Source organism: Cervus canadensis, chromosome 22, assembly GCF_019320065.1.
Source record: "Cervus canadensis isolate Bull #8, Minnesota chromosome 22, ASM1932006v1, whole genome shotgun sequence".
NCBI lineage: Eukaryota > Metazoa > Chordata > Mammalia > Artiodactyla > Cervidae > Cervus > Cervus canadensis.
The window spans coordinates 57,956,203-58,100,381 of NC_057407.1; the positions used below are offsets into that span (position 1 = coordinate 57,956,203).

At 41.6% G+C, this 144,179-nt stretch overlaps 1 protein-coding gene across 1 annotated transcript; it reads right to left on the reverse strand.

Moving 5' to 3' along the window:
• Window positions 1-9,570: 9,570 nt before the first annotated feature.
• Window positions 9,571-118,158, reverse strand: LANCL2 (LanC like 2). Its single transcript, XM_043442162.1, has 9 exons — window positions 117,696-118,158; window positions 78,111-78,228; window positions 46,574-46,781; window positions 45,567-45,714; window positions 44,071-44,217; window positions 40,974-41,156; window positions 17,083-17,259; window positions 14,379-14,451; window positions 9,571-11,987 (listed from the first exon to the last, which is right to left on the reverse strand). Exons 1-9 carry the CDS (start codon window positions 117,882-117,884, stop codon window positions 11,872-11,874), a joined length of 1,359 nt encoding a protein of 452 aa, XP_043298097.1. The 5' UTR covers window positions 117,885-118,158; the 3' UTR covers window positions 9,571-11,871.
• Window positions 118,159-144,179: the final 26,021 nt, after the last annotated feature.

Sequence of the window (144,179 nt, forward strand, 5' to 3'; positions counted from 1 at the left end):
AAGCTGAGTGCCAAAGAATTGATGCTTTTGAACTGTGGTGTTGGAGAAGACTCTTGAGAGTCCATTGAACTGCAAGGAGATCCAACCAGTCCATCCTAAAGGAGATCTGTCCTGGGTGTTCACTGGAAGGACTGATGTTAAAGCTGAAACTCCAATACTTTGGCCACCTCATGCGAAGAGCTGACTCACTGTAAAAGACCCTGATGCTGGGAAAGATTGAGAGCAGGATGAGAAGGGGACGACAGAGGATGAGATGGTTGGATGGCATCACCGACTCAATGGACATAGGTTTGGGTGGACTCCAGGAGTTGGTGATGGACAGGGAGGCCTGGTGTGCTGCGGTTCATGGGGTCACAAAGAGTCAGACACGACTGAGTGACTGAACTGAACTGATGGCCTTAAAGGTGGTTGAAAATCCAAACTTATATTCCACAGGGCACAAACCCTGATACTTCACACACCCTGAACACACTGCCTTTCTTTCTATTCTTTTCAAGACACAGGGCTCTCTCTTCAGCCCTTCTTGCCCAGTCACGACTGCATGTCACAGTCCTGGTTCTAGTGGTCCTTTCCAGGCCATTGCACTCCCATGGTTCCAGTTTCAATTAGGCCCCTGTTAGAGGAAACTTCAAAATATACAAAGGAACAGAGATTAGGATAATGAACTCTTATGTAGCCATCACTGAGCATCAACAATTGGCCCTGAGTTCAAGAGCCAATTTTATTTCCTCTACCTCTATTCCTTCTGGTCCTTCCTTGAATTATTTGGAAGTAAATCTCAAACATTTCGTCCATAAGTATTACAACATGTAGCATTATCACACAATTAAAATTAACAATAACTCTTCAATATTGTTAAAGATACAATCAGTATTTACATTTCTTTTGATTTTCTTGCAGTTTTTTTAAAAAAAATCATGTTTGTATCCAAGTAAGGTCACATCATATTGATTTCTGTATCTCTTTGGACCTCTAGGTTTTCCCTCAGTTTCTTTTTATCCTTTTGCTTTTTTTTTTTATGCTGTTAACGAAACCAGATTGTTTGTCTTGCAGGCTTAGCCATAGTCTGGAATTTTCTGGTCGTATATCCATCATCACAGTGACTCAAGGATCTCTGTGATGTGTGTCTTTCTTGTAAACTGATGATAGGCAGAGAAGTTTAATCGGACTCAGTGGGTTTTTTATTTTTTTTTTTCTCAGTTTTGTTGAAGGTAAGCTTCAGAAGTAGTAGTGGGCATTCAAATCAGGAGATACATGATGTCCACTTGTCTCCAGATAGCAACTGACTATCATTGATGAGACTAATTAATTAAAGGGCAAAGTAGTAACATTCACATTCTCTTACTCCTTCAAGTATATCATAGGCTGGAACACTGAGGACTGCACTTGTATGAACAGAGTATAAGACAAGAACCATCCAGTTCATATGTGTGAGTAAATGCTTAGATTTGGAGTACACTTCCTGGCCACAGCCTTGCTATCTCTGCCCACTAAACCTTAAATGTGATGTCATTCCACTATCCATTCTAATGGCCTATCTTCCTACACTACCCTCACCTCTCAGTGAGAATGGAAATCAGTTCCATTTTTATCATTGACTTTAAAATGTCTGATGCAACACCCATAAATTTGTGTCTCGTTGAATCGCTTGTCCACATCTCAGTAGCTCATAACGGGCAGCTTATCCAACCCTGAGTTGCCTTGTACTAAAATGTAGTTTGGGCTTCCCAGGTGGCGCTAGTGGTAAAGAACCTGTCTGCAGGAGATGTAAGAGATGTGGATTCGATTCTGGGGTCAGAAAGATTCCCTGGAGGAGGGCATGACATGCCACTCCATGGCAACTCCCATTCCCATTCTTGCCTGGAGAATCCCATGGATGAAGGAGCCTGGCAAGCTACCGTCCACAGGGTTGCAAAGACCTGGACACGACTGAATGACTTAGCATGCATGCAAGACGTGGCTAAGCAGCCTCTGCACGGGCATCATAAAGACTGAACGTGACAGTGCTCATAAGTGCTTCACACAGTCCAGCCCAGCAAGGTCATCACCATCATACATTAGAAATGAAATGCGCTCAAGCAGTTAAAGCCGGTAGATGTATGGGAGCCTAAAGTGTGAAGAATACCCTGTTGCTGCAGCCCTCAAGCAGGTTATTGGGAACGTTACCAATGACTCAAAATGTGCCAATTTTGTCTTTACTTACATTTACTTTTTATTGAAGTATAGTTGATTAGTTTCAGGTATACAACACGGTGAGTCAGTATTTTTATGATGATACTCCATTTACAGTTATTGAAACAGTATTAGTAGAATATGCTGCGGATGTGTGCATGCTACCGTGGGAGGGCAAGCAGCCCCTGGAAGGCAGGCCTCGTGTTCCCAGAAGAAACAGGAACGTGCTGTGGCAACAGCAGGGGAAACTGGTAAAAGCAGCTGCGCCTGGTGGCCGGGCTGCCTGCTGCCCTCTGCCGTGGTGCTAGCGCAGAAGCAGCCAGTCCATTATCACAAACTCTTTCCCCTGGAAAATGATCTGATGTCAGTTACTTAATCCCTACTTACAGTAAAAGTGACAATTTTATTGAATATTTGCACTGTGCTAGAATTATTTAATTCTCCCCACAACCCTTTATTCTTTATTGAAAGTGGCAGAGCTCAGACCGGAACTCAGTGAGGCTGGTGTGAGACCACTCAGTCTCCCCACTTCTCCCCGGACACAGGGCGTGGGTGATGTCAGCAGGCCGGGCCCTTCTGTCCTCCCCCCTGCCTCCTTCCACCTCGCTGCTCTCGGTGACCTTCGAGGTCTATTCTTCCAGAGATGGCAAATATTTGTGATGGTAAAATAACAAACTTCCAGAAACAGTCTGGGCACAAACAGCACCCACCTCTCACTAGACCCTACACCTACCCGTGGCAGTAAAGGGGCTGGTGCATTAATGGGACATTTCAGTTGTGCTCAGGGTGTAGTGATTATGGCATGGGGTAGAGCTCAGTATAGCTCAGGAATAGCTCCTGAACACTCTCGTGAGCTCAAAAGCATTGGGCCATGCCGGGCCCTGCAAACTTGCTGGGGAGCTGGGGAGAGGAGCTGTGGTCTGAGCACTTGGGCCCTCCCACGGTCAGCGAGCAGCCTGTGCTCAGCTGATGCCCAAAGAACATGAAGTCTTCTTTGGGGAGGAAACAGCCGCATGCTGAAGAAGCCCCCAGCCCATATCAAGAAGGGCAGAGCCCCCTGATGCTGCCCAGACCCTGCGCACCGCGGGAGCTCAGCAGCACCAGGGCATCTGGAGGGCGGGGAGGAGGCTGGGCCCCCAGATACCATGATGCCTCCCTACCTGCCCAGCAGTGGGCTCCTCCCCTTCCTGAGACAAACTGGGATCTTCTTTTCTGGGTGGAGTTCTGACCTTTGACCCAGACGACAGGAGAGCTAGGTGATGGTTGCAGTACCATCAGAGAGGGTGCTGTCCATTCTTCCTCACTGGGGATCTGCTCAGCAGGGACTGATGGATCCCAGACAGCGATCCCCGTGCTTCCCCAACTGGATGATCCAGGTCACTCAACACTACTCGGACCAGAATTTCCAATCAGCTTCTGCAGCATAAAACTAGTAGACTGACCCTCTAACATGAAAGATAGAAACTAAAGCCAACAAATAGGAATAGGAATTCAGATAAGCTAAAAAGCAAGTGGGATGTGGCTGGAAAAACTGCTCTTCCCCTCCCGCTGATTCATCCCAGCACATCCAGACTGGTCCTTCTGAAGCAACCAAGAGAAGAATTGAGAGCATGCACTCCTCAAGTGTGGGGTCCCCAGGGAAGCTCAGCCTGGCAGTTGTCAGAAAAGGAATTCTCAGGTCACACCCCAGCCCTACTAAGTCAGACAACCCCAGCAATCCATGTCCTAACAAACCCTCCCTGGAACTGCCGGTGAAGTCTGAGCCCCTGCTCCCCTTTCCCACTCTCCTGGGCAACATTCACACTTTCTCGCCTCTCCTCACATCCCACAGCCCGTCTCCCTCCATCTTCACTCAGCAGATGCTGCCTCACTTCTCACGTCACCAAGACAAGCGAAGAAGCCAGAGGACTTCCACAGCTCGCCCCACCGCCACCCACCCTCTGCCTCCGCGCCCATCTGTTACCCGCAGGCTCCTCTCTGGCTGAGCAGCCGCCTGATGCCAGCTCCGATCTCCTCTGCCCACCTGAAGACATCACTCCACAAATATCCCTTTGTTCTGCATCACTTTTAACAGAAGCCCTCATTGGATCACACTGATTTATAAACACACGGTTATTTTTCTGAAGAAAAAAGTTTTCTTCTTGATCCCATTTCTCTTACAAACTATGGCCCCATTTCTTTCCTCTCTTCTGCAACAAAGCTCCTTTAGTGTTGTCTGTTCTGCTCCCCAATTCATTAAGGACCTCGGGGTGATGTATGCAATGGCCAATTCTGAGGTTTTCACTTAGGATCATCTGAAACAGCCAATCACTCCGCTGCACACTGCATTTTCCTCACTGGCTCCAGGAACACAGACCCCTACCCAGGGACGACTTCTTACCCTCCTTGGCTGGAGCAAACCCCTTTGGATTCTTAATGCTGCAGGCTCCGCTTTCCCTGTTCCCTTCACCCTAACCTTCTGGGTGAGCTCATCCAGCTCACAGGTGTAAATAATCAATATGCGAGCGACTCCAAAGTGACAGTTCCCTCCCAGATCTCCCTCCCAACTCCAGCAGTCAGGCCACCTCACACTCCACATGCCTAAGCAGACTCTGATCCCCCCAGTGGCTTCTTCCACATCTCAACTGCAGGCAACGTCCTTTCCAAGGCTCGGGCACTCCAACTCTGCTGGCTCTTCCATGCTCTGCACCTGGCTGTCAGGAATCCTACTGGCTCTAGGACACATCTAGAGAACAAAGCTAGTGGAGGTGATGGAATTCCACGTGAGCTATTTCAAATCCTAAAAGATGATGCTGTGAAAGTGCTGCACTCAATATGCCAGCAACTTTGGAAAACTCAGTAGTGGCCACAGGACTGGAAAAGGTCAGTTTTCATTCCAATCCCAAAGAAAGGCAATGCCAAAGAATGCTCAAACTACCACACAATTACACTCATCTCACATGCTAGTAAAGTGATGCTTAAAATTCTCCAAGCCAGGCTTCAGCAATTCATGAACTGTGAATTTCCAGATGTTCAAGCTGTTTTTAGAAAAGGCAAAGGAACCAGAGGTCAAATGCCAACATCCGCTGGATCATCAAAAAAGCAAGGGAGTTCCAGGAAAACATCTATTTCTGCTCTATTGACTATGACAAAGCCTTTGACTGTGTGGATCACAATAAACTGTGGAAAATTCTGAAAGAGATGGGAATACCAGACCACCTGACCTGCCTCTTGAGAAATCTGTATGCAGGTCACAAGCAACAGTTAGAACTAGACATGGAACAACAGACTGGTTCCAAATAGGAAAAGGAGTAAGTCAAGGCTGTATATTGTCACCCTACTTATTTAACTTATATGCAGAGTACATCATGAGAAATGCCATGCTGGAAATATCAATAACTTCAGATATGCAGATGACACCACCCTTATGCCAGAAAGCAAAGAACTAAAGAGCCTCTTGATGAAAGTGAAAGAGAGTGAAAAAGTTGGCCTAAAGTTCAACATTCAGAAAACTAAGATCATGGCATCTGGTCCCATCACTTCATGGCAAATAGATGGGGAAACAGTGGCTGATTTTATTTTCTTGGGCTCCAAAATCACTGCAGATGGTGACTGTAGCCATGAAATTAAAAGACGCTTACTCCTTGGGAGGAAAGTTATGACCAACCTAGACAGCATATTAAAAAGCAGAAATGTTACTTTGCTAACAAAGGTCCATCTAGTCTAGCCCGTCATGACTACAGTTTTTCCAGTAGTCATGTATGGATGTGAGTTGGACTATAAAGAAAGTTGAGCACCAAAGAATTGATGCTTTTGAACTATGGTGTTGGAGAAGACTCCCGAGAGTCCCTTGGACTACAAGAAGATCCAACCAGTCAATCCTAAAGGAAATTAGTCCTGAATATTCATTGGAAGGACTGATGTTGAAGCTGGAACTCCAATACTTTGGCCACCTGATGCGAAGAGCTGACCCAACTGAAAAGACCCTGATGCTGGGAAAGATTGAGGGCAGGAGGAGAAGGGGAGGACAGAGGATGAGATGGCTGGATGGCATCACTGACTCGATGAACCTGAGTTTGAGTAAACTCCAGGAGTTGGTGATGGACAGGGAGGCTTGGCTTGCAGCAGTCCATGGGGTTGCAAAGAGTCAGACAGGACTGAGCGACTGAACTGAACTGAACTGAGAGCCCCACCATTCTCACCAAGCCACATTTTTTCTCTCCCGGACCAGCCTTTGGTTTCCCTGCATCCTCCCAGCATTTTCTCAGGGTGACTCCTTCAAAACATAAATTAGATAACATCCTTCCTTTGCACAAACCCTCAAATGACTCTGTGCTTCACCTAGAGTAAAAGTCAAGAGTCTTTAGAATGGCCTTCCCTCCCCACTGTCCTGTCTCTGCTCTTGAGCAGGGCACACCATCTGTCTGATGCTCTTTCCAGACACTCGTCTGGCCAACTCCATGAACTTCAAAGTCTTGGCTCACCTGTCACTGTCTCTAATCTCACTCTGACCACCCTGCTTGAAACAGTAATGTGTGTTCTCTCCAGCATGTCAGTCTCTTGCTTTATTATATCTTATTATTACTTAATATCTTACAACATAGGAGAAAATTTGCTTTATCTAGACTTATTGTCTCTCTGCTATACCACAAAGTTCACAAGATAAGATTTTTTTGACTGTTTTGATCATTGATGGATTCCAAGTGCCTAGAAAAATGTATGGCACTGAATAAGCATGTAATGACTATGTGCTGAATAAATTAACATCCTCAAGGAGATAAGATACTGCAATAAGAAATAAGAAGACATACACAAAAAATATCCTAAGGACAAGAAAAACACCTGGAAATAAAGACACAATAGAAGGCTTTGAAAATAATGTTGCAGTCTCTTAGAAAAGAAAGCAAAAAGGCAGAGGAGAAAAAGCAAAAAAAAAAAAAAGTTTTTTTTTTTTTTTTAAAAGAAAGTATTCAAGAAAATTTCTTAGAATTGAAACACAGAGTTTCTAGATTGGAGGGGCCTACCAAGAACCCAGACCTAAGCTCATTATCATGACAGAGAGAAAAATTCTACAACTTGCAAAGTAATCACGTCAAAACACAAGATTGAACACAAAGAAACAAGAATAACTATGACTTTGAGGTTCTCAGAAGTAACATTTCAAGCTAGAAGTCAGTATGATACCTTGAAATTTCAGGAGGAAAGTGACTTCCAGTGCAGAATTCTCTAAGCAATCTACGATTTAAGCGTCAGAACAATGGCATCTCTCAGGCAGAAAAGGTCTCAGAACTTTCTGTTCAGCTGTAGGGAGTGTGGTCCTCCTCATTACTGGAGAGACTCTGGGAGCAAGTCTGTCCCTGTTCACAATCCTCCCTTTCAGTGTCCTGCAGCCAAGCATAAAGCACTTGATAACTTCCCTATGGCCTCCCTGAGGAAATGGTTTGAAAAACAGGCCCCTCAGTTCTTGGGACTGTGGGGGTTATTTACATGATTATGGGTAGATTTATAATTATGCCACTTTGGTACCTGTTTTATTCTCATGAACGATACTTTAAGGAATGCAGTAGGGTCCCTGTTAACACATGACCAGGACTGCATCTGTTGGATGATCCCATGAAAGCCACAGGAGTCTTAACTGGCACAGAAGTGGGAAGATCTCCAGGGCCTTTAAACAAAGAACAGGCCAGAGAAACAGAAAACCCAGCCTCTCTGAACTTTTAGGTGTGGTGTAAGCCTGAAATTGTGGTTTGTTTCCTCCTTGCCCCTGAGGCAACTCCTCCCCTTGAAGGACCTTGGCACAGCGGGCGCCCACAGACAGCGTACACAAACAGCTGGCTGAAAGGGACTGAGGAGAGGCTTGGGATTTTGGAGCTGGACAGAGCTGGGATTTTCATTTTTACTCAGGAGAGTGAGCCCGTTTCTCCACACAAAAGCACCACACCCACCCCTTCATCTACCCCATCACAGAGCACTTTCATGTGCTAGGTGTTTCCTCCATGTGTTATTTCATTCTAATTCTCCCACTAACCAAATAAGGTTGTCCTGATTACATAGAAAAGCTCAGGAGGAAATTCCTTGTCCAAATTCATACAAGTAGCAGAGCCTAGATTCCACACATCCAGGTTCCATAGTCTGCTCTTGACTTCCAGTCCACAGGCTAATGGATGACAAGGACCAGCATAACCTCACGCCAGAGGCATCGCACTGCAAGGCTGACCTGGTCAGCTTACCCTCCTGCTGGGACCAGGAAGTGCACTCAGGTCACAAGCCCCGCCCACACGCCGAGGAGCTGTCCGAGGTCCTGCCAAAGGAGGCTAGACCTGAGTCTGAGCTCCAGCCTGCTCACTTCCCGCAGGTGCTCAATGGAGGCTGTGAGCTGCAAGAGGCGGGTTAGCACCTCACTGTCAGCACTGAGCCTTTGGCCTGGCATGCCGCACGTGTGAACAAACGTTCGCTGGGAGGAACTGAGGCCCCCACCTCCAAGTTGGAGAAGGGAGGGGGTGCAGTGGCACTTGCGATGCAGTGATCCAGTGGCCTGACTCCATGGAGCAGGGGCCTTGAAGGAGCCTGCCATCTTCCTCCGATCAGGAAAAGCAATGATGGATCACAGGCTGCCAGGGCCAGTGGCCAGTCCGACAGAAGGGTGACAGGCATCGTGGTGACAGTCGTACTGGAAATGACACCTGGCTCTCCTCCAGACGTGACGTGGAAAAATTCAGACTTGGAAGGGCCCCTTTTAAGCTTCAGCAAAGAGACGGGGAAGGAGTAAAGACAGTCTATAAAAACGTTTAGGGAACCTGGACGTCACACCTGAGTACTGCTTTTGTGAATTTAGCAAATGAAATAACAGTTCTAAGACTGCCTCACAAAGTTAAGAATCGTTTGGGACTGCTCCGAATGGTTCGAGGGGCCCAGAAAGCAGGGCTTCTCTCAGGCTTCACTTTCTTACCTTCTGCATTGGGCACACAGGAGAGAAAGTGCTGAGTACAAGTCACAGGTTTGGCCACGGGCAAGAACTACCCCTCATCCCAGCTGTGACCATGGGCAGGCCATCAGCGTCCTCACTGGGAAATAGCCATGAGTGCAGTGCCCACTCCCAGGCATGCAGTGACCCCCCAGCCATGCCATAACCTGCCTAGCCATGCCGTGATCCTGACACGCTGTTGACTGTTTGGGGCAACTGTGAATGCAAAGGCCTGTTACACATGCAAGCTCAAGACAGGCTTCTCTTAGATTCACCCACGTTCTGGAGGGCCTTGGAGTAAAAAAAGAAAGCTATTATTCTAGTGAACTACCTGGGACATCACAACACAAGCAGTCGCCACATGTTCCATGAGGAAGGCAGCCTTCACGATTGTGACCAAGGCTCCCAACCATCGCTCCTGAAGGCAGAGAGGTGAGAACAGAGGACCCCACAAGTGTCACAACAGAACCGTGTTTACTAAGAACTGAACTAGAGCACCCCACACACTTTGTGGACATCAACTTTTTCTCTTTCAAATTTTAAAATGGAGTTGTGCATACACATTCTTTTAAAAGCTTAGACACATTTTGGAGAAAACAGACAAATCTGAGAAAGCACTGAAATGCTCTGAAATCCACATTCACACACTATCAGAATCACCCCATCAGCTGTGGGTGTCCTTTTTCTTCGGGGAACTGGGAACTGGAGCCTGTGTCACCAGCAGGAGTCACAGACGGAGCTGTGTTAACACATCCAGCAGGTAAGCAGGCTTCTAAACAAGCCCTGTAAATAACAGATCCTCCATTCACCTTACAAGTGCTCTCGCTTCCCTCAGTGTGTTAGGCAGAAGCAAGCTGAACACACAAGGCAAGATGCCCAGGTAACAAGGGTCACCCTCACTGCTTCCGGTCAGGAGACGTGGCCAGAACCAGGGTTTCCACGAGCTGCTCCCTCTTGCTGAGTGGGGTGATTCCCGTGCAGCTGCTCTGGCCTCCCCTGGGAAATGAGCCAGTCTGGATATAACTCCATGCTGAGGCCTGGAGGGCTGCCACTGGTCTGGCTGAGGTGGGAATGGTGTATGTGGGCCGACATCAAATGAGCTTTTCTGACAACAGCCCAACCCACTCCAGTCCCACCTGTGGGTCCTGGGGAACTGGGCTGCCTGGGAAGCACATGAGGAGACCCAGGAAGTGGTTAGAATATACAATCATGAGGATATGTACCTATGGAAGTCATCAAACTAACTTAAAAAAACAGTTATGACACAGAAGTGAGTGTCAGAAAACGAAGAGATGCATGAGGCATCATTTAGAAAACAAAGGGCACATGTTAGGGTGTTACCCCAAAAACAAGGCTTGGCATCCCGAGAACTGCACATGTGCAAAGGAACCTGTCTTCTACTTGGACATTCTTATTCATCCTTTATGAAAGGAGTGGAAACCAGGGCTGATAAACATTTGACAACCCCTTGTAGACAAGGACCAGATCATCAGAGATCTACCTTGTCTTCTATGATCAGGCCTTAGCCCATAAGTGAGAAGTCTGTAGAAAGTCTCAGACCATTCATACCATGACAACAAAGCTCTTCTAAAGACAGATCTACATGGTAAAATTATTGAGGGTATGCTAATCCAAGTTAATGCCCAGTTTTAAAAGAAAAAACATCAGACAGACAGTGTAATTTTCTTGGTTAGAACTGTTCCCCATATACATAGATACAGACTAGTACTTTATGCTTAATACATTTCATCAAATGTGAGATTTCTATCACCTGAATAACAGACAAAAAGAAGGACTATATTCATCCCAAATTTGTACTTTGATAACTCACCAAGTTGTGAAAAAAGTTTAAGTGGAGGAACATGGGAATAATGTATCTGGAATTGTATCCACTGAACTTACAGCACTACGTCATAATGCTGATAAAACTGCGGTGCAGCCTGCTTTAATAACATACACTGAACCGAGGCCTGCAGCCCTCAGTCACTGCTACTTGATTTACAGTGTGGCCATGAAAAGGCTCCCCCGAATGGCCCTGGTGTCACGGGTCTGCTCCTCAGCGCACAGGCTGCCGTGGGCTGTGAGGAGGGGCTAGAACTTCACACAGCAAGCCTGAGAAAGGGAACCCCAGCAGGGGACAGTGCTGGAACGCGCCCCCTCTGGCTTCTTATAAACACTGAGGGCACCGCACACAAACAGGGGACATTCGACTCTGGTGGACAGGGTCCACCCCGTACTTCAGCAAATGTGTTTCACTGTTTTCATTTTGGAGTGGTCTTTCTCTCACGCTCATCCGCAAGGCACACACAGAAAATGCTGCAAAGTTTGACCACCGGGACATCACTGTGGAGAATTTTGTTACGTAAGAGACACCACCTGCCTATTTCCTTGTTTGTCAAGACAGAAAACGCCTCACTTTAAACAGTATGTACAGAGAGGTGGGTGCCGTGCGCCCTCATGCACAGCCAGCTCGGGCTCATGGACAGGGAAGGGCTTCTGTTTACAACAACCTACACCTACAGACAGCAAACACCAAGAGACATGCACACACGACGGAGAACTGGACGTGGAGGGTTCACACTGTGCGCCAGCGAGGGGCGCGGTCGCACAATGCTGCTGGGGCGGCCGGTCATCACACTCCGACACGGGCGTCTAGGACGAGGCCTGCTGCTGCTTCTTCCCCCGCTTTCAGGATTCCCAGTTGGTTCTGTGTCAGGGGCTAAGCAACCTGGTGGCTTCGGGTCCAGTCAGGTCTCTTAGTAGTCTTTTTGAACCTTTGTATCCCTCTGTGAAGAGCTGAGTTCAAATGCTGGAAACCGTGATGCCTCTGGGGCCAGGATGTCGGAGAGGAAGTGAACAGTGCCAGCCACGCCTGCAACGAAAAACGTGATCCATCATGAAAAAAACGGTGTGCGGCGGCGTCCCAAACCAAGTGACCTTTCATCGCTGCCTTTACTGGGCCTGTAAGGATGCGGGGAAAGGTAGTGAGGACTTTAAAAATAGCTTCACATACACAAATGGAAAATCCTTATATTAGCACACAGCAGGTTTTCTTCACTATCGTATTTTTAAATCTTGCATCTTGACATTTTATGGTGATTTCACAGAACTGCTAACAAAAAAATTAAGGGCATTGCTATTGTGATATTCCAACATGTAAACTTGCTCTCAGAGTCTTTATGTTTTTATTTCAAATATAAAGCTGCATTTTATATTTTCCTTAGGTTTTAAAAATACTATTTAAAACAAACCTTACTTGCCTGGTTAAAATCCCCACCGCCAATCACTGCAGTAACTCAGCAGCCTACCCGAAGGAACCCTTGGTTAGAGGGAACTCCTGCAGAAAGGGTCCCAAGCGCTGGGGGCCCTGCCAGACTCGTGGCCTCCACACAGCCACTCACCATCTGACTAGAACCAAGTTATTGGTGTCTCCTGTCAGGCATTTGTCAGGCACAGGGTCCAGAAGAATCTGAGAGCTTCCCAGCCTCTAGGCAGGGAACATTCAAAGATTTTCACCCACTGGGGCTTTGAATTTGCCATTTATAAACTTGAATTTATGAACCTGAATGAACTTCATTTACAGTTAATGTTAAATCTATTATTCTGTTATTTCTTTACACACACACACACACACACATATATATAGGTTATTCTGCTGTGTCTGATACAACTCATTTTTATGACATGATGAAAATTTTTATCCTGAGAAACATTTTTTCATTATAAAATCTGTGAATACTAAAAAAGATCTTTTTTTGCAAAAGATAATGACAAATGCTCTAAGTTTTGTTCACTATCTATTATATGATTAAAATATTATCAATAGTAGAAATAAAACATGATATATCACTACGGACAATTCAAAACATCAAAAAGATAATGAAGGGATACTACCAAAATTTTATGCACATAAATTTGATCCCACAGGTGAAATGGAGCAATATCTTAAAAATAAAAACTAGCAAAACTCACTGAATATGAAATAGATAACTTACACCCTGGTAAACTATTAAATAGATTAAGTTCATAAATTTAAGACTCTTGAAAAAGAAATCTGTAGGCTAGGAAGGTTTTGCAGAAGAATGTTACCAAACATATAAACCAGAATTCTTCTGCCAATTAATATACAGTCTATTACAGAAAACAGAGAAAACATCAATTTAGTAGGCCAGTATCGCCCAGACAGCAAAGCAGACAGTGACAGTACAGAAATGGACGGCTACAGGCAGACATTCCTTATGAATATAGACACAAAAACTATCAACAAAATATTAGCAAATGCAATTATGCAATACATAAAAAGTACCGTACACCACAGCCAAGTAAGCTTTATTCCAGACACTTAAGACTGGCTTAATATTTGAAAATGAACCAATGTGATTCACCGTGCTAGGAGGCTGAAGAGAAAAATCACATGATCTTATAAGCTTTGTACTTGACAAAACTCAACACTCATCTATTATTTGATTTTTTAATAAATATTCATTTATTCCTTCTGGAATTTACTTTGGAATTACTATAAAATGTAGCCCTAAAGTAATTAAAAAATTACCATCAATTTATCCCAAACCCCATTTAAACTTTGCCCTTAGTTTCTGCAACTTATGTTAGAATATAAGTAATTAAAAAATTACCATCAATTTATCCCAACCCCATTTAACCTTTGCCCTTAGTTTCTGCAACTTATGTTAGAATATCTCAATCTCTGTAGGACTTCTGTTTGGTTTTCCTGAATTATATTCTATGCATTGTGCCTGCAGCAGACTCTTAATGTGTCTGCTGGTTTCTTTCACCGCTCTTGTTTTTCAGAACTTTCTTATTATTTTTCCAAGTACTAATAGTTTTACTTACTAATACTTTTAAATTACTAATATTAATTATTTATGCTTCTTTATATGACTTAAATAATTCAACTGTATCTAAATAACTAACCAAGTTTGCTGGGAACAGATCAATCCTATATGCATGGTATTACAGGTGAAATGCAGAGGAAAAACTTATTATTTCTTCCATCACAAAGCAGCAAATAGTCTATGCATATATACTTCACAAAAGATCTAAAAATACATGGAAGAAGTTCACAGGAGCACAAATAGGCAAGGTAAAGAGACTCAGAATAGTTTTCAGCAGGAATGACTTTGCTCCTGGTATTTGCCAGCTTTGCACCGATCACTAAGTAAGATCAACTGCGATGGTGCACAGAGCCAGGAGGACCAAACGCACACAGCCAGAGCCTTGAACCTGGGGTTTCGCTCACTCTTACCTTCAAACAGAGAATAGGGTCTGTCAGGAATTCGGCAGCCATGTGCTCCATAATCTAGACACCACTCGGCAAACTAGGAAGAAAGACATTTATTTTTAAGAGTGGGGTTTCACTTGGTGGAAACAGAACTAATAAGACACTGTAGTGAATTCACCAAGAATCAAAGGCCCAGGCAACAGAGTGGCCAGCAGTGTGGGCCTGGGGGAGCTTAGCACCGCCTCTTCTAAGGAGGTGAGACCTGGCAAGTCCTGTCACCTGTCCAGGCCTGTTTCCTCGTCTGTGAGGGAGGCTTTACCCAGGGAGGTTGTTGGGAAGGCTGCAGTGGAAAGCGCACAGCTCACAGCCCTGTCTCTTCCAGGCACTGCCTCCCGCCCTGGCAGGCTCTCTGTGCAGACGGAAGCCCCCACATGCTGAGCCCTGTTGCTCAATGTGCAGCGTGCCCCCTCTCCCCACTTTCCCCGCTGAGCCCCTGGGCCTCCCACTGCCCACCCTACTCCTCTCGAAAACGCATTCCTTAGCTTTCTCAGCAACTCCTCTCTGAGCTCTCTGACCCTTCCTTCTGAAACTTCTTCAGTGGATTTTTGTAACATTATAATAAAACTCATGCTGCTTTCTCCCCTCCAAACCCTTGCACACTTCTAGCTCTCTTGATGCACTATCTATCTGGTTTTCTTAGTCAGACATCAGGAAGATATTCGTACATTTCTGTCTTCTCCACATTAAAAAAGGAATCCACCAAATTCTGTGGTCTCAACATCCTAAGTGTTTCTAAATCTCTCTTTAGTATCATAGCCAGTATCCCTGGTTTGTAACTCTACATTTCCACTTTTTAGAAAATATTTAGTGAGTTGGGTGTTTGGCTGCACTGGGTCTTAGTGGCAGCACTAGGGTACACAACCTCTACAGCTGGGGTGCCCGGGCTCCAGAGCACACTGGCTCAGCAGGTACAGCACGCCAGCTTAGTTGCTCCAAGTGTGGGATATGGGACCTTAGTTTCCTGACCAGGGATCAAAGCCACATCCCCTGAATTGGAAGGCAGATTCTTAGCCACTGGACCACCATTAATTATTCAACAACAATTTGGAGAAACCCAGATTGTTTACCTCTACCTCATCCATCCACTGCTGCCATGGTGATCCTTCTGAGAGAGAAGACCGAACGTGAATCACAAACCCTCGTGAAGTCCCTCCTTACAGATGAGGACTCATGGGGCTGGTGGGGAGACCCACAGGCGCTGGGACCACAGGGCTTGGGCTCCTGCATCACTGGATCTGGGCTGGGGTCCAGGCCCTCCTCAGTGTGAGAGCTTTTCAGCACTCACAAGCTCCCAGTGAGTCTAAAGTGTACCCAAAGTTGAGATCCACTGACGAGGGGAAGGACTAGCTTTCTTTGGCCTCTGCCCCTCTGACTTCATCCCTCACCCCGCACCCCCAACTGGGCACTGAGACTGTCGGGCTGCCCTGGCTGGGCCTGCCTCCATGGTTCTGCAGGAGCTCTCCTAAGGGACAGACACGCCTTCTCCAAGCCACGCTTTGCTGGCCCACCTGAAAGGCTCTACATCTTTAGAAAACTATCTGTGCCTCCCTCCGTGTGACGTCTTCCCCAACCCCCAAAGCTTCTGCCCATCTGCCGCTGTGACTGCTGTCACCCTAAGCTGCCCCTCATGTCTCTGCTCGGGCCAACGGGACGTCAAGGCTCCAAGGTGCTCACCCCTCCAGCTCCCTCTGCGGGCAGCTCCGCTCCCACCCCCACCCCTGCGAAGTTTGCAGCTCTCCTCTGGGTCTCAGTTTACATGACACTCCTGGGCCACCAGCTGCCCTCAGGACCCCCACAACACCCCGTGCGCACGGCCTTTGTGAGCGTGGGCACCACGGCTCTATTCCACCTGCTTTAAGAAGAGCCTTCAGATAGTAATAAACATAAAAAATAAGCCACCCTGAATGCCTCCATCTACCCATGGTCTTGTACATCTTGGTGTATTTTCTTCCCATCTTTTTCTCCAGTGTCTTCACAGCTCTATTTTGTGAAATGTGTATAGCAAACGTTTACTGAGTCTTGCTTTGTGCATTCATTTTCAAACACCCGATGTGTATCTGTCAGTCTCTACTCGGGGCCAGGCACTGTCCCGGCTCATGGTCGAGGCGCGGCCCACCAGGAGAAAGGGGAGCACCCCGTGGTGATCAGCAGCTCCATCACTGGGGTCCTCTCCACCAGGCGGATCTCAGGGGAGCCCCAGGCCTGCTGTGCTCCATGGGGAGCACAGGGGTGAGGCGGCAGTGTGGAGCACAGGGCTAGGCAAGAGGCGGGCAATGGCAGAGGCACACGGGCCCTCCAGTGTGGGGGCGTGCGTTCTGAGGACTTTAAGCAGGGGCACCAACTGATGATCTGCCCATTATCACGATTCATTTTTCTTGGGACAAATTTAGGAGGCGGAGAGTATTTTTCCAGTTGAGGCTTTAAGAAAGGACATCCTAAAGTCATGAGACTAATAAACCCTCAGGAAGGCACTCTAGCCAGGTTGTGGGACTGCGGAGGGCATTTCCACTCCCCAGTCCCACTGCACAGAGAGAAGCAGCGGGCCAGCAGGGACACGGCTGTGTGGAAGACACTGCAAGCTGGGCGAAGCGTATCTGAAACCAGAGAGCTGTTTGGGCTTTGTGTGCTCTGCAGGGCTCAAAAGCTGTCTGGATAGACATGCTCGTACCTTGCAAGCTCGGTAGAGGTACTTTTTATCCTGCGTGATGTGGTAAAGCGAAAGGAAGGAGTAGCCGTTCCCAGCGGTCCCGTGGCAGATCCCATAGCCCTTCCGCAGCAGGCCTCGCTGCCAGATCACGTCGCTGCACTCCACTGCGTCCTTCAGGTACTTCTCCTCCTTAAAAACCTGAGCAATGAAAATCAAAGCAGAGCTAAACTAGCGTCCTAAGTAACAAACAGCAGGACAGCTCCCCTTTCTGCTGAGAAAAGGTCCTGAAGTGACCCGAGGTGGGCTGAGCCCAGGGCAGCAGCATCGCCCCGGGCAGCCTGCAGTCCCAGCCACTCCCCTCCCCCGCCCTCCTTCCAGTGGCAGTTCCAGAAGCAGTTCACAGGTTAAAAAGTTATACGGAAACTGACAAGATCTCTTTGGGACGATGGTCTGTCATACACAAACTGTTTTGTACTTCCTGGGACTTAGAGGCTGCAGCTCTGAAAGTCCTACTCGTGTAGAAGGCAGTGGAGGATTCCACACAGACCTGCCATCCACATCAGGAACATTCCATACCCGAGGTCAGCCATACACCCAGTGCCCCCGACAAGCTGTCATATAAACTGTCACAAAGAAACCTGCACGGAGCATCTTCAGCCCTCAGCGGAGGCAGCACCGTCTCCACGCGGTGGTTTACAGGGAGAGACAAACGCACTTGGGAGAGATGACCCCGGCAGGGCGGGAGGAAGCTTTCACCACCCGACTCCCCTTCACTCTGCTCTTCCTCCTCACACTGCGTTTGTTTTCCTTCCCAGTCCTCTCCTCAGAATCTGTTATTTTATTAACAGCAATCTCTGCTGCTGAGCTCATTCCATTCTAGTGCAAACACGTTTTAGACCATGGATTAGAGGCAAAAGGTCACTGGAGAAGAGTTCCCTTGGGCAGCCAACAGGATCCTCCCTGTGACCTCTTGGGCATCCAACTGAGGAGGCTCTGAGGAGCAGGAAAACAGCACCTCAAAGGGGATCCGCTTCTGCAGGGGGCAAAAGGAAAGAGGCGGATCTGCAGTCCAGCCACTGCTCCTGGTGCAGAACCTCCAGGGTGGGCTCAGCCACAAAAGCAGTCGAGACATGGATGCTGGGGTTCCTGAGTCTGGGTCTCAGCTTTGTCGCCTTTTAACTGTGGCTGAGGACGAGTCACCTCTGAACTCTTTAAGTTTTATTTACTATAAAAAGATACTATTTCTTCATCTCGGCTGTTGGATTAAAATGGAACAACACACAAGAAGCTCTTAGGACACTGCCTGGCCCATGGTCAGGGCGCCTCCTGAGCTGTCATTAATATTGTTTTTTTCTGTGTCATCACGCCAGCTCAGACACTTCATCCTGTCATTTCCATCTTAAGCCTTTTAATATGAATTACAAACAAAGACATTTTCCCATCCTAAAAAGTATTAGATCAGAGCTGACAGGTGAAAGTGTTACTGAAATGAGAAACAACACCTGAAAGGGGATCCGCATCTGGGGGTCTGGCTGCTCGCCGTTCAAAAGCTAATAATCAGGCCAGGTTGGTGGAAAGAAAATTTGCTTTATTTCAGACGCTGGCAACGGGTCGGGGGAGGTGGTGGACATCTGTCCAAAGGCCGACTCCCCCCCAACACCACCCAACAAGCAGGAGGTGACAGCTTTTACAGACAGAGTGGGGTGGGGGGAGGTTACACAGTCATCTCTAACAGGCATCTTCAACTGGTCATTAGTGGTCTGACCGGCATCATCTTGGTTGTTATAGGTACAGTTAATCTTCAGTTCTGGGGTGCACCTGTTCCCATGTCTTTGAAGTCAATTCTCAGAATTGTGGCAGCTCAAGTCCTGGATAAAGTCTGCTCATCACGTAGTTAACTTCTGAAAGGTTGCTAAACCACGAAAGACGCAGGGATTCTTGGCCTCCAGAGGAGAAGAATTCGACCTGGGGCCAGAGATGAGGCTTGATGGCTCAGAGCTTTTGTGTAATGAAGTGAAAGTAAAGTGAAAGTGAAGTCACTCAGTCGTGTCCGACTCTTTGTGACCCCAAGGATTGTAGCCTACCAGATTCCTCCATCCATGGGATTTTCCAGCTAAGAGTACTGGAGTGGGTTGCCATTTCCTTCTCCAGGGGATCCTCCCAACCCAGGGATCAAACCCGGGTCTCCTGCATTATAAGCAGACACTTTACCGTCTGAGCCACCAGGGAAGACCTCATGTAATGAAGTTTTATTAAAGTATAAAAGAGGTAGAGAAACCTTCTGACAGACATCAGAAGTGGGCAGAAAGAGTGCCCCCTCACTAGTGTTAGCAAGGGATTTCAGTTCAGTCGCTCAGTCGTGTCCGACTCTTTGCGACCCCAGGAACCGCAGCACTCCAGGCCTCCCTGTCCATCAACAACTCCAGGAGTCCACCCAAACTCATGTCCATCGAGTCAGTGATGCCATCCAATCATCTCATCCTCTGTCACCCCCTTCTCTTCCTGCCCCCAATCCCTCCCAGCATCAGGGTCTTTTCCAATGAGTCAACTCTTCGCATGAGGGGGCCAAAGTACTGGAGTTTCAGCTTCAACATCAATCCTTCCAATGAACACCCAGGACTGATCTCTTTAGGATGGACTGGTTGGATCTCCTTGCAGTCCAAGGGATGCTCAAGAGTCTTCTCCAACACCACAGTTCAAAAGCATCAATTTTTCGGCACTCAGCTTTCTTCACAGTCCAACTCTCACATCCATACATGACCATTGGAAAAACCATAGCCTTGACTAGACAGAATCTCAACTTTTTAATATGCTGTCTAGGTTGGTCATAACTTTCCTTCCAAGGAGCGTCTTTTAATTTCATGGCTGCAATCACCATCTGCAGTGATTTTGGAGCCCCCCAAAATAAAGTCTGACACTGTTTCCACTGTTTACCCATCTTATTTCCCATGAAGTGATGGGACCAGATGCCATGATCTTAGTTTTCTGAATGTTGAGCTTTAAGCCAACTTTTTCACTCTCCCCTTTCACTTTCTTCAAGAGGCTTCTTAGTTCCTCTTCACTTTCTGCCATAAGGGTGGTGTCATCTGCATATCTGAGGTTATTGATATTTCTCCCGGCAATCTTGATTCCAGCTTGTGCTTCTTCCAGCCCAGCGTTTCTCATGATGTACTCTGCATATAAGTTAAATAAGCAGGGTGACAATATACAGCCTTGACATACTCCTTTTCCTATTTGGAACCAGTCTGTTGTTCCATGTCCAGTTCTAACTGTTGCTTCCGGACCTGCATACAGCTGTCTCAAGAGGCAGGTCAGGTGGTCTGGTATTCCATCTCTTTCAGAATTTCCCACAGTTTATTGTGATCCACACAGTCAAAGGCTTTGGCATAGTCAATAAAGCAGAAATAGATGTTTTTCTGGAACTCTCTTGCTTTTTCGATGATCCAGCGGATATTGGCAATTTGATCTCTGGTTCCTCTGCCTTTTCTAAAACCAGCTTGAACATCTGGAAGTTCACGTTTCTGTGGGGGGCAGGAGGGCTGAGAGGAGCTACTCCACGTTCAAGGCTGTGCTTTGCTGGAGCAGCCATGAAGAGATACCCCATATCCGAGGTAGGAAACCCAAGTAAGACGGCAGGTGTTGCGAGAGGGCATCAGAGGGCAGACACACTAAAACCATAATCACAGAAAACTAGCCAATCTGATCACAGGACCACAATTGTGTCTAACTCAATGAAACTAAGCCATGCCGTGTGGAGGCCACCCAAGATGGACGGGTCATGGTGGAGAGGTCTGACAGAATGTGGTCCACTGGAGAAGGGAATGGCAAACCACTTCAGTATTCTTGCCTTGAGAACCCCATGAACAGTATGAGAAGGCAAAATGATAGGATACTGAAAGAGGAACTCCCCAGGTCGGTAGGTGCCAATTAGTTATTACAATCAATCAAAAAAATGTCTGGAGGTTGTAAAGATCTTACTAGAACCACTCCCATAATTTACATTTTAGGATAACAGGATTAGCCAGAAGGTTTTCAGGAAGGAGAAACTGTCCTCAATCAGGATACACTGTTAGTACAGAGTACAGAGTTTAAACTGAGCTGTTTGTTGTGTAATCATCAGTTTGAGGCTTAAAGATAAAAACGTTTTCTGTGACTAAGACTAAGGAATCTAGAGGAAAAAAAAAAAAGCTTGTCCGTTCCTCCTCCTTGAGAACCCCAGACCCCTCTTCTCCTTGGGGACCCCTGGACTTCTTATCAGGCTGCTTAGGAACTGACTCTCTCACTTCTCCATCTGGTGTTTTAGAATCTATAAGACAGCTCACAGGAGATGGCTCAGAATATTATCTACAGCCCATGAGAAAGAAGGAAAGGTCCCTGACGATGTTTAATGACTACGTTATTATTATTTAGTCTCCTCAGACTGTTTTCCTTTGTTTCCACATATCTCACTTCTCTGATTAAACTTATTCTTTGACTAAAGTGTTCCACAGGCAAAAGGCAGGCAGAGGACATGATGGGGTGGGGGACTAGGACCATAGAGTCCTGCTCCGTTTCAAAGGGAGGCTTTTTCAGAGGCTGTGTCATGAAAGCACAGAGAATAAGCCCAGTCCTACAGGAAACCTCTGGCGCCTTTATCCTTCCCAGCGGACTCCAGGAGTACGTGAATCAGGCAGAGCCCCTGCTCCCCTGCTTAGGCTGAAGCTGCGGGAGGTGCGCTGCGTACAGTGAGCTTCCCCTTCCTTCCTCAGCACGAGGCGCTCGGCCACCACACCCACCACCGTCACACACTCATGCTCCAAGTGAGGGGCTACTTCTAACAGTGGGACATTTGGAAATTTAATGAACACGGACGAAAGCCCCCAGATTTAATCACAGACTTTATCTTTTCTACATTGTAGCCATTATAACTTGGCCAGAAAAATCTATTTACTGATTGACATTACTTGTCTCAAATGCTAAATTTCCTGGGAAGTGTCATGACAGAAAGTCTGAAGAGACGGGCAATGCAGAGGACAACATAAGGGATCTGGAGTCAGAAGACACTGGTTAGATTCCCTCTCCCACAACTACTGACTGTGTAACTTTGGGTAAGTCATCGTAACTTCTCTGAGCCTGTTTGCTCAGGTAACAAAATGGACTGATGCTGAGATGACCAAATGTTGAAAATAAAGGCAAGGATTTGGGGCAGTTATTAAAAATCTTTAAGGATAAAAAAGAAACTATACTCAGCACCAGAGAATGCTTCAGAAATCTCAGAGAAACATCACTATAGAAAGAAACAGGTATCACCTCACACCGGTCAGAATGGCCATGATCAAAAAATCCACACAAACAAGTGCTGGAGAGGATGTGGAGAACAGGCCACCCTCTTGCGCTGCTAGTGGGAACGTAAATGGATACAGCCACTACGAAAGACAGTATGGAGATTCATTAAAAAATTAGGAATGAAACTACCAACTACCCAGCAAGATCACTTCTAGGCATATACCCTAAGGAAACAAAAACTGAAAAAGACACACGTAACCAAATGTTCACTGCAGCACTATTTACAATAGCTAAGACATGGAAGCGACCTACATATCCATTGACAGATGAATGGATAAAGAAGCTGAGGTACATATGGAATGGAATGCTACTCAGCCATAAAAGGAATGCACATGAGTCAGTTCTAATGAGGTGGATGAACCTAGAGCCTATTATACAGAGCGAAGTAAGTCAGAAAAGATAAATACAAATATTGAATATTAATGCATATATATGGGATCTAGAAAGATGGTACTGAGGAACCTATTTTCTGGGCAGCAATGTGACACAGACACAGAGAACAGAGTTATGGTCACAAGCAGTGAGGTGGAAGGAAAGGGTGAGATGAATGGAGAGAACAGCTTGGAAGCATATATACTAACGTATGTAAAAGAGATAACCAGTGGAAATCTGCTGTATCACTCAGGGAACTAAAACCCAGGCTCTGTGACAACCTAGAGGGGTGGGACGTATGTGTACTATGGCTGATTGATAACACAATATTGTAAAGGAATTATCTTGCAGTTAAAAATAAATACATTTAAAAGAAGAAGAGAAAAAAAATCAGAAAGAGGAAGATAAAAGAATAGCTTTGATCACATTATTAAAATAATTATTATTTTGTTCAGAATATGCTTCTTGCAATTTAGGAAAACAGTTTTACAAAAATATTTGCTAGCTCTTTCCATCTGATCACTTTTCTGTTATATGAATCAAAATGTCAACGAGAATTATGATAGAAAAAAAAAAAGGAAAGATATTCAAAAACTGATAAAATACCAATAGGTGAAATTAAAAACTTACTGGTAAGACTTAATACAGAAGAAATCATTAGTGAATACAAAGCTAAATAAATAGAAATTATACAATCTGAATTACAGAAAACAAATTAAAAACAAAAGCCTTAGGGGCCTGTTGGAAATTAAAGGCCTAACATTTACCAAGTGTAGTGAAAGACACACAATTACAAGTCAAAAACTCAAAGGCTCTCAAGCAGGATAAATACAGATATACATAGGTACCTGATAAAATACTGAAAACCAAAAAGTAAGAGGAAATGTCAAGAGCTTCCAGAGAAAACACATACTAGTAAGAAAAATATAGCAAAAAAAAAAAAAAAAGACTAACATCTTAGAAACAGTTCAGGCCAGAAGACCGTGGAGCAGTATCTTTAAAGAACTGAAAGGGAAAAAAGAACTGTCAGCATAGATATTCAGCAAAAGTATCTTCAAAGAATGAAGGTGGAATTTACAAGAGCCTGGAAGCAACCTAAATATCCACTGACAGATGAATAGATAAAGATGTAGTACATATACACAATGCAATATTGCTCTGAAATAGTACAAGACTGAAATAATGCCATTTGCAGCAATATGGATGGACCTAGAGATTAACATACTAAGTGAAATAAGCCAAATAACCTATATCACTTATATGTGGAATCTAAAAAAATTATATATATATGTATGTGTGTGTTATACACGTGAAACTAACAATGACACTGTAAATCAACTATGTTGATGTTCATAGCCATCATTTCTGACTCCCTGCAACCCTATGAACTAGCATAGCCAGGCTTCCCTGTCCTTTGCTATCTCCCAGAGTTTGCTCTAACTCACGTCCATTAAGTCAGTGATGCCATCCGACCATCTTACACTCTGTCGCCCCCTTCTCTGCTTGCCCTCATTCTTTCCCAGCGTCAGGGATTTTCCAGCAAATTGGCTCTTCGCATCAGGTGGCCAAAGTATTGGAGCTTCAGCTTCAGCATCCGATGAATATTCTGAGTTGATTTCCTTTAGGACTGACTGGTTTGATCTCCTTGAAGTCCAAAGGACTCTCTCAAGAGTCTTCTCCAACACCACAGTTCGAAATCATCAACTGTTCAGCACTCAGCCTTCTTTATGGTCCAACACTCATATCCACACATGACTACTGGAAAAACCACAGCTTTTGACTACACATACCTTTGTCAGTAAAGTGATCTTTCTGCTTTTTAATATGCTGTGGAGGTTTGTCATAGCTTTTCTTCCATGGAGCAAGCGTCTTTCATGGCTGCAGTCACTGTCTGCAGTGATTTTGGAGCCTAAGAAAATAAAGTCTGTCACTGTTTCCATTGTTTCCCCATTTATTTGCCATGAAGCATCCAGACCAGATGCCATAATCTTGGGTTTTTCTTTGAATGCTGAGTTTTAAGCTAGCTTTTTCACTCTCCTCTTTCACTTTCATCAAGAAGCTCTTTAGTTCCTCTTCACTTTCTGCCATTAGAGTGGTATCATCTGCATATCTGAGTTTATTGATATTTCTCCCGGCAACCTTGATTCCAGCTTGAGCTTCATCCAGCGCGGCATTGCACATGATGTACTCTGCATATAAATTAACATAAGCAGGGTGACAAAGGAGTCTTGATGTACTCTTTTCCCAATGTGGAACCAGTCTGTTGTTCCATGTTTGGTTCTAACTGTTGCTTTTTGACCTGCATACAGGTTTCTCAGGAGGCAGGTAAGGTATTCCCATCTCTTTAAGAATTTTCCACAGTCTGTTGTGATCCACACAGTCAAAGGCTTTAGCATAGTCAACAAAGTAGATTTTTTTTGGAATACCCTTCCTTTTTCTATGATCCAGCGGAAGTTGACAAGTAGTTCTGGTTCCTCTGCCTTTTCTAAATTCAGCTTCTACATCTGAAAGTTCTCAATTCATGTACTCCTGAAGCCTAGTTTGGAAGATTTTGAGGATTGCTTTATAGCATGTGAAATGAGTGCTATTGTACAGTGATTTCAATATTCTTTGGCATTGCCTTTCATTGGGATTGGAATGAAAACTGACCTTTTCTAGTCCTGTGACCACTGCTGAGTTTTACAAATTTGCTGGCATATTGAGTGCAATACTTTCACAGCATCATCTTTTAGGATCTGAAACAGCTCAGCTGGAATTCCATCACCTCCTCTAGCTTTGCTCATAGGAATGCTTCTAAGACCCACTTGACTTCGCACTCCAGGATGTCTGGCTCTAGGTGAGTGATCACATGATCGTGGTTATCTGGGTCATTAAGATCTTCTTTGTATAGTTCTGTGTATTCTTGCCACCTCTTCTTAATCTCTTCTGCTTCTGATAGGTCCTTACTGTTTCTTTATTCCTTTATTGTGCCCATCTTTGCATGAAATGTTCCCTGGGTATCTCTAATTTTCTTGAAGAGATCTCTATTCTTTCCCATTCTATTGTTTTCCTCTATTTCTTTGCAATAATCACTGAGGAAGGCTTTCTTATCTCTCCTTGCTATTCTCTATCTTTCCCTTTCCTTTGCCTTTTGCTTTTCTTCTTTTCTCAGCTATTTGCAAGGTGTCCTCAGACTACCACTTTGTCTTGCTGTTACATTTCTTTTCTTGGGGATGGTTTTGGTCACTACCTCATGTACAACGCCATGAACCTCCACCCATAGTTCTTTAGGCATTCTGTCTACCAGATCTAATCCCTTGAATCTATTCATCACCTACACCGCATAATCATAAGGGATTTGATTTAGGTCATACATGAATGGCCTCATGGTTTTCCCTACTTTCTTGCATTTTGCAATAAGGAACTGATGGTCTGATCCACAGTTAGCTCCAGGTCTTGTTTTTGCAGACCGTGTAGAGCTTCTCCATCTTTGGCTGCAAAGAATATAATCAATCTGATTTTGGTACTGATGATGTCCACATGTAGAGTCGTCTCTCCTGTTGTTGGAAGAGGGTGTTTGCTATGACCAGTGTGTTCTCTTGGCAAAACTGTGAGCCTTTGCCCTGCTTCATTTTGTATTTCAAGGCCACACTTGCCTGTTACTCCAGGCTATCTCTTGACTTCCAACTTTTGCATTCCAGTCCCCTATGATGAAAAGGACATCTTTTTTTTGGTGTTAGCTCCAGAAGGTCTTGTAGGTCTTCAGAGAATCATTCCAAGTTCAGTTTCTTCAGCATTAGTGGTTGGGGCACAGACTTGGATTACTATGAAGTTGAAAGGTTTGCCTTAGAAATGAACCAAGTTCATTCTGTTGTTTTTGAGATTATACCCAAGGACTGCAGTTCAGACTCTTTTGTTGAATATGAGGGCTACTCCATTTCTTCTAAGGGATTCTTGCCCACAGTAGTAGATACAACGGTCATCTGAATTAAATTTGGCCATTCCTGTCCATTTTAGTTCACTGATTCCTGAAATGTCAATGTTCACTCTTGCCATCTCTGGTTTGACCACATCCAATTTATCTTGATTCATGGACCTGACATTCCAGGTTCCTATGCAATATTGTTCCTTACACATCTTACTTTACTTTCACCACCAGACACATTTACAATCGCAATATTGTTCCTTACACATCTTACTTTACTTTCACCACCAGACATATTTACAATCGGGTGTTGTTCCCGCTTTGGCTCACCCTCTTCATCTTTTTGGAGCTATTTCTCTGTTCTTGCCTTGTAGTATATTGGACACCTACTGACCTAGGAGGCTAACCTTTCAGTGTCATATCTTTTTGCCTTTTCATACTGTTCAACTATACTCCAATTAAAAAAAAAATAAAGGAGAGTGAACAGAAGATGCCAGTGGCTCCAGAGCCCTCTGAGACCACACTGCTTCATGTCTAACCCTCCTCAGAGTGAATGTTAACTCTTTGGAGCCACTGAACTAGAACATACTCTCTCCCTCCTTCAGACCTGGTCACTGAGACCTTGCTCCTCTCTCTCTCTCTTTAGAACCCTGCTGTAGATTTCAAGGTATGAAATAAAATTCATAATTTTTTAGTATCTTGTGAGCTTTTCCATTGAGCTATAACATTCTGATATTACTCCCTTTTCCAAAGGAAAATTGGGTTGATTTTTTTCTTTTATGGTTTAATACATGACTATATGGAACAGCTTGTGGGGTGCAAATCATTATTTGCCATATTGCCATGGTGTCTATCATTCCCTCATAAACACCAAATAACAATGTCTGCTCCAAGGAAATGAAGGCTTTTCCCTTTCTTCTTAAAGCTTTCACCTTTTTATCATATATTTCGTTTATCTTCTTCAAAATGGTTTCAACTATTAAAATTAAAGCTTTTAAGGAAAATATGAAAAAAGGTAAAAATATGAGCTCATATTCAGTGAAGCTGAATTGGTGACAGGGCTTGGACTTGCCAAGAAACAAACCTGATACAAAGTTAATAAAACTACTTAACTTTTTTTTTCCAATTCTCACAAGCAGAAGTGAAGTTTCAGGTGATTAGACCTCTTCCAGGATAATACTTACTTTATTAACTTACAGTATTTCACTAGTTAATATAAAAAATAATTCCTAAGAGGCATTTTCATTGTAAGCCTTGGAGAGATGGAATCCCATAACAATTAAAAAAGCAACTTCAGTTTTTTGTTTTTTTAACATCTTCCACTTAGCAGCCAATTTGATGGGGCGGAAGAATTGAGTTTTCCCAAGTATAGAGCAGTATTCATCTCCATCACTGCTTTTGCTTATTGTTGTGCGTGCTCAGTCGTTAATTCATGTCTGACTCTTTCAAACCCCATGGACTGTAGCCCACTAGGTTCCTCTGTCCATGGGATTCTTCAGGCAAGAATACTGGAGTGGGTTGCTATTTCCTCCTCCAGGGATCTTCCTGACCCAGGGATCGAACACACATCTCCTGCATCTCCTGAATTGGCAGGTAGATTCTTTATCACTGAGTCTTTTTTTTTTCCTTTGTTATTTTTTTCCATTTATTTTTATTCAGTCAGTTCAATTCAGTCACTCAGTCGTGTCCGACTCTTTGCGACCCCGTGAATCACAGCACGCCAGGCCTCCCTGTCCATCACCAACTCCTAGAGTTTACTCAAACCCATGTCCATCAAGTTGGTGATGCCATCCAACCATCTCATCCTCTGTCGTCCCCTTCTCCTCCTGCCCCCAATCCCTCCCAGCATCGGGGTCTTTTCCAGTGAGTCAAGTCTTCACATGAGGTGGCCAAAATATTGGAGTGTCAGCTTCAGCATCAGTCCTTCCAATGAACACCCAGGACTGATCTCCTTTAGGATGGACTGGTTGGATCTCCTTGCAGTTCAAGGGACTCTCAAGAGTCTTCTCCAACACCACAGTTAAAAGCATCAATTTTTCGGCGCTCAGCTTTCTTCATAGTCCAACTCTCACATCCATACATGACCACTGGAAAAACCATAGCCTTGACCAGATGGACCTTTGTTGGCAAAGTAACGTCTCTGCTTTTTAATATGCTATCTAGGTTGGTCATCACTTTCCTTCCAAGGAGTAAGTGTCTTTTAATTTCATGGCTGCAATCACCATCTGCAGTGATTTTGGAGCCCTCGAAAAAATTAAGTCTGCCACTGTTTCCCCATCTCTCTGCCATGAAGTGATGGGACTGGATGCCATGATCTTAGTTTTCTGAATGTTGAGCTCTAAGCCACCTTTTTCACTCTCCTCTTTCACTTTCATCAAGAGGCTTTTTAGTTCCTCTTCACTTTCTGCCATAAGGGTGGTGTCATCTGCATATCTGAGGTTATTGATATTTCTCCCAGCAATCTTGATTCCAGCTTGTGCTTCTTCCAGCCCAGCATTTCTCATGATGTACTCTGCATATAAGTTAAATAAGCATGGTGACAATATACAGCCTCCTTTTCCTATTTGGAACCAGTCATTAGTTGGAGGCTAATTACTTTACAACCACTGAGTCTTATTGTTAGGCATTCTTAAAGTCATAGGATTTCTGGATCAGTTATTACAAAATCCCTGTTCTCTGCAGTTTTTGGAATAATAAAGAAATGTCTGCAGAATTGATTTAAATGTTCATGATAAGGGGAGCATTCTTCACAAATCACCACAAGATGTAGAAGGAAGACTGAAGCACCAACCAGAGGGATGGCTTCAGATTTTGCCCATGAAAATGATCATTGTTGGAACAACCAGGAAATAACCAAAATGTTCACCTATATTAGGAAAAGTTCCTTGGTGTGTAATGTAGATGAACCAGTACTCCCAAAATGTCAAGCTCACCTTGAAATCTATAAAGCAATTTGGTACAAAATACCCACACACTAGTGCCACAGGAATATGAAACAGTAGGAATTCTACTGTTAGAATTTTATTGGTTCATTTGGATGTCAAGAACCGTACATCATCATCACAGAGAACCGCAAGAAATTTCCTTAAATCAGGAAAACGATACAAAATCTCTGTTACCACAAATACCACAACAATCAACAAACTGAAGGCTGTTTGCCAGACATGCATTCCTTGCAAGAATCACCTCTTTGACAATGGATCACCCTCTCTTAAGTAATCTGCTGAATAAGCCAAAGCCAGGTCAAGGGAGTTCCAGCTGGTGCATTCAAGTGTGTGGTTCCAGGCAGAACAACCTGGTGCCTGTATGGTGCTATGTACCTGAGGCAGGGCCTGAGACATTTAGCAACATGTTGGGATACAAAAGTATACGCTACAATTAAAATATACTGTCCTTTACTTTCCATTAAAAAAAAAAAGAATGAAGATGAAATAAAGACAAGTGATAAGTAACAACTGATAATCAATGTGTTGTTACTAAACTGACTATAAGAAATGCTAAATTACCCTCAATGGTGAAAAATTGAAAGCATTTCCCCTGAAATCAGGAACAAGACAAGGGTGCCCACTCTCACCACTACTATTCAACATAGTTTTGGAAGTTTTGGCCACAGCAATCAGAGCAGAAAAAGTAAAAGGAATCCAGATAGGAAAAGAAGAAGTAAAATTCTCGCTGTTTGCAGATGACATGATCCTCTACATAGAAAACCCTAAAGACCCTTACCAGAAAATTACTAGAGCTAATCAACGAATATAGTAAAGATGCAGGATATAAAATTAACACACAGAAATCCCTTGCATTCCTATACACTAACAATGAGAAAACAGAAAGAGAAATTAAGGAAACAATACCATTCACCATTGCAACAAAAAGAATAAAATACTTAGGAGTATATCTACCTAAAGAAACAAAAGACCTATACATAGAAAACTATAAAACACTGATGAAAGAAATCAAAGAGGACACAAACAGATGGAGAAACATACCATGGTCATGGATTGGAAGAATCAATATTGTCAAAATGGCTATACTACCCAAAGCAATCTATAGATTCAATGCAATCCCTATCAAGCTACCATTGGTATTTTTCACAGATCTAGAACAAATAATTTCACAATTTGTATGGAAATACAAAAACCCTCGAATAGCCAAAGCAATCTTGAGAAAGAAGAATGGAACTGGAGGAATCAACCTGCCTGACTTCAGGCTCTACTACAAAGCCACAGTCATCAAGACAGTATGGTACTGGCACAAAGACAGAAATATAGATCAATGGAACAGAATAGAAAGGCCAGAGATAAATCCATGAACCCATGGACACCTTATTTTCGACAAAGGAGGCAAGAATATACAATGGAAAAAAGACAACCTCTTTAACAAGTGGTGCTGGGAAAACTGATCAACCACTTGTAAGAGAATGAAACTAGAACACTTTCTAACACCATACACAAAAATAAACTCAAAATGGATTAAAGATCTAAATGTAAGGCCAGAGACTATAAAACTCCTAGAGGAGAACACAGGCAAAACACTCTCCGACATAAATCACAGCAGGATCCTCTATGACCCACCTCCCAGAATATTGGAAATAAAAGCAAAAATAAACAAATGGGACCTAATGAAACTTAAAAGCTTTTGCACAACAAAGGAAACTATAAGCAAGGTGAAAAGACAGCCCTCAGATTGGGAGAAAATAATAGCAAATGAAGCAATAGACAAAGGATTAATCTCAAAAATATACGAGCAACTCCTGAAGCTCAATTCCAGAAAAATAAATGACCCAATCAAAAAATTGGGCCAAAGAACTAAACAGACATTTCTCCAAAGAAGACATACAGATGGCTAACAAACACATGAAAAGATGTTCAACATCACTCATTATCAGAGAAATGCAAATCAAAACCACAATTAGGTACATTACATGCCAGTCAGGACTTTTGCTATCCAAAAGTCTACAAGCAATAAATGCTGGAGAGGGTGTGGAGAAAAGGGAACCCTCTTACACTGTTGGTGGGAATGCAAACTAGTACAGCCGCTATGGAGAACAGTGTGGAGATTTCTTAAAAAATTGGAATTAGAACTGCCATATGACCCAGCAATCCCACTTCTGGGCATACACACCGAGGAAACCAGATCTGAAGGAGACACGTGCACCCCAATGTTCATCGCAGCAGTGTTTATAATAGCCAGGACATGGAAGCAACCTAGATGTACATCAGCAGATGAATGGATAAGGAAGCTGTGGCACAAATACACAATGGAATATTACTCAGCCATTAAAAAGAATACATTTTAATCAGTTCTAATGAGATGGATGAAACTGGAGCCCATCATACAGAGTGAAGTAAGCCAGAAAGATAAAGACCAATACAGTATACTAACGCATATATATGGAATTTAGAAATATGGTAACGATAACCCTATATGCAAAACAGAAAAAGAGACACAGATGTACAGAACAGAATTTTGGACTCTGCGGGAGAAGGAGAGGGTGGGATGTTTTGAGAGAACAGCATCGAAACATGTATATTATCTAGGGTGAAACAGATCACCAGCCCAGGCTGGTTGCATAAGACAAGTGCTCGGGCCTGCACTGGGAAGACCCAGAGGAATTGGGTGTAGAGGGAGGTGGGAGGGGGGATCGGGATAGGGAATACAAGTAAATGCATGGCTGATTCATGTCAATGTATGACAAAAACCACTACAATATTGTAAAGTAATTAGCCTTCAACTAATAAAAATAAATGGACCAAAAAAAAAACCAAGAAAAAGAAACGCTAAAGGATGCTCTTCAGCCTGAAGGAAATAATACCAGACAGAGATCTGGATCTTCAAGAAGGAATGAAGAGCGCTATAAAGAACAAATATACAAATAAACATCAAAGACCATCTTCTTTGTCTTAATTTCTTTAAAATACTATTTAAAAAGCAAAAATTATAAAACTAAAAATTATAACACTGGTTTATAACATTTGTTGATTTATACAACTGACAGATGTAATAAAGATATACAGAACTGCAGTCAAGAGAACTTGGCACTTACTACTTTCTTCTTTTTTATGTGAAATGCACAATGTTAATTCTAAAGAGACTGAAAAGTTAAGGATGTATACTGCAATTTCTATACTGAAATATTAAAGATGTACCACTAAAAAATGAGCAGTGAGCAGCCGAGAAGAGATACCCCACGTCCAAGGTCAGGAGCTACAGCTGCGCTTTGCTGGACCAGCCAAGAGGAGATAGCCGTCATCCAAGGTCAGAGAATACCCAGTAGGATGGTAGGCGCTGGAGTGGATTTGAGGAGATACCCCATGTCCAGGGGCAAAGGAGAAGCCCCAGCAAAATGGTAGGAGGGGCAAATTCGCACTTAGAATCAAACCCCGTTCCTGCCAGTGATGCTGAGGGCTCAAACAAACCTTGTGTACACCAGGACCCAGGGAACCCACAGAGACTGAGACAGAATTGTGTTTGAGCATCTCCTGTGTACAGGTCAGTGGTGGACTGTCACAGGGACAGGGGCTCTGGGTGCAGTAGACTTGGGTATGGAATAAGCCCTCTTGGAGGAGGTCACCATTAATCCCATCATAGAGCTGCCAGAGCTTACACAGGACTGGGAAATAGACTCTTGGAGGGCACAAAGAGAATCTTGTGCACCAGGACCCAGGAGAACGGAGCTGTGACCCCACAAGAGACTGACCCAGACTTGTCCATGAGTGTCCAGGAGTCTCCAGCAGAGGCGTGGGTCAGTGGTGGCCTGCTACAGGGTTGGGGGCACGGAGTGTAGCAGTATATGCGTGGGATCTCTTGAAGGAGGTCACCATTATCTTCATCACCTCCACCATAGTTTGAAAGTGAAAGTGAAGCCGCTCAGTTCTGTCCGGCTCTTTGCGATGCCATGGACTGTAGCCTACCAGGCTCCTGTGTCCATGGGATTTTCCAGGCAAGAATATTGGAGTGGGTTGCCATTTCCTTTTCCAGGAGATCTTCCCAACCCAGGGATTAAACCTGAGTCTCCTACATCTGAGCCACCAGGGAAGTCACTCCACCATAGATTGGTCCCAGGTAACAGCAGGGAGGGAACACAGTTCTAGTCATCAACAGAAAATTGGATTAGATTCACTGAGCATGGCCCCACCCCTCAGAACAAGACCCAGTTTCCCCCTCAGTCAGTCTATCCCATCAGGAACCTTCCATAAGCCTCTTGTCCTTCTCCATCAATGGCAGACAGACTGAAAATCACAATCACAGAAAACCAACCAATCTAATCACATAGATCACAGCTTTGTCTAACTCAATGAAACTATTACCATGCTGTGTACGGTCACCCAAGACAGACGGGTCATGGTGGAGAGGTCTGACAAAATGTAGTCCACTGGAGAAGGGAATGGCAAACCACTTCACTATTCTTGCCTTGAGAACCCCATGAACAGTATGAAAAGGCAAAATGATAGGACACCGAAAGGGGAACTCCCCAGGTCAGTAGGTGCCCAGTATGCTACTGGAGATCAGTGGAGAAATAACTCCAGAAAGAATGAAGCGATGGAGCCAAAGCAAAAACAACACCCAGTTGTGGGTGTGACTGGTGATGGAAGCAAGGTCCAATGCTGTAAAGAGCAATATTGCATAGGAACCTGGAATGTTAGATCCATGAATCAAGGCAAGTTGGGAGTGGTCAAACAGGAGATGGCAAGACTGAATGTCGGAATTTTAGGAACCAGCGAACTAAAATGGAATGGAATAGGTGAATTTAACCCAGATGACCATTATATCTACTACTATGGGCAAGAATCCCTTAGAAGGGAGTCTTCATCATAGTCAACAAGAGTCCAAAATGCAGTACTTGGATGCAATCTCAAAAATGACAGAATGATCTCTGTTCATTTCCAAGGCAAACCATTCAATATCACAGTAATCCAAGTCTATGCCCCGACCAGTAATGCTGAAGAAGCTGAAGTTGAATGGTTCTATGAAGACCTACAATACTGTCTAGAACTAACACCCCCAAAAGATGTCTTTTTCATTATAGGGGACTGGAATGCAAAAGAAGGAAGTCAAGAAACACCTGGAGTAACAGGCAAATTTGGCCTTGGAGTACAGAATGAAGCAGAGCAAAGGCTAATAGAGTTTTGCCAAGAGAATGCACTGGTCATAGCAAACACTCTCTTCCAACAAGACAAGAGAAGACTCTACACATGGACGTCACCAGATGGTCAACACCAAAATCAGATTGATGAGATTCTTTACAGCCAAAGATGGAGAAGCTCTATACAGTCAGCAAAAACAAGACCAGAAGCTGACTGTGGTTCAGATCATGAACGCCTTATTGCCAAATTCAGACTTAAATTGAAGAAAGGAGGGAAAACCACTAGACCATTCAGGTATGACCTAAATCAAATCCCTCATGCTTATACAGTGGAAGTGAGAAATAGACTTAAGGGACTAGATCTGATAGACAGAGTGCCTGATGAACTATGGATGGAGGTTTGTGACATTGTGCAGGAGACAGGGAGCAAGATCATCCCCAAGAAAAAGAAATGCAAAAAAGCAAAATGGCTGTCTAAGGAGGCCTCACAAATAGCTGTAAAAAGAAGAGAAGCAAAAAGCAAAGGAGAAAAGGAAAGATACACCCATTTGAAATCAGAGTTCCAAAGTATGGCAAGGAGAGATAACAAAGCCTTCCTCAGTGATCAGTGCAAAGAAATAGAGGAAAACAACAGAATGGGAAAGACTGGAGATCTCTTCAAGAAAATTAGAGATACCAAGGGAACACATCACGCAAAGACGGGCTCAATAAAGGACAGAAATGGTAGGGACCTAACAGAAGCAGAAGATATTACAAAGAGGTGGCAAGAATATACAGAAGAACTGTACAAAAAAGATCTTCACGACCCAGATAATCACGATGGTGTGATCACTCACCTAGAGTCAGACATCCTGGAATGTGAAATCAAGTGGGCCTTAGGAAGCATCACTCTGAACAAAGCTAGCAGGGGTGATAGAATTCCAGTTGAGCTATTTCAAATCCTAAAAGATGATGCTGTGAAAGTGCTGTACTCAATATGCCAGCAAATTTGGAAAACTCAGCAGTGGCCACAGGACTGAAAAAGGTCAGTTTTCATTCCAATTCCAAAGAAAGGCAATGCCAAAGAATGCTCAAACTACCACACAATTGAACTCATCTCACATGCTGGTAATGTTCAAAATTCTCCAAGCCAGGCTTCAACAATACGTGAACTGTGAACTTCCAGATGTTAAGCTGGTTTTAGAAAAGGCAGAGGAACCAGAGATCAAACTGCCAACATCTGATGGATCATCAAAAAAGCAAGAGAGTTCCAGAAAAACATCTATTTCTACTTTATTGACTATTACAAAGCCTTCGACTGTGTGGATCACCACAAGCTGTGGAAAATTTTGAAAGAGATGGGAATACCAGACCACCTGACCTGCCTCTTGAGAAATCTGCATGCAGGTCAGTGAAAGGCTGTTGCTAAACCACAAAAAGACACTGGGATTCTCGGCTTCCGGAGGAGAAGAATTCAATCTGGGGCCAGAGACGAGGCTTATCACTCAGATCTTTGTGTAATAAAGTTTTATTAAAGTATAAAGGAGACAGAGAAAGCTTCTGACATAGGCATCAGAAAAGGGCAGAAAGAGTACCCCCTTGCTAGTGTTAGCAATGGAATTACATACTCTCCAATGAATCAAAAGAATGGCTGGAGGTTGTAAAGAGCACACCAGACCTACGCCCATAATTTACATTTTAAGATAACAGAACTAGCCAGAAGGTTAATCCATAGACTGTCCTCAGGCAGGATACATTATTGTTATATAATCCTAAGGAATGTAGAGGGAAAAAAAGTTTGTCCTTTCTTCCTCCTTGAGAATTCCAGACCCCTCTCTCCTTGGGGACCCCTAGACTTATCAACCTGCCTAGGAAATGACTCTCTCATCAGGAAGCAACATTTAGAACTGGACATGGACCAACAGACTGGCTCCAAATAGGAAAATGAGTACGTCAAAGCTGTATATTGTCACCCTGCTTATTTAACTTATATGCAGAGTACATCATGAGAAATGCTGGGCTGGATGAAGCACAAGATAGAATCAAGACTGCTGGGAGAAATATCAATAACTTCTGATATGCAGATGACACCACCCTTATGGCAGAAAGTGAAGAAAAATTGAAGAGCCTCTTGATGAAAGTGAAAGAGGAGAGTGAAAAAGTTGGCTTAAAGCTCAACATTCAGAAAACTAGGATCATGGCATCCAGTCCCATCACTTCATGGCAAATAGATGGAGAAACAGTGGCAGACTTAATTTTTTCGAGGGCTCCAAAATCACTGCAGATGGTGATTGCAGCCATGAAATTAAAAGACACTTACTCCTTGGAAGAAAAGTTATGACTAACCTAGACAGCATGTTAAAAAGCAGAGACATTACATTGCCAACAAAGGTCCATCTAGTCAAGGCTATGGTTTTACCAGTAGTCATGTATGGATGTGAGAGTTGGATTATAAAGAAAGCTGAGTGCCAAAGAATTGATGCTTTTGAACTGTGGTGTTGGAGAAGACTCTTGAGAGTCCCTTGGACTGCAAGGAGATCCAATCAGTCCATCCTAAAAGAAACCAGTCCTGAATATTCATTGGAAGGACTGATGTTGAAGCTGAAACTCCACTACTTTGACCACCTGATGAGAAGAACTGACTCATTACAAAAGACCCTGATGCTGGGAAAGATTGAAGGTGGGAGAAGAAGGGGACGACAGAGGATGAGATGGTTGGATGGCATCACCCACTCAATGGACATGAGTTTGAGTAAACTCCAGGAGTTGGTGATAGCCAGGGAAGCCTGGCGTGCTGCAGTCCACTGGGTCGCAGAGTCGGACACGACTGAGTGAGTGAACTGAACTGAAAAAAATGTGCAAACAGATACAACTACAGAGTCAACAGAGAAACTAAAATGGAATTCCAGAAAAAATCCAATTAATCTCTCCTACCTCCCTAAAAAGGAAGAAAGAAAAAACAAACAAGGAAAAAAAGTCCCAAGACATAGCCAATAGAAATCTATGGGAAAATGGCAGAGCTAAACCCAAGCATGTAAATATTGTTAAACCAAACTTCCAGATTAAAGGCTGCGATCGTTGAAACTGCATTGCTAGACAAGGCCCAACTACGAAGAGACACACTTTAAATATAAAGACATCAAAAACTATAAAACATTGCGGACATAAATGAAAGAAAATATAAACAGTGGAAACCATATTTGTGGATAGGAACACTCAAAATCGATATCAGATATACCAAAATGATCTATAAATTGACTGCAATCTCAGTCATAACCCCAATAGGCCTCGTTTGCAGAGGTTGACAAACTGATTTCTGAATTTTATATTTAAATGGAAAGGATCTGGGATATTTAAAACAATTTTGAAAAAGAAAAACAATGCTGAAGTCTTAAATCACCTGATTTCAAAGCTTAAAGCTAGCGTAATCCAAACAATATGGTATCATGGTGACAGATAAAGAGGCCAAAATAACAGAATAGAGAGCCCAGATATAAATCTATGCTTACTGGGTAATTTGATCTTTGAACTAGTGCCTCTACAGGTACCAAATCAATCAATTGGGGAAATAAGTCTTTGCAACAAACAATGTGGGAACAATCAAACACTCCCACAGTGAGAAAAAGAGCCTCAGTCCTTCATAAAGCATATAAAACTTAATTTGAGACAATTCTAAATATAAAATCTAAATCCATGGAAAATGTAGGAGAATACTGTCTGTATAACCTGGGAGTGAGTAAAATTTCTTAGACAAGATTCAGAAAGTAGTTGCCATTAAAAAAAAGAAAACAAAACACTGATAAGGTAGACTTCACCAGAATTTAAAACTGGATTCATTAAAAGATACCATACAGAATACTAAATTAGGCTGACTACAGACTGAGAGAAATTATTTCCAAAACATATCTGCAAAAGGACTTACAACCAGAACATAGGAAGAATTTTTATAACTCAGTAATAAAAAGACAAAAAATAAATAAAACAATGTGGGGCAAAGATATGAACAGACACTTAACAAAAATATACAGTTAACCCTTGAACAATATGGGGGCTGGGGTACTAGCCCCCACCTAGTTGAAAATCCTTATATAACTTTACAGTGGGCCCCATCTGTATGCCATTCTGTATCCTCATTCAACCCATCGTGGACCGCGTTGTACCACAGTACTGTATTTATTGAAAAAAATCCAAATATAAGTGGCCCCACAAAGCTCAAACCTGTGCTGCTAAAGGTTCAACTGTACAAACAACCCATGAGCACAAGCAAAATTGCTCGATATTATTAATCATCACAAAAACATAAATCAAAACCAGAATGAAATACCCACCAGAATAAAATGAAGACAACTTTCAACACCAAGAGTTGGCAGAGATGTGCAGCAACTGGAACTCTCTTACATTGGTGACTGATTGTAAAAATGGCACAGCCCTTTAAGAAAAGCTCTAGCAGCGTCTTATGAAACTAAACAAGTCACCTTCTGACCCAGCAATTCCACTCCTGGTTATCAGCCCCCAAATAAATGCAAACGTACGTCTACAAAAAGACCTGTACAAGAATGTTCACTATAGCTTATTCATAGTAGTAAAAAAACCAGAAACAACTGAACAACAAAGGGATAAACTAGTATGTCTATAACGATGCTTCGTATCAGAAAGGTACCAGAATCTTGAGGAAGAAGGAAAGAAAGTATAGTTTGAAAATAATCTCTCCAGGTGATTCTGACAAACACCACCTGGAAGAAACATAGTTCATGTTAGAAATAATCAACCAACAAATGAGATTTTAGAAAATAATTTATATGAAGACATTTTCTGATGAAAAGTCAAGGTCAAGAGTTGACTATCAAGATGCATTTCTAATAGTTCTACCGTGGAAATTACAGAGCAGGATTGTGGGTACAGGAAGGGAAGGTATGGTTTTTTCACACATTTAGCCCCTAATCAAAGGATAACTTTGATACCACTTTGCTATGACTTACATGGTTTTCTTGGGCAATATATTTACTTTTTCAAATATAACTTTATTTGACCAATGCTAGTATTTGTTCATTAGTGGCTGAGTACGCACAAACTGCTAATGCCCTAAGGCCTAAATGTGTGGTTAGAAGGTGGAAGATTTTGTTACTATAACGTATAATTTACCATAAAGAACTGATCATAGAAAAGTGAAAGTGTTAGTTGCTCAGTCATGTCCAACTCTTTGCAACCCCATGGACTTGTAGTTCACTAGGCTCCTCTGTCCATGAGATTCTCTAGGCAAGAATACTGGAGTGGGAGAATCCTTTATCCAGAGGATCTTCTCAACCCAGTAATCAAAACCAGGTTTCCTGCACTGCAGGCAGATTCTTTGCCATCCAAGCTACCACGGAAACTCACTGATTGGAACTATTCATCAAAATAGCTTCCATCCATGAGGTCCACAAATGTCCACAAACGTAATTGTTAGGAAATCATTTTCAATTAACAAAATTCCTAATACATCATAGAAATAGTATTAAAAATCTTGACATTTTTTCCAACACCATCTAAAATATTACATAATTTCAAATAATACATGTTCATACCAAGAAGAGTGTACCCTATGTGAAATGTGAGTAGCAGCGATAGGAGGGGAAATCAAAATCAAACATCAACAAAGATGCATTAAAAAGAAAAGTAAAATTGCTTTTCAATTCTACATGATAATTTCAATTTACATGGTAATTCTAAGTCCAGGAGAGAAATAACAGTATTATTAACACTGTGCACAGACAGGTCTACCACAGTTCATCAGTAAAGTCAAGGCACGGCCTGATCTCCAATAATACCCTGTATGTGTGAAATTTTGCATGCCATGTCCATCTTTTATAAATAATTTTATAATAATTTTAAATCAGACTTAAAAGTTCCCAAATCATCATCATCATCCTGCAGCAAAGGTGTATTCAAGGAAGGAAATGAAATGATGTGAAGTCAGGCAAAAAGCACTGTGGCCATAATGCTACCTCCTACCTTACTGGTTATTCACACTTAGGTCATCTAGGTCTTCTTTTACGCATAAATATAATTCCGGTTAAGACACACATACACACTTACAGCTCTAACTATGGTGGGGATCAACAGTGAGGTAAGACTTTCGTTTACTAGTAGAAATACCAGCCCTAGAAGGTTTTAAGTTTGCAAGCGAATGCGGTTACCGAGACCAAACCTCAGGCGGCGGCGCACACCGCCTGTGCGCACAGGGGGCCAAGCGCGCGGCCGGGCACTGACCTTGTGCGCCTGCATGAGCGTGTGGATGACGCCGGGGGCCCCGTGGCACCAGTGCACCAGGCGGTCCGTCTCGTTGCTCAGTGAGGACGGGTAATTCCCAGACCGGAACCTCTTGTGGCGCATATAGTCAATACTAGGCTTCACCATTTCTGTCAAGGTTTCCTGGTCCACTTTTGCTGCTGGCTTTTGAACAAATAAAAATTTTAATTAATTTTTCCGTAAGTTTTTTTTTTTTTTAAACCTATATTGTGATTAATATAGTTAAGCATCAATTGCCTAGAATACTGAGGAACATATAAAACTAGAATTAATTTACCTCTCTGGTTACTTAAGGCCTGGGCAGACCTTTGCATCAATACTTGCTGAGGCTGCAGATGAAGCTGAAGGCTGTCTGCTGGGGATTCCCTCTTGCTCAGGGGAGGCCTTCAACTGACTGGAGGAAGCCCACCCACGTGCAGAGAACAGACTTCTTTACCAGAAGTCAACCTGTTTAAATGTAAACATCACCTACACACCCTCACAGAAATACCCAGAATAACGTCTGACTAGATGTCTGGGCACCACAGCCCAGTCAAGTTAACATATAAAATTACTCATCACAGACAGCTGGGGACTTTCATATACCTATATCTACAAATCTTTTATCTGAGCTGTTTCTGCAAAAGAGACTTCAACTCCCTATGTGAGGTGGTGAGGCTCTGACAGCTGGGCTGGCGGAAGGTGCTGGGGAGAGGTGGGCTGTGGCCACAGCGAGGTCTCCTTGCTGACCGTGGGAACGGTCACAGAGCCCCACCTTCAGTTCTGTGCTTCACTTCAAGTCTCATCTACACCTGGCTTTCTGGAGCTAAAAGAACTCGGCTTACTCTTTCAGCCTACTTCCTGTTATCTCTAGTCACCTTGCTGTGTAGGGTGATCCCTGCAGAGGCCCAGGTGGGCTCCACGGAGACTTTCAAAAGATGCCCTCCTGGGGCCCAGACTCACTCTCCACCTGCACATGTCCGGCGCTGCCTCTGAGGGCACCTTAAGTTCCTGAGTGCAGGGCTCCGTGGGACTACCGGCTTCTTCTAGCTGGCGTCCTCTTGCTCAGGCACCTGTGCAACCATCTGTCCTCTCAGGTCGCCTCCTGTTCCTTTGGTCCTTCATCTGCTCTCAGTCTACATACTTGTCTAGTGGGGCTGCAGAAGTCTCCAAGTCTCATCAAAGAAGCTGGGCGTCTGTTTTCTGTTTTCCTTGATGTTTTGAGATGATTTTCAAGAACTGTTCTTCATTGTAAAGTGGAGCTCTGTTCAAGTGAGATTTTGAAAGTTTTTGTGTATGCTGTTCCGACAGCTGTTCTGATGAAACCACACCGGAGCCCCGGCGTGGTCAGGCCGCCACCACTGGGGAGAGACGTGCACGCCCAGCTTCAAGAGACCAGCTCTGGCACATCACTGCTTAGTGATCCGGAAGAGAACGCTGACATCAATGTCTAAACAGTGTCCTTTACAAAACACTGTCTCTATGTTCGTCACTTTAAAAGTAGGTGAGTTGAAAATTTTATGATTTGTGATTTTCTCAAGGAACCCCCTAATATCTAGCAAAATGAAACTAAACACCTAAAACTAAATTACTGGTGATTTTCTTATGATTATGTTCCCACTAAAGGTTTTACCACTTTTAAAAAAGAATCAAAGGCCACTGTTATAAACGTTTCTCTGAGAAAAAGAGAGAAAAACAGACAGTCTACCAACTGTCTAGAACAACATTGCCATTTTAAAATGAGACATGGAATTCTGGCTGCTTGGGAACATGTCTGAACTAAGACAAAATTCAGAAATTAGAATACATAGGTGTTTTACTTTCTACAACCAAGTATACTTAATCACCAGAAAAAGGAGTTCTAGTCCTGGGCAGATAGGAATTTCCCATTTTCCTTCAGTGAGTACCAGCATGACGCCAAAGGTAAAAATAAAAAAGGCATCTGTAAGTAAAAATTTTAAAGAGGAATATACGGGCTTTTAATTAAAAAGATCTAAATTCTAATCCATGTTCCTTGACATACTAGCTTTGTAATTTTGAATAAGTTTATAAAGTACTCTGTTATGGGTGTGGTAGAATTAAAAAAAGGCTTAACTGGGAAAAAAAGTACAGCCAGACCTTGTTTTATTCGTCTTTGTTTTATTGTGCTGCACTTGTGTTTTTAAAAAACTGAAAGTCTGTGGCAACTCTGAATCAAGCAAGTCTATTGGCACCACTTTTTCCAACAGGATTTGCTCATTTTGTTTCTCGGCGAAACATTTTGGTAATTCTCACAATATTTCACACTTTTTCACTGTTATTATATTTGATATAGTGATATACAATCAGTGACCTGTGATATAACTACTGCAAAAAGATTACCAATCACTGAAGGTTCAGATGACAGTTTAGCATTTTTTAGCAATAAAGTATTTTAAAATTCAGGTATGTGCCTGTTTTCTAAGGACATAATAGTATTGCACACTTTAAACAGACTACATTATAATGTAAACATAACTTATACATTCACTGGAAAGCCAAAAAACGGATGACTTCCTTCACTGCGACATCTGCTTTACTGCAGCCGTGTGGAACTGGACCTTCGATGTTGCTGAGGTCTGCCCCAGAGGAGGGACTCACAGGCCATAAGGCTGGAAGCAGGCTGAAGCAGTATTTGGTGCGAGGTCTTTGACTATCAGTACGTGATTCAGCAGACATCAGGGGTGATTCAGAGACAAGATCATGACCATAATAACAAACGAGTTAAAAATTTGCAACACAACTGATAGCAAGTTGGGGTTATTTGAATATGAAAAAGCCTCTGCCCTAGTCTGCATTCTAGAAGCCTCTTCTGCTTCTTGAAGGTTTTCCCCAATTAAAAGAGCAGGGAAAAATGGACAGAAATAAAGTGTGGGCCACAGCCACCTTATCCAGCATAAAACTGCACGCAGAATGCACTCTCTCTCAGGAAGCCCCTGCCTGAGGAGTCTTATTTCACTTCAGCCTGCTTGGTTTGTAGTAGAATTTCAGTTCCCATTCTTGATTCAACCTCGCATTTCATAATGTGGTTGCCGCACTGGTGTTACAGGCTATCACTCACCTGCATTAACATGTAGTAGATCCCGGCCATTCCATGGGCTGCTCCAACATACTGCTTCTTGTGCCACTGATACAACAGGGGACAGCGCTCCATCTTCTTCTCTTCCCTGGACAAAGCTTTGCCAGATTCAATGATGGCACTGACTACCTACACAGATGAGGAGACAGAGAAAGTCTAGAAAACTTACATGCAGTCTGTTTTAGTCTAATTAACAATAACAGCATGTCTTTATATACATAGACTACTTAATCTGAAAATCTTTGTATACATAGACTACTTAATCTGCAAATCTTTAATACATAGATGACTTAATCTGAAATGATAAGCACCATTATCTTTATTCTATTAATCAATAAATACAGTCATGGAGAAATCAGAAGACAATCTCAGAATAGAAAAAGATATTAAGAAGTAGAACCAAGAGATCAAAAGGTCTTTGAATGGACAGTTTACTAGAACCTAGAAAAACCTCCTATAAAAACTATCCTGGACTACTTAGACTCAATATTTCCCCCCAAAAGGCAAGTACAGTTGGCCCTCCACATCTGCTGCGGGTTTCACACCGTGGATTCAACCAACCTCTGAAAAAAATATTAGGGAAGATATATTCCAGAAAGTTCCAAGAAGAAAAACTTGAATTGGCTGCATGGGGGCAACTGTTTGCATAGCATTTACATGGTGTTAGGTATGAAAAGTAATCTAGAGATGATTTAAAGTACACAGGAGGATATGCATAGCTTACATGCAAATACTACATCACTTTATTAAGAGATTTCAGCATCCTGGCATTTTGGTATCCAGAGGGGGTCCTGGAATCAATCCCCAGCAGGTACTAAGGGATAACTGTACATCCATCAATGCTGGAGGAACTGGCTTTATTTATGAAAGACTCCAGCAATGAGGTTTGCTGCAGGATTTTAGAATGACTATGTGGCAAAGTAGTATTTAACTGTTTCCTCATATCCTCTCTCCCCTCATACTTTTGCTAACAGGGCTCCAAGTTTTAGTGAGACATATAGCCTCAGAGATACAGACAGGGGGACACAGTCATCTGACGGAGTTCTAGAAGCAGGATGTGTGCACAAGTGAGGTGGGCAACTTCCAGTTCCTCCACGTCCTCACCACGCGCTGGACTGAGGATCTCAGCGCCCTGCAGGTAAGGGCGTGGCCCAAGGATAAGGCAGAACAAGAGGGAAGCTGGTCCCTAGCCATAGTCACCTTGATTGCCTATCAGTTCAGACACCTCATGAAAGAGAAATAAACATTCTTCTTTAAGCTACTGTGTGGTTTTAGTAAAAACAGCTGAATGAATACAAACTTAATTAAAAAAAAAAATCCCCAGAAGAAAAAATAAAGGAGCTATTTATTAATTTTGTGAGAGGCCTTAGGAAATTACTCTTACCTAGAGGCAGAGTCCAGTCACTACTATAACTCTGCTAGCAGACAGGCTGCCTGATGGATAGGAGAGGACTCCCCAACCCACGGCCCCACAGTACCTCTTTGATAGCTGACTCACACACAGCGCCTGGACCTATCTCCGTGTTCACGTAGAGTAAGGCATACAGATAACCTGCCCGTCCATAAAGCAGCTCATCAGGAAGGTCTGAATCTCGACAGACGATGGTTCTCTGGAGTTGCAAAAGTCTACCCAACAAGAAAAATTCTGTTCACCCAGAGAATGTCTAAAATACCTCTTCCTAAAACTGCAAGTAACCCTATCACTTTAGGAATTATCTGTTATTATTTTTCATTTAAAAGTGATTTTTAAAAACATCAAAAAAGAGGGAAAACAACAAAAACTTCCACTACAAAACCAAACAAAAACTTCTCTCTCAGATATAAAAATTAGTAATAACACATCTTGCTGTTCAAAAGTTCTACGTTTACTAATATATCTAAACTTTATAGGAATATATACATATAAGAGAAGATACTCAGTTTTGAAACCCAGAAATACAAGAAAGTGATTACAAATTTTAGTAAAAATCTTACTAAAATGTAGCCAATGCTTGAGAATTAGCTTGAGTCACCCCATCTTTAACAAACATTAACTGACCAGCACAAGCCAGACACTTCACTAGACCATGGCTAGTAGGAGACCATGGGTCTGATTCAAAAGAGAATACAAACCAATATATGTAAAAGCTTACATTCTCTATGTTTCATAACAACTGAACCTAAGAATAACTCAGTTATTATAGTGAATCTAAGGCATATAAGCTAATTTTCATGCACTGAAGGCAACCAAAAATTACTTAGGAAAAAACATGTTTACTCTCTTCCCTCAGATTAAGACAAACACATGCTTGGATAGAAAAGGAGCAAACAATCCCAGTATTGAGCCCAATCAGGCTCAAGATTAATTTTCAAACTTTTTTCTACTTGGAAAGAACTATTTGCAAGAGCAGGTGAATTAAAAGAGAAATTCATTTTCGTTTTTTGAGTTTCTTTCCACATCAATACTGAGAATTTGGAAAAAACATTTGCAGTAGTAAAAACTCACTTTGTGATGCATTCCTGGGACTCACAGTCACTTTTGAGTTTATGATACACAACAGCTCCGACGGCCAGGGGCCCAGCATCTCCACAGAGGAAAGTGACCCTTCGGCCACTCAGATTCCGAAGTGTTCTCTTTACATAATCCAGGGATCGAAGCAAATAGGACTGGTCACATGTAACCCGGTATAACTGCAGGTACAGAAGGGCTATGCCTGGAATAGTCCCCCACCCCCACAAAAAAAGACAAGCATTACAGGACATTAATTCACTGGACATTAAATTCACAATTACATGAAACTCCTACACAAAGTCTACACTTTTGAAGGGGTAACATAAAAAAAAAAAATCACATGTTTCTTAAAAATGAGGGGAAAAAAAAACAGGGTAGAAAAAAATTTAGACAAGTTTAAATGTTGCCAATTGCTCTAACACAATGATTTAGTAACTCCTAGATAAGAGAAATGTAGGACTTGCCACTCATTCCCCTTCAATTTTTATTTCTCTCAAGGTTGTACTTATTTTCCTTTGCTAACTTGGGTCCCTTTCTTCTTACTTCTCATATAATAATGTCGTCCTCCTATCTTATGTCAAATTACATGATTGCTTTTCTGAATTTTATACCCTCTTCTTTCCAATATCTATCACAATTTTTCCATTTTCTTTAGTGACCAACCAACAAGTTATCCAGCTCATCATTTATGGAAGAGCCACATGATGCAGTTTAAGGTAGTGAATTCACAAGACATAGCTTATCACCTATCCAACTTTCCTATGTTAGATTAAAGAACAGATCTGGTTACTCAAGGGAACCAGAGAGGTGTCTTTTTCTGAAAATCTAAGAGGGATGAACTATAAGGCTTCTAAGGAAGCATGTTATTATTCCTGGGCTCAGGAAGTCAATGTGACAGCTAAATAATAAATCAATCTGTATAAATATACACCTAATAAAATATACTCAGGAAAAGTATATTTAAAAATGATATGCTGGTCAAAGGCCAAAAAAAAAAAAAATCTATTAATGTTTGAATTGAGTTTCACTAATATTCTGTTATCTGATATCCTACTTTCACTTTTTATTTTTCATTCTTCTTTTTAAACTTCTCAAAATAGGTAGCTTCTTTCTTCTTTAATTTTGCTATTCAAGGTATCCTACTTCCCTTTCAGATTAACTCAACACCCACATATATTTTTTGAGAAGTCCTTTTGTCATTATCCATTGTTTTTACAAGTCATTGTGTAAAACAGATACAAAAAGAGCACATTTATAAGCCCTAAAAAAGATCCTTCCATATGATTTGCATATGATTTCAAGTGAGTGTTTTCTGTATTCAAAAACTGAAATTATAAACATATAGAAAACAAGTTCAATACCAACAAATTTCAAATATAATAATCACTATAAAAGGTTCACCAGTACTTCCTTACTGACTCAGAAACCCCTAAAAATAGGATGATGATCTGGTCAATCTATGAACCTAAAAATCTAAGGTTATAGAAATTCAAAGCTTAAGTATTTTAACGTAAATGATGACAGGCAAAGTATAAAAAAAGAAGTCACCATGATATTCTGTCCCTGAATACTTAAGTATGAAAATCAAAAATATACAAATCTTTTCTTAGAAGCCAAATTAACATTGTAACTATCAAAATTAATAACTAGTAAGATTGAGCTGCATTTATTTTTTCTTTTCTTTTTAGTAAATCTTTATATCAGTTTTGGCACCAGTATTAACCTTGCTTCATAAAACAATGAGAAGTATTCCTTATTTTCCTGTTCTCTGAAACAGTGTAAGATAGCACTGAGATTCCCTGTTCTTTAAAAAACAAAAACACTGACTCTTTTATTTATTTATTTTACTTTACAACATTGTATTGGTTTTGCCGTACATTGACTTGAACCCGCCATGGGTCTCTTTTACTGTTCATTGTTCATTTCCTCCAGTTTTACTGAGGTACAACTGACGAAAGATGTCCTTTCATTATAGAGGACTGGAATGTAAAAGTAGGAAGTCAAGAAACACCTGGAGAAACAGGCAAGTTTGGCCTTGGAGAACAGAATGAAGCAGGGCAAAGGCGAATAGAGTTTTGCTAAGAGAACGCACTGGTCATAGCAAACACCCTCTTCCAACTACATGAGAGAAGATTCTACACATGGACATCACCAGATGGCCAATACCGAAATCAGATTGATTATATTCTTTACAGCCAAAGATGGAGAAGCTCTATACAGTCAGCAAAAACAAGGCTGGAAGCTGACTGTGGCTCAGATCATGAACTCCTTATTGCCAAATTCAGACTTAAATTGAAGAAAGGAGGGAAAACCACTAGACCATTCAGGTATGACCTAAATCAAATCCCTTATGACTATACAGTGGAAGTGAGAAATAGATTTATGGGACTAGATCTGATAGACAGAGTACCAGACGAACTATGGACAGAGGTTTGTGACATTGTGCAGGAGACGGGGAGCAAGACCATCCCCAAGAAAAAGAAATGCAGAAAAGCAAAATGGCTATCTAAGGAGGCCTCACAAATAGCTGTAAAAAGAAGAGAAGCAAAAAGCAAAGGAGAAAGGAAAGATATACCCATCTAAAAGCCGAGTTCCAAAGAATAGCAAGGAGAGATAGAAAGCCTTCCTCAGTGATCAGTGCAAAGAAATAGAGGAAAACAACAGAATGGGAAAGACTGGAGATCTCGTAAAGAAAATTATACCAAGGGAACATTTCATGCAAAGATGGGCTCAATAAAGGACAGAAATGGTATGGACCTAACAGAAGCAGAAGATATTTAGAAGAGGTGGCAAGAATACACAGAAGAACTGTACAAAAAAGATCTTCACGACCTAGATAACCACGATGGTGTGATCACTCACCTAGAGCCAGACTTCCTGGAATGTGAAGTTAAGTGTGCTTTAGGAAGCATCGATATGAATAAAGCTAGTGGAGATGATGGAATTCCAATTGAGCTATTTCAAATCCTAAAAGATGATGCTGTGAAAGTGCTGTACTCAATATGCCAGCAAATTTGGAAAACTCAGTAGTGGCCACGGGACTGGAAAAGGTCAGTTTTCATTCCAATCCCAAAGAAAGGTAATGCCAAAGAATGCTCAAACTACCACACAACTGCACTCATCTCACACACTAGTAAAGAAATGCTCAAAATTCTCCAAGCCAGGCTTCAGCAATATGTGAACCATGAACTTCCAGATGTTAAGCTGGTTTTAGAAAAGGCAGAGGAACCAGAGATCAAATTGCCAACATCCATTGGATCATTGAAAAAGCAAGAGAGTTCCAGAAAAACATCTATTTCTGCTTTATTGACTATGCCAAAGCCTTTGGCTGTGTGGATCACAATAAACTGTAGAAAATTCTGAAAGAGATGGGAATACCAGACCACCTGACCTGCCTCTTGAGACACCTGTATGCAGGTCAGGAAGCAACAGTTAGAACTGGACATGGAACAACAGACTGGTTCCAAATAGGAAATGGAGTACGCCAAGACTGTATACTGTCACCTTGCTTATTTAATTTATATGCAGAGTACATCATGAGAAATGCTGGGCTGGAGGAAGCACAAGGTGGAATCAAGATTGCCAGGAAAAATATCAATAACCTCAGATATGCAGATGACACCACCCTTATGGCAGAAAGTGAAGAAGAACTAAAGAACCTCCTGATAAAAGGTAAAGAGAAGAGCGAAAAAGTTGGCTTAAAGCTCAACATCCAGAAAACTAAGATCATGGCATCTGGTCCCATCACTTCATGACAAATAGACGGGGTAACAGTGGCTGACTTTATTTTTTGGGGCTCCAAAATCACTGCAGATGGTGATTGCAGCCATGAAATTAAGACGATTACTCCTTGGAAAGAAAGTTGTGACCAACCTACACAGCATATTGAAAAGCAGAGACATTACTTTGCCAACAAAGGTCTGTCTAGTCAAGGGTATGGTTTTTACAGTAGTCATGTATGGATGTGAGAGTTGGATTATAAAGAAAGCTGAGCGCCGAGGAATTGATGCTTTTGAACCGTGGTGTTGGAGAAGACTCTTCACAGTCCCTTGGACTGCAAGGAGATCCAACCAGTCCATCCTAAAGGAAATCAGTTCTGCATATTCATTGGAAGGACTGATGTTGAAGCTGAAACTCCACTACTTTGGCCACCTGATGCAAAGAGCTGACTCATTTGAAAAGACCCTGATGCTCGGAAAGATTGAGGGCAGGAGGAGAAGGGGACAACAGAGGATGAGACGGTTGGATGGCATCACCGACTCAATGGACATGAGTTTGGGTAAACTCCGGGAGTTGGTGATGGACAGGGAGGCCTGGCAAGCTGTGGTTCATGGGGTCCCAAAGAGTCAGACACAACTGAGTGACTGAACTGAACTGATAAATAAATCTGTATACATAAAACTGCCTACATTAAAGTGTACAAAAGGATGATCTGACATTGTGGAAATATTACCACGATCAGGTTAACTTATCCATTACCCCCACACAGTTATCATTTGAGGTATGGTGAATGTATGTGTGTGCATGAGAATGCTTAAAATCTACTCTCTTGGAAAATCATAAGTATACAAAACAGTATGTGAACTGTAGTCCCATGCCGTACATTAGACCGATAGAGCTGGTATATCTAATAACTGCAAGCTTGTACCGTTTGACCACGATTTCCTCATTTCCCCTACCACACAGCCTCTAGTAGTACATCTTTCTCTTCTGTTTCCATGAGTCTGACATTCTGTTTGTTTTAGAATTTATATATATATATGAGAGATCATATAGTTTGTGTCCCTCTCTGTCAGGATTTTCACTTAGCATAATGTCCCCTAGGACCATCCATATTGTCACAAAGGACAGGATTTCATTTTTTCTCATGGCTGAACACTGCATTCATATACAATGTAACATTCCATTAGATACAGTTAGATAGAAAGATATACAGGTAGATAGATCACAACTTCTTTATCCATTCAAGGATGGAAGGGTATTAAGGTTGTTCTGATATCTTGGCTATTGTTAACAATGCTGCTATGAACATGGTGGTGCAGACATCTCTTCGAGATACAGACTTCCCCAGAAGCGAGACTGCTGAATCATATGATTCTATTTTTATTTTTGAGGAACCTCCATACTGTTTTCCACAGTGGCTGTGAGAATTTACATTCCCAACAAGTACGACAGTCTCCTTTTCCACAAATCCTCACCAACACTCTCTCTAGTCTTTTTGATAAAACCCTTCCTAACAGGTGTAAGGTAGTATCTGTGGTTTTGATTTTCATTTCACTGATAATTAGTGATGCTGAACACTTTTTCATATATGTGCCAGCAATATATATGTCTTCTTTGGAAAATAAATGTCCACTCAGGTCCTTTGCCCATGTTTTAACTATTTACTTTTTGCTATTGAGTTTTATAAAAATTCCCAATATACTTTGGAGACCAACCTCTTAGCAGATATGTGGTTTCCAAATGTTTTTTCACGCTGTTTCCCTGTGCAGGGGCTTCCCAGGTGACAGTAGGGGAAAAGAACCCACCTGCCCGTGCGGGAGACCTAAGAGACACAGGTTCGATCCCTGTTCAGGATGATCCCCTGGAGGAGAGCACGGCAATCCGGTCCACTTGCCTGGAGAATGCCATGGACAGAGGAGCCTGGCGGGCCACAGTCCGCAGAGTCTGACACGCCTGAAGCAACTTAACATGCAGTTTGTTTGCTCTTGCTGCCCGTGCTGTTGGTGTCATATCCAAAGAAATCACTGCTAAGACCCATGTCAAGAAGCTTTTCCTTTGTTTTCTTCTAGGAGTTTGATGGTTTCAGGCCTTACATATTTAAGCCTGTAATCCACTTTGAGTTAATTTTTGAGAGCAGTGTAAGACAGGGATCCAGTTTGACTCTTTTGCAATTTTCACCATTTATTAAGGTATTTTCCCCACTGTGTGTTCTGGGTGCCCATTTATGCATGTGTTTATTCCTGGGCTCTGTATTCTGTTCCACTGGTCTCTCTGCCTGTTTTTATGTCAGTAACATACTGTTCTGATTACCATACCACTGCAATATATTTTAAAATCAGAAAGTATGATGCCACCAGCTTAGCTTTTCTTTCTCAAGATTGCTTTGACTATTCTGGGTCTTTTGTTGTTTCATATAAATTTTAGAATTGATTTTCAATTTCTCTGAAAAATGCCATTAGAATTTTGATAAAGACTGTTATAAATCTATACATCACTTTGGGTAGTGTGGGTATCTTAACAACATTAATGCTTCCAACCCATGAACAGAGAATATTTTTGCATTTATTTTTTTCATCAATGTCTTGTAATTTTCAGTGTACAAGGTTTTTTATCTCTTTACTTAAATTCCTAAGGATTTTTCTTCAATGTTACTGTAAATACAATTGTTTTCTCAGTTTCTTTCTCCAACAGTTTTCTTAATATATAGAAACAACTGATATTTGTATATTGATTTTGTATCCTGCAACTTTACTGAATTAACTAATCGGTTCTAACAATTTTTTGATGGATCTTCAGGGTTTTTAACATATAAGATCATGTCATCTGTGAGCAGAAGCAAGTTTACTTCTGATTTGGATGACTTTTGTTTATTTATTTTTGGGTGGGCCTAACTGCTCCAGCTAGAATTTTCAGTACTAGGTTAAACAGAATTGACATGATTGAATATCCTTATCTTGTTCTTATCTTAGAGAAAATGCTGAGTATTGTTAGCTGAGTGTAAGTATTATCCATTATGATCATAGCTGTGGACTTATTATATATTACTTTCATTACTAAATATGTTGAGGTACATTCTTTACCAAATTTGTTGAATTTTTATGATGAAAGTACACTGAACGTTAGCAAATGTTTTTTTCTGCATCTACTGAGATGATCATGATTTTTATCCTTCATTCTTTTAATGTTGTGTCCTATTTATTGCCTTGTGTGTGTGTGTTGAAACATCCCAGCATACCTGGGATAAATCTCATTGATGATGTATACTCTTTTAATGTGCTCTTGAATTGCATTTTCTGGTATTTTGTTGAGGATTTTTGTATCTATGTTTATCAGAGATATTGACCTTTAGCTTTCTTCTTTACTTCAGTTTTTTTTGGAACAGTTTGAGAGGGCCTGACATTAATTCTTCAAATGTCTGACAGAATTCATCATTAAAGTCATCAGGTCCTAGGCTTTCATTGGGAGGTTTATGACTATAGATTCTATTTTCTTACTCATTACTGGTCTGTTTAGGATTCCTATTTCTTCATAACCCGGCCTTGGCAGGTTGTAAGTTTCTAAGAACTGATTCATTCCTTCTGGGTTATCCAATTTGTTGGCTTATAATTGTTCATAGTAATGTTTTATGATCCTTTGCATTTTTGTGGTACCAAGTCTTTTATTTCAGATTTTATTTGGATCTTCGCTCGTTTTCTTAGCTAGGCTTGGTAAACTGCCTATTATGTTTACATACTCAAAAAATCAACTTTTAGTTTCACTGATCTTTTCGATTGCTTTCTGGTTTCTATTTCATTTATATTTCTGCTCTGATCTTTCTTATATCTTTTCTCCTATCTTCGGGTTTAGTTTGTTCTTGTTTTTCTAGTTCCTTGAGATGTAAAGTTATGTTTTTTATTTAAGACCTTTCTTTTCTCTTAACGTAGCTGTTTAGTGCAAGCTCTTAGAACTGCTTCTGTTGCATGCATCCTGTTAAGTTTCAACATGTTGTGCTCCCATTTTAATTTGTTTCAAGATATTTTTTGATTATTCTTTGATCCATTGGTTGCTCAGGAGCTTTCTGTTTAATACCTTGATAGTCATGAACTTTCCAGTTTTCCCACTATTACTGATTTCCAGTTTCGTACCACTGTGGCTGGAAAAGATACTTGATATAATTTCTATCTTCTTAAATTTCTTGAGACTTGCTTTGAGTGTAACACATGATCATCCTGAGGAATGTTCTACATGCACTTGAGAAGAATGTGTTCTGCTGCTAATGAACACAATGTATATGTCTGTTAGATCCATTTGGTCTAAAGTGTGGCTCAATTCTAATGTTTCCCATTGATAATCTGTATCATCTGTCCAGTGTTGGAAGAGGGGATCTTGAAGTCCCCTATTATTGCTTCACTGTTGTATATTTTCCTCTTTAGAATTGTTAGCACTCGCATTTTTAAGTACTCTGATGTTGCCTGCATAATACATAATTACAACTGTTATATTCTCTTGATGAACTGACTCCTTTATCATTATATAATGACCATCTTCGTTTCTTGTTAAAGTTTTTGGAGTTAAAGTCTATTTGTTCTCAGATAAGTATACTTGCTCTGGCTCTATTTTCATTTCCAGTTGCATGGAATATAATTTCCCAGCTCTCCACTTTCAGCCTATGTCCATAAAACTGACATGAGTCTCTTGTAAGCAGCATATTGTGTGTCTTTTTAAAATCTTCCAAACAGTTCTTTAATGACAGTGTAATTTTTAATTTCAAAATCAGACAAAAAGCATAAACAATGAAAACAGGATACCAGACTTGTGGGCTTAAATGCAAAAATCCTAAGTGAAATCTAGTGATCTATTTTAGGAGAATAACACATCATGACCAAGCAGGTTTGTTCTAAGCATTCAAGGATGATTAAATATTATCCAGTGTAATATTCTACCTTAACCTTACCTATAGCCCATGAACTTCAAATACTGTATTTTATTATCATTCAGTTAAAAATAATTTTGAGTTTTGATTTTTCCTTTCGCATTATTTGAAACTATGTTAACTTCCAAACATTTGAGACTTTTCAAGTTTAACTTTATAGTAGTAAAAATAATACAAATAAAAAGTCTGTGAGAATTCAGACTTTTGAATTTTATTGTTTTTTTTTTAATTATTTAATTGGAGGATAGTTACCGGATATTGGTTTTTTCTTAATCCATTCAACCACTCTGTCTTTGACTTTAGAATTTAATCCATTTATATTTAAAGTACTTAGTGATGATATGTAAGCATGTACTAATGCCATCTTATTTCTCTGGCTGCTCCATAGTTCCTTTCCTGCTCTCCAGCTGTCTTCCCTTGTGATTTGATGACTGTCCCTATTGGAATGCTTAAATTCCTTTTTAAAAACAATTTTTGTGTATCTACTATAGGTTTTTGCTTTGTGTTACTATAATATTTACATTAAACATAACACTCTATTTTAAGTTGATACAAAAACTCTCCTCTCTCCCATTTTATGTTTCTGATATCATGAATTCCTATACATATTTTATGTTATGTAGCTATAGTTAATTTTACTATTTCTGTTAAAACCTTTGTAGTATTAATACAATTCAGTACTACATGACCACATTACATTACTGTAGTATTTGGATTTGACTACACACTTGCTTATAACAGTGTGTTTTAGATTTTCATGTTACTAATTAGCATCCTTTTGTTTTAGTTTGAAGAACTAATTTCAGTATTTCCTGTAAAGCAGGTCAGTTATGATGAACTCCCTCAGATTTTGTTTGTTTATGAAAGTCTTTATTTCTCCTTCATTTCTCATGCGCAGACTGCCAAGTTAAGTATTTTTGTTTGGATTTTCTTTTTTTCTCTAAGTACTTTGAATACACCAATCCATTCTCTTCTTGCCTGCAAGGTTTCTACCGAGAAATCTTCTGGTAGCTTTACTGGGGGTTACTTTGCACTCATCTCACATGCTAGTAAAGTAATGCTCAAAATTCTTCAAGCCAGGCTTCAGCAATACATGAACCGTGAACTTCCAGATGTTCAAGCTGCTTTTAGAAAAGGCAGAGGAACCAGAGATCAAATTGCCAACATCTGCTGGATTGCCGAAAAAGCAAAAGAGTTCCAGAAAAACATCTATTTCTGCTTTATTGACTATGCCAAAGCCTTTGACTGTGGGATTCACAATAAACTGTGGAAAATTCTGAAAGAGATGGGAATACCAGACCACCTGACCTATCTCTTGAGAAACCTGTATGCAGGTCAGGAAGCAACAGTTAGAACTGGACATGGAAAAACAGACTGGTTCCAAATAGGAAAAGGAGTACGTCAAGGCTGTATACTGTCACCCTGCTTATTTAATTTATATGCAGAGTACATCATGAGAAATGCTGGGCTGGAGGAAGCACAAGCTGGAATCAAGACTGCCAGGGAAATATCAATAACCTCAGATATGCAGATGTCACCACCCTTATGGCAGAAAGTGAAGAAGAACTAAACAGCCTCTTGATGAAAGTGAAGGAGGAGAGTGAAAAAGTTGGCTTACAGTTCAACATTCAGAAAACTAGGATCATGGCATCCGGTCCCATCACTTCATGGCAAATAGATGGGGAAACAGTGACTGACTTTATTTTTCTGGGCTACAAAATCACTGCAGATGGTTATTGTAGCCATGAAATTAAAAGATACTTGCTCCTTGGAAGGAAAGTCATGACCAACCTAGACAGGATATTAAAAAGCAGAGACATTACTTTGCCAACAAAGGTCTGTCTAGTCAAGGCTATGGTTTTTCCAGTAGTCATGTATGGAGGTGAGAGTTGGACTATAAAGAAAGCTGAATGCTGAAGAATTGATGCTTTTGAACTGTGGTGTTGGAGAAGACTCTTGAGAGTCCCTTGGACTGCAAGGAGATCCAACAAGTCCATCTTAAAGGAGATCAGTCCTGGGTGTTCATTTGAGGGACTGATGTTGAAGCTGAAACTCCAATACTTTGGCCACCTGATGCAGAGAGTTGACCCATTTGAAAAGACCCTGATGCTGGGAGGGATTGGGGGCAGGAGGAGAAGGGGATGACAGAGGATGAGATGGTTGGATGGCATCACCGACTCCATGGACATGAGTCTGAGTAAACTCCAGGAGTTGGTGATGGACAGGGAGGCCTAGCGTGCTGCGGTTCATGGGGTGGCAAAGAGTCGGACACGACTGAGCGACTGAACTGAACTTGCATGTAAGTAGTTTTTTGTTTCCTGCTTCAGAAATTGTCTTTGATTTTAGACAGTTTTATTACAATGTGTCTCAGTAACATCTTCTTTGAGTTGAATCTCTTTGGGAAAGTACAGACATCTTGAACTCAATTCCCATCTCTCTTTCCAGGTTTTGAAAATTATCAGCCATTATTTCTTTAAATAAGCTTTTGCTTTCCCCTGTGCCTTTTCCTTCTGTGACTCCTATAATGCATTAATTGTTTTCTTGATGACATCCCTTAATTCATGTAGGCTTTCTTTACTTTTATTCATTCTTTTTAGTTTTTTCTCCTCTGACTGGTTAATTACAAATGACCTGCTTCCAAGCTCATAGGCTATTTTTTTCTTGTTGATTCCTTCTGCTGCGGCTGCTTTCTGCTGCAGTTGTCATGTCATTTGTTTGTATTCTTCAGCTCCAGGCTTCCTTTCTGGTTCTATTATGTATGGTTTTCCTGTTCTGTTTTGTATCGTTTTATGTATCGTTTCCCTGATTTCATTAAAATGTGTTTCTCCATTTTCTTGTAGTTCATGAGCTTCTCCAAAAACACTTATTTGAATAATTCTTTATCAGACAAACCATAAATCTCCATTTCTTTAGGGGTGGTTACTGGACAGTTATTTTATTATAAAATTCTGAAGTATAAGTGGTATTATGTTTCCTTGATTTTTCATGTTTCTTGAAGTCGTGTGTTGCTGTCTCAGCATCTGAAGATGCAGTCACCTCCTTCAGTCTTTATTGACAGCCTTCAGGAATGAAATGCCTTCTGTCAGACTTACGAGGGATTCTCAGGCTTTCTCAGAACGTCTCTATGGATATGCCTGCTCCACACTGTTTGTTCCCTGTTAGGGGAGAATTCTTAAGACTGTATGCCTCTCCTGATTCCATAAAGTCAGGCGAATGTTGAGTCTCCTGTTTGCTTTTCCTAGGGTAGTTGAGGGCTGCTCAAGTGTATATGCTTTCTCCCAGTCCTGCTGGGTTGAGCCAACTTTCTGCCCATGCTGAGTAACTGCCCACAAAGGTTGCACACACTGCCGTCAGGGGCACACCTAAGGTGGGTCAGTGTGTGGGTGTGGGATGCAGAATGTTGGAGGTAACCATGGGCCAGTTTGGGGGGATGCACAGGTGGTGCCCCCAGTGACTCACGGGCAGGCCTCCTGATGGAGTCTGCACAGTGGTTATGGACTTGTGTCCCCTGCTGAATTGTGAGCCCTGGCTGCTATGCTCTCCTTGCCCCTCAGTTATGTAGATCACCTCTGTATTCTGAAAGGGGTGAGAGAGAAGTCGGTGTCCTCAGCAGTTCACAAAGAGCTGGGGAAGCTGGGCACTCACTCATATGTTCTCACTTTCCTCTGCAGGAGAAATCACAGGCCAAGCGTCTCTCTCTTGGCCCTGAGCTGTTGACGATAGGGTGACAGGTGATGTGGGAATCTTCCTCTTACCCCTTTCAATGTGTCCAATCTCAGTTCCATATGTTTTTTTTTCTTTGCTTCAGTGGTATCACGTAACTCCTCCACTGGACTCTTGGGTCCCAGAAGGGTACTCTCATTTGTGTGCAATTATCAAAATCAGTCTTCTTTGGGTGGGAGAGGGAAACAGTACAGAACTCCTGTTACAGCATTCTTATGTCATTCTCCTTGGGATTTCCTGTCCTTTAACAAAAGTTTGGTAAAATTTCCCAGTGAAATTTTTGGGCAGGTAGTTGATAACATTCTCAAATTTTTATTTGGAATTTTATCTATTTACATGTTGTATCTCTTCCAGTGTCAGATTTGGTAGATTATGTATTCAGAGAATTATCCATTTCAGTTATATTTTGAAATAAATTTATGTAGTGAAAAGTAGTCATGTATTCCCAAAATTTCCTGTTTTAAGGTTTCTCAATTTTATTGATGTTTGTATGCCTGGTTCTCCTATCTGCAAAATTCTGTTCCTAATCAATGTTACTCTATGCTTATGTCCATGTTTCCTTGAATCGTATCGTGGCTAAGCTTCTAATGCTGGAGTCAGCAAATTGTTTTTCCCATAAAAACCTAGATAGGTTTCTTAGGAATATAAATAAAAGCCCTTCTTGGTACCAGGCCTGTGAAAAAACAGACTTTTCCCCAGAGTTGGCCTATGAGCCACTGTTTGTAAGCTACTACACTAGCAGAGTCCTCTGCAATGCTCTAAATAAAAATATTTTCTAGGTTCTTCTTATACCTTTTGTTATATTTTATATGTCTGGAGGGTGGTAACCTAGCTGGATTTAAAATCTTATCTCCTTGAAAGTCTTGCAGGGTGCTGGTGAACTTCTGAATGTGGCCACTTAGAGGTTTAACACCAAGGTGATGTCCTGCCTGTTGATACTTCTCTCATACACCTCCTCCTCAACTACGGACATCCCACAATAACACCACAACTGATGAGGTGACACTGATGCATCCTTTTCACCAAAAGCCCACAGTTTATACTGCATACGCTCTTGGTGTTATACACTCTATCGGCTGGGACAAGTGTGTAACAAGATGTATCCACCACTGTGGAAGATCCAGAGCAGTTTCACTGTTCTAAATATCCTCTGCGTTCTGCCTGTTCATCTGTCCTCTACTTCTAAATTCACTGAGACCAGTAACCACTTCTACTGTCTTCATAGTTACATATTTTCCAGAATACCATATAATTGAAATCATATAGTACGTAGCCTTTTGAGAATGTCTTCTAGAAAAACTAGAAAGTTTTAAGTTTCTTCCATGTCTCTTTTTGGCACACCTCCTTTTAATGCTGAATAATACTTCATTGTTTAGATGCACATTTATCGACTTACTCACTGAAAGACATCGTGGCTACTTCAAACTTGTGGCAACTATGAATACAGTTTGCTAAAATTAAGGTATGTACATTGCTTTTTTTTTTTTTTTGGACATGATACTGTTACAAACTTAACAGACTAAACATAACTTTTATATGCACTGAGAAACCAAAAATTTATATGACTCATTTTATTGTGAAACTTGCTTTACTGTGATAGTCTAGAACTGAACCTACAATATTCCCAGGGTTTTGGCTGTATTTCTTTCACAGATCACATCTTCAGTGTTGTATGTAAAAAGTCAGTTCCACACCAAAGGTCATCTAGGTTTTCTCCTGTGTTATCTTGAGGAGTCTTATATTTTATGTTCAAGTCCATAATCTATTTTGCTAATTTTTTTTTTTTTTTTTTGCTAATTCTTTTGAAAGGCATCTAGATTCATTCTGTAGCATGCGGATGCCCAGGTGCTCTAGAACCATTTGTTGAAATGACCATCTTTGCTACACTGCATTGCCTTTGATCCTCTGTTAAATATCAGTAACTGTATTTCTGTGGCTCTCTGTCTGGGCTCTCTTCTGTTCTTTCACCAGTACTATACTGGTTTGATTACTGCAGCTTATGAGTCTTATAGTCTTAAAAGTCTTGTAAATCTTAAAGTCAGATAGTGTTAGTTCTCCATCTGTTCTTTTCCTTCAATGCTGAGTGGAATATTCTGAGTTTCTTTCCTCTCTATATAAACTTTAGAATCAGTTAGTTGATATTCACAAAATAACTTGTTGGAATTTTGATTGGAACTGCATTGAATCTATAAATCAAACTGGGAAGAAATGACATCTTGACAATATTGAGTCTTCCTATCCAAGAACATGAAATATCTCATTTTAGCTCTCCTTTTGGTATCTTTAATAAAGAGCTTTGTAGTTTACCTCTCACAGATTTTTTGTATATATTTTGATAGATTTGTACCTCAGTATTTTGGGGGGATGCTAATGTAAATGGTATTGTGTTCTTTACTTTAAATTTCACTTATTCATTACTGGTATATAAAAAAACAATTTGCAAACTCACTTCATATCATGCAACTTTTCTCTAATTGCTTATTAGTTCCAGAAATTTTTTTTGTTGTTGATTCTGATTTTCTACATAGAATGACTATGACATCTGCAAAGGCAGTTTTATTTCTTCCTTCCGAATCCGCATACCTTTTATTTCCTTTTTTTGTCTTATTACATCAGCTAGAACTTCAAGTATGATGCTGAAAGCAGTGGAGAGCAACATTTTTACCATGTTGCTGATCTTAGCAGGTAAGTTTTAAATATTTTACCATTAAATATGACAGCTTTTTTGTGATGTTCTTAACCAAGTTGAGGATGTTCCCCTCTATTCCTAGTTCACTGAGATGTTTAAATCACAAATAGGCATTGGATTTTGCCAAATGCTTTCTCTGTATTTTGCGATGTGATTTTTTTTCAATTTAATCCCACTCCACTTACAAATATCACTATAACACTTCATGGGTAGAGCAAGTATCTTATAATAACAAAATGTTCCTAAATTCATCTTCCTTTCTGTTGTATCTTACTATTGTTCAGTTTACTTATACATAACACATACACGGTAGTATGGTCATGCTCAAAATTCTTCAAGTTAGGCTTCAGCATACATGAATCGAGAACTTCCAGATGTTCAAGATGGGTTTAGAAAAGGCAGAGGAACCACAGATCAAATTGCCAGCATTCACTGTCTCATGGAGAAAGTAAGGGAATTCCAGAAAAACATTTACTTCTGCTTCATTAACTAAAGACTCTGTGTGGATCACAAAAAACTGGAAAATTCTTAGAGATGGGACCTCCTTACCTGTCTCCTGTCTCACTTCTTGCAGGTTAATAAGCAACAGTTAGAACTGAACATGGAAAACTGGTTCAAAATTGGGAAAGGAGGACAACAAGGCTGTTTATTGTCACCTTGCTTACTTAACTTATATGCAGAGTACATCATGTGAAATGCCGGACTGGAAGAATCATAAGCTAGAACCAAGACTGCTGGGAGAAATATCAACAACCTCAGATGTGCAGATGATCCAATTCCAATGGCATAAAGTATAGAGGAACTGAAGAGCTTCTTGATAAGGGTGAAAGGGGAAAGTGAAAACGCTAACTTGAAACTCAATATTAAAAAAACTAAACTCATGGCATCTGGTCCCAACACTTCATGGCAAATAGAAGGGGGAAAGTGGAAACAGTGACAGATGTTATTTTCTTGGGCTCCAAAATCACAAGTGTGAACAGTGACTGCAGTCATGAAATTTAAAGGTACTTGCTCCTTTGAAGGAAAGCTATGAAAAACCTAGGCAACATATTAAAAAGCAGAGGCATCACTTTGCTGACAGAGGTCCGTATAGTTAAAGCTATGGTTTTTCCAGCAGTCATGTACAGACATGAGAGTTGGACCATAAAGAACGTTGAGCACTGAAGAATCAATAATCAGTGTTTTCAAATAGTGGTGCTAGAGAAGACTCATGAGAGTCCCCTAGACTGCAAGGAGATCAAACCTGTCAAAGCAAATCAACTCTCAATACTCATAGGAAGGACTGATGCTGAAGCTCTAATACTTTGGCCACCTGACACAAATGAATCATTGGAAATGACTCTGATGCTGGGAAAGGTTGAAGGCAAAAGGAGAAGGGGGCAGCAGAGAACGAGATGGTTAGATAGTGCCATCGACTCAATGGACATGAATTTGAGCAAACTCCAGGAGATAGTGGAGGACAGAAGGGGCTGGCGTGCTGCAGTCCACTGGGTCACAAAGAGTTGGACACAACAACAACATATACATAATCATATATATATGTGCATATATATAAACATACATATATGCTTATGTAACAAATATATTAACTGCTGTTATTTGAATATATATTAAGTTGGTGCAAAAGTAATTGCAGTTGGTGCAAAAAAGTGGGGTTCAAAAGTGCTTGGTGCAAAAATAATTGCGGTTCATTGATGCAAACATCAACCACAATTACTTTTGAACCTCAATTACTTTTGTACCAACTAGTAATTACTTTTGCTAGTTGCAATTACAACTGCAATTACTTTTGCACCAATCTAATAATTTGATCTGCCAGATCATTTGAGAATAAGAAAAATAAAAGTTTTTATTTCACCTTCACTTATTCATACACTAAAGCTCTTCCTTATTTTAAATGCAGATCCCAGTAACTCCTGGTGACTCAGATTGTAAAGAATCCACCTGCAATGAGGGAGACCTGGGTTCGGTCCCTGACTTGGGAAGATCTCCAAAGGAGGGCCTGGCAACCCACTCCAGTATTCTTGCCTGGAGAATCCCCATGGACAAAGAAGTCCATGGGGTCTCAAAGAGTCAGGCAAAACTGAGTGACAAGCAACAAGTAGCTAACTAATACCATTTTCCTTCTCACAAAGACTTGGTTTACCATTTCTTGAAAATCAAGTCAAATGGCAACAAATTCCCTTGATTTCTGTTTGAGAAAGTTTTTATACCTCCTTCACATTTAAGGATAAATTGAAAGGGTACAAAATTCTAGGATTCTTTTTTTAACTCTTAACACTTGAAATATTTCACTCCACTCTTAACTTGCTTACATTGTTGCTGAAAAGAAGTCTGGTGTAATTCTGATCCTTGCTTCTCTATAGTAGGGCAGTTTTTTCCTTTATGTTCTTCCAAGAGTTTAAAAAATATATATTATTGGAGGATAGTTGATTTATAGTGCTGTGTTTGTTTCAGGTGTAAAGCAAAGTGAATCAGTTATACATATACATATACCCAGTCATTTTTCAATTGTTTTCCCATCTAGGTCTTTACAGAGTATTGACTAAGGTTTCCTGTACTATATGCATGCTTAGTTGCTCAGCTGTGTCCAACTCTGTGAGCCCATGGACTGTGGCCTGCCAGGCTCCTCTGTCCATGGGATTTCCCAGGCAAGAATGTTGGAGTGAATTGCCATTTTCTTTTTCAGGGGATCTTCCTGACCCAGGGATTGAACCCACGTCTCCTTCATTGGCAGAGGGATGCTTTACTACTGAGCCACGAGGGAAGCTGTGCTATAGTAGGTCGTTATTAGTTATCTATTTTATATATACCAGTGTGTATGTGTCAATTCCGCTCTCCCAAATTATCTTTCCCTCCCCACTTTCCCCACTGGTAACTGTAAGTTTGTTTTCTACATCTGTGACTCTATTTTGTAAATAAGTTCACTTGTATCCTTTTTAAAGATTCCACATATAAGAAATATCATACAATATTTGTCTTTTTCTGTCTGACTTACTTCACTCAGTATGACAATCTCTAGGTCCATATGTTGCTGCAAATGGCATTATTTCAGTTCTTTCTCATGGCTGAGTAAATTACATTGTATACTGTAACCCTCCAGGCTCCTCTGTCCATAGAATTCTCCAGGCAAGAATACTGGAGTGGGCAGTCATTCTGTTCTCCAGGTGATTTTCCTGACCCAGGGATCAAACCTGGATCTCCCACTTTGCAGGCAGATTCTTTTACTGTCGAGCTACCAAGGAAGCCCAGATATGCCCACATCTTCTTTATCCACTCCTCTGCTGTGGACATTTAGGCTGATTCCAGGTCCTGGCTATTATAAACAGTGCTGTGATGAACACTGGGATGCATGTATCTCTTTCAAGATTTCTTTACCTTTGGTTTTGTGAAGTTTGGATATTAAATGCTTAGATGCAGGTTTTTGTTCTTTGTTTTTGGTATTTATCCTGTTTGGTATTCTCTGAGCTTCCTAGACCTGTGGTTTAGTGCATATTAATTTGGAAACATTCTTAGTCATTATTGCTTCAAATATTGCTTCTGATCCTTTCTCTGTTTCTTTTCTTTCTGGTATTCCCATTTCACAAATGTTAAACCTTTTGTCATTGTTTCCCATTTCTTGAATATTCTGATTTTTTTTTTTTCAGTTTTATAAGTTTCTTCTGCTGTATCTTTAAGCTAAGGATTCTCTCCTTAGCTGTGTCTAGTAGACAATTCTTCATTTGTTACCGTGTATTTGAGTTCTAGCATTTATGTTCAATTCTTAGAATTTACATCTCTCTGTTTACATTATCCATGGGTTCCTTCAAGTTGTCTACCTTTCATTTAAAATCCTTAGCATATCATCATAGTATTTAAAAATTCCTGGTCCAATAATTCCAACATTCCTTCCATATCTTGTTCTGGCTCTAATGTTTATTTAGTCGCCTCAAACTGGCTTGTTTTTGCCTTTCAGTATGTCTAGCAATTGTTCTGTTGAAAGGTAGACAAAGTACTGGGTAAAAGAAACTGCAGCAAATAGTCTTATGGTAATGGAGTGGTCAGGAGTGCGGGAGTGGAAGCATTCTATGGTCCTATGAGTAGGTCTCAGTGTTTCAGTGAACAGGTGCCCCTGGACCATGAACTCCATCGGTACTCCTCAGCGTCTTCCTGCCCTTAGGTTGGACAGGATGCCAGGAGGAGCTGGAGTCGGCTATTATCCTTTCCCCAGGTAGCTTAGCTTCTGATCCAGTAGGTTAAGCTCTGGTAAAATAATATCTCCTGAAGGCTGGCCTTGTTAAGAACAGAATGCTCTGGAATATTTAAAAATGGTTCCTTTGCCCCTCAACCCCACGAGAAGCATGCAGGGATTTTTCTCCAATATTCACAGTGGGGACCTGGGATAACTGCTGAAGTTAACTTCACAAAAGTGTGGAAGCCTCCCTATGATTGGGTCCTCCTGGAGTTTTTTTCTCTCTCATATTTGCCTACAGTGAGTTTCTAGCATTAACCAATTACAATTTAGGTTCTTGTGGTGATTTCCCTTTGTAGGTCTCTGCTCTAGTAAATTGTGATTTTCTGAATCTCCCTGAATATTGTTCCTATTTTTGGTGTAGCTATTTGTCATGTAACTCCAATTTTCTGGATCCATCAGAATTATTTTATTAGTAACTCCTCACACGTCAGGCAGAAACTGAAAGTTTTCCTTCAATTTAATTTTTTTCTTGTTTTACTCTTCCTTTTATGTATTCCTGTATTTTCTGTGGTTTCAATTCTTTCTTCAACTCCTTGCAATTTGGTCCTTATTTCTGACGTGATTTTGTCTTTTCCTTGAATTTCTTTTTTGAGTTCTGTCAATTCTTATTTTACATCATCTTACTGCCTTACCACCTCTTCTCAGAGTTCCTTTATTTCTGCATTGTGAATATACTGCATAATTAAGTTACAAAATTAATGCTGAAAAGTGCTGCATTTTTTTCCATCTTGTAGTAGAATTTTCTTGCTATGTTTTCTTCTGCTGACAAACTCTGATTTTCTTTTTTATTTTTTCTAATATTATGTAAATAATTGATCTTTTTCTTAAATTTGAAACAGATGGCTTTTTCTGGATCAAATATTAATAGGAAGATTCTCTAGAAGAGGAAGATGGTGAGAGTGGCTTTAATCTGAAAGGCATCTTCTTTTTAGGTGAGGAACAGTTTACTTAATAAATGATGACTTTTGGTGGCCAGCCTTCCTTTGACTCTCTTTTTGTTTCAGAAGGCATCTACCATTGATGTTTCCCTCCTTCCTACACATTAGCAGTGTCACCAGGAACGCAGCTTCTGCTTTCTAAGTTAATCCTCTTTTTCAGAATAGTGCTTTGTTAGAAAGTCTATAAAACCTATGTTCCCCATATAACCAGATACCTTTCTTCTCTGCTTTGTCCAGCACTACTTGCCCACTTTTCACTCAGATATGCCCTCAAAGTTTCCCCTAGGGTGTGTCTCACTCCTGCTGGGAATAATCACTTGTGGGGAGGGACAGGACAGATTTTGCCACCCCTGGATCCTTTGTCTTTCTTCCTCTGCTCTACCAATGCTCTTCCCATAGTCATTCTGGATGGTATTTGTTTTTAACCCTGTATTATTTGTGTATATTCTCTATCTCATAGTTTGCTAAAGAGATACATTTTGAATGGTTCAATTACTCTTCTTATATTGTACAGTTTTAGGAGACAAGACAGGGAGGTACGGGTCCAAGTGGATTCCATACTGCTACATGAACCCCAAAGCCCTAAATATTATTTGAAATCATTCAAGCCAAATACTTCCATGATAACTCTCAGTGATCCCCCAAAATGACAACAATTGGGGATTTTTAAAAAAACAATGATTCCCTCTGAGTTCCTGATACAACTGTCCTAGAATGGAGTCTCTGTTTATTATAAAGCTCTCCAGATAATTCCGATGCCTAGCCAATTTGGGGCCTAACAATAATGGAGCTAAAACCTCTTTTCAACAAGAAGAAATGCTTTAAGTAAAAGACTTCATAGGGGGAAACCTGTGCTACTAATAATTGATTTTTCCTTTCAAAATAACTGTATTCTTTGTATTTTACTTCAAGTTAGCCAAAATTATTTAACTTTATATTTAAGATAAATTTCTTTGGCTCTGTAAGAGAACTAGCTCCATGTCTGTCTGGGTATAAAAGTTTGAAAACTTCAATTCTATTATCACCATGTAATATTGTAGTCACAACAGGCAAATAATAAAGCATAACATAAGTGAGTACACATATAAACACAAAGACAGCGATCGTGGCCATCATACTTGGGTGTCACTTGCAAAACAAGTACCAGCTCCTGGTGACTTCTGTCCATACTGTTTACTGATTAAACTATAAAAATTTAGCAAGAAAAGACTATAAATTTACATGTGAATTGTCATTAACAATAATCATACTTTGTTTCTAATCCCTCAAAACAAGGTCTGTCCAGCAAAACAGACACAGATGTAAAGAGCAGACTTTCGGACTCTCTGGAAGAAGGCAAGGGTGGGATGATTTGAGAATAGCATTGAAACATATGTATTATCATTTGTGAAACAGATCGCCAGTCCAGGTTCGATGCATGAGGCAAGGTGCTCAGGGCTGGTGCACTGGGATGACCCTGAGGGATGGGATGGAGAGGGAGGTGGGAGGGCTTCAGGATGGGAACACATGTACACCCATGGCTGATTCATGTCAATGTATGGCAAAAACCACTACAATATTGTAAAGCAATTAGCCTCCAATTAAAATAAATAAACAACAACAACAACAAAAACCAAGGTCTGTCTCATTTCTTTTATATTCCCTAGGTAGCTATTATAATGTATGGCACCATGGTAAAATAATAAAAAGAATATAAAGATTAGTTAAGGCAAACTGATTTTGAAATGAAAATTTTTGATGTGAAGTGTTATTACTGGTTGCTTGCTTAATTATAATTATCAAAATCAAAATCTTTATATGTACAAATGATTTAAATGAGTGCAAACAGAAGGTTAAATCATTGATAACTATACGGCCAGAAGAGTCACACAAATACAGCTTGTTGCAAAGAACAAAGACATAGAAGCAAACAAAGAAAAACAGACCTTACAGCAAGTCTGTTCCCATTACACATTTAAAAAATCAGACATATATTAGGTCAGGTAATTAATGTTACAAAAATGACATACTAACTTCATATGGCATTTAAACTTCAAGCAGAAGGAATTTCTTTAGAAATAAAATTACAGGCCTGGAAGGAACACGTGGCCCAGAATGGAAGCAGTTGGGGCTCAGGGCAGGTAGGCAAGTGTTTAAGAATATTAATGTCCAGGAGACCTTCAAATGGCAGAAGAGTAAGATGGGGAGATCACCTTTCCCCCAACAAACACATCAAAAATTCATCTGCATGTGGAACAACTCCTACAGAACAACTTCTGAACACCAGGAGAAGACCAAGTGACTTCCAAAAGGATCAGTCAATCTTATCATTGAAATAAGGTAAGAATGAGATACAGCAAAGGATAAAGAGACAAAGGATTTTGAGATGGGGACCAGCGCCCTGTGGAGGGAGTCATGAAGGAGGGAAAGTTTCCACACACTCGGAAACCCCCTCGTGGGAGGGATCGGGGGGACCTTTGGACTCTCAGAGGGGAACCCAGCAACAGGTGCTCAGGAGGCAAAACCGAGAGAATTCACCACAGAGATCTTGCCAAACAGCCCTTCCCAGTCGAGAAGTGGCCTGAATGCCTGCCAGTGAGTGGAGGCTGGGTGTCGAGGCTCAGGCTTTGGGGGTCGGACCCCAGGGAGAGGACTGGGGTTGACCACCATGAAGACACTCTGAGGAGGTTAGTATGACACAGCTAAGGGAGTTCAGGGGGAAGTCTGGGCCTGCCAGAGAGGCAGGAGATCATTGCTGCAGGAAGGCTCTAACTCCCCATGCTCAGGGAAGGCCGGACCCCATCCTCACAAGTACCAGAGGGACAAGGAGGGAGCGACCGTCAGTGACTCCAGAAACAGAAAATCTGGCAGGAGGGCCAGATGCAGAAACAGATGCAACTGCAGTCTGTGACCCCAGACGGGGGAACACGGGACACGTGACTGCTGCCAGGGCCAGTGTGGGGGCCAGAGGCGGTGGACAGGAGGCCACTGTGGTCTCGACCCCAGGGGTTGCAACTGCCAGCATCCTGTGAGTGGGCACAGGTCACTGCCCACACCTTCCCGGAGGCCTGAGCAGCTTGGCTCTGCCTAGGGACCCACAACCTGAGGCCAATTCCCCTGGGGAGGTGCATGACCTTCCTTAGAGTGTGGTGACTTTCTGCAGATCTCAGCCTCAGTGGGCACTCCCCACACACCCCAAATGTGTCTGCCGTACCCCTCTCTTTCCCCAGTCCAACTGAACAAGTGAGCCCTAATAAGCTGCTGTTTTTGTCCCCTCATGTCTAGGTGGAAAATAGACATGAGAAGGAGACCTACAAGCAGAGGCAGGGCCTAAACCAGAGCAGAGAACCAGGGGCCGTGTGAGCACCAGAGAGAAGGGGAAATAGCTCTTGCAGCTGCAGGTGCAGCAGACTAAATCCCCACAATCAGCCCAAAATTGTGGACCCTGGGAGCAAGTAAACCAAGTACTGAGTAAGGCAAACTCTGAGTTTGAGCCGACACTACACTGCCCACAACAGGTCCAAAGACCTTTCCAGAAATGCTGGAAGACTTTCTGAGTAGGTAGACCGACCACAGCACACCGTGTGAAGAGGAAAATAAGGAATCAGTACAACATTCTTCTAGCTATCACTCTATATATTTTTCTCTTTCATATTGTTCTAATGTTCTTTCTTTATTAAACCTTTGTTATTTTTTTATGAACTACTTTCGCCTTTGTTAAAACATCTTATTTCTAAATGAATTCATTCTATTTTTTCCTGTTTTTACAGTACTCTTTAGTTATATTACATTTTCCCATGCTTTTTACTTTGTATTTGTGCTGGCCTGCTGCTGCTGCTGCTAAGTCGCTTCAGTCGTGTCCGACGCTGTGTGACCCCACAGACGGCAGCCCACCAGGCTCCGCCGTCCCTGGGATTCTCCAGGCAAGAACACTGGGTGGGCTGCCATTTCCTTCTCCAATGTGCTAGTCTAGTTTTTAGCACTGATTTTCACATATAGATTTGTTTAATGGCTTGATTTTTCTCTTCATTTTTGACTCCTGTTTTTCTCTTTTTCTTTTCATCTCTTTTTTCTTGCTCTTTTCTCAATATAAGTGTGTGAGTTTCTTTGGGTGTTCTTGATTGTGGTTTAACCATTAGTCTTGGGGTTTTGCATTCTGTGCTGTGTGGCCTGTGACGTCTTGGAGCTACACTAAGGGGTTGGGCCTTAACCCCTGAGATGGGAGACCTCAGTACAAGACTCAGGACCAAGAGACCTCCCAACTATGGAACATTAATCACCAAGAGCTCTTCCAAAGGTCTCTCAACACTAAGACCAAGTCTTACCCAAAAGCAAGCAAGCTTCAATACCAGACACCTCAAGTAAAACCTTCAGCAAAATAGGAACACACACTTGCCCATTATCAGACAGGCTGCCCAAAGCCATAACAAGCCCAGAGAAACCCCAAAACACACTACTGGATATGGCACTACCCTTCAGGGAGACAAGACACAGTTCCACCAACAAGAACACAGGAACAGGTCCCCATAACTGGGAAACTTCACAAGTCACTGGTCCAACCCCAGCGATGGGGGCAGGGGGCAACCCTGACAAATAAGAGGAACTTCTACCTTCAAGCCTACAAAAAGGAGACCTCAAAAGCAATAAATTAAACAAAATGAAAAGAGAAACATGAAGCAGACAAAGGAAAAATGGTAAAAACCCACAAGACCAAACAAATGAAGAAGAAATAGGTAGTCTTCCTGAAAAAGAATTCAGAGCAATGATAGTAAAGATATCCAAAATCTTGGTAATAAAATGGATGCACAGATAAATATAATGGAACATAGATCTAGAATATATGAAAAATGTTTACCAACGACTTAGAAGAAATAAAGAATAGACAGCCAGCAATGAACAACACAATAATTGAGATTAAAAATACTCTGGAGGGAACCCACAGCAGAATAACTGAGGCAGAAGAACAGATAAGTGAGCTTGAATATAGAATGGTGGAAATAACTGAAGCAGAATAGGACAAAGAAAAAAAATTAAAGAAATAGCAACACTCCAGAGAACTCTGGGACAATATTTAGTGCATCAATATTCAAATTATAGGGATCCCAGAAGAAGAGAAAAAGAAAGGGTATGAAAAAATATTTGAGAATATTATAGTCAAAAACTTCCCAACATGGGAAAGGAAATAGCTATCCAAGTCCAAGGAGACCAGAGAATCCCATAAAGGATAAACCCAAGGAAAAACACACCAGGACACATATTAGTCAAACTAATGAAAATTAAACACAAAGAAAAAATATTAAAAGCAGCAAGGAAAAAGCAATAAATTACATACAAGGGGATCCCTGTAAGGTTAACAGCTGATCTTTCAACAGAAACTCTGCAAGTCAGAGGGAGTAGCAGGATATACTTAAAAGTGATGAAAGGGAAAAAACCTACAACTATTACTCTATCTAGCAAGAATCTCATCAGATCCAAAGGAGATTATCAAAAGCTTTACAGAAGCAAAACTGAAGAGAATTCAGCACCACCAAATCAATTTTAACAAATGCCAAGGAAACTTCTCTAGATAGGAAACACATGAGAAAGAAAAGTCCTACAGAAACAACCCAAAAGAAAAAAAGTAAATGGTAATAGGATCATATATATCAATAATTACCATAAATGTAAATTGATTAAATGCTCCAGTCAAAACACAGATTAGCTGAATGGACATAAAAACAAAACCCTTCTATATGCTGTTCACAAGAGAATAACCTCAGACCTAGAGACACATACAGACTGAAAGTGAGGGGCTGGAAAAAGACATTCCATGCAAACTGAAAACAAAAGAAAGTGCAAGCAGAAACATTCATACCAGACAAAATGGGCTTTAAAATAGACACCATTACGAGAGACAAGGAAGGACACCACATCATGATCAAAGGTTCAATCCAAGAACAAGATACAACAATTATAAATATATATCCACCCAACACTGAAGCACAACAATACATAGGCAAAAGCTAACTATTAAAGGGGGAATCTACAGTAACTCAATAATGGTGGGAGACTTTAACCATTCACACCAATGGACAGACCATCTAGATAGAAAATTAATAGGAAACACGAGCTTTAAATGATATATTGGACTAGCTGGACCTAATTGATATCTACAGGGCACTTCACCCCAAAACAGTAGATTTCACTTTTTTCTCACTTTTTTCCTGAACATTCTCCAGGATAGACCACATCTTGGGTCACAAATCAAGCCTTGGTAAATTTAAAAAACTGGAATCATCTCAAGATCTTTTTGACCACAATGCTATAAAATTAGATGAGAACTACAAGGGGAAAAAAAACTATAAAAATCACAAACAAATGGAGGCTAAAAATATACTTCTGAGTAATAAAGAGGTCACTGAAGAAATCCAAAGAGGAGATCAAAAAATACTTAGAAGCAAATGACAATGAAAACGTGACACTCAAAACCTATGGGATGCAAAAAAGAAAAAAAAAAAAAACACCTATGGGATGAAGTAAAAGCTGTGCTAACAGGGAAGTTTATAGCGATACAAGCCTATCTCAAGAAACAAGAGAAAATTCAAATCAACTGCTTAACCCTACACCTAAAGCAACTAGAGAAAGAACAAACAACCCCCAAAGTTAGTAGAAGGAAAGAAATCATGAAGATTGGAGCAGAAATAAGTTAATAAGAAATGAAGGAGAGAAAAGCAATGATCAATAAAACTAAAAGCTTATTCTTTAAATGATAAAAAAAAATTGACAAACCATTAGCCAAACTCATTAAGAAAAAAAGGGAGAAGACTCAAATCAATAGAGTTAGAAATGAAAAAGGAGAAGTTACAACAGGCAATGCAGAAATTAATCATGGAGATTACTACGAGCAACTATACGGCAATAAAATAAACAACCAAGAAGATATGGACATATTCTTAGAAAAGTATAACCTTCCAAGACTGAAATAGAAGAAAAAGAAAATACAAACAGACCAATTACAGACACAGAAATTGAAACTGTAATCAAAAATCTTCCAACAAACAAAACCTCACGTCCAGATGGCTTCACAGGGGAATTCTACCACAAATTTAGAGAAGAGCTAACACTTATCCTGCTCAAACTTTTCTAGAACTTGTCCTATAAGGCCACCATCAACCTCATACCAAAACCAGACAAATCTGCCACAAGAAAAGAAAATTAAAGGCCAATATCATCAACAAATTAGATATAAAAATCCTCAACAAAATTTTAGAAAACAGAATCCAACAACACATTAAAAAGTTCATACATCATGATCAAGGGGCTTTTATTCCAGGGATGCAAGGATTCTTCAATATCACAAATCAATCAATGTGATATACATATTAACAAATTGTTAGGAAAAAAACCTGCACGATCATCTCAATAGATTCAGAGCAAGCTTTCAACAAAATTCAACACCCATTTATGATAAAAAAAAAATACTCTCCAGAAAATAGGCATTGATGGAACATGGCTCATCATAATAAAGGCCAAATGTGACAAACCTACAGCAAACATTATTCTCAATGGTGAAAAACTGAAAGTTTTGGATGCCTTAGCCATAGTAATCAGAGGGAAAAAACAAATAAAAGGAATCCAGACTGGAAAAGAGGTAGTAGAAGTCTCATTGTTTGCAGATGACATGATTCTTTAAATAGAAAACCATAAAGATGTCACAAGAAAATTACTAGAGCTAATCAATGAACATACTAAAGTCGCAAGACACAAAATTAATACACTGAAATCCCTTGCATTTTTATACACTAACAATGAAAAACCAGAAAGAGAAATTAAGGAAACAATCCCATTCACCATTGAACAAAAAGAATAAAATACCTAGGAATAAACCTACCTAAAGAGACAAAAGACCTGTATGTAAAAAATTATAAGAAGCTCATGAAAGAAATCAAAGATGACACAAACAGATGCAGAGATATACCATGTTCTTGGATTGGAAGAATTAATACTGTGAAAATGACAATACTACCCAGAGCAATTTACAGATCCAATGCAATCCCTATCAAAGTATCAATGGTATTCTTCACAGAACTAGAACAGAAAATTTCACAATTTGTATGGAAATACAGTTCACTTCAGTTCAGTTGCTCAGTCATGTCCAACTCTTTGTGACCCCATGATCGCAGCACGCCAGGGCTCCCTGTCCATCACCAACTCCCGGAGTCCACCCAAACCCATGTCCATTGAGTCGGTGATGCCATCCAGCCATCTCGTCCTCTGTCGTCCCCTTCTCCTCCTGCCACCAATATTCCCAGTATTAGGGTCTTTTCCAATGAATCAACTCTTCGCATGAGGTGGCCAAAGTATTGGAGTTTCAGCTTCAATATCAGTCCTTCCCGGACTGATCTCCTTTAGGATGGACTGGTTGTATTGCCTTGCAGTCCAAGGGACTCTCAAGAGTCTTCTCCAACAACACAGTTCAAAAGCATCAATTCTTTGGCATTCAGCTTTCTTCACCATCCAACTCTCACATCCATACATGACCACCGGAAAAACCATAGCCTTGATTAGATGGACCTTTGTTGGCAAAGTAATGTCTCTGCTTTTAAATGTTATCTAGGTTGGTCATAACTTTCCTTCCAAGGAGTAAGTGTCTTTTAATTTCATGGCTGCAGTCACTATCTGCAGTGATTTGGGAGCCCAGAAAAATAAAGTCAGCCACTGTTTCCACTGTTTCCCCATCTATTTCCCATGAAGTGATGGGACCAAATGCCATGATCTTAGTTTTTTTAATGTTGAGCTTTAAGCCAACTTTTTCACTCTCCTCTTTCACTTTCATCAAGAGGCTCTTTAGTTCCTCTTCACTTTCTGCCATAAGGGTGGTGTCATCTGCATATCTGAGGTTACTGATATTTCTCCCAGCAATCTTGATTCCGGCTTGTGCTTCTTTCAGCCCAGTGTTTCTCATGATATACTCTGCATATAAGTTAAATAAGCAGGGTGACAATATACAGCCTTGACGTACTCCTTTTCCTATTTGAAACCATTCTGTTGTTCCATGTCCAGTTCTAACTGTTGCTTCCTGACCTGCATACAGGTTTCTCAAGAGACAGGTCAGGTGGTCTGATATTTCCATCTCTTTCAGAATTTTCCACAGTTTATTGTGATCCACCCAGTCAAAGGCTTTGACATAGTCAATAAAGCAGAAATAGATGTTTTTCTGGAACTCTCTTGCTTTTTCGACGATCCAGCAGATGTTGGTAATTTGATCTCTGGTTCCTCTGCCTTTTCTAAAACCAGCTTGAACAACTGGATTCATGGTTCACATATTGCTGAAGCCTGGCTTGGAGAATTTAGAGCATTACTTTACTAGCGTGTGAGATGAGTGCAATTGTGCAGTAGTTTGAGCATTCTTTGGCATTGCCTTTCTTAGGGATTGGAATGAAAACTGACCTTTTCCAGTCCTGTGGCCACTGCTGAGTTTTCCAAATTTGCTGGCATATTGAGTGCAGCACTTTCACAACATCATCTTTCAGGATTTGAAATAGCTCAACTGGAATTCCATCACCTCCACTAGCTTTGTTCGTAGTGATGCTTTCTAATTCCCACTTGACTTCACACTCCAGGATGTCTGGCTCTAGGTGAGTGATCACGCCATTGTGATTATCTCGGTTGTGAAGATCTTTTTTGTACAGTTATTCTGTGTATTCTTGCCACCTCTTCTTATTATCTTCTGCTTCTGTTAGGTCCATACCATTTCTGTCCCTTATCGAGCCCACCTTTGCATGAAATATTCCCTTGGTATCTCTAATTTTCTTGAAGAGATCTCTAGTCTTTCCCATTCTGTTATTTTCCTCTATTTCTTTGCATTGATCGCTGAAGAAGGCTTTATTATCTCTCCATGCTATTCTTTGGAACTCTGCATTCAGATGGGAATATCTTTCTTTTTCTCCTTTGCTTTTCACTTCTCTTCTTTTCACAGCTATTTGTAATAAAAGACTCCCAATAGCCAAAGCAATCTTGAGAAAGAAGAATGGAGCTGGAGGAATTAACTTTCCTTACTTTAGACTTTATTGCAAAGCTACGGTCATCAAGACAGTGTGGTACTTGCACAAAAATAGAAATATAGACCAATGGGGCAGGACAGAGACCCCAGAGATAAACCCACGCACCTATGGGCGCCTTGTCTGTGACAATGGAGGCAAGAACATACACTGGAGAAAAGACAGTCTCTTCAATAAACAGTGCTGGCAAAACTGGACAGCCACATGCAAAAGAATGAAACTAGAACACCTCCTAACATCACACACAAAAATAAACTCAAAATGGATTAAAGACTTAAATAGTAAGGCCAGAAACTATAAACTCTTAGAGGAAAACATAGGCAATACAGTTTTTGACGAGATCATAGCAAGATCCTCTTTGACCCACCTCTGAGAGTAATGGAAATTTAAGAAAAAAAACCCCACAAGTGGGACATAATTAAATTTACAAGCCTTTTGCACAGCAAAGGAAACAATAAAGAAGATTAAAAGACAATCCTGAGAATTGGAGAAAATAACTGCAAATGAAATAACTGACAAAAGACTAATCTCCAAAATATAGAAGCAGCTCATATAGTTCAATATCAGAAAAACAAAGCCCCATCAAAAATTGGGCAGAAGGCCTGAACAGACATTTCTCTAAAGAAGACATCCAGATGGCCAATAAACACATGGTGATCACTAGAGAAATGCCAATCCAAACTACAATGAGGCATCAACTCACACCAGAGAGAACTGCCATCATCCAAAACTGCAGAAACAATAAATGCTGGAGAGGATGTGGAAAGGAGCGAGCCCTCGGGCACTGCTGGTGGGGATGTAAATTGATAGTTACTACGGAGAACAGAGATTCCTTAATAAACGAGGAATAAATGAACCAGCAACACCATCCCTGGGCATATATTTAAGAAACCATAATTCAAAAAGACACACGTACCCCAGTGTCCACAGCAGTGCTGTTTACAACAGCTTGGACAAGGAAGCAACTTAGACGTTCATTAACAGAAGAATGGATAAAGAAGGTATGGTACATATATGCAATAGAATATAATTCAGCCACAAATAAGAATGAATTTGTGTCAGTTCCAGTGAGGTGGAGCCTCACTGGCACTCTAGAGCCTGTTAAGCTAGATTTTTTTTTTTAATAAATTTTTTTAAAAAATTAGAAAGCATTTCATCAATGAAGATAGTTCAAAACTTCTTTTACAAAGTATAAAACACTATCATTTTAAAAGAAAAAAAATTCAGATCCAAGTCTTACATATCATAATCCAAAAATAAAATGTATCAATTACTTATAACCCCTAGACTCACCTGTCCAACCAGTATAAGCAGAGCAATCATGTGGATCAGCTGTCTTCAGCCCTTCTTCCATTTGCTGTAGAAGATCTTTAATTTTGGTCTGGATCCGTCTTGTGAAGTTATTAATAATCTGACAACCAAAAGAAGACATAATATTAAATTACTGAAGACCAGGATAATGTTGCAGTGGCTGGGAAGATCACCTGGAGAAGGGAAAGGCTACCCACCCCAGTACTCTGGCCTGGAGAAGTCCATGGACTGTATAGTTCATGGGGTCGCAAAGAGCTGGATGTGACTGAGCGACTTTCACTTCACTTCACTTCAAACACTTCACCTAACAATCTAGGTTATAAAAACAAACAGATAGAAATTATAATACCTGACCCATTTCAATGATTCATTGGTTGGAGTGAGTCTACCTTGTTTTTATAAGGTTAAGTTTTAAAATGAGAGTGTGCCCTATATGGATTCTAAGTAACAAGTAGGATCACAAAAAATAAGCTGCAGAAATCAAAGGAAAAAACGAAACAAAAAAAGAGTAAAGAGATGGATTCGCCTACACGAACGTTTTAAGTTAAAGAATATAAGATGGTTTAAAAGTCAAAGACAAGGGAGGAATACATACAATATAAAATATTATAAACAAAAGTAGGCTATGTAACAATATGGAAATACACATAAAATTATCAACATACCTTACAAAAAGAAAAAATCAAATTGCAGGCATATGTAAACATTTTCAATCACGAGGCAGTTAATGAATTGAAAATAAATACAAATACTATCAGATTAACAAATAATAAAATATTAAGTTCCAAGGCTGCTAGGAGCTAAGGAAGCAGATATTCTTACTGAGTGCTGGTGATCTTTCTCAAAGGAAATTAATCAGTAATTCTTAAAAAGTTTTACTTATTTTTGGCTGTACTGGGCCTTCATCACCACGCACAGGCTCTCCCTGGTTGTGGCGAGCAGAAGCTACTCTTGAGCTGCTGTGCATGGGCTCCTCACTGTGGTTCTTTTTCCTGTTGCAGAGAATGGGCTCTAGAGCCAGGGTTCAGCAGTTGTGGCACGCAGGACTAGCTGGCCCACAGCATGTGGGATCTTCCCTGACCAGGGATGGAACCCTTGTCCTCTGCACTAGCAGGCAGATTCTTAACCAATGGATCACCAGGGAAATCCCACATCAATCAATATTCTTAAACATGTAGTTGACAGTGTTGTCCAGATGTTTCTGCCTTTGATGATTTTTGAAAACTCTAGCCACTACATCAATCGCTGAGGTGTAACTGTAATTCTCTTTTTGCCCCCCTTTAGTGTTCTTGCAGTTCTGTTATTTGACATAGACCAATTAGGACTGTTATGTCTTCCTGACAGATTTTATCATTAAGAAACTTCCCTCTGTGAGGCTACAGGGAAGTTCCTTTCATGTTACTGGACAGTTAGTGCTTTCAGGCCAAATTTTACTGAAATTTGGGATTCTGGACTAAAAGCAACCTTAGAATTACATTACAACTGCAAAAGCCCCAGAGAGGTTTACTTAAACCTGGAGAGATGTGTGTACATTTCAAAGGGGATGAGAGTCCAGAGCAGGAAGACACTTCCCAGTCACAGAACTGAAGACAACGGAGCCTGGTCTTATCACAGAGAGATTTATTTACATTCCAAAGACTTCACTTTGCGACAAAGGTCCATATAGTCAAAGCTATGGTAGCTTTCCAGTAGTCATGTATGGATGTGAGAGCTGGACAGTAAAAAAGGCTGAGGGCCCAAGAGATGCCTGAGAACTGTGGTGCTAAAGAGAAGACTCCTGAGAGTCCCTTGGACTGCAAGGAGATCAAACCAGTCAATCCTAAAGGAAATCAACCCAGAACATTCACTGGAAGGACTGATGCTGAAGCTCCAATACTTTGGCCACCTGCTGCAAAGAGCCAACTCCTTGGAAAAGACCCTGATGCTGGGAAAGACTGAAGGCAGAAGGAAAAGGGGGCAACAGAGGATGAGATGGTTGGATGGCATCATTGACTCAGTGGACACGAGTTAGAGCAAACTCCAGGAGAAAGTGAAGGACAGGGAGGTCTAGTGTGCTCCAGTACATCATGGGGCTGCAAAGAGCTGGACACGACTGAGTGACTGAATAACAACGATGACGACTTTGATATTTCTGACAAAACCCTCTCAGAAAGGGAAGGAGAGACAGATGTCGTCTTCCCTTTTATAAAAAGGACAGAAAACTTAATTTTTCTTCATTCTTTGCCTATAGTACAGACTTTGTCTACAAACCTTTGACCTGGGTTTTGCTGACTCAGGGTTAGACGTGAGACTCAGGGAACCACTCACTAGTTTCTTTCTCATAAATAATTAATCTCTGATCCAATAACCTCTTGTGTACATTCAGGAAAAACTTAATACATATAAATATTAAAAACTAAAGAACAAAAATTAGGCATCTATCCACAAATGGAAGAATGTTCATGTGAGTAGTGGGACCCAGCACCTTACTCCAAGGGACTTACAGCAAACCTAGCCGACTAAAGCACCGGGTAATAAGCAGCAGACTTCAGTACCAGCTGTGAAACCTACAGGAGACTGAGCCGGGTCCAGCCCCTGAGCCATAGTCTGACTCAGCAGTCACCTTCAGAGGAGAGAGCCTTTGTGGAAATCCATATTTCCAGAGGAGAAGTATCGACATTCCTTTTGAGGACAAAGAAAAAAGGAAGTTCGGATTGAGCTGCAGTGGGTAAGAGGAACAGCTTGTCTCTGCCTGCATCACATAATGCACAGGTACAGCATGTGGCTAAATAGATGGCCCGTGATTTCTCTCACAGAGGAAAGGGAGAGCCACTGGGTCCAGTTTCAGAAGGGACAGCCGCACTCGTTTGGTATCTCAGTCTGCGCATGACTCTGCTCAAGAGACTTAATTCTCTCATTTCTCATAATGCATCCCGAGTATCACAGAGGAAGTCCACGCCTGGGGAGAGGAAGCAAGTCAGAGAGTAGCATGTAAGATTCCCAGAGGCCATTAAAGGAATGTAGTTTCTGCTGATGCATTTTGGACTCTATGAGAAAACACAAAAAATCAAGGAGACATGGTATCACCAAAAGATCATAATAATCTTCCAGTAACCAAATCTAAAGACTGGAAAATCTACTATTTACACAATAAGGAATTCAAAATAGCTCTTCTAAGGAAACTCAGCTATAAGAAAACACAGAAAGACAATTCAAAGAAATTTTAAAAAATTACAGATTGTGATGAAAATGAGAAATTTAACTAAGAAACAGAAATCACTGAAAAAAAATTCTAGAGTTTAAGAGCTGAACAAATGAAATGAAAAATGAAATAGCATCAAAAGCAGGTAGACCACATAGAAAACAGAATCAGTAAGACAGCTAGGGAGACTTCCTGGTGATCCAATGGTTAAGAATCTGCCTTGCAATGCAGGGGACATGGGAACCTCTGGTTCTGAACCCCTGGTCAGAGAACTAAGATCCCCTATGCCACAGAGTAACTGAACCCTCACACCACTAACTACTGAGCCCCTGTGCTCCAGAGCCTGCAGACCACAGCTAGAGGGTCTGTGGGCCACAACGAAAGGTCCCACAGGACTCAGTGAAGACCCTGCGTGCTGCAACAAAGACCTGACACAGCCAGATAAATAAGTGAATATTTTTTAAATTCTTAAAAAAACAAACAAAAAAAAAGAAGATAGGACCTTTGAAAGAACTCAGCCTAAAGAGAAAAAAGAATAAAAAAATGAAGAAAGTCTGTATAATCTATGAAGACATCCTCAAAAACCCAGAATCCAAATCATTAGAGTTCTAGAAGGAAGAAATGAGAGAAAACGGGGGCAGAAAACTTATTTAAAGAAACAATGGTTGAGAACTTTCCAAATCTGGAAAGAGATCTGGACATCAAGTTCATGAAGCTAATAAACAGATCGACCCATTAAGACAACCCAAAATGTCCTTCTGCAAGACATTTTATTTTAAAAACAGAAAGTATAAAAAAATCAAACACAAAAAAGAGAAACCTAAAGACAACAAGAAAAAAAGAAGACTGTAACCTACAAAGGAACCTCCAATGGGACATCAGTGAATGTCTCAGAAGAACTCTTACAGGCCAGGAGACAGTGAGATGATATATTCAAAGCAATGAGAGAAAAAAACAATAAAAAATAATCCACCTGGGAACTTTCCTGGTGGTCCAGTGGTTTTGACCTGTGCTGTCACTGCTGGGAGGACAGGTTTAATCCTTGGTTGGGTAATTAAAATTTTGCATGCTGCTTGGCATGGTCAAAACTTTAAAAAAAATTTTAAATTAAAAAAAAAGTACTCTATGTGGCAGAATTATCCTTCAGGGATATGAAGACATTTCCAGACAAAAGATGAGGTAATTCATCATCACTAGACCTATCTAACAAGAAATGCTGAAAGAAGTTCTTCAAGCTGAAATGAAAGGAGGCTAACCAGTAACATGAAAGAAAAAATACACAGATAAATATGTAGTCAAACTCAGAACCCTGTAATATGATGTTAACACAATGCTACTTTAAAGATTAGAACAAGAGTATCAGAAGTAACTATAGTTACTATAATTTGCTAATAAATACACAATATAAAAAGGCAAATTATGACATCTAAAAAACTTAAAAGGAGGAAGAGTAAAAGTGGAAAGGTTTTGTATGTGATTGAAGTTAAGCCATTATCAGAGTAAAATATGACTAGGTATAAGATGTTTTATGTATCTCCTGATAACCACAAAGCAAATAATTTGACTAGATTCCCAAAAGACAGAGATGGAGAATAAGAAGCACACAACAGTGGGAAACCACCATTTCACAAAGGAACCCAGCAAGAATCAAAAAGGAACAAGGGAACTACAAAATAGCCAAAACACAATTAAAAAGGTGGCACTAGGAAGCTCTTCTATTTGTACTCAGTCATTCAGTATGTCTGACTCTTTGCGACCCTTAGACCATAGACCCTCAGGCTCCTCTGTCCATGGAATTTTTCAGCCAAGAATATGGGAGTGGGTTGCTATTTCCTCCTCCAGGGGATCTTCCCAGGCATCACACCCATGTCTCCTGCATTACAGGTGAATTCCTTTCTGCTGATCCATTGAGGAAGCCCAGCAAGTTCTGACATATCCATAATCACTCTAAATATAAGTAGACTGAACTTCTAATCAAAAGGCAAAGAATGGCTAGATGAATTAAAAAAAACAAGATCCAACTACATGCTGCCTACAAAAGACTCACTCTGGCTTTAAGAACACACAGGCTCAAAGTGAAAGGATGGAAAAAGACATTCCACAAGTGGAAACCAGAAGACAGCAGAGGTAGCTATATTGATACCAGACAAGTGATCTTAAGTAAAAAAGTCACCTGAGACAACGGTCCTTCTATAAAGGGGTCAATTCGTGAAGAAGACATTACCAATTAGGAATAGTAACACAAATGCACTCAACACCAGAGCAACTAAATACATTAAGCAAATACTAACAGAGCTAAAAGGCGAAATCGACAACAATACAACAGGAATGGGTAACTACAACACCACACTGTCAGTAGGGATAGGTCATCCAGTCAAAAAATCAAGAGAACACTGGACTTGAATCATACATTAGACCAAATGAACCCAACAGACATATAAGACATTCAATCTGACAACAACAGAATACACATTATTCTCAAGTACACACAGAATATTCTTAATGGTAGATCAAATGACTGGCCACAAAACAGGTCTCACCACATTTAGAAGAGTGAAACCATACTATGTAACTACTGTGCTTGTGTGTTCAGCTGCGCAGTTGGTCTGACTCTTTGTGACCCCACGGACTCCAAGGAGCCTACCAGGCTCCTCTGCTCATAGGTTTTTCCAGACAAGAATCCTGGAGTGGGTTAACAATTCCTCCTCCAACTTTTCTGACACTGGCATAAACATGGAAATCAACAACAAGGGGGAAGTGGAAAAATCCACATATATGAGGAATTTAAAGAATATACTCCCAGACAACCAATGTCAAAGAAATCAAAAGGGAAATCAAACAATACCTCAAAACAAATGCCAACTGAAGCACAACATTACCAAAACTACAGGATGCTGCAAAAGCAATTCTAAGAGAGAAGTTTATAATGATAGATACCTAAAGGAAGGAAAAAGAAAAATCTTAAATAAATAACCTAGCTTTACACCTCAAAGTGAAAGTGTTAGTTGCTCAACCATGTTCAACTCTTTGCGACCCCATGGACTGTAGCCCACCAGGCTTCTCTGTCCATGAAATTCTCCAGGCAAGAATACTGGAGTGGGTTACCACTTCCTTCTCCAATGGATCTTCCCAACCCAGGGATTGAACCCTGGCCTCCCACATTGTGGGCAGATTCTTTACCATCCAAGCCACCAGGGAGGGAATTAGAAAAAGAATAAACCAAACTCAAAATTAATAGAAGATAGGAAATAACAAAGATCACAGAAGAAATACATGAAATAGAAACTAGAGAAATAACGGAAAAGATTAACAAAACTAACAGCTGATTTTTTTTTTAAAATTTAATTGATAAACCTTTAGCTAAATTAAGAAAAAGAGAAGACAATAAATAAAAACAGAAATGAAAAGATATATTACCAGTGACACCACAGAAACACAGCTGACTCTTGGAAAGCATGGATCTGAAATGCACGGGTCCACTTACATGCAGACACTTCTCAGCAGTAAAGACTACAGCGCCACATAGTCCATGGTTGGTTGAATTCAGGGATGTGAAGGAATCAAGAACATGAAAGGCTGACTATATAAATTATATGCAGATTAACCCCCATGTTGTTCAAGGGTCGACTCTACCAAGTATCATAAGAGACTACTATGAACAATTATATGCCAACAAAATGGATAATCTAGAAAAATGGATGAATTCCTAGAAACATACAACTAACCAAAGCCAAATCAGGAGTAAATAGAAAATATAAGTAGACCAACAATGGATTCGGAGATTGAAATCAGTAATTCAAAACATCCCAAGAAACAGAACCCCAGAAATATGACAGTTTCACTGGTGAATTCTACAAAATATTTAAAGAATAATTAACACCAATCTTTTCTAAACTTTTCCCAAAAACTGAAGAGGAAGGAAAACTTACAAATGCAAGACCAGCATTACCCTGACTCCTAAGCCAGATAAGGACACTATTCATAACTAATATCCCTGATACATATGGATGAAAAAACTCTCAACAAGATGTTCAGTTCAGTTCAGTCACTCAGTCGTGTCCGACTCTTTACGACCCCATGAATCGCAGCACACCAGGCCTCCCTGTCCATCACCAACTCCCGGAGTTTACTCAAACTCATGTCCATGGAGTCAGTGATACCATCCAACCATCTCATCCTCTGTCGTCCCCTTCTCCTCCTGCCCCCAATCCCCTCCCAGCATCAGGGTCTTTTCCAATGAGTCAGCTCTTCGCGGGAGGTGGCCAAAGTACTGGAGTTTCAGCTTCAGCATCAGTCCTTCCAATGAACACCCAGGGACTGATCTCCTTTAGGATGGACTGGTTGGATCTCCTTGCAGTCCAAGGGACTCTCAAGAGTCTTCTCCAACACCACAGTTCAAAAGCATCAATTTTTTGGCACTCAGCTTTCTTTAGAGTCCAGCTGTCACATCCATACATGACTACTGGAAAAACCATAGCCTTGACTAGACGGACCTTTGTTGGCAAAGTACTGTCTCTGCTTTTTAATATGCTATCTAGATTGGTCATAACTTTCCTTCCAAGGAGTAAGTGCCTTTTAATTTCATGGCTGCAATCACCATCTGCAATGATTTTGGAGCCCTCCAAAATAAAGTCTGACACTGTTTCCCCATCTAATTCCCATGAAGTGATAGGACCAGATGCTATGATCTTAGTTTTCTGAATGTTGAGCTTTAAGCCAACTTTTTCACTCTCAGCAAGATGTTAGCAAACTGAATTCAAAAATACACTAAAAGGATCAATCAACAACTTCAGATATGCAGATGGTACCACTTTAACAGCAGAAATTGAAGAGGAACTAAAGAGCCTCTTGATGAGGGTGGAAAAGGAGAATGAAAAATCTGGCTTGAAACTCAACATTCAAGAAACTAAACTCATGGCATCTGGTCTCAACACTTCATGTCAAATAGAAGGGGGGAAAGTGGAAGCAGTGACAGATTTTATTTTCTTGGGCCCCAAAGTCACTATGGATGGTGACTGCAGTCATGAAATTAAAGGACATCTGCTCCATAAAAAAAAAAAAGCTATAACAAACCTAGACAGCATGTTAAATAGCAGAGACACCACTTTGCCAACAAAGGTCCACATAGTCAAAGCTGTGGTTTTTCCAATAGTCATGAACAGATGTGAGAGTTCAACCATAAAGAAGGCTGAGTGCCTAAGAGTTGATGCTTTTAAACTGTGGTGCTGGATAAGATGCTTGAGAGTCTCTTGAACTGCAAGGAGATCAAACCAGTCCATCCTAAAGGAAATCAACCCTGATTGTTCACTGGAAGGATGATGCTGAAGCTGAAGCTCCAATACTTCAGCCACCTGATGTGAAGAGCCTACTCTTCAGGAAAGACCCTGATGTGGGGAAAGACTGAGGGCAGGAGGAGAAGGGGGCGACAAAGGATGAGATGGTTGGATGGCATGACTGACTCAATGAACAAGAGTTTGAGTAAACTCAGAGAGATAGTGAAGGACAGGGAAGCCTGATGTGGTGCTCTGAAGTCCATGGGGTCACAAACAGTTGGACACGACTTAGTGACTGAACAAAAACAACAAGGAGAGAAAACCCTAACGACTCAACCAAAAAACTGATATAAGCAATAAACCCAGTAAAGTTGCATGATATAAAATTAACATATGAAAATCAGTTGTGTTTCTATTGCTGCTGTTCAGTCCCTAAGTCGTTTTGTACTCTTTCTGACCCCATGGACTGTAGCCTGTCAGGCTCCTCTCTCCATGGGGTTCTCTTGGCAAGAATATTGGAGTGGGTTGCCATTTCCTTCTCCAGGGCATCTTCTTGCACCAGTGATTGAACCCGCCTCTCCTGTGATGGCAGGAGGATTCTTTCACTAAGCCACCAGGCAACACTAACAAGAAACTTCTCAAAAAAGAAATAAAGAAAACAATTTCATCACAATAGCATCAAAAATAAGAAAATACTTAGGAATACATTTTATTATCAAGGAGGTAAAAGAGGTGTATGTTGGGACTGAAAGCTTCTGATGAAAGAAATCGAAGACATAAACAAAAGGGAAGATATCCTGTTTCCATGGATCAGAAGAATTAAGAGGTGCTACTGTTATGTGTTAAAGAGGAATAGTTGTCTGATTCTCCATCCAACTGCTTAATAACTTTTTGACCCCAAGTTAGTCATTTAAGCCTCTTGTATTTAAACCTTTTAAACCATTTAAACCTTTGGTTTCTACCATTAGTCAAAGAAATGCCAAATCATAGTCAAAAGGAAAAAAAAAAAAAACAACTAGAGTATTATATCTTCATAACCTGATATGGCAGAACCCATAAGGTAGTATCCAGTCCACATTTATTTCCCACACCTTCTTATCATCAGAATCCTGATTCTATTCACAGCAGCAACGCATCTAAGCCCAGAAGAGCGACTTGCTGTCCCAGACTGCCTTACGACCAAGGGCAGCCACAGGACACAGTTCCAAACGGTGAAAGGCAAGTGCGAGTCTTCTAGGGCCTCTTGGAAGGTTCTCACATTTCTTAATAAAAGAGAAATATAGAGCTTGTATTCCCTTCTTTTTTCTCCCTTTGTCCAGTTGTAATATTAGACAAGAAATCCAGCACTGCAGCCATCTTATACTATAACACAAAAAATATGAGAGCAAGACCAACATAATTGCAGAAATCCTATCTGATATCTTATTGAAATGATTCAACACCATGAGTTGCCTACTTCTAGACTTCCTGTTATACAGGAAAAATAATCTGATTAAAATACTTCCAAGTTAAGTCTTCTGTTCATTGTAGCTGAATGTAGGCCTAAGATATTTGTGTATCGTTTTAGCTCTGTCATGATAACTTGACTCCAAAGCAAATGCTTTATTCCTCATAAATGATACTAGCGTATAGTTCTAAGGCTTATGATTACTCACTCTAATTCCTCTTAATACTTGTCAAAATTTAACTGTAAAAATAATTTCTCTGCCTTTGTTTTAAGGTATCTTTTCTAGTTCCTAATTTTTAATTTTGTCATAAAAGAGATTTCTAATTTACATTGGAACCAAAGCCTCATGAACAAAGAAGAAAATCTGTTATGCTATAATTTTACTTGGAGGAATTTTAACTGGTTCATCTCATTTAATAATGGTATTACTATAAAGACAATTTATTTAATAATTAGTGACCATTTACCATATGCCTGGCACTCAGTACTCTACATGATATTTGAATTAATCTTTCACATCACTGAATGACTCTCCATTTTCTAGGTGAGAAATCTGAGGCTAGCCCTAGGTCACGTGTCAGCAAGAGACCTAACTCCTGGAGCTGTAACTAGACTATTTAGTCCCAAACTTCCTGGGCTTCCCCATGCTGAGCCTTCACTATGAACATTTTCGTTTGATTTTTCCATGTACAATTTACCTTGAGCTTTGCAAAAGGTTTCCAGTTTTCACTCAATCACACCATGTGAATCCACCACATATCCACCACAAAGCACAGAAACAGCATGAGAAGCTAAAGAATTTGGGAGGCTGATTTTTAGTAACTACACTGCAATTCATGACCCAGATAATCACAATGGTGTGATCACTCACCTAGAGCCAGACATCCTGGAATGTGAAGTCAAGTGGGCCTTAGGAAGCATCACTATGAACAAAGCTAGTGGAGGTGATGGAATTCCAGTTGAGCTATTTCAAATCCTGAAAGATGATGCTGTGAAAGTGCTACACTCAATATGCCAGCAAATTTGGAAAACTCAGCAGTGGCCACAGGACTGGAAAAGGTCAGTTTTCATTCCAATCCCAAAGAAAGGCAATGCCAAAGAATGCTCAAACTACTGCACAATTGCACTCATCTCACACGCTAGTAAAGTAATGCTCTAAATTCTCCAAGCCAGGCTTTAGCAATGTGTGAACCATGAACTTCCAGATGTTCAAGCTGGTTTCAGAAAAGGCAGAGGAACCAGAGATCAAATTGCCAATATCCACTGGATCATCGAAAAACCAACAGAGTTCCAGAAAAACATCTATTTCTGTTTTATTGACTATGCCAAAGCCTTTGACTGTGTGGATCACAATAAACTGTGGAAAATTCTGAAAGAGATGGGAATACCAGACCACCTGACCTGCCTCTTGAGAAACCTGTATGCAGGTCAGGAAGCAACAATTAGAACTGGACATAGAACAGCAGAATGGTTCCAAATAGGAAAAGAAGTACATCAAGCTGTATATTGTCACCTTGCTTATTTAACTTATATGCAGGTACATCATGAGAAACACTGGCTGGAAGAAGCACAAGCTGGAATCAAGATTGCCAGGAAAAATATCAATAACCTCAGATATGCAGATGACACTATCCTTATGGGAGAAAGTGAAGAACTAAAGAGTCTCTTGATGAAAGTGAAAGAGGAGAGTGAAAAAATTGGCTTAAAGCTCAACATTCAGAAAACTAAGATGATGGCATCTGGTCCTATCACTTCATGGCAAATAGATGGGGAAACAGTGGAAACAGTTGGCTGACTTAATTTTTCTGGGCTCCAAAATCACTGCAGATGGTGACTGCATGAAATTAAAAGACGCTTACTCCTTGGAAGGAAGGTTGTGACCAACCTAGAGAGCATGTTGAAAAGCAGAGACATTACTTTGACAACAATGGTCCATCTAGTCAAGGCTATGGTTTTTCCAGTGGTCATGTATGGATGTGAGAGTTGGACTATAAAGAAAGCTGAATGCTGAAGAATTGATGCTTTTGAACTGTGGTGTTGGAGAGGCCTCTTGAGAGTCCCTTGGACTGCAAGGAGATCCAACCAGACCATCCTAAAGGAGATCAGTCCTGGGTATTCACTGGAAGGACTGATGTTGAAGCTGAAACTCCAATACTTTGACCACCTGATGCGAAGAGCTGACTCATTGCAAAAGACCCTGATGCTGGGAAAGATTGAGGGCAGGAGAAGAAGGGGATGACAGAGGATGAGATGGTTGGATGGCATCACCGACTCAATGGACATGGGTTTGGGTGGACTCCGGGAGTTGGTGATGGACAGGGAGGCCTGGCGTGCTGCAGTTCATGGGGTTGCAAAGAGTCGGACACGACTGAGCGACTGAACTGAACTAAACACTGCAATTAGCAAGAAAATATTCTTTTCCCCCACACTAAGCAATTTCCCCAAACAAGGACCCCCAAATGTTATAAATCAAAGCTACATTGGTTATTTCTAAAATAATTATATTTTCTCTATTTTTTATAAAAGTTGTTTGAGGAAATATAATATAAAATATTGTAAAATATAAATTAAAAATATAATAAGATATAAATATTATATTTTATATTTATAATTTATATTTAAAGAAAAATTAAAATATAAATTAAAAGAAAATCGACAATTAACTTTAAAAATTCATGATCTTAATTTCAAACAGAAGAAGAGTGGAAAGTCTCAAAACATGTGTTTAACATGCACATATAAATAACTCCTAAAGCAAAACATAATGTTTTGAATAGGTATTTGTGAACCAAACTTCTGAGTTTGAATAATGCACCAGGAAAGCTTATGAATAAAATAATTTATTATACTCCTCATATATGCAGGCACTTGTGACACTTATCTAATTCAATCTTGGTAACTCTGTAACATTATTATCCCCATGTTATGCACAAAGAAACTAAAGCTAACAGTGAGTCGCCTACATTTTTAAAGACAATAGAAATGGCTTTTTAATTGACATTTTGTTTATTTGATATACACAGATTATACACATCAACATATGAGCAAATGTATAGATATCAGTAAATACAAGTATATATATGCCATGCTGGGCTTTGCTTAGTCCCTCAGTCATGTCCGACTCCTCGCAACCCCACTGACTGCAGCCCGTCGGGCTCCTCTGTCCATGGGGATTCCCCAAGCAAGAATATTGGAGTAGGTTGCCATGCCCTCCTCCAGGGGATCTTCCCAACCCAGGGATCGAACCCAGGTCTCCCGCATTGCAGGATTCTTCACTGTGTGAGTCACCAGCGAAGCCCGCAAGTATAAGAATACATATGCAAATATATAGACATCGGCAAGTAATTCTTTCATAGGAAAGGTTTTAATAAACCTTCTTCCTTCAGGGCACAGGTGGAGGAAAGTGCATTTTGTAATCTCAGATCTCCCAAGGGAAGAAGCTCTGTGACAGTTCACACACATGAAATAGGTGGGCGTGTTTTCTAACATTCTATTTTCAAACAAAAATGAATATCAAAAATACCCCAATAATTATCTCAAAGTGAATTACTAAAGAAGAAAAGGGGATGTATTTATTTTGTGTCATAAAAATTAACTCAATAATCTACTGTGTATACTTTCTAGGGCAAGGGTTCCCAACCTCTGGGATTTAATGCCTGATAATCTGAGGTACAGCTGATGCAAGAAAAATAGAAACAAAGTGCATAATAAATATAATGCACTTGATTCATCCCCCAAACCATACCCTCCATCACCTTGATCCATGGAAAAATTGTCTTTCATGAAACTGTTCCCTGGCACCAAAAAGGTTGGGGACCACTTCTCTAGGGGATATATGTCTTAACCACGAAAATGTTTATAATTGCAATGAAGAATCAAGGTCAACTGCTTAGCGATGTATATTAATAAACTAATAAGGGCTCAAAGCATATATAATTATAGCTAACATAGTGGGACTTTGTGGTCAAATTATATTTATTTTTGGAAAACTCAAGTTTGTTGTATTCAATTCTAATTCAGCAAAATTTGCTCAAGATCTACTCTGGCCCTAGCAGACTCCAAAGGTGGCCCTACAGAGTATAGACCTCACCTTGGACACGGATAAAGTATATTACACAGTCTTTTATTATCTTTGAAGATTGTTGAAAGGACCTAAACTGTGACTCAAATAATATTCTTGATACACAAGAAACTTTAAAAGTAAAATACTATTAAATAATATATAAAATAATTCTAATAAAACAATAAAAAGTTTTTTATTTCAGTACATTTATTCTTCATTCTATTGAAGAATATTCACTGAGTATCTATTATGTATTAGGTTCAGTATTAAGTGTGGATTTTTTTTATAATAACCATAATTCAAGCACAGATAAGAAAAAATTCCTGTCTGAAAGAGTAAAGTCAAGTGGGGAAGAGAAATAAAAATGCATGGTTAGGCCCTCTGTAACCATGGATTAATCATTCTGTTTAGTCCATTAAGCCTCCTGTTGAGGGCTCAAGCTCAAACATGCAAATCTGAAGATCCATTTAATGATATACAACAATCTTCAATCTTGCTGTGGCCCGAATAAAAACAGCATGAGTTGACAGAACTGTGGACAGAGAGTTTAGCTGACTTTTCAACATCTGGTAATCCTTTTTCACCTTCACCACCATCAGCAGGGGTGTTAGTATCCCCATTGTGGAGATGATGACAGTGAGGAAAGTATGGTATGGAATTTGAAAATCTGAGAACTGTTGACAATCTGAGAACATACCTATATGAATACTGCATGTCTGGCTGTATCTTCCTCAGAAGAAAAATGCAAAAGAGGGAAAAAGTAAAGGATAGGCAGTATTTTTGATATTCCAGTAAAGATAAACTTTTAAGAAATTTTTCATTATCACATTTTATGCTACAGTAACAAAAAATAGGATATATAACAATGGTAGTAGCTATTGTTAACTGAACTCAAACTACTTACCTATGAATTAATATTAGCAACTATGTGTAACAAGGTACTGTAAATAACTGTATCAATATCAAGCACTTTTGAGTGCTCTAGAGGTATTAACTCTAAGCTAAAGAGGAACAGCTTATACCACAACTACTATATAAACTTTCAACCAATACAGTATATTATCACAATATTATACTAAGAACTTCAATTACCTTTTCAACTTAACCTTGTACTACAAGCTGATGGCATAAATGCTATTATCCTATATTAATGGGCATCATTCTAAGTGTTTACATGCATTAACTAATTAAATAGTCATAACCTATGAGGAAGGTAGTATCATTGCCCAAATTACTTGTTCAAGGTCCATAGCTAATAACAGGCTTCCCAGGTGGCGCCTGTGGTAAAGATCACACCTGCCAAGGCAGGAGACATAAGAGAGGCGGTTCGATCCCTGCGTCAGGAAGATTCCCTGGAGAAGGAAAAGGCAACCCACTGCAGTACTCTTGCCTGGAGAATCCCTTGGATGGAAGAGCCTGGTGGGGCTACAGTTCATAGGGTTGCAAAGAGCCGGACACAACTGGAGACTTAGCACACAGCACAGCTAATAAGTGGCAGAAATGTAGGCGTCAAACCTAGGTCAATTCACGTTCCCATGTGCTCTTCACATGTTGTTCCCAACTGATGGGAAATGTCGACTTGAGGTATTTTCTAGTCCCCCCTACATAATCTTTCAATTCTACTTTTATGTCATTATCTTTCCACAATCCAATCTGAAAACTGGCTGGAGGAAAGGCTGATGTTTTGGATCCAAAAATCTCACTCTGAGGAGAAACGCCCGTATTAGCTTATTTGAATGAAGAAAAAATAATTATAATTTCTGGGCAACTGAAAACTGCTATCTTCTTAGGTTTCTGGGATATATTATGACAGTGAACAAATTCTGAAGTGAGAGAACACACTTTCAAACAAAAATACAGAAAATTAAGTGAAGAAGTATAAAATGAAGCATTTCCAACAGTTCAAGATAATGCCAAGTTATAGAAGACAAGTAAAAATTCTCTTTATCTTCATTTCTGTATGTTTAAACTTTTAAAATCCTTAGGACCCATCAAGTCCTTCACAATGGGCTCCAATCTGCCTTTTCATCCTGGTTACCATCCAATGTTACTCACGCTCCCTCCTCAGCAGTTAGATTTTACTCCCCTGTCCCTTCACTCAGAACTCCCCTCAGCCTGGCAAAGCCCATTTATTTTCAGATTCATTAGCCTGAGGCAGCTCTGAAGCTGTGGCAATTTAATTCAGCAAACCAAAACCTAAGCCTGTGGGCGCCTCAAGGTTACGAAATCCAAACACCAAGGACAACCAACCACAGACAGACAACTAGGCTTTAAGTCACAGCCAATCAAGAAGGTCCATGCTTTGCTTCCACACTTTTCTATATGGTTGACCCTTAAACTAGACAGGTTTGAACTGCTCAGGTCCACTTGTACATGGATATTTTCAACAGTAAATACTACTGTACCACAGTGGTTGTCTAAAGCCACAGATAAGGAACCATTGATACGGAAGAATTTCAATACAGAGGAGCCACCTATTTGGAGTTAAGTTACGGTAACATTCAGCTGTTCATAGGGTCAGTGCCCCTAATCCCACATTGCTCCCCTGGCTCCTGTCAGAAAAGGGCTCCGGACCACTTTCACTTTGGCGTCTCCTGATTCAAATCAGTTTGTGCTCCCTTAACTCTTAGCATTTGCAATACGCCTCAGTTTATCTTTTAACAGGTCCACTGTCAGAAGGAGATCCTTCACAACCCCCAGGAGGTCCCCTCACTAAGACAGACCAAGTTCAATGAGAGGACTTATGTTGCGAACAAATGAGCTTTATCTTAAATAGAAATGATGGTGATGGCAGAGAAAAAAAGTTTATCCCTGTTGTTCAGTCACTAAATCATGTCCGACTCTTCGCAACCCCGTGGACTACATAAAGCACATCAGGCTTCACTGTCCTTCACTATCTCCCAGAGTTTGCTCAAATTCAAGTCCACTGAGTTGATGATGCTATTTGACCATCTCCTTCTTTTCGCCTTCAATTTTGCCCAGCATCAGGGTCTTTTCTGAGGAGTCAGTTCTTTGCATCAAGTGGCCAAAGTACTGGAGCTTCAGCTTCAGCATCAGTCCTTCCAATGAACATTCAGGGTTGATTTCCTTTAGGATTGACTGGTTTAATCTCCTTGCAGTCCAAGGGACTCTCAAGAGTCTTCTCTAGGACCACAGTTTGAAACTATCAATCCTTCTGCACTCAGCCTTCTTTATGGTCCAACTCTCACATCCATACATGATGGAAAAACCATAGCTTTGACTATGCAGACCTTTGTTGGCAAATTGATATCTCTGTTTTTTAATATGCTGTCTAGGTTTGTCATAGCTTTTCTTCCAAGGAGCAGGCACCTTTTAATTTCATGGTTGCAGTCACCATCTGCAGTGACTTTGGAGCCCAAGAAAATATAATCTGTCACTGCTTCCCCTCTATTTGCCATGAAGTGATGGAACCAGATGCCATGATCTTAGTTTTCTGAATGTTGAGTTTTAAGCCAGCTTTTTCACTCTCCTCTTTCACCTTCATCAAGAGGCTCTTTAGTTCCTCTTTACTTTCTGCCATTAGAGTGGTATCATCTGCAAATCTGAGGTTGCTGCTATTTATCCCAGCAATCTTGATTCCAGCTTGTGATCCAGGCAGCCAGCATTTCCCATTATGTACTCTGATATAAGTTAAATAAGCAGGGTGATGATACACAGTCTTGAAGTACTCCTTTCCCAATTTGGAACCAGTCTGTTATTCTATGTCTGGTTCTAATTGTTGCTTCTTGACCTGCCCACAGGCTTCTCTGGAGACAGGTCAGGTGGTCTGGTAGAAAACTGTAACACAACCTTGTATCAGACTTAAGTCCTGTACATTGTCTTTGAGGTTTGTTATATACCTGTAAACTGGACTGGATCCTGAACTCTTCTAGTTTTTTCAAATACCTGGTTATGATTTTCCAAAGTAATATTTCCAATTTTCTCCCCACTTTTTGATTTGGATCACTTCTTAGTGATTGCTCTTGCATGTCCTTGAAGGGACCATACCAATTCCTCCTCATACCCAGATGGCAGCCAAATTTCAGGCCTTTGAACCTTGGGTCCACAGCCCTCAATTAAAAAGGGCTCCTCTAGACTCTTGGAACTGCACACCAGCTGGAGATATAAAATGAAACTGACCAGGGAGATTCCTGCCCAGAAGCAGATGGCATCTCCTGAGATCCCAGAACAAGATCTTCATCTCCGAAAAAAAAAAAGAAAACCTTTATTCTTTTTGCTTTTTCACTACTTGCTTTTTCTCTCTGCTAATGTATAAGAAGATAATGTTCCTTAACTCTGGCAACTATCACTGAATCTATTCCTGAGGCCATAGTTGCACAACAAATGTCACTAGGTTTTCTTGCTAAGGTGGTTCTAGATAACAGAAATGCTTAGATCATTCACTGGCTGAACAAGGAGTGTGCACCAAAGCCAGTACCTTCTGGCTTTGGTCCAGCTGTACCTGGACATATCTCTGACACTGTAGCAAATGTAAGAAATTAGGAAATAAGACACTTGGCTAAAACAGGTTGATGCCCCTCAGGTATATTCTTTGATTTAGCTGATGCCAACTAGTTTGGTTCATGGGGGCCCTGGCTGAAAACTATTCTTCGATCACTTGGTATTATTCTCCTAATAGTCCTCATCAGTCTCCCTAGTGGACTATATTCCCTCAACCGTCTTAAACTTATGTTCACAGCCATTGGCAGTATATCACATGGTCTCACTACTCTTGGAGAAACAGATACAAGTGAACAATGAGAAGAACAGCAAAAACAATTCTTCCATGAACCTGACACCATAACCCATGAGTTTCATGACAAAGAGCAACTTAACTCTAATGGTGACTGAAGGTGGCACTTCTAAACAATGAGATCAGTCTTTCATGTATGAGAACATAATCAAAAGAAGGATATTGTTAATTAAACAAGGAGACCATTAGGCTGAGGTGGCTCTGTTGCCCTGGTGGCCTACATAAGTGAACTAAAACCTAAGCCTGTAAATGCCTCTAAGTTACAAAACCAAAACCTATGGACAAGCAATTACAAATCGCCAACTGGACTTCAGCCTACAGCAACTGGATTCCTGACCCTCAGAGTCTACATAAGATAATACATTTTTATTACATTATTCAGTTTGGGGGCCACTTATTCCACAGCAATACGTGGACAGTAACAGCGGCTTCTTGAGTATCCTCTTAGTTGTAGAAATGGGGCTGCTCCTCATACTGGCTATTTTCCTATATTCTTTAGAATTCCCTTTAGTTTTTATGAGGCAATCTCTCATTAATCCAATTTTCATGGTTAGTAGTAGTCCTTTATATTAAACTTTCCCTATCAATTCACTGTGTGATTTCTATCTCCTGAGTGTATCACAGTTCTTGAGGCCACAAGTCCATAATCAAGGGTTGGCAGGGCCAAGTCTGAGACTCTGGGAAGAATCTTTCCTCGCCTCCTCTAGCTTTGACTGTTTGCTAGCAATCTTTGACGTTCTTCGGCTTACAAATGCAGCTCTCTAATCTCTGCCCCCATCATTACGTGGTCATCTTCTCTCTCCCTGTGTCTCTGTCTCTCTTCTAACGACAACAGCTATATTGGATTGAGAGCCTACCCTATTCCAGTATGACCTTAATTAATTACATCTAACATAACCTTGTTTCCAAATGTCACATTCTGAAGTTCCAGGGCTTAGGACTTCATCTTTTGGGGAGACACAATTCAAGCCATAACACCCTCATTTTCATGAAGCTTCATGTCTCTATCAAAACAAATGTACAGCTGACAACTTCTGTTTTAACTACATCCTTAATATTCTAAGGATTAAAAAAGTAATAATCTGTCAATTGTAATCTATCTTTACAGAAGACAGTGGAACTTAATCTTCAACTTTACAATTTCCCTAAATCTAAGTATTTTTTGTGTTACCAAACGTGGGGTCCTGCTGCTGGCCTCTCTAAAACCAACACCTGAGAAGCAAGGTTGGTGGAAAGGAAAGTCTGCTTTATTTTGGAGGAGGGCAAACCAGGGGGATGGCTGGTGGAACTCAAAGCCAAAGGCTGACTTCCCCACTGACAACCAATGGGTTAGAGCTTTTAAAGGCGAATTTCAGGGGGGTATAAGTGGAAGGAGGAACGGTGTGCAGAAACGGCAGTCAATTCCCATAATCATCTTGAAGTTGGTCATGTAGTTGCCCGATCAGCATCATCTTGATTGTTTTAAGTATACTTTGTCTTCAGTTCCAGGGTCGGTTTGTTCCCATTTCTTTGAGGCCAGTTCTCAGAGTTGTGGGAGCTTATTTCACGGATACAGCCTGGTCATCCTGTGGTTACCTTCTTCCACCTGGTGGGGAAGCTCACAGGATATGGCTCAGAATATTATGTATAGCCCTTGAGGAGGAACTAAAGGCCCTTGACTGTGCTTAATGACCAAACCATTATTATTTTGTCCTATTTGATTGCTTTCCTTTGCTTCTGCATTTCCTCACTTTTCTGATTCAACTTATTCTTTGGGTAAAGTTTTTCACAGACAAAAGCTGAACTGAGGACACGGGCAGGGGCAGACAAGGGGGGACCGTAGGGTCCCATTCAGCTTCATTTCTACCTCTTAAAATCATAAATCCTTCTAATGGGCCCTCATTTTCATGTCAAGAACATGAAAGAACACTTCCCCTTTCCTGTAGCGTGTAACAACAACTGCTGGCATGGGTCCCCACAAGCCCCATTAGTTATTTGTTTAGTTTAATTTCCATTTACTTAAGCCAGTCTGGCATGTGGTTGAGGTCAAAATTATGTTTACCAGATATAAAGGTTAAAAAGAAAAACATGCAATTTCAGAAGCAGTGTTTACCTCTTTTTCTGCAGTAGAAAATGAAACTCAACTGTTCCCAACTCTTTACTGTTCTCAGGGAGACTCAAATGATGGTCAGAAGTTCCTGTCATATATCTTTAAACTGCAGCAGCATCCTTACTCTTAAAAATAGTATTTAGTCCTTAAATATACTATTGAGATAGCAATGGTAATGTGTATGAAAGACAGATTTTTTTAAATGTGTGCCAGACATGTATTTTTATTACAAAGGATTTGAATACTAAATCACAAATATAACAGAAAGTATGTAAAAACAAGAGAAATCTAGAGAAAAATCATTATTAACATATGAATTCTAAACCATGAGCACAAATTTTCAAGAGGAAGAAAGACAATGTATCTATCTATCAGGGGCTTACTAGGTGCCACATAAGGTAGTCTGACAGACCATTTTATATATTGATACTTTAACTCAATCTGGAGGAGGAAATGTCAACCCACTCCAGTATTCTTGCCTGGAAAGTCCCATGGAGAGAGGAGCCTGGTGGCTAGAATCCATATGGTCGCAAAGAGCTGGACATGACTTAGTGACTGAGCACTTTAATTTAGTCACTACATTCCTGTGAATCAGGAATTGTTCTCCAGTTTTTAATTACATACAAGAAAAGAGAGTTTAGAGCAGTCACTTGCCTAAGATTCCACATTCAGACCAGTAATAGCACTTTCAAAACTGCCTTAATTTGGGTGAACTCATACCCTTTCAAATACAAAATATTTGGGCAGCCAGGGAGGTAAAGTGGGAGTTGGAGATCAGTGGAGAAGCAATAACCTAACCAGTGAACTTGTGGTTTTACCAAACCCAACAACAGCTGAGTGCCAATATTCCCATGTTCCTTCCTGCTCACTTTTCCGCTACCAAGTTAGTTTGTTCCCAGATATCCCACTTCCACCTCCTGGGTGCACAGACCAGACCCATCAAAGCGACCCGTATGAACAATAACTTTTGGCTGCTGTTCCCAAGCCATTAATTCCAACACTGCAGGGCCAGGACCAGGCCTGATGATAAACTTGGGACACAGGAACAGTACCACCAGGTGGTCAGCAGGTAACTTTTGCAGCTGTGGGGGTGGGCCCTCAAAGGTGAACAAATCTGCACACAATAGACACCCCAGCGCTGGCCCACAATTCCAAGCACCCTGAAAGAGCGCATTTCAAAGGCAAGTGAAATGAAATATTTCCTTCCATATCAGTAAACAAAAATGCCACAGCCATCAGCGAGGGCCTCCAAATGTGCATGAGGGCTCTCAAAAGCGAAAACAATGCCTGTGATGAAACAGATGCCGCCACCCACCCCCAACCCCAGTGTGATTGCTGAGGAGCCCAGGGGAATATGAGAAATCAAAAACACAGGATGCTGGCCCCAGAGAACTGAGATGCATATAAAAGGAATGACTTCAAAAATCCCAGACTCTTACATGTTCCCAAACATAGTAGAGCAGTAAATTCCTTAACTTGATATCTGGTTTTTCTTACTTAGTAATAATCTTTGACGTTCAGACTACCTACCCCCGTTGTTACAAACTTCTATGCATCCCGATTCCTTTCCATGCTTCCTTGAAGCTGTTTCTCATGGCTACCTAAGATGCTGCCTCCTGGGCTTGAAATCCTAAACATTCCTACAAAATAAAACACACCCCACCTTCAGGTTCTGACTATTTTTTCTTAGTCAACAGTTTTGGTGACCAATGCAACAGGACCCAAAGCAGATTCCTCTCCTCTGCCTAAACTCTACAAGGATCCAGAGTCTTGGTACCAACAGAGGCCCCTTTTGCCCATTCGCTTCCTCTGGAGTCTGGACAGATTTCAGTGAGTCTCTCCTGGTTCTCAGATCTCCCATACTGGTTGATGATCCTGAGTTTTATTTGGTGGGGTATAGCAGGTACCTGTCCCTTCTCAGTTGAAAGATACTGGGGGTCTAGATACTAGTTGGGGCTTGTTTGAAAGTCACCAAGGCATACCTGCCCAGTTGAAAGACACTGGGGACACTGGCTGAAAGATATCAGGGAGAGCCCCACCCAGTGGAAAGGTACTGGATGGGGGGATGGTTGAAAGATACCAAGGAATACCTGGCAGCTCAAAGGAAAGACACCGAGGCTGCTCTGAGGTAGGAGGCTGAGTGGTCTGTCCTGAGTAGTAAAGTCAGAGCCTGACTTGATGCTCTTCCTCAGTTCAGCTGCCTTAACAGAATTTGTCAGAATAAAAGTGAAGATATTCCATGAGAGCTTTGCTTCAAACAAAAGGGACAAAACTTCTCCCAGGAAGTTATGGTTTTCTCAGGTGACTAAGAAATTTATGGAGGTGGCTGAGGCTGAGTCCTCATACTGTGCAGTGGTCCCACAGGGAAAGTCACTCATTAAAACACTTGCTTGCCTGGGAGTCACAAATAAGAACTGGCCATTCAGCAATCTGAGCAACCACACTGGTCTCAGACTACCAGAGATAGACTCTGAGACACATACGATGAGCTAAAACAACTCAGGGGTGACTCCCGGAGGAATGAGGCTCACAAGTCACACACAGGTCCACCACATAATTTCACTAGTAATTTTATCTCTGACATATTCAACTTAAAATGGGAAAGAGAATCTCTCAAAAGCAAAACAATGGGTATCAGAAAGTCAATCTCCAACTAACACCCCAGATTCAAGGACAGTATCTACAGAGTTCATTCTGGCCAAGTATCTAGTTAACTAGAGAAAATATACTATAGTTGGAGAAATTATACTAAAGGAAGGTGAAAGTGTTAGTTGCTCAGTCATGTCTGACTTTTTGTGACCCCATGGACGGTAGCCTGCCAGGGTCCTCTCTCCGACAAATTCTCCAGGCAACAATACTAGAGTAGGTAGCCATTTCCTTCTCCAGAGGATGTTCCTGACCCAGGGATCAAACCCAGATCTCCTAGATTGCAGGCAGAGTCTTCACCATTTGAGCCACCAGGGAAGTGAAGTGAAGTGAAGTCACTCAATCATGTCCGACTCTTTGAGACTCCATGCACTGTAGCCCACCAGGCTTCATCCATGGGGTTTTCCAGGCAAGAGTACTGGAGTGGGTTGCCATTTCCTTCTCCAGGGTATCTCCCCACCCAGGGATCGAACCCAGGTCTCCCGCATTGAAGGCAGATGCTTTACCCTCTGAGCCAGCAGGGAAGCCCTAAAGGAAATCTCACCCTAAAAATTGATGGGACTCTTTTATTACATTAAAAGCCAGCTTGGTAAAACCTTAAACAAAGGCCTTCTAGGGGGAAACTCTTATTTCTCTGTGTCTTTGAGATGTAAATGTTCTACCTGATCATCCTAGATTGTTCTGTATTTGTTTGTGTTTGGCCTATAAGAGGTTGAACTTCCCAGGGGGCACCAGTGGTAAAGAATCCGCCTGCCAATGCTAGAGACACAAGAGACTTGGGTTTGACCCCAGGTCTTTTTGCATGGTTTGAATCTCTACTGAGATATAATTTATTGGTGGCCAAATAATGGATCCTTTTAAAATTAGAGAAACTAGCAGATTAACAAATTTGGGGTACTCTCATTGTAAACAGCTGTTTTGTTGGTACCTATAAAACAAAAATCATATTAAAAGTGAGGAAAACATCTAATATTTAACCTGAGAATTTCTTTTGTCTAGAAGAAACTAGAAAAACTAACCAGCTTCATTTATAACCCTTGTAGCCTTTATTTTCCCTCAATACATCTTACAGACGCTAATAAGAGCATTATAAAATCAATAGGAAAAACTTGGAAGGAAAGTCTAGATATTATTTCCAAAGTAGAATTTTTTCATTTCATTTTTCAACTTGTATAAGATGTACAAGTTGGATTTAGAAAAGACAGAGGAACCAGAGATTAAACTGCCAGTATCTGCTGGATCGTAGAAAAAGCTAGAAAATTTCATAAAAACATTTACTTCTGCTTAACTGACTACACTAAGGCCTTTGATTGTGTAGATCACAACAAACTGTGGAAAATTCTTAAAGAGATGAGACTACCAGACCACCTTACCTGTCTCCTGTGAAACCTGTATGCAGGTCAAGAAGCAACAGTTAGAACTGGATATGGAACAATCAGTTCAGTTCAATTCAGTCGCTCAGTCATGTCCAACTCTTTGTGACCCCATGGACTGCAGCACACCAGGCCTCCCTGTCCATCACCAACTCCTGGAGCTTGCTCAAATTCATGTCCATCGAGTCGGTGATGCCATCCAACCATCTCATCCTTTGTTGTCCCCTTCTCCCGCATTCAATCTTTCCCAGCATCAGGGTCTTTTTCAGTGAGTCAATTCTTTGCATCAGGTGGTCAAAGTACTGGAGTTTCAGCTTCAGTCCTTCCAATGATACTGATTTCCTTTAGGATGGACTAGTTGGATTTCCTTGCAGTCCAAGGGACTCTCAAGAGTCTTCTCCAACACCACAGTTCAAAAGCATCAATTTTTCAGTGCTCAGCTTTCTATATAGTCCAACTCTCACATCCGTACATGACTACTAGAAAAACCACAGCTTTGACTAGATGGACCTTTGCTGACAAAGTAATGTCTCAGCTTTTTAATGTGCTGTTTAGGCTGGTCACAGGTTTTCTTCCAAGGAGTAAGCGTCTTTTAATTCATGGTGCAGTCACCATCCGCAGTGATTTTGGAGCCCCAAAAAATAGTCTCTGTTTCCACTGTTTCGCCATCTATTTGCCAGGAAGTGATGGGACTGGATGCCATGATCTTAGTTTTCTGAATGTTGAGTTTGAAGCCACCTTTTTCACTCTCCTCTTTCACTTTCATCAAGAGGCTCTTTAGTTCTTCTTTGCTTTCTGCCATAAGGGTGCAGTCATCTGCATATCTGAGGTTATTGATATTTCTCCTGGCAATCTTGATTCCAGCTTGTGCTTCATCCAGCATGGCATTTCTCATGATGTACTCTGCATATAAGTTAAATAAGTAGGGTGACAATATACAGCCTTGACATGCTCCTTTCCTAATTTGGAACCAGTCTGTTGTTCCATGTCCAGTTCTAACTGTTGCTTCCTGACCTGCATACAGGTTTCTCAGGAGGCAGGTGAGGTGGTCTGGTATTCCCATCTCTTTCAGAATTTTCCACAGTTTGTTGTGATCCATACAAATATGGAACAATGGACTGGTTGGGAAATGCTGGGAAAGATTGAAGGTGGGAGGAGAAGGGGATGACAGAGGATGAGACTACTGGATGACATCACCAACTCAATGGACATGAGTGAGCAAACTCCAGGAGATGGTGAAGGACAGGGAAGCCTGGTATACTGCAGTCCATGGGGTCACAACGAGTCAGACACAACTAAGCAACTGAACAACAAGAATTTTTTTAAAAAGGAGTTACTGCAAGTGAATAAAGAAATCTATGGATGGTTATTTGAAATTGGGTAAATAAAATAGACATTCATGTGATGAAAACAAGATTTGATATTACTACACTATCTAAGGTTAAATGGGCCAAAAGAGACCTCCTACTAATCCCCATCTTTAAAGCCAATCAAGTCTGTTTTATTTATAAAAGTTTTAACTTAATATTTAATAGGCTAGAAAAATTTACAGAGATATCTGACCAATAATTATTTGGGACAGTTAGGCCAAAGGACCAGAACTCCTTGGCTTAAACCACACTCTGGGAATCCCAGAGCTTTTTATATAAAAGTAGGTAATTGGACAGGGAAAAGAAAAAAAAACTTCTAAAACCCCTCCTCTAGGACCAAAGTTTACTGTTTAGATCCTAATGAAAACTAAAGTTAAAGGTATAAAAGTTGGTTGAATTTAGATAAAAGTATATAAAATTGGTATAATTAAATTGGCTTTATATAAGGCAGTTACAGCTCTCATTTAATTATACTGTGGGATAGACAACTGAGGAAACCAATAGTTTGTTACTCGGTCCAAGCTCACTGTACTTGCCGCAGGACAGGCCAATGAATGCAAGAGATGAGGTGTTGAGGAAAGGAAAAAATTTTATTTGGAAAGCCAGAAGACTTAGCTCCTTAAAACAACCATCTTGTGGAGGTCTGGATGCCAGGTTCTTTTATAGAGCCAGAGAGAGAGAAGCAATGAGGAACTAAAGTCAATAGTCAAAACAGAGTCAGTGAGGAAGTGAAAGGGTCTTTAGTCTCCAGGAAGAGCCACCCTTTGGAAAAGGGTGTGTTAATCTCTTCTTTTTTTTTTGTAGCCATTCATAGGCAGGTAGGGATGAGCTGAACAAAAGCATTTTAGTTTATATTCAAGCAGAGGGGGAATGTCCTCTGAGGCAGGCTATTAAGTATGATTAAAGCAATGAAAACCAAGTCAAAGAAACAGTTCCAACATGGAGTCAGAATTGGCTTCCTCCCCGCAACAGTTACCTAAGCCATACGAAATTAGTAAAACTGGGTACTAACATGCAAGGGCTAATGAAAATAAAAATAGTGATTTTGCTTTTAATTTATAAACTCAGAAAGGTCTTTGCTAAATGCCTTATACAAACCTTTGAGAGCATAATGAGTTAAACTCTAAAGTTGTGAAACTAAGCAACTGTTTTTGTTTCACAAATGTCTAAAAAAACAGAAATGTAAATGTAGGCCATAAAGACCTGAATTAGCTCAAGCCACCGGCAAGATCTGAAACCAAGGGAAAAAATATGGCAGTTTTAATTCCAAACTGCTGAGGTTGTTTCTTCAGCCAAACCTTACAGATAGTAAGCCTTAATTAACTCAGCAAGCAACTTTAATGTATTCCAACTGTTTGTACACTAGTAACTTTATATGGTAATACCTGATTCTTAGACAAGCTTTTCAATGAAGCCATGAGATTGTTAGGGGAAGCACACTGACTGAAACCACCCACTCTGGCCAGGCACCCTAGTAACCATTTGCATGAGTTGTTTTAAGACAGGAGATCCTGGTAAGGAACACGGAACTAATAAGCCACCACCAACCCAAAGAGTTGGGGAAAGGTCAAAAAAAGACACCACGTGTCTGACCACCTCCCACAACCCTCCTCTCTGGCATCCATCTTGGCTGAGCAATGACAACCCAGAAACTAATCCCATCAACATAAAACCCGAGACTTCCAGCCAAGTGGCAGAGCAGTTCTCCTGGGTTCCCCTACCCTACTGTTCTCCACCCGGGTGCCCCTTCCCAGTAAAATCTCTTGCTTTGTCAGCAAATGTGTCTCCTCAGACATTTCCGAGTGTTAGACAAGAGCCCACTTTCGAGCCCTGGAAGGGGTCCCCATTCCGGCAAGAAGATCTCAAGTTTGCCTATTTATGCCTGTGTCCACATTATACATATGAAATATCTCTACTTCTAAAAAAGTATTATTAGAATTTGATTTAAAAAGAGTTCTATCTAATCTTCATAAAAAGTTCTTACTTTTAAAGAAACTGGCCATGATGACTTTCAGGTTCACATGAACTGAGAAATAGTCAATATTAAGTTGATACCTGATATTAAGGTTTAAGATTATTAATCTAATTAAAAGAAGACATGCTGTTAAGATTATTTTACCTAGGTTTAATAAACAAGACTTTACTAGATCCCTTGCAAGAAAATAACTTGATATAATGAAACTTCAAAGTGAATGTAAATAAGAATCTTAGAGTTAAAACTCTTATCTTTTAGAAGTGACTGCTTAAAATGATCTTTCCAGATATTTGATAACTTAAAAGTTCTGGAGTTATGTTAACTGATGTGATGAAAATTTATTAAATAGCTAAAAGATACTGAGACATCAATTACTGTGAAATATGAAACCCAAACGACTCCATTTTAGGATAGCACCGCCATTTTGAGTAAAACCCCCTCCCGAGGAGAGAAAACGAAATTTAAAGAGAAAAAAACTCAACGAGCCAATCAGGGGAGGACAGGAAAGTCCCTCACCCCTCTTCCTCTAACCCACCAATCAGTAGCTAACAAGACATCCTTAGTTGAAGAATTAACCAATCCCCTTAAGCTTCCCTTCCCGCTTCCCCTGCTGCACAGTATGAATTAACCAATTCCCTTAAGCTTCCCTTCCCGCTTCCCCTGCTATACAGTATAAAAATGATTCACCGCTTTCACTGGGGGCTCCTTTGCTGTTGTGTGAAGAGAGTCCCTGCTCGAGCTTGTAATAAAGTTCCTCACTGTTTTTGCATCGATCCTCGGCTCCTGTGGTGTTTGGCGGGGTTCCGCGATCCGGGTACAACATTTTGGGGGCTCGTCCGGGATCCCCTGGACCCTCCAGGACCCGCGCTTCGGAGGACGAACGGCCGGTAAGCAGGAGCAGCAGCTGCACCTGTATCTGTAAGGGGGCCCCGCTCTGTAGCTGGACTTAAACCTAGGTGGACGCGCCGATATAGTCTCCAGCAGGGAGCAGGAAGAGACGTCTTCCAGCTCCCACTCAGTAGTCCCATATATACACACACACACATCTGATATACACCTGATATACTCTGTACCTTTTGTTCTCGGAATTGCACGCTCTGTTGCTTGTCTGGTGTGTTGTCTTGTTTGTTCATTGTGTGACTGACCGACGATGGGACAGGCCCAATCTGGATGCTCTCCGCTTACCTTAATAACTGACCATTTCAAAGAAGTTAGAGCTCAAGCTCATAATCTGAGTGTCGAAATTAAAAAATCTCAGATGGTTATCTTTTGCAATGCTGAATGGCCCAGCTTTAATGTAGGCTGGCCTCCTGATGGGACTTTCAACTTAAGGACTGTCCGGAGAGTCCGAGAAATCATCCTCAGACCTCGAAGCGGACATCCAGACCAGGTCCCATATATCCTGGTTTGGGAAGATTTAATAGTCAGCCCAACCCCTTGGATCCAACCCTTTTTACCTCCACAGGCAGCAGCAGCCACGGAGATCCTAGTGGCTGAAGAAAAGAAAAAGCCTCCGGCTGCCCCCTCTGCCCCTGTTTTACAGGAAGATTCGACTCTTCTTGATCTCCTTATCACACCTCCACCATATTCTCTCCCTCCTCCTATTCAGCCCGAACCCCCACTTCCCCAACCTTCTCCAGAAGCGGCTGGGGGAGGACCTGCGATGAACACGCGAAATCGTAGGGCCGCCTCCCCCGGGGGGCCTGCCGACTCTACTTCAGCAGCTATTCTTCCTCTCAGGGCTCTGGGTCCCCCTGATGCTGATGGAAATCAGCCCCTTCAATATTAGCCCTTTTCTACTAGTGATTTATACAATTGGAGGACCCAGAACGCCCCATCTTCAGAGAGACCTAAAGAGCTTATTAATTTGTTAGAAACTGTTCTGTTCACTCATCAACCTATGTGGGACGATTGTCAGCAGCTACTCCAGATATTATTCACCACAGAAGAAAGAGAAAGGATCCAGCTAGAGGCACGGAAACTGGTGCCAGGAGATAATGGGCAACCCACGGCTAACCCTGCGACGATTAACTCTTCCTTCCCTTTGTCTAGGCCACAGTGGGACTGTAACACGGCAGAAGGTAAGGAGCGGCTCCGGGTCTACCGCCAGACTCTGTTGGGGGGTCTCAAAGCGGCCGCTCGCAGGCCCACTAATTTGGCTAAGGTAGGTAATGTACAGCAAGGGAGAGAAGAAAGTCCTGCGGCGTTCCTGGAGAGACTGATGGACGCATTCCGTCAGTACACTCCCATGGACCCTGAGGCGGAGGATACTAGGTCAGCTTTAATGATGCATTTTATTAATCAGTCAGCCCCAGATATAAGGAAGAAGTTACAGAAGATAGATAGATTAGGTGAAAGATCTATTCAAGATCTGATGGCAGTAGCAGAGAAAGTTTATAATAACCAAGAGACACCTGAAGAGAAGCAGACTAGAGCCGCCGACCGGCAGACCCGAAATATGGCTCGCATTCTCCTGGCCGCCACCAGCGCCCAGCCGGACGAACGAGAGAAGAGATTGAGACAACTGGCAGAAGGTAAGCTGAAACCTAACCCCCAGGGAAAACCAAAGTTAGGACGGAACCAGTGTGCATATTGTAAAAAAGAAGGACATTGGGTTAAGGATTGCCCTAAAAAGTTCAAACAAGGAACCAACGTTTTGGCTCTGGGGGACCTGAGCGACTAGGGGAGATGGGGCCCGGAACCCCTCCCTGAGCCCAGGGTAACCTTAAAAGTGGAGGGGACCCCAATTGAGTTTTTAGTGGACACTGGGGCCGAACATTCTGTCCTGCTTGACCCACGGGGAAAACTCTCTTCAAAGACTTCATGGGTGCAAGGGGCCACTGGTATGAAAAAATATTTATGGACTACCCGAAGAAACCTTGATCTGAGCACGGGCCGGGTATCCCACTCTTTCATGGTCATACCAGACTGCCCCTACCCACTGCTTGGCCGAGACTTGCTAACCAAAATAGGAGCCCAGATCCATTTCTCACCTGAGGGGGTGAATGTTACGGACCCGGCCTGTACAAGTTCTAACCATGCAAATAGAAGATGAGTACAGATTACAACAAGGCCCCTCCGAAGTAGCCCCTGAGGCTGATATGCATCAGTGGCTTAATGAATACCCACAAGCCTGAGCAGAAACCGGAGGTCCAGGCTTAGCCAAACATCGGCACCCAATCTATATTGAGTTAAAACCAGGAGCAGAGGCCGTCAGAGTCAAGCAATATCAGATGCCACAAGAGGCACAAAGGGGTATTCGCCCTCACATACGCAGGCTGTTGGCTCAGGGCATCTAAAGCCCATGCCAATCCAACTGGAATACCCCCCTTCTCCCAGTCAGAAAGCTGGGGTCCAATGACTACAGGCCAGTGCAGGATTTGAGACAAGTTAACCAACGGGTGATGGACATCCACCCCACAGTACCAAACCCCTATACTCTTTTGAGCTCTTTGAACTCCAATCACCAGTGGTATACAGTACTGGACTTAAAAGATGCTTTTTTAAGCCTCCCCCTGGCACCCAAAAGCCAGAATATTTTCGCCTTCGAATGGTCAGATCCAGAGGAAGGCATTCATGGGCAACTAACTTGGACAAGACTACCACAAGGATTCAAGAACTCGTCCACGATCTTCGACGAAGCATTACATGAGGACCTGGGTGAGTACCGTATCCAACACCCACGGGTTACCTTGCTACAGTATGTGGACGACCTTTTGTTGGCCACAGAATCCCAACAAACCTGTCTGGAGGCAACCAGAGACTTGCTGTATACTTTAGGTGAGCTGGGATATCGGGCCTCTGCAAAGAAAGCACAAATTGGCAGACAAGAGGTTCATTACCTGGAATACATATTAAAAGAAGGACAGCGGTGGCTGTCCAAAGCTAGAAAAGAGACCGTGTTAAAGATCCCTAAGCCCCAGAGTCAACGCGGAATTAGAGAATTTCTGGGGTCTGCTGGATTCTGTAGATTATGGATCCCAGGTTTTGCTGAAATGGCAAAACCACTATACCAGGCAACAAAAGAGACTATACCATTTGCCCGGACAGAGGAAATGGATAAAGCCTTCCAGGACATTAAGGCAGCCCTCCTGTCAGCCCCTGCCCTAGGTCTACCTGACGTCACTAAGCCCTTCCTTCTCTATGTAGATGAGAACAGAGGGGTAGCCAAAGGGATGTTACTCCAGAAACTGGGACCTTGGAAAAGACCAGTGGCATATCTTTCAAAAAAACTGGACCCAGTGGCTAGTGGATGGCCCCCCTGCTTGTGTATGGTGGCTGCTGTGGCCTTGTTAGTAAAAGATGCTGGCAAATTAACCCTGGGACAAGAACTGTAAATAACAACCCCACATGCCATAGAGGGTATATTGAGACAACCTCCAGATCGATGGATCAGTAACGCTAGACTGACCCATTACCAGGGACTACTACTAAACCCTACCAAGATCATTTTTCAGCCGCCAACTACCTTAAACCCAGCCTCACTCCAGCCGGATCCAGACCTGGACGCTCCACTACATAACTGTGCTGACATCCTGGCTCAGGTATGTCGGATCCGAGCTGATCTGAAAGACGTCCCCCTTCCAGATGCTGAACTGACTTGGTACGCGGATGGGAGCAGCTTCGTACAAAATGGACAAAGGTATGCAGGTGTGGCCATGACCACTGAGACAGAAGTTATATGGGCTGCCCCTTTGGCCCATGGGACTTCGGCCCAAAAAGCCGAACTTATAGCATTGACTGAAGCACTCAAAAGAGGTAGAGAAAAAAAGCTGACCGTTTATACTGACAGCAGATACGCGCCTTTGCCACAGCGCACATACACGGGGCCATCTATAGAGAGAGAGGACTCCTGACGGCTGAAGGAAAGACTATAAAAAATAAAGAGACAATTCTTGAGCTTCTACAAGCCCTTTGGCTGCCCAAGAAACTGGCCATAGTCCACTACCCAGGCCACCAAAGAGGCGACGCCCCCGTGGCAAGGGGCAATCGACTGGCTGATCTTTCGGCCAAGGAAGCTGCTCTAGCATCTGTTACCCCGGTTTTGGCAGTCTGACTCCCTGATCCAGGGACCATGACTCTACCCGATAACCCTGAATACAGTGAAACAGACAGAGAATGGATTAACTCCTTACCTATGACACAATTTAAAAATGGTTGGTGGAAAGATGCTAAGTCAGCGCCTATCCTACCTGAACAACTGGGGACAGAACTGCTCAGGAAAATTCATAATGCAACCCATTTAGGGGCGAAAAAAATGCAGGATCTCGTCAGAATTGCAAAGATTGTCATCAAAGACTACTGGGCGAAAATAGAGAAAATTGCCTCAGACTGTAAGGCTTGCCTGCTAACAAACCCAACAAAGACTTCAGGAGCAACTAAAGGAGCCAGAGAAAGGGGAACACGCCCTGGAGCCTACTGGGAAGTAGACTTTACTGAGGTTAAAACCGGGACAATATGGATATAGATACCTGCTAGTCTTCACTGATACTTTTTCTGGATGGGTAGAGGCCTACCCAACAAAAAAGGAGACAGCCCAGGTAGTAACAAAAAAACTCTTAGAAGAGATCCTGCCACGGTTCAGATTCCCTGCACAGGTAGGTTCCGATAACGGTCCCGCCTTTGTCTCCAAGGTAAGTCAGGGACTGGCGGCGGTTCTGGGGACAAATTGGAAATTACATTGTGCCTATCGACCCCAGAGTTCAGGGCAAGTAGAAAGAATGAACAGAACTTTAAAAGAGACCTTGACCAAATTAACCCTAGAGACTGGCGGGGACTGGGTGGCACTCCTCCCCTTTGCTTGTTCCGGGTGCGGAACTCACCTTACATGTTGGGGTTAACCCCCTTTGAAATTATGTTCGGGAGACCTCCCCCTATTGTACCTAGTTTAAAGACTGACTTAATAGCTGACTTACCTGTTGATGCTCTATTTTCCTCCCTCCGACTCCTCCAACGGGTGCACAAGGACATTTGAAAATGGCTAGAAGCCCTATACCTCACCAAGCCACCGCCTGAACCGCATCGTTTTCAGCCAGGAGATTAGGTCTATGTGCGGAGACACCACTCAGGCACCCTCGAACCACGCTGTAAAGGACCCTACTCTGTCATCCTAGTCACACCAATGGCCCTCAAGGTAGATGGTATCTCAACATGGGTCCACTTCTCGCATGTGAGGCCTGCTGATCCTTTCACCGACCTCCACGAGGTTCTGCCACAATGGAGAGTCTCCAAACATCCAGACAATCCACTCAAGCTAAAACTCCGGAAACGCCCCAAAGAAGCATCTCCCTTTTAAGGTACTTTGTACTCTGGGCAGCCTTCCAGGGCATTACCTCAGCCAATCCTCATCATCGGTTAACATGACCTGGATGGTCTACAACCCTGAGACTGGAGAAATACTTAATTCAAGTTCCAACGTAGCCCCCAAAGGGACATGGTGGCCGGTATTGACCTTTGATTTGTGCATCCTGGAGGCCGACAGTAACAGCTTCCATGGTCCCAGCCAATTGACCAACTTTTTTGCTCATGGCTCCTATGGCTTATTCATCCGTAACTGTGAGGGTAAGGGCCCACAGTATTTAGAACAAGTGCCTGTCTATGTCTGCCCAGGGGGAGGAAGAGATCAGAACCAAATTGAAAAATGTGGGGGAGTTGACTCTTTTTATTGCGCCGCTTGGGGATGCGAAACCTCGGGAACGGTCCCTTGGCCCATCAATCCTGGCAACGACCTCATTCAGATAAAATTACCCCAGAATACCCCAAAATGCAGGTCTCAAGGAATATCGTCTAAACCTGGACAATGTTTTCCATTACAGATTAAGTTCACAGATAAAGGGAAAAAGCTTACCAGGTGGGATGTAGGCCGAGCTTGGGGCCTACGTCTTTATAAGACTGGGTTTGACAATGGAGTCCGATTTGAACTTAAATTAAAGATGGGACCACTCTACTTGACCCCCAAGGTAGCTTTGGGACCAAATCAGGTGATAGTCCCAAAACCTTCCTCACAGGTGGTAACCCCAAAACCTCCCTCCCAGAACCAAAGTCGGGATACTGGGCCTACTCCACACACTCCTCCCATAGCCGACATGTCTCCACCTACAGACCCCCTTATAAAGATGATCTCTTCAGCATATCTTACCTTTAATGCCTCTCGTCCGGACTTAACAAATGGTTGCTGGCTCTGCTATATTATTAGGCCTCCTTACTATGAGGCAGTTGCTTTTTCTTCAGGATTCAATGTGGCTGCTGATATCTCAGCCTGTAGATGGCAGCAACAACCTAGTACTGGCCGCCTGACGGTGGGCTCCATTACGGGTATAGGCACCTACATAGGGGCCATTCCTGAGACTTATCAACACCTATGTAATCACACAGTTCCTATGACCAACCTCATTAATTCCACCCACCAGTGGATCATCCCACCAGAAAATGCATGGTGGGCTTGCTCCGCTGGGCTAACCCCATGTGCCCATCAGGCGGCACTAAAAACCTCTCAAGATTTCTGTGTCCTAGTCCATCTAATCCCCTGGCTAAACTATTATTCAGAAGAAGAACTGCAACCAAGGTTAGAGACACCAGATCAGTATAGGGTAAAAAGAGAACCAGTCACTGCCCTAACTTTAGCTGTCCTGTTGGGATTGAGGGCTATAGGAATGGGAAGTGTAATTGCAGCCTTAATGCTCCAAAATAAGCAGTATAACCAACTGAGGGCTGCCATAGATAAAGATATTGAACAGCTTGAAAATCCATTTCCCACGTCCAAGAATCCTTAAGTTCTCTGGCTGAGGTAGTGTTACAAAATAGAAGAGGTTTAGATTTACTATTCTTACAACAAGGAGGACTATGTGCAGCCCTAGGAGAAAAACGCTGTTTTTATATTGACCATTCAGGAGTAGTACAGAAATCGCTACCGAAAGTTAGAGAAGGCCTAAGTAGGCGAAAGCAAGAAAGAGAAAATGAACAATCATGGTTCGAGTCTTGGTTTATACTTCCCCTTGGTTGACCACCCTGATTTCTTCTCTATTAGGACCCCTCATTCTACTGTTGTTAATCTTAACTGTAGGTCCCTGTATATTAAATAGAATTATGTCCTTTGTAAAAGATAGCTTTAATACCGTCCACCTAATGTTACTCAGATCTCAATATTCGACTGTCTCCACAGATGATATAGTTGACTCTGTAGAAGACCCATGATTGGGCCTTCCATAGGAACTAGAAGAGGGAGAAATGTGAAATGTGAAACCCAAACAACTCCATTTTAGGATAGCACCGCCATTTTGAGTAAAACCCCCTCCCGAGGGGAGAAAACGAAATGTAAAGAGAAAAAAACTCAACGAGCCAACTCACCCCCCTTACTCTAACCCACCAATCAGTAGCTAACAAGACATCCTTAGTTGAAGAATTAACCAATCCCCTTAAGCTTCCCTTCCCGCTTCCCCTGCTGCACAGTATGAATTAACCAATCCCCTTAAGCATCCCTTCCCGCTTCCCCTGCTATACAGTATAAAAATGATTCGCCGCTTTCACTGGGGGCTCCTTTGCCATTGTGTGAAGAGAGACCCTGCTCGAGCTTGTAATAAAGTTCCTCACTGTTTTTGCATCGATCTGCTGCTCCTGTGGTGTTTGGTGGGATTCCGCGATCTGGGTACAACATTACTAAGTAGAAAAACAAAGTATTTGGGAATATTAATGAAAATGTTTGGTATCACCTGAGATGTTCTCTATAAGAAAACAAATGTTTTTAGAAATTATCACTGGTGTTTACACACCAATCTACAGAATGCCAATGTAAGACAGTTCAGAACTGCTTACTTCTTAGCTTTACTAAAATTAAGGTTTTAAGAGTTGAGGATTCTAATTTAAACATGTAATTAAAAAGCTATGAGAAATGATACAGTAACTTTTCAGTATACAGTAAGAAACAGAATGTATGTTTTCAGAAAGAAGATATGAAAAATGAAATTACATTTTATTGAGGAAAGAGAATGTATGAGCCAGTTGATTTTATTTGGATGGAAAATGAGAGACAGGCTGAACACAGAAAGTGTTGAGAGATTTTGGAAAGAAAAAGGAAAAAGTTTTATCCATATTCAGGATTATCTAAATTTAGATTCAAGTTGACTAAATGGATTTTGTTGAGTGAGCCAGTGCAGGAGCGGAATTTGATTTCTGGGAGAAATGCTCCTTTTTAATAATAAATTGTGTGAGTTTCTGCAACCTTAAGTGATCTCTATTTGATTTCCTTTAATTGTTTTATGACTTTGGTTGAATAAGTATTCTTTCAGTGACCTATGATACTGTGGTTTATAATTCTAACAAAATTCCCAAATATCAAAATCTAACTAAGCTGTTTTAGCTTCTAGCTGACTCGGGGATGACTGCTTCAAAGAAACATCTCCAAAACATCTCAGAGACAAATGTTAAATTAAGTTTATTTGGCATTTTTTAATTCAAAAGCACTGTCAAATGATTGAAGGTGAACTTTAGGTTATAATGTATGGATAAATATCATTAACACAGATATTCCAAAATTTATGTGAAATCCTTAACATCTGATATGTCCTGATATAATGCTACCAGTCATAATTTTAGTGATTATACTAAAATATCCAAATTTCCTAATTATACTGTACTCAAACCTTTAACTATGCTATTTTAAGTTTTGTCCTTCAGAGACTATCATTATTTTACACTGCCTTTACAAAATGAAGATTTCAAGAAAACTCATAAAAAGAACTTTTAAACAAATAAACAAATGTGTTTCTGATAGCCTTACTACCACTAAACAGGGTAACAAATTACAAACTAATGGAAAACCTGATTACTTCATGCAGATCAACAGGAATCAATTACATGAAACTAAATGAACTGATGAATTATGATTTATATCTTTGACTTTAGAAAACATACTAACTTGAATCTGTTTTCAAGTAAATTTTTTTCTCTTATGCTGTGACCTACAACAGGTTGATAAGTATGCCTTTGGAAACAAAGATAAAACATTTATCTTCTTCTCTCTGCCTGATCCTGCCAAGATCTGGCTTCTCCAGCTGGATCTCCTATGGACTTAATGGTTATTGCAACTGGATTACAACTCATTAAACTAATAACTTTTGTTGTTTCCAAATTGCTTATGCTTTTGTCTCTCAGTTACAATGACTTTTTCAAGGTTACTAGTCAAATTGCTTATGTCTATTTTATAAGACTGTCCTCTCTTAAGAGTGTGTAGCCAGGCCTCCAACCAATGTAATGGTGACTTAAAGCAACTGATCCAAAAAATAGAGATCTGTATGCCTTCAATAACAGTAACAGTGTATTCTAGGTATGGGAAGATGCAACAAGGGAAATATCTCCTGAATCCTAATAGGTTAGAAGATAGAGGATCCAGAGAATCTTCTATTGTCTATCAATGGGCCTAATCCAGAAGTTAACACCTGGAGCGACATATCAACAAGAACTTTCGTTTGATCTCAGATGTCCTTCCAGAGTGGCGGGACAAAAAAAAAAAAAAAAGAGTCATGAAAATTCTCTCACATATGGTTGAATTTCCAACCATAGAGAGGGACTGTGAAAGAAACATTTCCTGCCACATCAGTAAACAAGCATGTCACAGCCATCAGCGTTTTGGGGCTTCCAAATGTGAATGAGGGCTCCCAAAACAGAAAACAATGTCTGCGATTCAGCAGATGCCACCACCCACCCACCCTCAGCCTCAGTGCTGAGGAGCTCGGGGGCATGTGAGAAATCAAGAAAACCAGGATGCTGGCCTCAAATAGCTGAGATGCACAGGACAGGACAGGAATGATTTCAAAAACTCCACACTCCTGCATCATTCACAGTAAATTCCTTAACTTGAGAGTATCTATTTTCTTTAATTAGCAAAAAACTTTGACGTGCAAACTGCCCGGCGCCTTCTGTTACCAACTTAAATATATCCTAACTCCCTCCCCGGCCTTCTCCCGGCAGTTTCTCAGGGCTATATGACACGCAGTCTCCCTGGCTTGAAGTCCTAAGCATTCCCATAAAAAAAAAAAAAAAACACACTCCTTTCAGGTTGTGACTGTTTTTTAGCGGACTGGCAGGAGAAGCCAGGAGGCGCCTACCACAAGGAAAGAGACTAATAGCACAGAGGGTCACAGCATTCCAGGGCGACGCCGCCCAGACAGGACCGCGGCCCGGCCCCCTGCCCGGTCCCCTCATGCCGAGCCTCTCACGCCCCTGGCGTCCCCCGGGTCAGGCCTTGACCCAGGCGACGCGGGAGCGTGACGTCCGCGCGGCGCCGGCGGGTGACGTCAGCCCGGCGAGGGGGCGGCAGTTGGACTCTACCACCGCTGGCGCCCCTGCCCCTCCCCTCCCGGCCCGGTGCTTCCCGGGCGTAGCAGTCTATCACCGACTCACCTTCCCATCGCTGTGGAAAGGGAGGCCGAGCTCCTCGGGGGAGAGCGGGGTGCGAGAACATGGCGGTTCTTCGGCCTGCCTCTCAGCGGCGGCCTCGTAATCCGGAAAAGGGTTGGGGAACGCCCGATCTTCCATATCTGCGTCCCCACCCAGCTGCAACTTGAGCCTCCGGGACATGGTCTCGCCCATGTCGGCCGCGCGCCCTGCCCTCCGCGGGGCCGCGCGGTACGGCGAGTGAGCTGGGACAAGCCTCCTCAGAGGCGCTCGGCCCGGCCACGGCGGGCGGCGGTAATCCCTAGGAAAGCGGCGGATGCGCCGCGCCGTGCATACACGTGGCTGTGGCGGGCGCCCGGTCCCGCCCCGACCTGGCTGGGGATGGGCCCCCGGGGAGGCTGCGGCGCCTTGCAGTCACCAAGGCTCCGCGGTACGGGGTCCCCTCCGAGGAGGAGGCTTCAGCCGGCCGGCGGCGCCGCGAGGACAGCGTCTCCGGGGAGGGCGCGGTCCCTCCCTGTCATCCTGCTGTTGGGGGGGGGTCTGGAGGAGGAGCCAACGCCTTTTTTTTTTTTTTCCTTCTTTTAGGTTAGCCCCTTTGTTTTGGATAAACGAATATCTTAGGTAACAGCAGGTCACGTGAAAGCATACTTAATCACCTAAATATTTCATTGACCCGAAAGTTCCATCGATATTAGTTAAATTGCCCAGGAACATAACGTGTGTAATAAAGGGCACAAGCAAGTAAATCTGCAGTTATATGATCACAACACAGTTAACAGTCTTTACTGGTTCTCTTTTTTTCTTGTTGTTGTTTCTTTAATTATTTGAAGCTAAGTAGATGTTAGAGATGTCATGATTTCTCCTCGCGGGAAATACATTGTTCCATTATTTCGTTTTTTAATTTTTGTTTCCATTTAAACATGATTGAATGCCAGATGGTACTAGTTAGTTTGTTAAGTCGCTAAGTCATATCCGACTCTTTGCGACCCTGTGGGCTGTAGCCCACCAGGCTTCTCCATCCATGGGAGTCTCCAGGCAAGAATACTGGAGTGGGTTGCCATTTCCTTCTCCAGGGGATCTTCCCGACCCAGGGATTGAACCCAGGTCTCCTGCATTGCAGGCAGACGCTTTAACCTCTGAGCCACCAGGGAAGCCAGATGGTACTAGGTGATGACAAAAGATAGTTTCTGCCCTGGGGATTCCAAGTTAGAAAAGTAAGCATAGCTTAGCATGATATGAATACTCTTCTGGAACTAAAGAAGGTATACATTAATATATCAAAAGTGACATGATAGAGGAAAACAATATCTACCACAATAAAGCCTGTATTCTGCCTCTGTGGTCTGGCTTCCCACTCCTGCCTGTCCAGGTGTCTCCCCTGAACTGTACTAGATAAACATGTTGAACAGCCTCCTCCCATAAGATGACCATGGAAAACCCCACTGTAGGAGAAAATCACTGTCAAGGTTACTCGGCATAAACGTATATCCTTTGTGTTCAAGGAAACAGAACTGATATAACGGGATGCCTTGAAGGCCCATTCCACTTTCCTGCTGTTAGGCAGGTAGAATAGGGAAAAGGAGTCCAGAATGGCAGTGACTAAAAGACCTGGAAGGGAAAAGCCTGCGAAAATAGAACAAAGGAAGGTCCAAGGATCGGAGTGAGAACCTCAGGTAAAACAAACAGCACTCCTGGCTGACCCAATTTACATAGGACAGGCCCAGGGAGAGAAAAACATATAAAAAGAGGAGCCAAAGCTAGCTCGCTCTCTCACCCGTGCGCTAGGGCGCTCTTCTCTTCGCAACTTTGGGTCGACATGTCCTCACGCCTCGAAGATGAATTTTCCTGCTATTATCTAAATAAAATAGAGCTGTAATACTGAGCTGTAACACTGATTTATCTAAGAGCTATAGCACGGTCCATTCGAGACCTGAGAGCTATAACACGGTCTGTCCAAGACCCGAGAGCTGTGACCCGCTGAGGGGGGCTTTCATGTCCGTCACTCCAAATCTTTGTTGTGACGAGGCAAAAAGCAAGGAGCATACACTCGCCTGACACTGCTTCATTTCTTTGTCCCAGTGTCCATCTTTCTCTCACCCTCAGTGAAGGACATTTTCTAACTACTCCTGAATTCTGATCCCTTTCTATTGTTGTTCAGTCATTCAGTCGTGTTTGACTGAGTCGACTGCAGCACGCCAGGCTTCCCTGTCCTTCACCATCTCCCAGAGCTTGCTCAAACTCATGTTACCTTTACCATATTGAAGTTCAGTCCCCTAACTGCTGAGACTCGTCTGTCTTAGGAGCCATCTCTCTCCCACTTCATGGACTTTACTAGGCAAAATAACCCGCAGCAGATGTTTCCCAAAGCCTGAGTTATTTAGACTCCGACACCACAGGTATGTGCAGCAGAAACATCCGCTGCTGGCTTTGCTGTATTAGGCCTAGTGACCTTTGGCCTTTCTCTACCCCTTGTTGACTGGAAAAAAAAAAAAAAAAAAAAGCACAGTCTAAAGGTTGAGAATTACATTTTATTCCATGGCCGTACTGAGGACTATAGCCTGTGATGGCAGCCTCTCAGATAGTTCTGAGGAACTGTTGAAGAGGAAAAGGAGGAGCCAGGATACATAGGAGTTTGATGGGGGGGAAAAAAAAAACCCTGTAGTTGAATATTGAAAAGTTACTGCTAATCACACATACACAAAAAGACTCCTGACTTCACAAATTAATGATTTTAGTGCCCTTCTAAGATGCAAGAGTCCAAGCTCATTGACATTATTCCTCTGATCTGCATCTTACCTATCTGGGGTTTCATTATTGCTTTTTTCTTCATCATGAATCCCCTTAGGGTGTACCACTGGGGGCAACCACGGTGGATGATGGCTCTATGATCAGAACATCCCTTGTTTGCTGCAATGGCAAGGCAATATTTTGCTCACAACTTGGTGTGAGATACTTTTTCTCCTTCTCCTTAAAATCTTGGTGATAACCATGGACAACTACTGGCAGGTACACAAACTTGTCCTAAGGACAGCCAATATTTTCGAAGATCAAAAAATCTAAACCTAATGTAAGGACTTAGCAAATTTTCCTAAACGCTGTTCAACTTGCAGCTTCCTGTCTTCAGTGGAGATTTCATTTACATTGTTTTTCAAGAAGTGACAGTCTCCTTTCTTCAGCTCCTATCTCCAAGAGGCTTCTTAATGCAGGAGGCATAGGGATCCCTTTTGACATTTCAAACCTCAGGACCACCCTCCTCTGCTGGACACTCTTTAGTAGTACAAGGACGTGGCCAGTGCCTTGAAATTACAGACGTTTTAATTATTTTAGGCCAAACCAAATTCTTAGGGAGAGCATCCTTCCCAACCCTTCTATGTAATTGAGGTGGTCAGTACAAGGGTTAACCAAATACCCATCCAAAACAAATCCCAGGAGTGGTAAGGGCAGTTGGCAAGTGATGTCTCCTTTCTCTCAAAGGAATCTAACTGGCAAAGGGGCATCTCTGTGTTCATCTGACTGAGAACTAGGGCACCACTTAAGGTTGGAAACCCTGAAAGGGCCCAAAGAGTAAGACTTTCTCCCATAGGAGCAGGTTTTCCTGAGGGCGTGAGTAGGGATGTGTGGCTGAGAAACTTCCAGATAGCATGCATGTTGGCAGGGGTCAGGTGAAAGAACTTCTGTTGAGGACACAGGAAGGCCTGAGGCTTTGCTTTTGATTTCTTATTTCTCTTTTTGTTATATTTATTCTTCACATGTTTGTCATCTGACAGGCTTTAGATTTGCACAACTTCCTCAGCCACCAGTGAGTCCTCTGGTCGCCTCTATGCTTGCCAGAGCTGCCCAGGCTTCCATTAAAAGGACTTTCCTTTAGGCGGTACAAGAGGAAGTCCCACAAGGCAGACCGGCAAATGCCCTTTGTCTTACACTGCAGTCTCCTCAGAGATTTCCTTACGCTTTGTCCATCCATCCTGTCCTGTCCTGTCCTGTCCACGTTGTTAGCTGGGGGAAGAAACAAGCGAGCCCAAGGGTATAGGGAAGGGTTTGTTTTATCCCCTGTCTCTTTTGGTACATGAGATTGTTCCTTGCAGCTGCAAGCCATATACAGGCCCTATGTATGCTATGCAACCCTGATTTAAGAAAAATTCAATCCCTTAAGCCAGCAGTTCTCGCAGTGTGATCAGACCCTTTAGGGGGGCTGTGAGGCCAAAACTAGCTTTTTTTTTAAAATTAATTTTAATAAAGTTAATATATTGAATTAGCCTTAAAATAAAAAAAAAACCCCAAAAGCTAGATTTGGCCTCACAGCCCCCCTAAAGAGCAATATTTCATAGGAACCTGGAAAGTTAGGTCCATGAATCAAGGCAAATTGGAAGTGGTCAAAGAGGAGATGGCAAGAGTGAATGTCAACATTCTAGGAATCAGCGAACTAAAATGGACTGGAATGGGTGAATTTAACTCAGATGAGCATTATATCTACTACTGTGGGCAAGAATCCCTTAGAAGAAATAGAATAGCCATCATGGTCAACAAAAGAGTCCAAAATGCAGTACTTGAATACAATCTCAAAAACGACAGAATGATCTCTGTTTGTTTCCAAGGCAAACCATTCAATATCACGATAATCCAAGCCTATGCCCCAACCAGTAACACTGAAGAAGCTGAAGTTGAATGGTTCTATGAAGACCTACAAGACCTTTTAGAACTAACACCCAAAAAAGATGTCCTTTTCATTATAGGGGACTGGAATGCAAAAGTAGGAAGTCAAGAAACACCTACAGTAACAGGGAAATTTGGCCTTGGAGTACAGAATGAAGCAGGGCAAAGGCTAACAGAGTTTTGCCAAGAGAACGCACTGGTCATAGCAAACACCCTCTTCCAACAACACAAGAGAAGACTTTACACATGGAAATCAGCAGATGGTCAACATCGAAATCAGATTGATTATATTCATTGCAGTCAAAGATGGAGAAACTCTGTACAGTAAGCAAAAACAAGACCAGGAGCTGACTGAGGCTCAGATCACGAACTCCTTTTTGTGAAATTCAGACTTAAATTGAAGAAAGTAAGGAAAATCACTAGACTATTCAGGTATGACCTAAATCAAATCCCTTATGACTATACCGGGGAAGTGAGAAATAGATTTAAGGGACTAGATCTGATAGACAGAGTGCCTGATGATCTATGGACGGAGGTTCGTGACCTTGTACAGTAGACAGGGATCAAGACCATCCCCATGGAAAAGAAATGCAAAAAGGCAAAATGGTTGTCTGAGGAGGCCTTACAAATAGTTGTGAAAAGAAGAGAATCGAAAAACAAAGGAGAAAGGGAAAGATATTCCCATTTGAATGCAGAGTTCCAAAGAATAGCAAGGATAAGAAAGCCTTCCTCAGTGATCAATGCAAAGAAATAGAGTAAAACAACAGAATAGAAAAAGAGATCTCTTCAAGAAAATTAGAGATATCAAGGGAATATTTCATGTAAAGATGAGTTCGATAAAGGACAGAAATGGTATGGATCTAATAGAAGCAGAAGATATTAAGAAGAGGTGGCAAGAATACTAAGAAGAACTGTACAAAAAAGATCTTCACGACCCAGATAATCACAATGGTGTGATCACTCACCTAGAGCCAGACATCCTGGAATGTGAAGTCAAGTGGGTCATAGAAAGCATCACTATGAACAAAGCCAGTGGAGGTGATGGAATTCCAGTTGAGCTATTTCAAATCCTGAAAGATGATGCTGTGAAAGTGCTGCACTCAATATGCCAGCAAATTTGGAAAACTCAGCAGTGGCCACAGGACTGGAAAAGGTCAATTTTCATTGAATCCCAAAGAAAGGCGATGCCAAAGAATGCTTGAACTACAGCACAATTGCACTCGTCTCACACGCTAGTAAAGCAATGCTCTAAATTCTCCAAGCCAGGCTTCAGCAATACGTGAACCGTGAACTTCCAGATGTTCAAGCTGGATTTAGAAAAGGCAGAGGAACCAGAGATCAAATTGCCAACATCTGCTGGATCATTGAAAAAGCAACAGAGTTCCAGAAAAACATCTATTTTTGCTTTATTGACTAGGCCAAAGCCTTTGACTGTGTGGATCACAATAAACTGTGGAAAATTCTGAAAGAGATGGGAATACCAGACCACCTCACCTGCCTCTTGAGAAATCTATATGCAGGTCAGGAAGCAACAGTTAAAACTGGACATGGAACAACAGATTGGTTCCAAATAGGAAAAGGAGTACATCAAGGCTGTATATTGTCACCCTGTTTATTTAACTTCTATACAGAGTACATCATGAGAAACACTGGGCTGGAAGAAGCACAAGCTGGAATCAAGATTTCCAGGAGAAATATTAATTACCTCAGATATGCAGATGACACCACCCTTATGGCAGAAAGCAAAGAAGAACTAAAGAGCCTCTTGATGAAAGTGAAAGAGGAGAGTGAAAAAGGTGGCTTAAAGCTCAACATTCAGAAAACTAAGATCATGGCATTTGGTCCCATCACTTTCATGGCAAATAGATGGGGAAACAGTGGAAACAGTGAGAGACTTTATTTTCTTGGGCTCCAAAATCACTGCAGATGGTGACTGCAGCCATGAAATTAAAAGACGCTTACTCCTTGGAAGGAAAGTTATGACCAACCTAGATAACATTTAAAAGCAGAGACATTGCTTTGCCAACTAAGGTCTGTCTGGTCAAGGCTATGGTTTTTCCAGTGGTCATGTATGGATGTGAGAGTTGGACTGTGAAGAAAGCTGAGCACCCGAAGAATTGATGCTTTTGAACTGTGTTGTTGGAGAAGACTCTTGAGAGTCCCTTGGACTGCAAGGAGATCCAACCAGTCCATCCTGAAGGAGATCAGTCCTGGGCGTTCATTGGAAGGACTGATGCTGAAGCTGAAACTCCAGTACTTTGACCACCTCATGCGAAGTGTTGATTCATTGGAAAAGACCCTGATGCTGGGAGGGATTGGGGGCAGGAGGAGAAGGGGACGACAGAGGATGAGATGGCTGGATGGCATCACCGACTCGGTGGACATGGGTTTGAGTAAACTCTGGGAGTTGGTGATGGACAGGGAGGCCTGGCGTGCTGCAATTCGTGGGGTCGCAAAGAGTTGGACACTACTAAGCTACTAACACTTTTACTTTCATATCTTAATGCCATTGTTTTAACTGTAAAGAAACAGATCCTTTACAAGACCAGAATAACCCACAGGTCACGAGGTGGGTTTCTCTGTTTTCCTTTTTTTTTAATTTAAAAGAATGTTCACCAGGATGGTTCACCAAGTAAGGTAAATGACATGGCTATGAACACTGCAGTTTTGCACATCTAAAACCAAGGGAGGTGGGTTGGACAGAAGGGGTAGTCATTCTAGTTAAACAGTTAAGTAACATCATGACAAATGGATTTGCAGCATCAAGATTTTCCATTTAGATATCTTATTTCTTATTGATCAGAGGTTCCAAGTTGTTTCCAGTCTTTTTGATACCGACCAGGGTGCTTGGCCTTCTCAGATCGATGGAAATTGACTAGAGGCCAGTCAAGATATTCAGGTGAGGGTGGGGCCCCTGCTGCTGCGAAAAGGGAATGAGAATAAGGAAGAATTTTCCTTGCTTGCTTGCTGAGGGGGTGGCAGTGAGTTGGTTCCTTAACATGGGGCGAGAATAGGGATGTGTCAGGGGTTGGGCTAGAGGGAGGGCTTGGGTGTTTTATCAGCTCCTCTGGTGACATTGTATGCAGGGGGCATGCACAATACACTGTTTCTGCTCCCACCTCTTCAGAAGTGGCAGTTGGACTTTTTTGGCCTTTTTGTATCTTTTGTCCGTAATTTGCCCCACCTGCACATGCACATAATTGGTTTTAGTCCCTTGAAATTTCTTTGGATTTCATTGCTGGAGGAGAGGAGTGTCCAGGTGCAGGCCGTGTAGCACAGGGTCCCGGGTCCCAGCCTGCCTCATTTTTGTTGTGTTTTGGGTGAAATCCATTACGTAAACTTACGTAAATCCAAAATGTAAACTTTTTGGACCTCCAACAATGGTAGTACACACTGGAGTTGTTTTTCTGGTTGTGAAAGGTTTTCATAGATGTGCTGCAAGGATCTTTAACATAAAATCTTTTGTAAGCTAGATAATCAATTGCAGCTGGCCCAGCAGCGGTGGTAATGGGTGCTCTGGTAGTCATATTCCGCATACATATGAACAGGACCCTGAGTACGGGTGAGCCTGTGCAGACAGTTGGAGACAGGTGCGAGAGAAGTACCCGTGCACTGCTCTCTCTCTGTGGTACTGTATGGAGGCAACACTGTACATGATGTCACAGCAGATTAAACAGAGAAGCGGTCAGGTACACAGATGTGCAAAAAAGCAATATGCCATTTCCCATGCATATTATTTTGGTTTTGAAAATAGTTCTTTCATAAAAATACGTTGTTTATGTTAAAGTTTAGCATCTAACTTATGTTAAAATTTTGACAAGTATATTAACATAACAGATTGTTAATTATAATTGACAAATTAAGGGTGTAAAGGAATTCTGAGACCTAACATTTGAAAACTGTTGCCTTCAGCAACCTGTTGTTACAGGCCTATGCTTCAGGGACTTAGAGCATTCAAAGCAATGCAGTGTGCATGTGAGCACTGCAAAGAACTCCACCCTCACTGCTGGTGTTTGCTATTTCCTGTTGAGAGGGCAACAGGCAGGAACGCCAGGGGTCTCCAAATGGAGGAAATAGGCTGCAAGTGCCAGACATTTTTATCTCTCTTAGGTGGCAGGAGGAAACAAACTAGCGATATTTTTTTTTCCTTCTCTATACAAATTTTTTTTTCCTTCTCTATACAAATTTAAAAGGAGGTTTCTCTTAAAATGCTGTGTTGCCATGACACCTGGTTTCACCTGAAGCTAACTGTTCTCAAACCTTGAGTTAACCAATACATTTTTTCTTATGGAAATGTTTGTCTTAAGCTATGTTAATGTACCCCAGACTCTGTCTTCAAGTTCCACCAAATGGCTCAGAACCTACTTGACAATCCAGTATGTTATACTCAGATATTGTTCTCCTAATCTATGTAAATGAAACTATTTGAATGGTAATCTGCCCTTTTACAAGATTCAAGTCAATCGTTTTATGGCCTGGGATGAATTATCTGGTCCCATTCTGAGTTTTAAGACATTCCTTTCTTTTCATTAACAGACTGCTAGTGACTACATAATATCCAGCTGAAGACTAGCAGGGGGGTACTCTTTCTGCCCCCTTCTGATGCCTATGTCAGAAGCTTTCTCCATCTCCTTTATACGTTAATAAAACTTTATTACACAAAAGCTCTGAGCAATCCAGCCTCATCTCTGGCCCCGGATTGAATTTGTCTCCTCCGGAGGACAAGAATCCTGGTGTCTTATCGTCCAGCAACAACCTTTCACTGTGAAAGTGAAAGTTCAAGTTGCTCAGTTGTGTCTGACTCTGTGACCCCATGAACTGAACAGTCCATGGAATTCTCCAGGCCAGAATACTGGTGTGGGTAGCCTTTCCCTTCTCCAGGCGAATCTTCCCAACCTAAAGTTCAAACCCAGGTCTCCCGCATTGCGGGCAGATTCTTTACCTGTAGTCTTTTTTTTCGTTAGGTCTCCCTATAACACTAGTGTATTTTGATGTTATTTGTTTAGTTTCTTGCTTTCTGGAACTCAATTTATAATTGGAAAATGATGATCAAAGAAAGGCCAGGTGTCAATTCAAATATGAAAATGGAGAGTTGGGAGATCCTGACCCAAACTGTGTGTGTGTGATCCTAGATGGATCAATAGATTTAAAGCTTGTGCCAAATTTTAAAATGTAAGCTGGATGTTAATGCTTCCATGATAGTTGTAAAAACCAGAAACAATTTAGATTGTAACCAGTCTTGGGTTTTGCAGGCATTTGCAGAAAGAAGTGGTGGTGAACTGGGGGGCTCCTGTCGCCGTGGCAGCCCTCAGCACCAGTCCTCTGTGGCAATGTCTCTGAGTGCTGAGGACAGGGCCACCACTCTCGGAGGAGTCCCAGCAGGGACCCTTCAGTGGCCGTCACCAGGTGACAGCGTGGAGATCCCTGAAAGTCTTTGAGCCAAAATGGGCAGTTTCATAACTCTCCTTCTACATTGGATCAAAATCTATCATGACGATCCAAAATATCTAATTTTATTTCTAGATCTCGGCAGGACTCAGTGGGATGATTTAGGTTGTTCTAGACTAACAGATAGATAAGAAGGCAAAGATGAACCCAGCAGTTGGTTAGATCACAGGAAAAGCTAAGAAAGAGCAGGAGACATTGATGAAGTGGCAACATACTCTCAGCACGAGCTCATCTGGAGAACTCCAAAACATGAGACAGAAAGTTTGACTCAGACTGGAGATCCCTGTGGGGTTCAGCTATCTCTGAGGTCTGGGGACATGCAGGCAGCCCCAGCATAGTCTACTTGCAAGGTGTGTGTCTTCCTTTACTCTCTGAGGGCCACATGCAACCACTGGGCCCAAGAACAAAGCCTCAGTTGCAGATGTGGTGGGATTCTGAGAACAATGTAATGTGGGGGAATTCTGAGAACAACAGGGGCAGGGGCTTGTCCCCAGCCCAACTCAGATGGGTCCTCAGGAAAGAGAATGTCATCATGGTGAAGGAAGACAGGGCTTCATGGGTAACAGTGCGTTGCCCCCTCCTTCCTGCCGAATGGGCACAGCCTGTGAGGGTGGCAGAGGTAGCTTGGTGCCCTGCAAAGCAGATGCAGCGCCAGAGAAGCAGACTCCCCCATGAACATAGGAAACACACTACAAAGACTCCCATAAATATTTGGGCAGGGGGTATGTGGTTTGCAGGTAATAAGCCAGTGGGGAACCTGGTCTACCTGGTACACAAACTAGTTGCAGAGATAAGCTCTTTCCAGGACAAAATACAGGATTTTTCAGTAACAAGTACTTTTCTACTCAGATGGCTGCTCTGCCTCCATCTAGCTAATTCTTTCCTTAGCTCTTCTCCATGCAAGGAAATAGGCCTCTCCTAATGCAAACTGGGCTTCGCTTGGGACAGCGACATATTACACATTACATTTGACCCATTGATAAGGGAAGAGCTGGCTTACTAGCTATTAATACCTGATCCCCTTTGTAGATAATGGCAGGGACATTTCCACCTCCTACTCTACATATTGTACTATATAAACTGTCCAGAACAGGCTAATCTATAAAAACAGAAAACAGAAGAGTGGAGAGGCCTAAGGGGAGAGGGATTAGGAAGTGATAATTAGGAGACACAGAGTTGTTTGTTTTTTTCTTAAAAAAAAAAAATTTATTTATTTGAATTGGAGGCTAATTACTTTACAATATTGTAGTGGTTTTTGCCACACATTGACATGAGTGAGCCATGGGTTCCCCCATCCTGAACCCCCTCCCACCTCCCTCCCCATCCCATCCCTCGGGGTCATCCCAGTGCACCAGCCCTGAGCGCCCTGTCTCATGCATGGAACCTGGACCTGGCAATCTGTTTCACATATGGTAATATACATGTTTCAGTGCTATTCTCTAAAATCATCCCACCCTCGCCTTCTCCCACAGAGTCCAAAAGTCTGTTCTTTACATCTGACACAGAATTTCTTTTGGTGATGAAAACGTTCTAAGTTGATTGTGATGATAGTTGCACAACCCTGTGATATACTAAGGGCTTCCCTGGTAGCTCAGACAGTAAAGAACTGCCTGCAATGCAAGAGACCTAGGTTCAATCCCTGGGTCAGGAGGATCCCCTGGAGAAGGAAATGGCAACTCATTCCAGTATTCTTGCCCGGAGAATTTCATGGACAAAGGAGCCTGACAGGCTAGAGTCCATGGGATCTGAAAGAGTCAGACACAGTTGAGCAAAAACCACTGAAGCATACACTTTAAATGAGTGAATTTTATGCTGTATGAATATATATCAATAAAGCTGTTACATTAAAAAAAAAAAAAAGTTGAGAAACTGATAGCCAATACCTAGGCAACAGAGTGCCATGATCCAGCTCTCCAACACCAGAGGTTGGTGACAGGGTTATGCTAACCTGCAGCATGTGAGGTGGAGAAACTCAAGACTGCTGGGCTCTATGCTGGGACACCGATTCATTACTGACTGTTGGCAAAAAAGGCTTTGAGGGTGACATTACATGGCATCAGTCAAATGTGTTCTGTTATGATCCCTATGAGACTTAGTCTGTTGACCTAAGGATGAAAGAGCAGGATAAAGGAAAAAAAGACAGAGATGGCATAATACACCCATAGTACATTCCTTGGGATTTTCCAAGTTCCTCTCCTATGCCTAGGATTCTAGAAGACTGGCTGTGCCTTCTGGGTGGCATGCTCCAGGTCCTGGCAGGACACAGGAGAGTCTGTTCCCTTTCTTTCCTTCAGAGCACCCTGCAGGGTACAAACCAGATGCCCCAGGAGCTCTGGTACTTGTGTCTCTGGAGATTCCCTAGGGTCACCTGGCTGGACCTAGGCTCTAGAAAAGCTGTCTGGAGAATGATTAGGTCTCAGAATGGGGTTGATTCAAACTGTTCATGTAAATAATAGCCCTGCAAAACATTATTTGCCTTGGGCCCTATACACCCTACTGTATGTATCTGTTGATGAAAATTCAATTAACAGTCAAGCTAAGAATGAAAAATGGATAATTTTGAAATTGAGGACTATAACCTTGGGAAGCAGATTCTCAGAAACCTCTGAAAACTGTTCCAGCTGTTAGAAGTGAAAGACACAGTCAAATACATCTTCAAGACAAAGAATCATACATAAAAATGACAGACTGATATTTTATATAAAGTTCACCAGAGACACACAGTCCAGGTAATCATGTTCAAAATGAACATTGAGTCACCATGACCACCCTACAGACCTGGAAAGAGTACTAACCTTTTCAGACATTCCATTGCTGGCGTCAGAAGAAAGGAAGATTCATCTGTACAGTCGAGCAGGCGCTCCCACCTTTGAGGAGGTCTGCTTAATGTATGGGCTTCCCTGGTAGCTCAGACAGTAAAGAATCTGCCTGCACTGCTGGAGACCTGGGTTCAGTCCCTAGGTTGGGAACATCCCCTGGAGGAGGGCATGGCAACCCACTCCAGTATTCTTGCCTGGAGAATCCCCATGGACAGAGGAACTTGGTGGGCTATAGTCCGTGACATAGATGTACACTGCACTGTAAAGGAGGCTCGAACAGAATCTTATGTTTAAATTTTGTCTAACCTTAAAATGTAAATTTAATTTCATCATGTTCCCATACTTCAGAAATAATGTTAGTAGAGAAGAAGGAACATCCAGCATGGCATTTCACATGATGTGCATATAAGTTAAATAAGCAGGGTGACAATATACAGCCTTGACATACTCCTTTCCAAATTTGGAACCAGTCTATTGTTCCATGTCTGATTCTAACTGTTGCTTCTTGACCTGCATACAGATTCAGTAGGCAGGTAAGGTGGTCTGGTATTCCTATCTGTTTAAGAATTTTCCACAGTTTGTTGTGATCCACACAGTCAAAGGCTCTGGCATAGTCAATAAAGCAGAAGTAGATGTTTTTCTTGAACTCTTGCTTTTTTGATGACCCAGTGGATGTTGGCAATTTGATCTGTGGCTCCTCTGCCTTTTCTAAATCCAGCTTGAACATCTGGAAGTTCACAGTTCATGTATTGTTGAAGCCTGGCTTGGAGAACTTTGAGCATTACTTTACTAGCGTGTGAGATGAGTGCAAATGTGCAGTAGTTTGAACATTCTTTGGCATTGCCTTTCTTTGGGACTGAAATGAAAACAGACTTTTTCTAGTCCTGTGACCAATACTGAGTTTTCCAAATTTGCTCAGAGGACCATTTAACTCAGAGGACCATTATGTCTACTATTGTGGGTAAGAATCCCTTAGAGGAAATGGAGTAGCCATCATAGTCAACAAAAGAGTCTGAAATGCAGTACTTGGATGCAATCTCAAAATCAACAGAATGATCTCTCTTTCCAAGGCAAACCATTCAATATCACAGCAATCCAAGTCTATGCCGTGACCAGTGATGCTGAAGAAGCCAAAGTTGAACAGGTCTATGAAGACCTACAAGACCTTCTAGAACTAATACCCAAGAAAGATGTCCTTTCTATTATAGGGGCTGCTGCTGCTGCTGCTAAGTCGCTTCAGTCGTGTCCGACTCTGTGCAACCCCATAGACGTCAGCCCACCAGGCTCCCCCGTCCCTGGGATTCTCCAGGCAAGAACACTGGAGTGGGTTGTGATTTCCTTCTCCAATGCATGAAGTGAAAAGTGAAAGTGAAGTTGCTCAGTCATATCCAACTCTTTGTGACCCCACGGACTACAGCCTACCAGGCTCCTCCGTCTATGGGATTTTCCAGGCAAGAGTACTGGAGTGGGTTGCCATTGCCTTCTCCACCATTATAGGGTACTGGAATGCAAAAATAGAAAATCAAGAGATATCTGGAGTAACAGGTAAATTTGGCCTTGAATTATAAAATGAAGCAGGTCAAAGGCTACCAGAGTTTTGCCAAGAGAGCACACTGGTCATAGCAAACACCCTCTTCCAACAACACAAGAGAATACTCTACACATGGACATCAGCAGATGGCCAACACTGAAATCAGATTGATGATATTCTTTGCAGCAAGAGATGGAGACGCTCTATACAGTCAGCAAAAACAAGACCAGGAGCTGACTGTGACTCAGATCATGAACACCTTATTGCCAAATTCAGACTTAAATTGAAGAAAGTAGGGTAAACCACTAGACCATTCAGGTATGAGTTAAATCAAATCCCTTATGATTATACAGTGGACGTGACAAATCGATTCAAGGGATTAGATCTGATAGAGAGCCTGAAGAACGTTGGATGGAGGTTCACGACAGCCTACAGGAGGCAGTGATCAAGACTATTCCTAAAGAAAAAGAAATGTAAAAAGGCAAAAATGGTTGTCTGAGGAGGCCTTACAAATAGCTGAGAAAAGAAGAGAAGTGGAAGGCAAAGGAGAAAAGGAAAGATATACCCGTCTGAATGCAGAGTTCCAAAGAGTAGCAAGGAGAGCTAAGAAAGCCTTCCTCAGTGATCAGTGCAAAGAAATAGAGGAAAATAATAGAATGGGAAAGGTTAGAGATCTCTTCAAGAAAATTAGAGATACCAAGGGAACATTTCATGCAAAGATGGGCTCAAAAAAGGAATAAAGAAACAGTAAGGACCTAACAGAAGCAGATGAGATTAAGAAGAGGTGGCAAGAATACACAGAAGAACTATGCTAAAAAGATCTCCATGACCCAGATAACCATGATCACTCACCTAGAGCCAGACATCCTGGAATTTGAAGTCAAATGGGCCTTAGGAAACATCACTATGCACAAAGCTAGTGGAGGTGATGGAATTCCAGTTGAGCTATTTGAAATCCTAAAAGATGATGCAGTTAAGGTGCTGCACTCAATATGCCATATATCTGATAAGGAGTTAATTTCCAAAATGTACAAAGAACTACTATAGCACAATGGTAAAACAAACAAAAATCAATTAAAAAATGGGTTAACAACTTGAATAAAAAAGGTCAAAAACATAGAACTGAAGAATGGAATAGCGGCTGACAGAGATGGGGCCAAGGCAGGGCAGAGAAAGGGGAGGAGGGGGGAGGGAAATAAGCATATAGTGTTAGTGACCCAAGAGGAATAAGCTCTCAAGATCTGCTGTGCCACATTGTGTGGGATGCTGAACAGTAGTATACTGTGCACTTTAAAATTTGTTAAGAAGGTAGATGTCAAGTTAAGTGTTTTTTCACAGTAAAATTAAAACAACAGCAAACAAACAAAAGATAGTTTAGTTACATGTCCTGTGATTTGTGTTATTGTAAATTTGTGTCATCTACATATATCACAAACATCCAAATGCAGTGTTAATCTTTCTTTTAAAGAAATTAATAGAATAAAAAAGGAACTTCAAACTCTTCCTCCCTTGCAGTGGACAGCAGTGAATTATCTGTTTCTTTAGTTTTCAGCTCTTACTTTTTGCTGGGCCCGTTAAAGTCTCTTTGTAAAGAAGCAGGACCCTATGTAGGCTTCCTGAGACAGACCCCCTCCTCATATCCTCTGCTTTAGCTGCTCTCTGAAGTATTTGCGTGTGTGTGTACTAAGGCACTTCAGTCATGTCTGACTCTTGGCGACCCCACAGGCTCCTCTGTCCATGGGATTCTCCAGGCAAGAATACTGGAGTGGGTTGCCATGCCCTCTTCCAGGGGAATCTTCCTGACCCAGGGATCAAACCCATGTATCTTGTCTCCTGCATTGGCAGGGGTTTTCTTTACCAATAGCACCACCCAGGAAGCCCTGAAGTACCTTGATAACATCTGATGCATATTCCTGAATTGTTCTACAGATGTGAAAACCCCCCACTAAGTGGAAGAGGTTAACTACTACATGACCAGGAGCACATAACCCCGGGTCTCCTGAAGTCTGAGGATTGATAATGTGACACTGCCCTGTTGCCACACCATCAAACAATCAGAGAACTGTGCACGGCTATCATGCACCCCACCACCCCCTCCCTCACCTGGCCTATAAAAATGCTTTGCTGAAACCCACTGGGGAGCTTGGGGTTTTTGAGCACTAGCTGTCCTGGACTACTACGCGTATGGCACTTTACAATAAAGGCTGCACTTTTCTTTACCGAATCCGTGTCAGTAGACTGGCTTTACTGCAAGGATGAGCAGACCCATGTTTGGTTCAGTAACATCTCCATGCGTGTGTAGTTTAACAGATCAGCCAAGAACCTGGGCAGAGTTTACAGTCAGATTTTGGAGGTTATCCACTCTAAATCTCCCTCCTTTCCAGAATGTCACCCCTAACTTTCCACCTGCTCCGCCAGCCCCACATTTTGTCATCTGACACTTCAAGCTGCCCTGAGCAGTCTGTGGCCTGGGGAGTTCTCCAGGTTGTTTCAGGCGAAAACCTGCAAAATTGCAAATTTTGCACTCTAGGCTCCTTGACTTTCAAGGCCTGACTTCACTTCCATTTCTGCCTGCTTTCCGTCATGCTCAAGAACATACACACTGTTGTCTTTTTAACTCTTTTCAGTCTGTTAATCCTTATTATATACACAGTATTAGATTTTTTTTTTTTTCTCTCCATCTGTCAGGGAAAGAATTGGCAAGGGTAGGGGTGACTCATCCTGGTAATTTCTTCTAGTCCTGTATTATTTCCCTGGCAATATGAATATCATGGAATTCTATCTGCTTGAGCAGAAAGCCTCTCTATGTTCTTTTATTATTATTTTTAGTAAATCATATCTACCCAGAATTCATATCACTAGTGGAGGCTTCTGTTCTCAAAAAGAACTGAAGATTAAGATTGGTTCCATCTGTACTTGGTCCTGTTGAATAATGACATTCCCCCTCCTCCTAGCATCAGGTTAATAAAAATAGTGAGAAAGTCCAACAGGACCCACTCAGGTTAAAAAGGTAAGCTGCAAAAGAAAAGTTACAGTTTGGCTTTGTATATCATGAATCTTATTAATGTAAAGTTAATTGATACCACCACCAATACAATAAGATGTACCCTTATAAGAGGGAAACAGAAGGAGATTTCACACACAGAGAAGAAAAGTGATGTGTCCAGGAATGCTGGCAGCCACCAGAAGCTGGGAGGGGAAAAGGATGGATTGCCTTATAGCCTCTGGAAAAAGCACAGCTCTGCTGACTCTGGTTCAGATACTATCTTTGGATTTTTGGCTCTGGAAACATGAAAAAACTCATTTCTGTTATTGCAAGCCACTGTGTTTGTGGTAATTTGTTACTGCAGCACAGGAAAGGAATGTACCATGTAATGGAGTGCTACACAGCAATAAAATAAATGAACTGCTCCACATGCGACTTGGATGGATCTCAAAAACAACCCTGAACAAAATGAGCCAGAGTCAAAAGACAATACATTGTGTAGTTTCATTTCATTTCAGTTCAGTTCAGTTACTCAGTCGTGTCTGACTCTTTGCAACCCCATGAACTGCAGCATGCCAGGCCTCCCTGTCCATCACCAACTCCCGGAGTCCACCCAAACCCATGTCCATCGAGTCGGTGATGCCATCCAACCATCTCATCCTCTGTCATCCCCTTCTCCTCCTGCCTTCAATCTATCCCAGCATCAGGGTCTTTTCAAATGAGTCAGCTCTTTGCATTGGGTGGTCAAAGTATTGGATTCTCAGCTTCAACATCAGTCCTTCTCAAAGAACACCCAGGACTGATCTCTTTAGCATGGACTGGTTGAATCTCCTTACAGTCCAAGAGAATCTCAGGAGTCTTTTCCAATACCACAGTTCAAAATCATCAATTCTTCAGCAGGCAGCTTTCTTTATAGTCCAACTCTCACATCCATACTTGACTACTGGAGAAAACATAGCCCTGACTAGACGGACCTTTGCTGACAAAGTAATGTCTCTGCTTTTTAATATGCTGTCTAGGTTAACTTTCCTTCCAAGGAGTAAGCATCTTTTAATTTCATGGCTGCAGTCTCCATCTGCAGTGATTTTGGAGCCCCCAAAAATAAAGCTAGCCATTGTTTCCACTGTTTACCCATCTATTTGCCATGAAGTGATGGGACCGGATGCCATGATCTTAGTTTTCTGAATGCTGGTTTATGCTTTGCCTGGAAAAGGGGGAAACACAGCAGGTACTGTCTCAAGATCTGAAAGGGAAAATGCAGCCTTTTCAAACTGGAGAGGTGCCCTAGGATTCAGTCAGGTGAACACAGAGTGCCCCTCTTCAAGTTAGATTCCTTTGAAAGAAAGGAGATATCATTTGCCCTTACCACCCTTTGGATTTCTTTTGGATGGGCATTTAGTAAATCCTTGTACTGACGATCTCACTTACATAGAAGGGTTGGGGGAAGGATGCCCTTCTTAAGAATTTGGTTTGGCCTAAAATAATTAACCAGGAGCTGATTGTGGTTCAGATCATGAACTCATTATTGCCAAATTCAGACTTAAATTAAAGAAAGTAGGGAAAACCACTAGACTATTCAGATACTGAAAGGTTGTTACTGAACCACGAAAGATGCCGGGATTCTTGGCCTCCGGAGAAGAATTCAATACAGGGCCAGAGACGAGGCTTGATCACTCAGAGTTTTGTGTAATAAAGTTTTATTAAAGTATAAAAGAGATAGAGAAAGCTTCTGACATAGACATCAGAAGGGGGACGGAAATAGTGCCCCCCTCCTACTCTTTAGCCAGATGTTATATAGCTACTAGCAGTGTGCTAATTTAAGAGAGGAAATGTCTCAAAACTCAGAGAATGGCACCAGGTGAGTCATTCCAGGCCGTAAAACAATTGGCATGAATCTTGAAGAAAGGCAGATTTCCATACAAATATATAGTTTCATTAACATTAGGAGAAGAATTTATGAGTATAACATACTAGTTTCTCAAGTTGGTTTGAAGACAGAACCAACTTGAAGACAGTCTACGGTAAATACATAGTAATTAACATAGCTTAATACAAACATTTCCATAAGAAAAATGCATTGGTTAGCTCAAGGTTTGAGAAAAGTTAAGTTCAGGTGGTTCCAGGTGTCACGGCAACACAAAATTTTAAGAGAAACCTCTTTTTATATTTATATAGAGAAGGGGAAATAAATATAACACTAGTTTGTTTCCTCCTTCCACTTAAGAGAGAGATAAAAACAGTATGACACTTGCAGCCTATTTCCTCCATTTGGACACCCCTGACCTTCCTGCCTGTTACCCTCTTAATATGATCTAAATCAAATCCCTTATGGTTATACAGTGGAAGTCACAAATAGATTCAAGGGATTAGATCTGATAGACAGAGTGCCTGAAGAACTATGGATGGAGGTTCATGGCAGCCTACAGGAGGTGGTGATCAAGAACATCCCCAAGAAAAAGAAATGCAAAAAAGGCAAAATGGTTATCTGAGGAGGCCTTACAAATAGCTGAGAAAAGAAGAGAAGTGGAAGGCAAAAGAGAAAAGATATACCCATCTGAATGCAGAGTTCCAAAGAGTAGCAAGGAGAGCTAAGAAAGCCTTCCTCAGTGATCAGTGCAAAGAAATAGAGGAAAACAATAGAATGGGAAAGACTAGAGATCTCTTCAAGAAAATTAGAGATATCAAGGGAACATTTCATGCAAAGATGGGCACAGTAAAGGACAGAAATGGTATGGACCTAACAGAAGCAGAAGATATTAAGAAGAGGGTGCAAGAATACACAGAAGAACTATACTAAAAAGATCTCCATGACCCAGATAACCATGATGGTGTGATCACTCACCTAGAGCCAGACATCCTGGAGTCCTAAGTCAAGTGGGCCTTAGGAAGCATCATTATGAACAAAGCTAGTGAAGGTAATGGAATTCCAGCTGAGCTACTGCAAATCCTAAAAGATGATACAGTTACAGGGCTACACTCAACATGCTAGCAAATATGGAAAACTCACAGTGGCCACAGGACTGGAAAAGGTCAGTTTTCATTCCAATCCCAAAGAAAGGCATTGCCAAAGAATGTTCAAACTACCACACAATCACACTCATCTCACACACTAGCAAAGTCGTGCTCAAAATTCTCCAAGCCAGGCTTCAACAGTACGTGAACTATGAACTGCCAGATGTTCAAGCTGGATTTATAAAAGGCAGAGGAACCAGAGATCAAATTGCCAACATCCATTGGATCATTAAAAAAGCAAGGGAGTTCCCCCAAAACACCTTATTCTGCTTTATTTACTATGCCAAAGCCTTTGACTGTGTGGATCACAACAAACTGCAGAAAATTCTTCAAGAGATGGGAATACCAGACCACCTGACCTGCTTCCTGAGTAATCTGTATGCAGATCAAGAAGCAACAGTTAGAACCAGACATGAAACAACAGACTGGTTCCAAATTGGGAAAGGAATAGGTCAAGGCTGTATATTGTTGCCCGCTTATTTAACTTATGTGCAGAGTGCATCATGCGAAATTCCAGGATGGATGAAGCACAAGTTGGAATCAGAATTGCTGGGAGAAATATCAATAACCTCAGATATTATGGCAGAAAGCATAGAGAAACTGAATAGACTTTTGATGAAAGTGAAAGAGGAGAGTGAAAAACTGGCTTAAAACTCAACATTCAGAAAACTAAGATCATGGCATGTGGTTCCACCACTTCGTGGCAAATAGCTGGGGAAACACTGGAAACAATGACAAGCTTTACTTTCTTGAGCTCCAAAATCACAGCAGATGGTGACTACTGCCATGAAATTAAAAGACGCTTGCTCTTTGAAAGAAAAATTATGACCAATCTAGACAGCACATTAAAAAGCAGAGACATTACTTTGCCTACTAAGTTCGTCTAGTCAAGCTGCGGTTTTTCCAGTGGTCATGTATGGATGTGAGAGTTGGACTATAAAGAAAGCTGAGCGCCAAAGAATTGATGCTTTTGAACTGTGGTGTTGGAGAAGACTCTTGAGGGTCTCTTGGACAGCAAGGAGATCCAACCAGTCCATTCTAAAGGAAATCAGTCCTGAATATTCATTGGAAGGACTGATGTTGAGGCTGAAACTCCAATACTTTGGCCACCTGATGGGAAGAACTGACTCATTTGAAAAGACCCTGATGCTGGGAAAGATTGAAGAGGGAGGAGAAGGGGACGACAGAGGATGAGATGGTTGGATGGCATCACTGATTCAATGGATATGAGTTTGAGCAAACTCTGGGAGTTGGTGATGGATAGAGAGGCCTGGTGTGCGACCATGGAGTCGCAAAGAGTTGGACACAACTGAACGACTGAACTGAACTGAAAATAATTAAAAGTTGTAATTTCAAGGCACTGGTCATGTCTTTTTACTACTAAAGAGAGTCCAGCAGACGAGGGTGGTCCTGAGGTTTGAAAGGTCAGAACAAATTCCCATACCTCCTACATTAAGAAACCTCTTGGAGACAGGAGGTGAAGAAAGGAGACTCATATCTTGAAAAACAATGTTTTTCTCCATTGAAGACAGGAACCTGTGGAGAGAACAGTGCTTAGGAAAGTTTGCCAAGTCCTTACAGATGGGAAAACACAGCAGGTTAGCCTCTCAAGAACTGTGCTGCTTGCTTCTGCTGGTAATATTATAATTTGGATGAAAGAGTGATACTTTGTATTTATTTCTTTAATAACCTATGAGGAAGTATGTACAGTTTTGCCCAGGAATTCCAGGGCTGCACTTTTCCTGATGATTTGTCTAACGTTTTACTAATTCAGTTTCTGCTTATTCTTCTTTAGAAGATTATTTATTTATTTATTTTTGGCTGCGTTGGGTGTTTGTCTCTGTGGGCCAGCTCAGTCGCGGCGAGCGGGGCTAACCTTCCTTGTTGTGTGCAGACTTCCTTCTCATTGTTGTGACTTCTCTTGTTGCAGAACGTGGGCTCATAGTGTGGGGGCTTAGGTAGCTGTGGTGCGCAGGCTTAGTTGTCTTGGGGCATGTGGGCTTTTCCTCGAGTAGGGATTGAACCTGTATCCCCTGCATTGGCGAGAGGATTCCTAACCACTGGACCGCCAGGGAAGCTCAGCGTCTGCCTATTCTCATATTCTCTTTTCTGGCAATGATCTAATTATCCATTTATGTGCAAGTAGATAGATAGAGGCCCTGACTTTTATCAATAAACATTATACCATGAGCATTTCCTCAGGCTATGCTTTAGTCTGCGAAAGTGTGATCTTAGTGGCTATGTAATATCCCACCTAATGGAAACATCCTAACTTCTTAGGAGTCCCCCAGTTTTGGACTCTGAGTTATATATAATTTCTCTATGCTCTTAATAACACTTGGAACATCTTATTTGTAACTGTACATCTAATTATTCCACTGTAACTATTCCTAGAAGTATAATCAAATGATACAAAATTTTAAAGACATCTTGAATCATTTTTCGAGAAGATTTTTTTTTTTTTTTTTGAGAAATGATTTTGGTTCTGCTCAAACACAGTGAAAAGGGGAGAAAAACATCCAGTGTTCTGGATCATAGAGTATTACTGAGACAGGCCTGGGCTGGGACCTGGGATCCTTCTTTGCCCTGGTGCAAAGCTTGCACATGGGCACACCTCTCCTTGAGTAACAAAATACAAAGAAATTGTATGGGACTAATAATAACTGTGTGCATGTGCAGTTGGGACAAATTCTGAACCAAAAGATATAAAGACAAAAAGCACCCAAGTGCTATTTCTGAAGAACCAGGAGCAAAAAAACTGGGGTAGGGAGCAAAACCAGGGTATTGCACATGCTCCCCTGCACTGGACACCACAAAGAGGTAGACAAACCACCTAAGCCACCCCTCCAGCCCAATCCCTGGACACAGCCCTACCTCACCCCATATAAGGAGAGAGCTCTCTACCCCACCCCCAACCCCCTCACTCCCCATCCTCTTTCTCAGTCAGTGAGCAAGGGGACCACAGCCAGAACAGGAACCCCAGTAAAGCCTCAGCTGAATTTCTTGTCTGACCTCTAGTCAATTTTTATTGATTGGAGAAGGCCAAGAATCCTGGTTGGTATCATTACTATATTATTTTTACCTTGAAAAATGTTTAAAGCTGATATAAGAAAATGCTCACTTAATGATAAAAATAAAAGTCAGTGCAAACATTACATCCAACAGCACAATTCTCATTAAATGATTTAGTTTTGAATCCCTCTGCCCCTTTAAGCCCTTTTCTAAGCTCTGTTCTTCCCTGTCCCCAGGTGAAGTCTCCAGCAGGTGGTGACTTTTTTGTTAACTTACCTGTAACTGAGACGTTCTAAGGCCACTGTGCAAAACACAGCCTCTAGCATGTCTACCTTCAATAAAAACAAACTTGATGCCCTCACTTACTCATTTGCTTGAAAGCAACTAAAACTCCCGTATAAACTTGTATCTACAGGCCTTAGAGGCTTCTTTGAGATTCCAGGACAGTTAGGTGTTCTCAGGCCAGTGTTGCATGCAGACAGAGCTGAAGAGCAAGCAACAGGCAAGGGCCTCTGCCATCTCTGCGAAAGGGACACGGGCAGAGCCACACACCAAACAACCGCAGTCACGTGGGGGCAAAGCTGAGAAAGAAGAACCCAGGGCCTGACCTGGTGTCAGGTTCTTTCCTACAAAGCTCAACTTCTAATCTGCTTTCAGTGTAAAGTGTCTACAAAGTAAACTGAAATAGAAGACATAGATAGGTATGGTATGCATGCGTGCTAAGTCGCTTCAGTTGTGGCCAACTATTTACAACCCTATGAACTGTAGCCCACTAGGCTCCACTGTTCATAGAATTCTCCAGGCAGGAATACTGGACTGGATTGCTATGCCATCCTCCAGGAGATCCTCCCAACCCAGGGGCTGAACCTGTGTCTCTTATGTCTCCTGCATTGGCCAGTGGGTTCTTTACCACTAGTACCACCTGGGAAGCCCATAGATAGGTAATGAATACATGAAAAGATGCTCAAAGATTCATTATTAGAGAAATGCAAATCAAAACTACAATGCAGTATCATCTCACACCAATCAGAATGGCCATCATGAAAAGTCTATAAACAATGAATGCTGGAGAGGGTGTGGAGAAAAGGAAACCCTCTTGCACTGTTGGTGGTAATACAAATTGATACAGCCATAATGGAGAACAGTATGGAGATTCTTTAATAAACTAGGAATAAAACTACCATATGACCCAGCAATCCCACTATTGGGCACATACCATGAGGAAATCAGAACTGAAAAATACACAGGTACCCTAATGTTCATTGCAGCACTTTTAAAAATAGCTAGGATGTGGAAGCAACCTAGATGTCCATTGACAGATGAATGGATAAAGAAGTTGTGGTACATTTACACAATGGAATATTAGTCAGCTATAAAAAGGAATGTATTTGAGGCTGTTCTAATGAGGTGGACAAACCTAGAGCCTATTATACAAGTGAAGTCAGAAAGAGAAGAACAGATATCATATATTAACGCATATATATGGAATCTGGAAAGATGGTACTGATTAATCTATTTGCATGGCAGCGGTGGAGATGTAGACATAGAGAACAGACTTGTGGACGCAGAGTGGAAAGGAAAGGGTGGGACGAATGGAGAGAGTAGCATGGAAACATTTATATGTAAAATAGATAGCCAGTGGGAATTTAGGGTGCTCAAACCAATACTCTGTGACAATCTGGAGGGGTGGGATGGGATGAGAGGTGGGAGGGAGTTTCAAGAGGGAGGGAACATATATATACCTATGACTGGTTCATGTTGATGTATGGCAGGAACCAACACAGTATTGTAAAGCAATTATGCTTCAATTAAAATGAATTTTAAAAAGGTGAAATGACAAGGAATTAATCTCCAAAATACACAAACAGCTCATGCAGCTCAATTAAAAAAAATCCAATCAAAAAATGGGGGGAAGATCTAAACAGATATTTCTCCAAAAGGACATATAGATGGCCAAGAGAAATATGAAAAGATGCTCACCATCACTGATTATTAGGGAAATGCAAATCAAAACTACAATGAAGCATCACCTCACTTTAGTTAGAATGGCCACGATTAAAAAAATCTACAAACAGTAAATGCTGGAGAGGGTGTGGAGAAAAGGGAACACTTCTATATTGTCAGTGGGAATGTAAATTTGTACAGTCACTATGGAGAACAGTATAGAAATTCCTGAAAAAACTAATGATATAGCTAACACATGATCCAGTAATCCCACTCCTAGGTATACATTCAGAGAAAACCAAAATTTGAAAGGATACATTCACCCCAATGTTCATTGCAGCACTATTTGCAATAGCCAGGACATGGAAGAAAACTAAATGTCCGTTGATGGAGAAATGGTTAAAGAAGATGACGTACATATATATAATAGAATATTACTCAGTCCTAATAAAGAATGGAATAATGCCATTTGAAGCAACATGGATAGACTAAGAGATCATCATACTACTAAATGAGGGAAATCAGACAGAGAAAGACAGCTATCATGTGATAGCATTTATATGTGGAATATAAAAAAAGGGTACACATGAACTTATCTACAAATCAGGAATAGTGTTACAGACATATAAAACAAATGTTCAGTTACCCAGGGTAATGGGGGAGGGATAAACTGGTAGGTTGAAATTGACACACACTGCTGAATATAAAATAGCTAGCTAATAAGAACCTAGTGCCGAGCACAGGGCACTCTGCTATACCCTGCAATGGACTACAAGGAAGTGGAATCCGAAAGAGAGTGGATAAATGCTTGATTGACTCACTTTGCCGTATAGCAGACGCTAACACGACACTGTAAGCCAACTACACCCCATTAAAAGTTAAGTAATTGAAAAATGGCCACGATCTGTAACCCAAGAGCCTCCTGCCCCCGCTGCCGCTCATTGCTCTTCTTGGTGTGCTAAAAAGGAGACATCAGTATTGAGTCTGCCCCTGCACCTGCACTGGTTTTTCATCTGTCCTCACCACACCTTGGACATATGTCTGAAGATAGGCTTGGGGAGTCTGAGGTGAACCTGGGATATCAT

Bases quoted from the DNA above. Each gene is read 5' to 3' on its own strand.
- LANCL2 (XM_043442162.1), bottom strand. From the start codon at position 117,884: ATGGGCGAGACCATGTCCCGGAGGCTCAAGTTGCAGCTGGGTGGGGAC. The intron at 45,715-46,573 runs GTGAGTTTTTAC...CTTGTTGGGTAG, and splicing joins TCCCAGGAATGCATCACAAA to ACTTTTGCAACTCCAGAGAA. The intron at 17,260-40,973 runs GTCAGTGCCCGG...TTCATTGCTCAG, and splicing joins CGCTCATGCAGGCGCACAAG to GTTTTTAAGGAGGAGAAGTA.